The sequence below is a fragment of the Psittacula echo genome (genome assembly GCF_963264785.1).
Source record: "Psittacula echo genome assembly, chromosome: 9".
In the NCBI taxonomy this organism is placed as follows: domain Eukaryota; kingdom Metazoa; phylum Chordata; class Aves; order Psittaciformes; family Psittacidae; genus Psittacula; species Psittacula echo.
Genome location: NC_137745.1, coordinates 5,196,234 through 5,340,412, shown reverse-complemented (window position 1 = coordinate 5,340,412; position 144,179 = coordinate 5,196,234). Strand labels below are relative to the sequence as shown.

At 43.7% G+C, this 144,179-nt stretch overlaps 1 protein-coding gene across 1 annotated transcript; it reads right to left on the bottom strand.

The window, feature by feature from the left end:
• Positions 1 to 58,833: 58,833 nt before the first annotated feature.
• Positions 58,834 to 133,623, bottom strand: FBLN2 (fibulin 2; the record flags this gene model as incomplete). The annotated part of the gene is made up of 17 exons (XM_080625676.1): positions 131,555 to 133,623; positions 96,514 to 96,625; positions 91,897 to 92,026; positions 87,012 to 87,198; positions 85,479 to 85,685; positions 82,887 to 83,003; positions 82,346 to 82,447; positions 80,816 to 80,956; positions 74,364 to 74,498; positions 71,218 to 71,355; positions 70,763 to 70,906; positions 67,072 to 67,200; positions 66,433 to 66,558; positions 65,706 to 65,822; positions 64,803 to 64,931; positions 60,404 to 60,527; positions 58,834 to 59,191 (listed from the first exon to the last, which is right to left on the bottom strand). The coding sequence occupies exons 1-17, from the start codon at positions 132,933 to 132,935 to the stop codon at positions 58,834 to 58,836; spliced, it is 3,777 nt and encodes a 1,258-aa protein (XP_080481802.1). The 5' UTR covers positions 132,936 to 133,623.
• Positions 133,624 to 144,179: the final 10,556 nt, after the last annotated feature.

The window sequence follows — 144,179 nt, the reverse complement described above, 5'->3', positions numbered from 1 at the left end:
GAATCTTGTAGCCTTTACCTGTGAGCTGGGGGTATGATTGTCCTTGACTTCAAAAGGCAAATGCCCCAGCTGCAGCTAGCTTCCCTTATCCCTATGTGTCTTTACCCTTCACTTTAGGAGACTTCTCGTGACCCCCTGCCCTCTATATGGCCCGACATAGCCTGTCACCTCCTGACACAGCAGATAAGATCAACTGAGAGATGGCTGGGGCGTATTAAGCTGTCATTTGCTTTCTGTTAATATGACCACCTCTGCCTTGCACACATAAGGAGAGCTTCCTTCAGCCAGGGACTAGTTTATATTCCACTTTAGCACACAAACACTATGTCATAGCTTATTCAACTGTACACGACTACATCCACAACTTCTAAAACCTTTGAGTGTAAATTATGAACTGTAAATCCACCTGGTATCTATGGGATTACATAAAGGTTGCAGAACATGTCAATTTACTTTCACTTACGTTCCTAAACTTAGTTTTACTTTACATCTATTTCCTATCATATTACTAAATACGCAATCTACAAGGGATCTAGTTTGAAACATTTCCCAACCAGGCATAAAAACATGGATTAATTCTCAAGTACATTAATCAGTTCTTTGCCTTTTGGCATTAATTCCTTGTCCGGTCCGCTCCCTCCCCCCTGTGCTGAGTGGTGGTGCTTGGAGCGAGCTATCACTGCCTGCCAGCCCTACTGCCACTGAAGCTGGGAACTGGAGCAGCAGTCGGAAAGAGAACTATTAGATCAGCATTATTGTGCGGAAACGCCATCTCTGGAGTCAACACTGGCAGAAAAGTGGAACAACCAAGTGGGGAACAAGGACCAGAGTTCTGCCCAAATCTCGCATCCCTCCTGCAGTACCTGCAGTTCATGTGTTCTCCTTTCAGGATTTGAGGCACTCGGGATCAGCAGGGTCACACCCTGTTCAGAAACAAAGGCAACGCCACTCCTCCAATAAGGAAATTCAAAGCATTTTCTTGGATTTATCAACTCCCAATGTTTCCTGGCCCATGAAGTTTTGTTGATGTAGGGTATGATGTGGCTGTCATCTCCTGGGCTACTGCAAATGATGTAATGGCAAACACACTACCCCACAACTACAGTATGGAGAGATTTGATAGAAATTAGCCATCAGGACTTTACTCTGCTGGATAATACTATTGCTGGCAACAGGGGAATAACAGCTTTATGAGAGGAGAGACATATGGAATCCCAACTTACAAACAAGAAAACTGGAGCATATGGACGAAAACAACTTGCACAATGTCACAGAGGGAACTAGGACTCCCTGGGGAGTAGAAGCCAAGAGTCCACATCACAAAAGCACTGTTAGATGCCACACATTTCATATACATGATAGTCACCAACAAATGCTAAACATCATCTATTGCAGGTATGCGCTGGGAAGTATCCTGGTTAATAGTCTTATATTTACTGTAAGAAGCTGCAGTGAGTGACCATAACACTGCACATATTGCAGGACCAATTCCAGAGGAAAGCTGGAAGATCACAGTATCACAGATGCAGAAAAGTAAGCACAAACTGACCAAGGAACAGGAAGTTATGTACATTCACCATCAACACCTGCAGAGACATTCAATTGAAGCAAAATAAATTATCCCAACCAGTGTTAGAAAGGGAGTCACTGGGCTGGTTTAGGTTTTTGTTTAAAGGGAACCCTGCAGCAATTAGATACCAATCACATCACCACAAAAAGTTACAAACAGGAAAGAGCTGCAGCCCAACACATGCACGCAGGTTTCTTTAATCCTTTTTCCTTTCAGGCAAATTCCAGACTATTCCCACCTGCCTGCTGTACCCTTGCTGATCAATTATCCTGTTGAACTGAAGGTGAACCTGCTGCAAAGGGCTAAGGTGGCTGCACTGGTGCAGAGTCAATTGCGTGGAAAACAAGCTGTGTAAAACTCTCTCAAGAAGCAGGATCAGCAGTAATAATACTGATGTCCAGCTTAACAGGTGTCCCAGATGGACCATTTGGTTTGTTTCATTAAGTGAAAGGATCATAATGTAATGAAGTGTAAATACTGTGGTCATTTTACAAAGGATCAGGATGTTCTTTTTGAGAGACAAATACCACAAAGGGTGCCATGGGCACAATACTTCCTAAGGCATCAAGCTCATCTATTTAGAGCACTTAGGGGAAACACAATGCCTACCTCACAAAAAAGATACCCGTTCTTCAATTTAATAAGAGTCTTGAAGTGTGAAGCTCTTTCAGAGGGGACATCAAGGAAGGACACCAAGAGAGGTAAATTTGCCAAGTGGAATTGTGGCTGTCCTGACACCGAACTGTAAGTGCCACACTGTGCAGGCCACCGGTCGCTGCGCAGAAGCCATCCTCTGCTTGGCTGCTCTGTTAACAGTGTCAGTAAAGGAGCCATTTAGTAGTAATAGTAATGGTTACATTGGGACATCTGTGCTCTGCAAACAGCATCCAGAATGACCTTCTCTACAGAACCCACTAAACTTTCTTTAAAACTTCAACCTTTGCTGTCACCACCAACCAGATGCACTCTGAATTGGCTCTCTGCTTTTATATATGACCCATTTTCTGCCTGGATACACAGGTTAGGATACTGCACAATTAATATTGCTCAGAATTTTGCACGTTGTAGTTTGTATTCAGATTCTGTGTTCTGATTTACATTTTAGAGTCTGTTCTCTCCTGCCTCCCTCCTTTTATATATAGATATAATATATTATATATATGTATTTTCCAGAAAAATATTAGTTTATCTTTTTGCTTGGTTTTCAAGAATTTTGTCACTGGAATTTGTGAAGATTATCTTGATATGGAAAAGATTCCCCCTTCCTTCATACCTTGGGCACGTACTAACAAGCCATGGTATGTCACAAATGTCAGAGAAAAGATCTCTGCAGCATGCTGACAGAGTACTGACATACAGCAGTGACGTGTTATCTCCTGGGCCAGACTGATGTGCCGTATGATTATACATCCCATCCTGCCCCAACTCACCTGAAACCAAAGACAATGGCAACAGGAAATTTTAACACTCATGATCTCATGGGGAAACAAAGCTGCTGTTTCACAACAAAGTAAAGCATTAACAAGTATTTGCACTGTCCTAGCTATAAACCTAAACATTCTTTTCAACAGATATGATTAAGTTGCTGGTTTTGTGGTATTGCAAACCACTCACCCCTTCAGAAGTCATGAGTCAACCCCCAAAAGCTCATCAGATTGGCTAAAAGGGATCACTGAATATGTAAATACATAAATATATATATACACACATGGATTATTATTTGCCTGCAAGATATCAAAACTTGAGGTATAAGGATTAATTTTGAAACATTCTGCTGCAACTAAGTGAACTTCAGGAGCTATCTTTAATAAGCAGATGAAATTCTAACATGAAAGATTATATTCAAGAACTAACTCAACTTTAAAATAGAAAAGTGTATTCTGTAGTACGATACGATTAGGCAAAGCTATTAAAGACACTATACAATTCAAATTATTGGACTTGGAGACAACATTACTGGATGGCAGGTTTTAAGGAGCAGCTTCAGAAGTTCTGGTGTTCAGTGGCAAGATCCAAGCTGAGATCTTTTTACACTGGATTATAATTATGGTCCACATTTCCCCTTTAAAAACCAGCAATTCTTACACAATTAAGAATTAAATATAAATAACCCAAAACTCAAACAAGAGAGTAGTTGAGTGAATTAAAGAAAACATCTGAGTTTCTTTCTTTTTTTTTTTTTTTTTTCAAGGTTAGGATGGGCAATGTGCTCTGAGGAACAGTTTGCTTAATGTGCAGTCTAATGAAAGGGTACCTGATCATCTTATTACTAAAGCAGTAAGTTAAAAGCCTCCAGATGCCTCATAGAATGATTTTGGATTCATCATTATAACTTGTCCAAGAACATACTACCCTCCATGTAGCAATCAGACTGGTCATGTCAGACCCTCTGGAAATACAGAATATCTCCTCATTTCAGCTATGACAGAATATAGCACTGGAATGGTTTTAGAAAGAAACTTTTCTTAATTTTAAAATTTTCCAGTAAACCAACATATTAATAACCAGAAGAGTTAATGTAATCCTAAAGCCTAATCCAAATATTCTGAGAGCAGTCTTCCAGTATCTGAAGGCGGCCTACAAGGATGGACTTGTAGAGAGGGACTCTTCATCAGGGACTGTAGTGATAGGAGGAGCGATGGGTTTAAACTTAAACAGGGGAGATTCAGGTTAGATACAAGGAAACACTGTGAGGGTGGTGAGGCCCTGGAACAGGGTGCCCTATGCAGGTAAATGCTGCATCTCTGGCAGTGTTCAAGGCCAAGTTGGACAGAGCCTTGGAGGACATCCTCTAGTGTGAGGTGTTCCTGCCCATGGCAGGGGGTTGGAACTGGATGCTCTTAAGGTCCTTTCCAACCCAAACTATTCTATGATTCTGTGAAATATACCTCAAGTCCAGCGAAGTCTTTCCTGATTTTAAGCACATCCCAGCTGATGTTGGGCAGGCAGCACTCAAGATGGCCATGCACTGTTGCCAGAGTGTTTGCACAGACAGACCTGTCACACAATGGCCTTGATTCCAAATGCTATCTTTTCCAAGAAAGGGTATTACAATTTCTCACTGGGTTATTGCATCAGAGATACTTCAATACGTGCAGGTATCTGCAGCTAAAAAATCTCTAACCTGTGTGAAGTGGCCAGAATTACTGTTCTAACTATGCTGAAAATGAGACACAAAGGTCAAGCGACTGTCCAGGAGACTTGAGTCATCCTGTGAGCTACACACAAAGCAATGGCAGGACTAGAATTTGGCACCGCCATTTCAGAAGACTTTCGCTCTCTTCTCAGTGGAACTGAGTTCCCAGAGGACACACAGGGAAGTAAGCTGCATTAATTGAATTAGTGGGTTTGAATATATTCTTTACACTTGCTAAAGTGCCACAAATGTGCCATTGATTCTCTTTTCCAGTAGTAAAAAGGTGTTAATTCTGAACAGGAGCCAATTCTGTTCATGAAATTTATACTTTGAACATGACTTAACTTTGAGTCTCCCAGTTTGAACAAGCCATCAGATACCTTTGGATTTTTAAGGCATTGAGCGTTCTTATCCCCCCCTAATCTGACGCAGCTCCTTTTTCGATGAGATCTGAGAGTACTCAGCAGCCTTTCTAAATTCATTTGGCATCTTACAAAACCAAGAAGATACCGTTTAGACTCAGCATAGCAGCAAACAGCAACTGCCGTCCCCTAATAGGCAATGTGCAGCAATGTGTCTTGACACTGACACCGTGAAAAGTAAGCCAGGTGCTCTTTCTGCCTTTTTTTAACCCTTCCACATGCCTCTTTATCATGTTTCATTTTTCTCAGGGCCAAGGAGCTTTCATTTACAGTGCCACACTTGCACAGGAGGTACAGGGCTTTCCTGTACCCATTGTGCATAATAGAGATTCTGGCACTAGAGCATTCAACTCCCACACTACTACTATATTTGTCTGAAACAAGCACAGGCAGATCACAGAGACAACAAACTGTGATAATAGAACATTATGAATGTGCAATTCAGCTTCCAAGTATTTGGAAATGCTCTCCTACAGCATCTCAGCCACTGTGCCAGAAAAGTTGCGTTTTGGACTGAAGGGATTGCTCCTCCAAGTCAAATTCTGCCATGTCATATACATCTGGATACAGGGAACAAAGAAAAGTAAACAACTGGCCCAGTTAGAAACATCCTCAACAGCACAGTGAGACTCAAAGAGGAACACAACAGGCCTCTTTTCAGCACAAACATGTCAGGGAAAGAACTTCCCAGAAAGAGGCAAGGAGCAGGGGAAACAAATGCCTACACATTTATTAGGTAGCCGGGCATCAGAAGTATTCTGCCATTAATTCCATGTGCACACTTCCCTTTTTTATTAGGCAGAAATAAACCCCCACAAACCTGCCATCAGTCTGTGATAACATTTTTACTACTGTATAGAGCTAGATACAGGAACTAGTCTAGCAATAATTGATTCTGTGACTGTAAAGTGTTGGTTATTCTCTTAATCTTCCCTTAATGAGAATACAGTGATGAATTTGCTGCTGTATTTTTGTGTTTGCTACTGAAACCGCTAGATTACGTACTAAGAAGATACACAAGAGATTCGTGCTTTGATATGACCTATCAGAATAAGTGAAACAATGATCAGCTCCAGCAGCAGCAGCCCCAGTGCAGTTTGGTTGCCCCCCAGCTGCTGATTCATGGTTGGACTCTGCAGTCCCAACATACAGAACTTGTTCTGCAGCTGGGGCATTCAGAATGCTTTTCACCCATCTAACAAAAGCCCGCCCTCTGCTCCTGCCTTTTCAAATAGTAGTAAAGTCTCCTACATTTGACCAGATACTTTTGTGAAAACTGAAGGAACTTTGAATGTATTGCCCCTTGACCACATCTAGCTGGAATAAGCCGAGTGTCGGACTGGTGGGATAATCCCACTAGGTCCTTAGAAAATGAGCTGAAGAAATAAAGGTTGAAGAAATGAGGAAAACGACAACAAAAAGTCTCTCAGCTTAAACCCAACAGTCTATACGCTGTTTAATTGCTTACTCTGTTTTCAGTTTTAAGCATATGCTGTTGTAATCATCAAGTAAAAACAGGGTTTAGGTATGCGAGATAAGTTTGTGGATAATGTGGAAGAAAAAATGTTGAGGGATACTATACCCTGAGTATTTACATTCCTGTTTTTATAATTACCTTAATTAAGGAGTAATTATTTCACTCACAGATAGGCTTATCTCTAACATGAAACTACCTGTCTACCATAAGTAAAATTGAAAAACATCAAAATTGCACTTTTTACTGTCTTTAATGGCTGTTCTGTACTCTAAATGCTGTCTTCACCGCAAGGAAAATACATTGTTATACTCACTTGGTATTCATAGTTTGTAAAGAGCAGTCATGTTGCTAATAATGGAAGCAGGATTTCCAGAAGCACAGAATTAGTTGGCTAACAAAAATACGCTTTCACCTTCAGTGAAATACAAGATAAACCCATAAACTGCCAACACATGAGTAGTGATGAAAAATCAAGCCTGGCCACCAGTAAAGTGAGGACCTACAGTCAAACATGTGTGAGCTCCTTCTGTTGCCTGCCTTCCCCTGCTGCTGCCTCGCACCTGGAGAGCACCCAGCGAGGCCAAGCCCCAGGCCCTCACCTGGGAGATCCTGGATCAGGAGCCAGGTGCTGCTGCAGCTGAGCTGAGCTATCAAACAGGCACACAATCAGGTTATCTTTTTGGCTGGCATCTGTGCTCCAGACTCCCTTTGCAAGACAGAACCAGATCTCATAAGACCCTGTGTAAGAGCTGTCTTGTGACATAAAGTGCTTCTATTTGTAGGTAAACAAACCCAGGCACGTGAGACACAGGATATGTATTTTCACTCGGGATGAGCCGTCTTCCCATGACTTGAGACCTCGCCTGCATGCGGCCCTAGATCAAAGTGAACAAATAGGGTCCCGATCTCAGGGAAGTTGCTGGGTTATCATTCTCGTGGAGAACTGGCAGGAAAGAAGGTGGGACTTTAAAATAGGTCAGTTCACAAAATTTAACTCACAGATATTAAATAGTGCCTATGAATTATGAATCGGGCAAGGTCCTAAAAAGCTGCCAGAAGTCACACTTACCCTTACTTACTACACCCTGGGACCAAAGGAAGCTCTCACCAATAGGACTATCTTTGTCTCCAGTGTATGTGCTATTTAAATAGATGTTATTTAACTTATCAGCTGAGGCACCTTCTAACCATACTTATTTTCCCAGTCTAAATTCTTCCTTCCTTCCTTTCTTCCTTCCTTCCTTTCTTCCTTCCTTCCTTTCTTCCTTCCTTCCTTTCTTCCTTCCTTCCTTTCTTCCTTCCTTCCTTTCTTCCTTCCTTCCTTTCTTCCTTCCTTTCTTCCTTCCTTCCTTTCTTCCTTCCTTCCTTCCTTTCTTCCTTCCTTCCTTCCTTTCTTCCTTCCTTTCTTCCTTCCTTCCTTTCTTCCTTCCTTTCTTCCTTCCTTTCTTCCTTCCTTTCTTCCTTCCTTTCTTCCTTCCTTTCTTCCTTCCTTTCTTCCTTCCTTCCTTTCTTCCTTCCTTTCTTCCTTCCTTTCTTCCTTCCTTTCTTCCTTTCTTTCTTCCTTCCTTTCTTCCTTCCTTCCTTTCTTCCTTCCTTTCTTCCTTCCTTTCTTCCTTCCTTTCTTTCTTCCTTCCTTTCGGGGTCTTGGGGGTTAGTATAGGTAAATGATGGATTCTTTGTTCCACAAAGGCTCTACTGCTTAGCTGAGCCTAAGCCTGTTTCATCTTCAATCACAATGACATGGCAGCAAGTACAGAAGCTGGACTTTAACAGAGCTGTGCTTGCTGGCACCAGCTGTGTTATTGCTTGCTGAGAAGATGGTGAGATACTTTTAGTATCAACACTTTTCTATTCACTGTTCACTGCACCTACGGGTTTATATGTCATGACAGAAGGCACTGCATTTGTGGCATGAAAACAAAACAAAGGAAGCTACAATTTATCACAAGAGATGCAGAAACCCCTGGGACGAGTGCAAAGCAGGAGGCAAGGGACTGGCCTTTCCTCCCTGAGGAGTGACAAGCACAGCACTGTATTAATGGTACTTCCCTAGTTTAAAACATGCTTTCTGAGCACAAACCCACCTCACTTCCGCTGCACCTGCTGGTTCTGCCACAAGGACTTTTAAGTTTAGTACATGCACTGCAAAGGCTGTTATTTCTAGGAGTCATTTTTGGGGTGGGGATCAATAAGATATGTTAGGGACATTAATCTATGCTAGCAACCAACTCCTCACAGCAATATGAACACTCACCGATTTGTGTCATTCTGTGTTGCTAGACCATTTGAGAGTGCTTGCAACATTTTCCTGAATGCTGTTAACCACGTCACTGCTACTGAGCAGAATGTATTCCCTTTAATAACAAACAATGGCAAAATCAAACCGAAACTCACCCTTAAGAACCCACAAAGATCTCTTCAATACAGCACCTAAATCTCTTCTAAATAACTGGAACAGCATGACAGAAAACCTACCAAATGCATGGAGACAATAGTTCCTACAGCCATATGGGACAGTTGCATCACAGCTACGACCAGCTTGATATTTATAGCAGATACACAACAGTGTTTTACTTATGCAAATAGAGAAATCAATGAATTTGTCCAGCTTACGTGTTTTCCCAAAATAAAGTGAATTTCCAAACCAGACATGAAGATTTGTCTACCAAAATTGACCTGGGATGACACCATTGAGCTAAAGCCTTTGCATATACTACTGTCGGGAGACTTCTTGGGTTTATTTCATTTTTGGCATTGTTTCTTCTGCAGCATGTTTTGCAATGTGCCATGAGTGCTCAAGGAGCCTTATGCCATCAGACTTAACAGAAGAATTTGCTAAATATTGGCAAAAGTGTTTGACTCTTATTCAAAAGAACTGAAGCTTCCCCTCGGATTATTTGTGTCAGGATTTCACTGTATAAAGCTTTAATGACAGTGACTAGAACTGGAGCAGCAGAATACTGAAAAGAAATGTCCTACACACATAAATCTCTGCAATGTGCAGAAAGTCCCGGTTTGACAACAGGTTTCCTTTGTCTCTATTCCGCCCTCCAGTGGTTTAACATAGGGACAGGTCAAGGCAGAGCAAAACAAAAAGCACCGACCAAAACGTAGCAGCCCGTTCCTCTGTGTGAGCAATGCACGGAACAGGAGCAGGGCAGTGCTGAAATTACCACATTTTTAAAGAGAGAACAAAATAAGATCTTTTTGTTTGTTTGTTTGTTTGATAAAGTGTCAATAAAACAGAGATAAATGCTTCTCACCAAGGAGTAAAATCACTTCGCAAGTGTATTTCAAAGCCTCACATAGAAGCAGATTTGCATTAACTCTTTCTGAATGATATCAGAGCCTATCAACAGAATGAATGAGCTACTGATGCCAAAGGAACAGCCTCTGCCCACGATCTATTCACAGAAAACATGAGCTCTCCTTATTGGAAGAAATTTCTATTCTCCCCTAAGCCCTTTCACAGTGATTGTGAAATTGCATTTTCCTAAAGTGGCTTTGTCTCGTACTCTGTATTTGAGAATGTGCCTGGTATTATTTTCTATGGCCTTACGATCCACGGAACACAGACGGGAGGGTGGCAGGGGACTCTGTGTCTGCACAACATAGAAATACACTTAAAAATCATCACTGGCACATCTTTACTTAGAATAAAACCTCACCTTCTATCCTCTTCTGAAGTTCTTGTTTTCCCCTGCAAGAAGTATGACTTTGGGAAACGGAAGAGAGCTCAGGTTCCAAAGAGGTGCACTTTTTTTGTGGCCAGTGTTGAAGCCTGTGCCTGATCATTACCACTGCCTGGCGAGGTGCCTGCTGGTGGATGTTATGCTGTGAGCATATGGATGGTCAATACTACCATTAGCAGAAGAGACCAGCAGGATGAATGAAGAAGCCCTCCTCTCCTGGCTCTTGCTGCTGGGTTTCTCCTCAAGGACAATCTTCTCAGTCCTGAACTCTGAATGGCCATTGGGTTCCCTTCAGTTTACCCTCAGTTGGCTGTCTAGTGCCCATGTAAGACCACACAGAGCCAGGACCTGCGCGTTTCCTTCTCTCCGAGGCCAGTCTGCCTGAGATAGGTGGGGTTTGTTCAGGATTTCTTCTGTCAGTCCCAGATGCTGTTTTTCAACCTGTAGTTTGACCTTCTCATGTATTTTTCCCCCTGTGGCAATGTTCTTTTTAATTCTACCTTGTTACAACCTTCCCTGTTTTCTGTGGTTCCGGCTCACACACCCACAGCCCTCCCTGCTTCTACATCCTAACTGCGGAAGGATGGGTCCCACATTACACATCTGCCAGAAACATTTCTATGTGAAAGAGTTGGGCACATGGCATGATGCAGGACCAGTGGTGCAGTGCTGCACAGAGCTGCAGTTGCAGTCACAGCTAAAATGCAAGAAAACTGCTCAACCCTGCAGCAAGCAGCTTTTGAGGTATAAGAATACCACAACTCAGCAGCAAGTCAGAGGGGCAGAAGATCATTTTCCCAGAGCTGGGGCTGAGGAACAGCCCTGCAGTCTCCTCCTTCCCCAGGTCAGGCAATAAGTTACAATCAATGAGATTTTAAAATAATACCTCTTTGACTCTTTTAGACATCACTGCTGTGTTTGAGCCTTCAAACTCTCCTTGAACACCAGGGCATTCAGCCCACACCAATAGTGTGGATACAAACTGTTAGTCCACTGATCAGCTGGCATTTGACACCCTCCTCATCCATATGTCCTTTCTTAGGGCACAAACCAAACTGATCTAGTGTGGTGCTTCATGCCCTGGTTTTCCTTCCAGCTTCTGCCACTCACTCTCCATTCAAAGCCCACACAAGTGTCTTAGTGGCCCTGCAGTATGTAAGGCTGAAATGATGAACCATTCCTTTCTCCTGCGTATCAGCTGCCTCAATTTCACAGTTAATGCAGTTTTATACGTGAAAGCTCCCTGAAGGTTCATACCTCTGAACACTCCCAGAATTGACCTCGCATTGAGACATGTACCTAATCAAGATCTACACAGCACCTCAGCTGTTCCACAGCCCATGTCCTGCAAGAGACTTGGACAGGGGGTCTTACTAAAGAATGCATAACACCCAGAGACAAGGTGTGTTCCTTAGGACAAGAGTGCCAATTGCTGCAAAGTTCTGACGAGCAGCAGTTGGTACTATTTTATAGTAGCCTGATTTTTGAGAAGTGCGAGATAGAAGGTCAGTGTTCTCCCAGAGAGGAGCTGAAGGCCATTTCCCTCCCTTCCCAACAGGGCTGGCTGATCAGTCACTCTTCAGTCCACAGAAGATAGCACTGAGTGGTACATAATTCAAGATTCCCAGGTGGACAAGCTCTTTTTAGCATACTCACTTTGGAGAGGTTAGGGCCATGGACCAGACTACGTTCTGGTCCCAGCTGCCGCATCTGCTTATGCATCTTGGACATCAGAAGTTAGTTGGTGAAAACTGCAGTTGGTGAAACTACAACAAAGGGCAGAGACAGAGGTCTGCAGCTCAAATGCAGCAAGAGGAATGGGGTGAAGGCATCAGCATGACTTTGAGAAGCAAACAGACACAAAAATTCTTGTGCCCAGAGCTAGTTCTATTGAAAGAAACCGTCATTTCTGCTCATTGTATGGAAAACAGCCTTGCACAGAATGGAAGTTTAGAATAGACAAGATAATTCCCAGACCATATTTCTGGTTCATAACATAGATTTTCCTTCTGAAGGAAATGACCAAGTCTTAACCACCTCTGTCTGCCTGAGAAGTTGCATCTTGGTGAAACATGTTCACAGGTGCACAGGGAAAGGATTTTTGCACAGATACCTGGGCTGAGGCTGATTTCACAGTTGTTAAAACTGATCTAAGACAAATGAGGAAGCACAAAGCATGCATGAAACATGACGGAAGCATGGCAACAGATATCCAAAAAAGAGTCAGACTTCTATATAGCTTTATAGTCTGGAGTATAACTATTGATATGTGGAGAGCACTCCAATACCACAGTGATGGACAGTACTAGAAAAAAAACAATAAAATACTAAAAGAGATCAAACACTGATTCTGAAGTATTCAGAAACAGAACATGAAACAAGAACAATCAACAGAATTCCATTATTCAAGATCTCCTCCTTAAGAGCACACTGAGCTGGTCCAGCTGAAGTCTTGGTTAGGCCCACTTCACAAAGACTTGAAATCCATGAGCTATGTTTTCCTCTCAGTGTCACCAGAGTAACTGAAATAGTAAAGGGAGTTTCTGTGATCTCACACAACTAACTATAAAGTGAGGGTGGCATCTGGTTTTAGCTGAGAATATTAAAACAGTGACTGGTCCTTGAGGGCCATTAGGAAATGTCATCAGTACCTGTGTACCCACACAATTGTTGTTTTGGGTAAACTTCTGTTGTGACCGGAACCAGGACTGTACAATGTACAATAAGGAACGGAGACCAGGGCACCAGCCTCCCATTCCTGTCCCACCACATGACACACTTTTTTCCAAAGGGAATGTTTAAATGTTCCCTAATGTTTAATCACAGATGTGCAGAAAAGGGGAAGGAAAAAGGGAATTAATGATTACGTTACTAAAACTAGTTATAACCACCTGTAACATGACTTCCTTCACTTACCATAAGAAGTGGCCATGGAGAGGGAGATTGGAACCATCTTTAATAATTTTTAATAATTGTTAAAAATAATCTCTATTATTGCTATTATTGTTACAAACTTCCAAAAAAGTTGTGCTGATTTTAATATTAGTTCTTCCAGGCAATCAGAAAACTGGGTTAATATAATGGTAAGAAACTACAACCTGGGCAGTTCTCACAAGCTGTAAGTACTCCGCAAGTGCCAGCCACTGATTATTCTCTTCTAATTCGTTAGTGAATCTTCCCAGCCATTCAATCAGAATGTCTCTGGTTCATTTCCCATCACTCGGTACTATGAAAACCGGGCTGGTGTTTAGTCAGACCAGGACAGCTTTACTGATAAAGCTAGTGGGGGAAGCAAAGAATTTGTCAAACCTTGCTCCTCCTAAACATAAAGAGCACAGCAAATCAATACACGGAAGTGTTCTCAGTTTGATTCCAACTGCAGAGAGGAAAGGGCAGCACCGTGTTCACTGTCTTCAGCCTAATTGAGGGAGTGCATTCTCCATCATATCTACTTCTTACCAGAAAGGAAATGTGCAAGATACTGTGTCAAACTCCAGCGGGAAGAAAGAATTAAGAAAAGATTTCTTGATCTTCACCTTCTTTAGATGAACACCCACCCAGCTGACTACATAGCATCTGATGGATGAAGTAGGATTCAACAATTTCTCATCAAGAAAACTTGGTGAACATAAATTTAATCTAAGGTATCTATAAATAGGCTCAGAAAATGCAAATCCACAGTTCTGCATTTATCTTTAGCTGCATTTATCTGTTTTCCGTGTTATCATTTGTCATGGCTATTATTTCATGACATCTGCATTTTTGGAAACAAAAACTGAAACCACGCATGAAATCCATGTGCCAAATTAATGTTCAAGACTCCAAATCTTTGCTAATATCATTCATCAAAAACTTTGTTTCATTAATTGTGAAAAAATATTCATAACACTTACAATAATGTCTAACAATCTAACTTTAGGCAACCTATGTGCCAACACGACAGCCTGGAATGCTTACCACGTTCCCGAGCTCAAGTGCAACATTAAAATATGACCAAAGGCTGTGCTGAGAGCACCCATCTTTCTAAAAGGACAGCAAAAGTGAGCTGCTTGCAACTTAGGCACTAACAGATTGTCACAACTCGCTCAGGTTTGCTGACAAGTCAGTAGTTATCCCAAAGAGTCCCAGGAATACTAACCCCAAGAAAACTATTGTAATGTTACGAGAGTTGCATGCACATTTCTTTTAATCTAAAACTATGCAGTGAAGAAATCTGACTTTCACACACTTTTGCTTCCCCTCAGTGTCTCAGGTCTGAAACTTAGAATTAAAAAGGATCACAAGTACATTCTTTTGTTTGATAATGGCCTAAGGGAGAAAAACAGCATTAATTTTGCTCAATCACTCTGTATATCTCACATGGGTTTCATGCTTTCCAGGCATGTACAAATCCTGTGCACAGGCCCTCTGTCTGGCTCAAGATTTAAGATGCTTGTGTCTCCTCTTTGTCATTGGTTAACCTTTATGCCAAAGACTCATTTCTCAACTGCTCTGTATAGTTTGACTCCCTCCCCTTAAGCTACTCAGTGCTAACGTCCTGTTTCCTTTCATCTTGGGTTGACCCTTACATTATAGTACACACCAGCCTTTCCTGCCGGCTCTGGCCTGGCTGAGGGCAGCACACCACATTCCCAGGACTTCATTCCCAGCAGAGCACAGGAACTCCTGTCACCAGGTGTGTTCTGAGAGAGAAGCAGCGTGAGGTGGGTTGGTGCTGCTGCTGCATTAGCTCACACAGTCTGCAGTTGGTTCTGTGGATGTGGTTCTGTGACTGGAAATGGGCAGCCTGCCTCAACAGGACAGTGCTCATCCTGAAGACCTATATGATCTTTTGATGCTGAAAATGAGTCAAATTGACATAAGCCCTTTAACTTCCAAGTTTGTGGACTCTTCTGTTACCCCACAGCTTCAGTAATAAGTTTGTATTTTTTAGTACATTTTCAAAATGTCTCCAAAAGCCTTGAGAGCAGCGTGCATGCAGAAAAGCCATTTCACCGGTTCAGATCTTAAAACTACTGTACAAGCCACCATTTCTTTGCCCCAAATCCTTTGTTGTAGCAGTGTGCAATATATCAGAGCTTATCACCTTTACCATGACAAAGAATCTCCTACTGCCAGCATTCTCAGCTTCCAGTCAGCCAAGTCATGCCCATTCTTCCATTAGGGCAAGTACTCCAGAATTAGTAACACACTAAGGAACATCTTCTTGAAGGAATTCTCCCTTTCTGTTTACACTCATATTCTGAGAAGGGGGGAAAACCCAAACCAGAGACATATAGTTCTGTGCTTGATACACAACTTAGCACTTTAAAAGGACAGAACCAGTCCTGGGAGCAGGGAACTGAAATCTCCCCTCCTAAATGACTTCTTTAAGAGTCATGTTCAATCCTTCCCTTCTCTCTGGCCTAGAGTCCGGCAGGAGTGTGGAGGACTGCCTGTGCCGAGACTAGTCTGGCAGTTTAGGCATTCTCCTTGGAGGTGGGAGCTGAGGATGTTAATGCAATCAGACAGAGGAGGGAATTCTCTACCTCTCCCTGAAAAATCCTTTAGGACATTGAATAGCAGGTTGCAGAGCAACAAACTTTTGGAAAAAAAAAATAAATTCAATAGGTCTGGCATTTCTGCAGGAAGCCTGATCCTATCTGTGCCATGGAGCAACTATATTGTTCAGGTCATGATTCCTTTTAAGATGGTATTTTCTTGAGCATGGCAGTCATTGACAGTATAAATGCTGTCTCCTAGGGCAGAAATGGATTGCAAAATCATTTAAATAAGATGAGAATGATTTTTTTGAGCACAAAATCACTTCATTTCAGCTACACAAGACTAAACTCAAAGTCCAAACATTGCTTGCTTTCAGTCTTGAGCCAATAGAACTTTCTGTTGCAGCATTACACACTGGTAGAAATACCTGGTAGGTGGAACTGAGATATCAAATGGCTATTTGGAGCTGTGTAAGGACACTGAACGTTGAAACTTAGGTTATAATATAAGAGACTGTGAAGAGGTTTAGTGTGCACTTGCAGCTTCACTTGCACTAAGAACCATATTTAAGAGCATTTCAAGAAATGTTTTTTCAGCATCACCTGTTCTATAGTAATTGTATGCAAATGTTTTGTATTCCAGTTCAGTAACTCCTTTCCCTCAAGTTGAAGTCCTCCCAAGACATGAGGGCAGCCAGGTTTACACTGAAGTAGGAATGAGTGGTATGGATCTGGACAGCACCAGATATAAGTACCTAGAAATGTTGGGTTTTTTAACAAAATAGATCAATTGATATGAAAGTATTTACTGCAGCACTGTATTGATTAGCTAATGTATAACAACACTGCAATATGGCATCAAGACACATGCCTTACAAAATATCTTTTTTCTGAAGCCATAGATAATACAGCATCACAAACACAGACTTAATAAAGAAAAGTGATGCCCATTTACCTTGTGTCAGTAAAATTATCACCCATGTTATATTTAGCTAACAGATAAAAAGTTACAGGGCGTGAGCAGACTTTTGCAGGAACATCCTTTGGCAGCTGATTCTCTGAGAAATATTGACTGTGGCCTTGGGAGGAGAAGGCTGTGAGATTAGCTTCTTCCTTCTGGTGGGAGCACAGCCCATTGCCTTGCCGATTGCAACAGAGACAGGAGAAATGACATTAGAAGAGCTTGGTGAGGGGGGATTCATATATACCAGGAGGTATCGTATTCACAGACACCAGACAAGAACTGGGTAGAAGTCATGGATGGCTCTCAGAACAATAAATCACCTCTTTCCTGCCCATTTGACCTCTTCTCTCCTACTTTCCCTTCAGGAAGTACTCACACATTGCATGCATGCATGCTCAGTGTGGGAAGGGTATGCAGAAATCAGCTCCTACAACTTTGCTCTTCAGTGCAAGCTAAGGCACAGTCACCAGTGTGACTGTTAACAGTATCTGCACTACACACATCTGAGTTAAAATATACTGAGCAGAGAAAGGGAGCAGAGGAGAGATGATATGGGAAATGTAAACAGTGTCAATGCATTTAGCAATTCTAATCACCTAATTGAAAGACACAGCATTTTCCTATTCAGTTACAATCAAAGAGAAGAAATTCTTAGGAGGAAAACTAGTGGGTTTTGTGTTTAATGCAAAGGTGTCTCTCATGCTTTCAGATATTAGATATTTCTGGCTGGGCATAATCACATCTAACTGCATTCCTGTCTGATAAAGTGAGATAATGTATCTGCATCTCTAGTCAGTGGTTCCTTTCCCGGAGCACTGTAGTGCTGCCCTTTGTCTTAATCGATAGATTGCAAAGACCCATCACAGTTCCAGAGCTGCTGAGGAATAAGAGGTGATGTTTTGCATCTCCAGCTTCTGTATTCAAGAGAGGGCTAAATGACGCACACAGCAGGCCAGATTGACAAGCTGCTCCTGCACAGCATGAGCACACATTGATTATAAGCCTCTGTCTCCCAAGCCTCTGCAGCATGGCCTTGCAGAATACCTTGTGCCAAAGCAGCACAAGCAGGCAACAAAAAAAAACAACCATTGTAATAAAAAGTAATTACTGCTTGAACAACATTGCACACAAGAACATGTGCGTGACTAGAGTAACATATATCTCCATATAAAAACTGAACTAGGGAAATAAAATCATTGCTACAATAAAGCCTCTGCAAAGCTATGTAAAAGTCCCACATCTGCAAGAAAACTCCCTTCCTGTCCTTTTGCAATCAGCTGACAGCGGTGGTTTGCTGGTGTTTCAGCTAGTGATGGCCATTCACAGAAGCACAGTCTTGGCCCTGTTCAAAAGCCATGTTTTCTAAATAGCAAAAAGAAACGTGTACCTTAGTCTTCAGCAAAAAGAAGAAAAAGTGCTGTCACCTGAGGTCTGGACCTTAGGACACATGCATGGGGTTGCTATCTTTGCTGTCAGATTTAGTGCTACAGTGTAGAGCACTCATGAACCCGCTATTCATGCCCTCAGGCTCAGGGTTAAGTACAACGATTGGGCAACATCCCAGTAACAATACATCCAGCTTCCTCAGGAGCATTTGGTTCCCATTGTTTCCTAGTGGTATTTTCCATTTGCTTCCTAAGTGTTTACATTTCTTGTACCCAGTAGGCTCTTCAGGATACCCCAGTAATAGAGAACGCTCATCAGGAAGTCTCAGAGCATGGAGGGTGAAAGGCTAAAATGGCTTAGAGAGACAACCTGGGCCAAGATATGCAGTACGCTGAGCTCATAATCTGCCTGCAATCAAGACACTACCCAAGCAAATAAGCATGTCCAGCCTGGAGAACCTAAGCCATAATTGCCTGAGAGGAGTCACCAAGACAGAGAACCTTAAAGCAAGATTCCAGATGCAGCTGCTGCAAGTGACCCTGTGCAGATGAATGGCTGGAAAAGGGCTCCTTCGTCTCACATGGAGCTGTCCTGGATTAACATAGAGCCAGATGCCTTCTTCGCTGGTAGAGATTTACATCCTGTGATGATCCTGAACCCAGTGGTTTAATTTCCCCCCCCTTCCTTTCAGTGCAACTGAGGAGTTTCTTTGAGACACTAACTTTACTCAGTGAAGTCTGTATATGTAATATAATATAATATAATATAATAATAATATAATATACTCAATACGTAAATGATTCACAGCCTTTCTCATAAATATATGTGGGCTGTGCCTTCCTGTCCACACTTAAGTCCAGTCGTGCTATTTGGGGAACTCCTTGGAGTCCGAGTTTGTGGTCAAGAAAGGGAAGGATGAAGACCACTCTTATAATAATTTTAAAGAGATTCTGAAGAGCATAAAAACAGCCACTTGGCCCAGATCTCTAACTTGCCATCTGCCCTTCTGCAGGCTTTCCCCACCGAAGATCAGGCTGCCCTGAAAAACTGATGAGAATTCAGAATCTTTGACAGCAGCTTCCACCACCAAGGTGTTGTGGTTTAAACTCAGTAAGCCGCTCAGTCTCTCTCTCACTCCTCCCCTTCCTCCCTTCAGCTCCTGGAGGGATGGGGAGGAGAACCGAAAGAATGTAACTCCTACGGGTTGAAATAAGAACAGTCCAGTAACTAAGGTATAACACAAACCACTGCTGCTACCACCAATGATAGTAATGATAAAGGAAATAACAAGGGAAGAGAATACAACCGCTCACTACCCACCAACCAATACCCAGCCCGACTGAGCAGTTATCTAACCCTTGGGGGAAACTGCCCCCAGTTTATATAGTGGGCATAACGTGCTGTGATATGGAATACCTCTTTGGTTAGTTTGGGTCAGGTGCCTTGTCTTTGCTTCCTCCCGGCTTCCCCTCCTCCCTGGCAGAGCATGAGACTGAGAAAGTCCTTGGTCAGGCTAAACATTACTGAGCAGCAACTAAAAACATCGGTGTTATCAGTGCTATTCCCAGGCTGAAAGTCAAAACCACAGCACTGAACCAGCTGCTAAGGAGAAAAATGACTGCTACTGCTGAACCCAGGACAGTATCCACCCCTTATTCCATACCATTCACGTCATGCTCAGATCCCACATTTTCAATATACCATCACTCTTATCTCATGTATATATATATATATATATATATATACACACACACATCCACACAGAGAGAGAGAGAGATCATTCCTTAGTGCATGGACCAACCCCTATAAAGCTGCTGAGTCCTTTCGGTCCATGATGTCAGGCTCCATCTCTTCTAACAGTCTTTCAGAGCAGAAGAGGGAGCGTGATGTAGTCAGTCTGCCAGGCCACCCCATATTTGTGCTTCAGCTGTCATCCTCCATACCAAAGAGGTTTTAACCGCTTGGCTTGCTTAATTGCAGCACGTTTCACACTCGTGAATAACCTGGACAATAGTGTCCATTGCTAAGTCCACCCCTCGATCATGAGTCCATCTATATGTTGCATCTCTGCCCTGATGGCCTGAGGTGTCATGGGCCCACCAGGCTCAAAATAATTCCCTCTCCCCTTCAGCAGTTTCTGTCACTTTTCTTTGGGGACTCCATACAGCTGCCTTCCATCTCTGACACAGCACTGCACCAGCTACTAAGAAGGACAAAAATGACTGCTACTGCTGAACCCAGGACACAAGGGAACATGCTTCAAGAAGTGATGGCTGGACGATGGGCAGGGGAAGGAAACACTCAAATTACAGCAGGTCTCCAAGAGGCCGGTAGATGTGGTTTCACAAGACAGCTAACCAGGGAAGTCAAACTGACCCTGCCTTCTGCTGGCACTCGTGTCCATCCCAGATCTGGAGCTTGCCTCAGTGAGAAGATAAATGCTTGCTGATCTGATGATACTGTCTACCAGCTCATGTCAAACGCCTTACATGCCTCACGAGCTTAGGACAGAAAACTTTCAAGAGAGCACATGAGTCACAATTAAAACTAGCACAACCTAGAGCAAAAAAATGGTATTTTTACCCAGGGACAATGTGACAATGGGCAAGCCCACCTGGGCTTTGGCAATAAACAGACACCAATGCTACTGCGAGCAAGGGCATGGTGTGAACTGTATTACACCCACTGACAGAAAACAGAAGGGGATCCTAGGGGAGGTGGCAAACCAATGTAATACGAAGAGAGACTAAAACAATAATATTATGGAAAAGCATGGCAAAGAGAAATTAAACAACACCGTAATAAAGGAAATTGAATTAATTGTTTACAAGTAGTTATGATTTATTTTTAATGATACAAAAGACAATGATCTTGAATGGAACATACAATCCCATATATATATCACTGTCCAAGTCCTTTTCACACCCTTTCCTATATTTATAATTGTGAAGGAAGTCTTCTGATGACGTGCCTCAGGAAGAATGAGAAATTACTTGGGTAAGTTAAATAGCAGTTTCAAGTCCTCCTGGAAAATGAATTATGATCACAGGTCACATACATCAGTAGGTCTGAAGAGAATGAGAGAGACTATTTGAACATATTATCCATGTGTAAATTAGCCACATTTCTGTGTAATCAATATACAGCATATAAGTAGTACGTGACTTAAGACAGTGGGTTTCCTACAAGCTGCTTTTGTACAGGTACTGAGAGTTTGCTTTTAAAGATAAGGTCAGAGTGTTATTTTGGTTCCTTGATGAGCAAAGCTCGTATAATAAGAGTATGGCTGCACAGAATGGTGGCTTTGAGAATGTTAATGAAAGTAGAGTCTTTAGGCACAGAATAGCACCTTCAAATATAAATAAAAATCAGCACTGGCCTGATGCTGGCCTGAGGGAAGTCAGCAGAGTAACTGGCTGAATGCTGTCTGCATGCACACCTCCACTTGCCCTAAACACACTGCACCTACCTGGGAGCATCATCCAACAGCTTATGACTCCCCATTAACAAAATCTGAGAGTGGAACATGCACATTGTTATCACAGCTGTGTACAATGTGATACACTGTAGGTAGCTAGAAGGCTAAAGCACTTTCATGCTTCCACAGTGGCACCCACATTTCACTCTCACTGCTGCTGTGGGTGTCTATAAGTCATTATAAGAAACTATCTGACTAACTACTGTTTCATCTCTTAACCTCTTACAAACACCTTGCAATTTGAACTTAAAACCTGTTTCTATTTTACTTCCTGGATACTCAGATCTTTTACCTGTATGAAGGATCTTCTTTGTTGTTCTTTATGCATGCTGAATTTTTGTAAGCTACTTAAAGTCTGGATTACTTCTAGGACTGCACTTTTCTGGATGAGAGCTCAGCCTCTGTGCAAAGGTTCCTTCCCTCAGAATGAGTAGTTTTAATTCTGTAAATGAGTGACAACTTGGAAAACTTGACAAAACCAGCTTGACCTTGGCAGTGTACATTCCTCATCTTCCCTTTTCCCACACAACTCTAAAGGTCCATTCACTTTGTTTGCTAGCCTCTGAGATCTGCTTTTCACCTTCAGCCACAGACTAAATTATGGTGTTACATGCTATAGAATATGGTATCTATACAATATTGGTATCTATGGCTTCTACATATCATCTAAATATTTAATTCCATATTTGTCTAAAATTTTGTTCCTTGTGTTCTCAGCTTGCATTTTACCCAGAAGAGATAATCATTTCCCTTATGTCACAGGTCTTGCAACTCTCACTCTGGTAAAAGACAAGAAGACAATAGTATTTCAACAAGCTGAGAATATGCAACTGAAACAGCAAACTGCTGGGAAGAGGTGGGCCAGAACTTCCCTGTTTTGTTCACAAACATGGTAAGGTATTGCTTTGGCCTAGTCCAACCTGAAACAGCCTGGGACTGACCCACCTGAGCTGCTGCTTTTGTCCTCATGGCTTTTTGCCAGAGTTGCTGAACCCTTTGATTATAAAAGAGCAAGGAATGGGTGTTCTTTGGGTGGACTCCAGGATGCTGGAATTAGTTCTTTATCTTGGCCCACACAACTGAATTTGCTGACCTGCTAGTCATACTGGGAATAAAAAGGTTTGAAATGGAACGAGTTCTGCTTCCCCCAAAGATCCAGAGAAAAAAGGCGTGAAGAGTATTTGAGCTGTCATCATTCACCCACTCCAACCCAGGCTTAACAATGCCATTTTGTAAGATAAGCAGTAGGAGGGAAGGGCAGGCACTGACAGGATGGTTGGTGGAGCAGGGCACTAGCAGTTGGGAACAGAGCCCAGCAGCTCTCCCAGGTCAATATGCTACTTGTAAGACTGAGATAGTAGGTTCTGACAAACTGAACACGACCAGGAGCTTCTATTTGTGTTGTTATTGCTCAAACTGACACTCTGCCTTTGAAACCTGGAGGAGCTTTGAACTTGTATCATTTTAAACAGGCAAATTTTTACTTGGTGTGAATCTGAGTGAGTACAGATTGCATAAATACTGAGGGAACTGGGCACATGCAACTGGCTGGGTGTCACCGGGACATGCAGCATGTCTGGCTTTGCCCGTCTTGGAGTGACTTCTGGAACCTCTGACGTGACTAAATGTAATCTGGCTTGTTCTGGTGATGCATGCTCCCAGGTCACATCTTGTGCGTAACACAAGGTGACAGTGTTAAGGAAGCAGGACATACCGGTTATCCCAAATCAGCAGATTTCAGTTTTAAAGTTTATAGTGAAAGTCTCCTTTAGAAATACCTCCTTTTCCCCCTCACTATTTTCGTTTGTTAGTGAACAAAATTACATGCTCAGGTCAGCAGCGCACTTGGCAGATGCCTGTCCCAAGGAAAAGGATGAAGCAATTATACTTGCAGCCTTGCAGCACAGAAAGTACCAGCCTCCAGCCCAATTCTCACCAGACCTGCCTGTCCATGTTCCTTGGAGTCAAACATCTCTATGGCCAGACTCACTTATACTAAATTTACAGACAACATTATAGCATTACAAGCATGGCTAAGGTTGGAAAGCGCTCCAGAAACACCAGGTGCCTCAGTCCAGGTCAGTGTGCCACGGCAGCTGCTGCACAAGCCAAGGGAAACAGATTCCCACTGGTTCTGGTGCACTTTTGAGGTGCTCAGTGGCACAACAGCAGTTGAGTCCTGCTGGCTTTGCCCGTTCCCACCAGAGCAGGGCAGCACACCCCAGCACACCCACCTCAAACCTGTTAGCCTAGGATCAATTTGACCATTCAGGAGAGAACTTTATAGCATCTTTTCCCTAAGCTCTTGGCTGTCCATAGTCCTCTCCCACTCCCCAGCCTGGCCCTCCTGCCACACGGCTCTGACTCCTGCTCCTCAACCCACCAACGTTTGCCCATTACCTCGCATAGCCAGAAGAAGCCTCTGGCACCATGTTCCGGCTTCCCTCAGCGGCTCGTCGCAGCTCCACGCCCCAACCGCCACAGGTCCTTCTCCTACCCCAGCCCTGCTCTGGGCAGGAGTCTGTTGTGACCAGCCCAGAGGAGGCCTGTCCTGCCCCGAGGGGGACAGCCCCCCACACTGGGGGGGACATGTCACCCACACCCTGAGGAGGGGACCCATCACCCCACGCTGAGGGGGAACACATGGCACTGCATCAAGGACCAGGCCTTGACTACTCCGCACCAGCTTAGGATAAACACGATATTCTCTGTTCCTTCCTCTTACAAGCCTACAGAGGATGAGCCTGTGGAGGCCAGGCAGGTCACCCGTCCTCATCACCTGTACGGAACCCCTGTGAGAATTCTGCAGAAGACACAGCGCCAGGCGTGTGCAATAACCCCAGAAACCACTAGATGTCACGGTTGACGCATAAAAAGGTCAAAATGGCCCGTTTCCATTTTAGCTGGAAACGCCTCGTGTTTTGAGAACAGCGACTGCCCAGATGACCTTCTGTAATAGAGACGAGTCCTTCCCGAGGGCACCCGTCCACCCAGCAGTCCTGACCATCGCCACGCCATTGACATCGCGGCAGCCCTGCACATGACAGCAAAGGCAAGCACTTGTATTTCTGGGCTGGCCGAGCTGAATCTGTTCTGGTGAGACAGAAACGATCACTTGGGCTTTAAATGGAGTTCGGTATTGGGTAGAAAACGTGTCTTCTGGGCCTTGAAATCCCATGTTTCAAGTACTGGAGAGCAGGTTGCCTCCCCTTCCCTAGCCAGAGCCCCGTGCCACCTAACCCCTTCCTGCCACACCAAACAGCACCTTTTTCATTTGTTTAAATGGGGATAAGACACATTTTCCTCAGGGATATATATTACATTGGATGCTGAGGAAATCTGTTCCTATTTCTTCTTTTCTAGAGCATATCTAAGGAAGGAGACACTTGCAGGAAAAAGTTTTCAAAGAGAGGCCAAGACTAAACAGCACATCTGTGCCCCAGGAAGCAGAGAAAGAAAAGATAAAAGGGTGGAAAAGTCTCAGGGATAAAACGAGATGGATACTGCTGAGCAGGGGAGGCAGGTAGAGAAGTGCAAGCAGACAAAGGAATAAATGCTGGCAACTCCTGTGATGTTTTGACATTGGAAGCAAGGATGAAGTGGCACTTGATATACCTCATGACAGTGAAATGACCCAATTAGTAAAGGCTAAGACTGGCATCTCAGTGAGATCAATCTACCATGTGGAAGAGCTATCTGCAGCTGGAGGCTAGGTATGCTTGGAAAAAGGAAGAGGGACAGGATGATTCCTCTCTCTTCCTGATACAGAAGGTGGAGAAGTGGCAGCTGCAAGAGGCAAGGGCAGCAGCAGAGCTTGTAGAAATGGGCAAACAGCTCATGGGAGACCACAGGTCCACCATAAAGAGCACTTGGAAGAGGGAGAGGTCAACTCAGGGCAGTCAACAGAAAGAAATAAAGGATGAGTAAAACTACAGTGATGAAGAAAGCAGGCCGGTGCTTTACTTCACATACTATCCACTGAGTAGGAGAAACAGGAGATATGCCTACAAAAAGGATGTTTTCCTGCACAGAGAAAGTGTTTACAGTTACAAGCATCCTAAACTGTGAATATCTTCATCTAACAAGAGGCATGACACCATTTGAGGTAACAGGTCTGCAGTTTCTACATAAGAACGTTCCAAATTAGTTTTAGTTCTCAGGCATAAGGGACATCCCTGAAGCAATGAATGTCTATGGGTATCACCTGGAAGAGATTCTGTGAGTGGTTAAAGCAATGTGCCCCTAGCAAGAACTCAAAGCAAAATATTCCTATTAATTGGAGAAAATTTGATAAAATTCATGCTGCAGAAAGGGAGCAAAGTTCTGTCCTATATTCATTTACAACAGTAATTCACATAAGTGGAACTAAACTGCGATAAAACTTCTAAATAGAGAACTGGCCTTGTATTTTGGCAGCTTTTCTTTAAGTTAGATTCTTATGGCTTGGATAATGTTCCACTTGCTGTTCTCCCCTGAAGAATCCTGATGGGCTTCATGTTAATTTGCTGAAAGCCAGGAATCAAATAAAAATGTAATTTTACCCTTGCTAACAGCTGGAGAACCAACATCAATTTCAGCAGCTTGCTGAGTAATGAAATTAGAGGACTCACAACTGACAGAAACCTGACATGAGTGAGTTGAAGGGCAGTGCCATCACTTTTATTTAACCCACAGATGCAGACACCCTTCAGACACAGCTCAGAAGGCAGCACTGGGCATATCTTCTGAATCTTAAAGGAGGTTTATATTCACAGAAGATACAATAGTAGATCATAGAAAGAAAGCCTGGTTTGAATCAAACTGAGCCAAAACACAAAGGAAGATAGTCAATAAGCTTTAATGTCTGTACATGCACATCAGCCATCTGGACAGCTCATGCCTACAAGATCTAGGAGTAGGAAGGGTTCACTGGGAGAGTTAGTTGCACTCATCAGTGCCAACTATTCACCTGGGAAGCTGCCAGACCCAAGTTTGCTGCTCTTAAATTTAGCATCTATTTTTAATTATTTCAGAAGATACTGGACAACCTGCACCATCATTACCCAGAGTTCAGTTCTGTTGTACACCTGTCTGGAGCAAGATCCGAAGGAATGCTCCTCTACAAGACAACTGACTTGGAGTGAAACAATGCTCAGTCACCTTCTAGCTGTCCATGAAGTTCCCACTGCTCTGGACCTATACCCTCCATAAAGCTCAAGAGAAAAAGTGCTGAATTTGCTACTCAGCAGTCACCACACAGTCTGAAGTTAAAGATTTATTTGCGGTCACCCAGCCTATAAACAGGCAGAAGGTGAAAACAACCCACTGGGCAAAGACAGAGCTGTGTCCATAACTCACTAAAGAGCCAGTTTTTAAAACACAGACCTATGTTTTACAGGTATTAGATTACTGATGCTGTTGCTATCAGATACACATAATTCTTCTGGGAATAAGGAAGCCTGATATCTCCATTTTCCAAAACTGAAAGCTGAGCTGAGGGTTCTTTAAATGTGTGGCCTCAAAAGCCAACAAATGCCTTTGGATTGGTTATTGTACTGCTTATTTGGCACACCCCTTTCATCCACAGAATCCCAAAGACTTTGCAAGGATGAACTAAATGGTGCTTTCAGTGTCTGAGATAGGCAGACAGGTAATGAACCTGGAGAGACCTGTGGGACAGAGAGGAAACCAGCAATAGCTCCAGCTCACAGGGATAGAACCCTGCCACATTCCTCACCTTCACTGTATGATCCAGGTATTTGGAAAGGCAGAAAAATACGAAAGATTTTGCCTTACAGCCAGAAAGCCAGAAACTGTGTTTCCCTCCCACTGCTTGCCTCCTTCCTTCTCTCGGATGCAGATTATACACAGCCCCGTACACTACTGCTTGCTTTCCAAGTGTTGTAAATAAGAGCAGTAAGATATGCCAGCCAGAGGCAAGAATGCAGCCTGGACTCAGCTCAGGTAGAAGGACTTCATATTCTCCAGAGACTGTAAGAAGGTTGACAGTTTTGAGATACTCTATATGCTGGGTGGTGCGGACTCCAGTGTACGAGGCATCCTGACAAGGCTTTCCTTAAAAGGGAGCTGTGCTCAATGTTTCTGTGGAAGAGCCACCGCCTTTAAAAGCATCTCAAGTACAATTCAGTGGGAAAAGGATGCTGAAAATAATTAGTGACTTGAATTTTTATGCCTTGGAAATTAACTGAGCTTAAAAATAACCCAAGCATATTTAACGTCTTAAAGAAAGACTGCACAAACTGGCTGCTGTAAGGCTATGGTGTATATTACAAGCATTTGCCCTTTGCCTTCACGATCTCTCTCCACATAATAAGGAATAAAAGGACATCCAAAGATCAATTTTTCTTTAGCAAAGAAACCCTGTAGGAGCAGCAGATAGCACAATGATGCCCTTATCTTACTTTCCCTCCGCAACCATCACATCAACTCAGCTCACACAGAGGATGAAACATGCCTCTTTGCCACTGGTAACAGCAGGTTCACCAATGTTGCGGTTGGGTTTATTTTATTCCACTCGAAAACATGATCTGCCACATACTTGATAATATCGTTTGATTAGAAAATCTGATATTGGAAAGTGGCCAATTAATTTATTATTTGTAAAGCCGGTCCTGAGTTTGAACTAGGCTGCTTTATATGGCAGAATATTTATTTACCACTCATGTACAAGAACCTCCTTTTACATCACAAATTACAGATGTAGGTGAAGCATGTACTGGGAACATGCTGCTTGCAAGATAAGCATGTTTATGGATTGGAAGAAACACACCAGTTTATTAATGACTATCTTTTGAACTGATGGGCAGCAGCAACAACAATGTTACTTCCAGACATCTGATTTATGTGGGCATGGAACTGCTCATTAAAATCCATAATGTTTATTTGCAATGTGCAGCTGGTAGGGATTCCCTGAGATCCAGTTCTGCCAGCAGGTATAGTTTTCTGCTGGGTAAGATCTTCCTGTCATCAGCAGTTTAAACATAGTTATTTTTCCATGCAACTGAAAGGCAAGTAAGCAATGTCTTTAGAGGGAGAAATCCACAATATTAAAATTAATCTATAGAGCTATGAAGGCCACACCACCTTTCCTCAATATTGAGCCAAAAAAAGAGCTTGGTTAGAAGCAAACTCCTGACTTACAGTGCAGACTTCAATATAATGTGAACTGGGAAGTCTCCAGAACATGGTATCTACAGTGCAAGTACTCAAAAAGCAATTTCTAGCAGAAACCCTGTTCCTCGTTACATGCTGGCAACACTACTTCTCTTCTGCTTTTACTCCTCACACAGATGTATGAAATAAATTCAAGGGCAACACCCAGAGACATATCTGTATCTGAATTTCATTCAAGTCCTAACCTAACTGTATGTTACATTGCTCCTTGTCCCTAATTCTTGCCTAAATTACATATTATCTTCTTCTGCACACCAAATGGATTCCTAAATCCTCTGAGCTCATCTGCTGGCACTAGTGCACACGAAGTGCACAGAACAGCATGAGCTTTATACTGCTCCAAGTCCTGTGCTCCACAGGGGTCCATTTTCCCCCCACAAAATAACTTTAGACACAGTATACTTCAGGTTATATAGTCAAACAGACCCTGAGAAACTGCAGAATATGAGAGTCAAACATCAACTTGTTACTGCAACACAGAATCTGATCAAGGAAAAAAGTCCATAAGTTAGCAAAACCCCTTTACACCTAACATTGGAGGCATCAGGATATGACGTAACTACAAAAGATTAGACTGCCTGGGGTACTAACCATCTCCACAGTAAATGCTACTATGCAGTGAGAAGCCGAATGTGAACAAGCTGATTTCTCTGTATGACACAGCATGAAGTTCTATGCAGGCTCCAAAATCCTTCCAGGATTTTGTGAACACAAACATGTGATTGACCTGCTTGGAGCTCCATGCTGCTCTGACTACTCAAGCTATCCAATTTGAAGCTGGCTCAGAATTAGATGCATATCAGTCACGCTTTTGACTTTAATTTAAAATTAACTGAACTGTCCATACAGTCAACTCATGGAATAAAACCATTGCCAACAAGAAGCTGCTTTCATATAAAACAAAGAGAATGAACATTTATAAAGAAAAGAATGTTATTCATAAAAGTACTCACTGTCTTAGCCTCCATGCTTTCTCCAGCATAGCTCCTGCCTGTCTCCATACTCCAACACCACCCTTTGTTTGTGGAACATGCCCGTGTTTGTGGAAGGAATGCTGCTCTCAGTTTATGCCATTAGCTACATCAGTCTCCTGGAGAAAAGCCTCTTGCTCTTCCTAGAGTTTGTCCTGCTGTGGAGAGAAGGTTCAGAAGCAATCAGACAAAATATAAGCACCTGGCCAGTGGGCTGGCCTGGCCCCATGGCCTGCCCTAGGGGAAAAAAAGGGCTTTAGGTAGAAAGGCAGATTTTAACCTAAGACAGAAAAGCACTTTCACCCTCCAGTAAAAGCACTGAACTTGGTACAAAGCAAAATCTGACTTGAAAAACTCTAGTTTCAAAGAAAGTATGGTCATGCTACTGTCAATGCATGGCTTAGAACCTACCAGGTGATAGTTAACTTCCTCTGCCAAGAGGGGTATCAGAACCTTGCCATGATGAGTAGTGGTTCTGTCTCAGTATCACCAACAGAAATCCTTGCCTTAAGTAAGGAACTCAGTGTCTGGGGCATTTCACACACCTCCAAAAAAATAAAACACCAAACAAACCCACCCCAACAGCAACAAAACAAAAACAAAAAATCCACCCACAAAAAGCCATATACCAAACACTCCCCCCCCCGAAAAAAACCCAACAACACAAAACCAAACACATCACACAAAACCCAAAACCAACCCCCCAAAAAAACCCACCAAAACAAACTACAGCTTCCCACCCCCCAAGAAAACCCTGACAACAACAAAAACCCCAGAAAAGTATCATCGCAGATGGTAGGATTAAGTGCATACGTGAGTCACTTTAGGCTAAGGGTTAAAAACGAGTTAAGATAGAGCAGAAGTGAGAAATTACTTCAGAAGCACCATGTATGTGTTTATGACTTCTTAAAGGGGTGCATTACACTCAGATATTTCCTTCAGACATCCCACCACACTCCTTATTATTTTTAGTAAGTTCTTATTCTTTGTAAGTAAAAGCACCCTGCAAAATAGGGGACATTTTCCCAGTCTAATCCAAACCACCTCAGCATTTATATTCTCAATAGGTTTGGGTTTGGGGTTTTTCTTCAGGACCGATGCAGTTATATATGATGCAAGTTGTGAATGCTCCATCCTTGGCAGTGTTCAAGGCCAGGTTGGACAGAGCCTTGGGTGGCATGGTTTAGTGGGAGGTGTCCTTGCACATGGCACGGGGTTTGGAACTTAATGATCTTAAGGTCCTTTCCAACCCTAACTATTCTATGATTCTATATTTCTTTTTTTAACATAAAGAAAAAGAAAATCCTATAGGTAGAAGTTTGATATTCTGGCTGTCAGCCCAGAAGCTCTTAAAAGATGATTAATACCAAGAATCCATGGACTCTGCAGGTTATTAATGTACAAGCACAGAAGTTTACAAATAAAAATAAAAATCTTGGAGGCTTTTCTTCAGAAAATTCTCCTTTTTTTTTTTTTTTTCCTTTACAGTGACAAGTGAGTAACCAACAGCTCCCTGAGTGACACAGGCTTGTCTCTGAGGAGCTGGACTCACACTGGACACTGAACCCAGGCAGCTGATCTCCCAAGGCAGAAAGCCAGCTTTGCCTACTGCAAGTTTTCCCATTTTCTTTCCCAAACCTACAAATACATTCCACATCAAAGTCTGTTAGGAGTTAGGCGGAAGAACATTTAGTATGGACTGACAGCTACTCTTTGGAATAACTTCAAGAGCTGGAACAGGAGGGCTCTGAGCAGGAAGAAGAGGGAGTAGGGATCTGGAGGCATCTTAAGGTCTGTGAGCTGCGCTGCAGTTACTTAATGTAAAACCTGACCTCTCTGCTGTAAATGAAGCATGTGTAAAGCTGTCCTTCCTTAAGAGCACAACGAGTCTCTATCCTGCCCAACAGCGCATATTCTCTTGGAGGATTTCTTCTAGCAAAATGGCCTGCGGAGAAATATGGAATAGCTTCTGGCATGCAGCAAATTCTCTTAGTGTTGAATTACTGTGGAGGTTGGCCTGCATAAGATTTACATACCTTGTAAACTAGAGATTTATGGAGAAAATAGGTTGTAAATAAGTATTGTGGTTTCCTGAACATGAACTTTATATTCATTGTGAATTAAGCATGTTTTAACGTACATATTTGTGAAGTTTCCAAGAGGAAGTTAGATTAATTTTGCTCCATTTCTGACTCCCTGTGCATCACTCACTCTAGCAGCCAATGTTTGCTGAATTTTAATCTGCCTGGGATTTTTAAAAGTAAGTATTGAATAAATAAGTAACTCAATAATCTGATGTGTTGGCTAATGTCCCAAGGCATGATTAACCTGCCTAAGCCATGAAGCAGAGTTCAAAGTGCTACACTGCATTCTGTACTGGTTTAATCTCCCACCTTAAGGAAACAAAACTCCCCTTGGTAAAATCTTTCAGCAATGAGATTATTTAGGTGGCTCTTCTTTAATGAGTTAATATAAATTCCTTGTCATCTAAGCATGAAAGTAAGTGTGCCTTGTGCCTTCTTGTGTCTCAGACCAGCATGTATCTCAGCCCATCCTCACTCTTCAAAATACACTTTAAGTATAACTTTTCATTGGAAACAAATGCCCAGGAATGCATGTCTGCAGTTAAACTGCACCCAATTCATACATCTGTTAGGTACTTTGAAATAGAGTTACATTGATAAAGATTTCAAATTCACAAACCAGGCTTTCATATCTTGTTTTGCTACTGATTCCCTATGGCCCTGTGCAAATCATTTCATCTCTGTGACAGTCTCCCCTCAGACCCGTCTCAATAGGTCTACATGTTGTTAGGACCAAGACAGTCTCTAACCATCTTTTAGAGCTAGTGGATAGCCTTGCCTAGTTATCCACAAGTTTTAGTTGAGAATCCTAACAAAAAATGACCTTCCACTTGTTTTTAAGGTAAAAAACAAACCAAACCAAAACCTTTCCAAACTGTTTCAAAGTATTTTAACAAAATATTTTCACTGAAGTCTGGTTAGAAGCCTTTCTTATTGATTTCTCAGCTTTGCAGCAGCTGAAGTCGATTCAGATTTAGCAGTGCACTACAGTAAATTACAGTTTTCCTCTCTTCCCCTTCTCATTTTTCAACACTAACAATACCTGTAGGATTACTTGACAGTCTCTGTTAACCTACTGCTGGTGCTAACATCCCACTTGAAGTCAAACACCATCTTCAGCACCTGATTCTTCTTGGACCTACGAAAATGACTACAACATGTAAGGAGGAGATGCAAGGATGTGTTTAGTGCTAAATGCATCCAGTCTGGAAGTGGTCCCTAGTCCCTAAATGAAGCAAATGGTCAGAGTGTTTCTATGTACACCGCTCAGGGCTAGACCTGCTTTAGCTCAGGTGTTTGTCCAGGTCTTCTCTGGGCTTCTCAAGGGATCATGGGTCCATAGGACATCACCATATTTTTTTTCTGGATTTGGTTTCTGTTGTGAGGATTTTTACCCAAAGCATTTGAAAACAACTCAATGCTTTCCTTATAGGCCTCAAGGCTGATAGGTTTTTGGAATAAATCCAAATGTGTGTACTTGTGCCTTGCATTTGAAGGTGCAAGTCTTTCCAGGATAGCAAGGACTGTACAGGACAGGGAAAGGTAGACCTGGCCTGGTCTGCTGCACTCTACACACTGGGGAGGGTTCCTGCAGTGAGGTATCCCAGGCCTGCACAGAGCCCATCTCAGAAAGAGACAAATGGCTCATTCACAGCAAAAGCCATACCCAAGAGTGAACACACCCACAAACGGGTAAGGATCTCCAAACAGACCAGAGGACTAAGATATAGCTTGTACAGGCATTCCACAAGGGCTTCATGTTGACAGTACCACACAAACATGGAAGAAGGTGCAGTGTATATTCACCCTTGGTATTTATAATTTCTGTTGTAGTAACACTCACAGAGTTTGCACCGTCTGTATTCCAACAGCTAAAGGACTGATAAACACAAAAAATAACACTTGTGAACAAAAAAACAGTTGTGATGGAAGTATTATTTCTACAGAGAAAAGTACAGATCTACTGATACAGCATGAAAAACCCCAACACACATGACCTTGCAGTTCCTAAGTCTCCTAAAAAGGGTGCTATACAGAGGACTACATTTTTTTTCTTTCCAATTCGTCACTATTGTATGCAGCAAGACAAAGCAATTCTGTTCTGAGGACTGGAAAGTGTGTAATTGCCCCCCAGTAAGGGGAGACCATCTGAACGACCCTGTGCTAAAGCTGTGCCTTTCTGAATGCAGCAGTGAAACAAAACTGGTCACTAGGTGGTGGTGATGAACTGCTACAGAGCTGCCAGCTACATGCTTTGTTAATGAGCTCCAAAGCACCGAGGAGGGGAAAAAAATGCTAAATATTGAAAGTACTAACATTTACCTGGTACGTGTAGAGCTTTATTTCAGAATTCATTGTACATACCGGTGGGTTTGTCCTCCTCACACGCCTGTGAGTATGCTGCACTTGTCTTCCATGCAGGGGGGAGGGAGGTTAAGAGGCACAGGGCTCTGCTAGGAGCCCTTGGGGCTGTTGGGCCGAGGAGGATCTCAGGAGGGATCCCAGGCACAGTCTGCAGTCTATCTGGGGAAGGGGAGGCATATGCTCTCTGCATCATCTTTAAGCTGCATCATCTTGAAGCTCCTCTCTGAGTATCACAGCAACACTGATAGTAGGGGCTGAGTGGAAGAAGGCAGGGCCTTCTACCACTTCATGGATATATGTCTACTGGACATGATGAAAGAAATGCTGGCATGGTGTCTGCACCTGCAAAGGGATTATGCAGGTTGAGAACCCTCCATCTCCCAAACAACTGTACATAAACTGCAGCTTAATATTTGCTTAGAGGAAGGAATAGACTCATATTTTCACAGCATCCCTCAGTCTTTCACTCGGGGTAGCAAACTACGCTTTGTCAGATAGAATATGATTTTTCTATCATTAGCTTTTTCACACAGGAACCGTGCTTTATTAACACTACCATGAAACCCTTACATTCCACAGAGGAAGACAACAAGTGTGGTTCTAGACAACACTTTGAGAGCAAGATCTTAAAATCCCCTCCATTGTCTTTGTATTTCTAGAAGCAATGTATTCTCCCTACCCTCTTTGGGCAATCAGTCCAAGATGAAATAAATGAAGGGATGGTTGGGAGCAATGCAGCGAGATTGCAGCACAAAGTTAAATGATAAAAGCAATCTGTTTGGCTTGATTTAAATTTCAGTCCTCACTTTAGAGACTACAATAAAGCTGAAGGTCAAGCACTGACAAGCACTGTACAGCAACCATGCCACCCATCCGTGTACCACTGGCCTGCTACAGTAATTCCAGTGATGGAGACAGAAACTACACCAGGATGGGAGATTCAGGTACTATCTTGAGTCACCCACAATGGAGTATCTCAGCCTACTCTTTCTTTTCTACCCTTCACATAGCTGACGTATTGTCTTTCAACCTTGTGTCTCCTCTGCAGAACCTTTTGCTTCCTAGCCATCTGTCCACTGCAGCCAGCTGGGAAGACACAGACATCTGTATGTCTCAAAGCCCAGCGAGTATTTTCAGCAAAACTTTTCACACACTCCTAGCCTGCCTTCTGATGAAAGAACTTGTGATGCAGAGCCCGTTTAACAGCAGGAGTAGCAATGGGAGTAATAGGGTAGTGCAGTGCTAACTGTGGCGCTTAGTGACTGTGACACTGTCTGACATTGACTGATTAAGAGGCTGAAACACTGAGTGTGGCACTGGGCTGTTAAGAATAAAATGAACTTTCACTTCTCATTCATACACATCCATCACTAGCAGACAAGTCTTAGCTTTTGTAGTAACAACTGCATTTCTTTTGTGAGAGAGATACAAGTAAGATGTAAATGTAGTTTCTTCTATAATTTCAAAACCATTTTACTTCATCAACATTTTTTGAAAGGATCCTTAAAGAAGAAATAAAGCTCTTTAGTAACACAGCTGGGTTTCAGCATGTTCAGCATCTCAGCTCTCAAAGCCTTTTCCTTGTTTGGCTGAGAACCTGGCTAGAGATTTTGAAGTGAGTGGCTGTGTGCTGTTGTTCCCTTGAGGATGCAGCAGTCAATCCCTGTGCAGGATGGCTGTCAGCACCTACCAAAACACCAGGGTCTTGCCTGGATCTTTAAAGCTAAGAATACTCTGAAGCCCTGCCTTGGACAGAATGCATATCTGGATGCTATAAAGGGCATCTGTATGGAATCAGCTTGTGCATTACAGGGTGCTCCCAGGTTTCTGTACTGTCCTATGCGGGCATCTCCAACTATTTTGGCTTCAATATTAACCAAGATGGTAGCTGTGTGATTTAGGGCCTGGCTAATGAAAGTGAGAAAGGTCTGTGTATTAGATGTTAGCAGTTTAAATAAGATAGAAGGAGACTCCTCCTTACTTTGGCTTCTGCCTTTAGCCTTGAGGGACCCACATGCTAAGAATTCTTCCTGCAGCCTTGGGCTGTTGTAGGAAGGTGCCTGAAAACTTCATCAAGATACCAAGTCATAACACTGAATCAAAAGAACAAGCCAAAACAAGCTTCTAGAATATAAGCATTATCTTTAGGAGTAGTGACAGTACCATGAGTTTCTGAAGAGGTAATTGTCCTCAGCAGACACTCAGGAAGACAATATTACGAAGTCATTTAATACTGCAATTTGAAAGTGTCACTACATAGAGACAGTGAGTATGAAAGCACAAAGACCCACTCAGCTAAATCTTTAAAGAAGCAAATAGTCGTCAGCTGAACCTTATGCTGCCTAGACTGGCTCAAAAGCAAGTGCTTTGCTGGACAAAATCCCTTGGTACTGTTGGATTGCCATGTAGGTACCATATTGCAGTTTCCAGCGCTGAGCTCTCTTGTTCAGATCATAAAATGACTTGGGTTTTTTCAAATTAGTTGACACAGAGCCCTCAGCTGCATCTGGCTCCAGTCTACTTTGAGCTCCCTTTTCCCCTCTATCCCAAATTTGGCCTATCTTAAAAAAAAAACCAAATTAAAAAAAAAGGAATTTACATCATGTTCAAATTAAGGCAGATTCCAGGAGAATTTCATCCATCCATCCAGAACATTTCAGTTGTTTGAAACATGACATTCCAACCTCCGTCACCCTCCTCACAGTGCTACCAGAATACCTGAGTAAGAAGATGGCTACTGAAAAAGCTATTTAGGACTATTCCCATGATGTTAACTGCAACATCACTTGCCTAGTTCCCCAATTCATCCTCCACAGTTCCTGTTTCAATCTGTCTGATCCACTCACTGTATCTTGTCATAACCTATACTCCAGCTGCTTCAGAAATGGACAACCCGTCACATAATTGCACATCATCTAATATTACGGTGCTCCAAAATGCCTTGGCTGTGCCAAAGAGCACAGGATCTTCACTGAAAGTGAGAAATAGAGGCTCCAGAGTGTTAAGTGTTGCTTGTGTTATTTGGAACTTTATTAGCTTCAGATCAAATATGATCCAAATGCAGACATCAACTAACAGCATTTGAATGATTAATTTATTTGCCAATTTTCACTATTGTGCTAATGAGCTACCCAAATAGGAAACAGCAGCTTCGATTGTTACAAGATACATACATTGCTCTAGTTCCCTAACAAGATGAGTATAACTTTTTATATTCTTGATCAAAATAGACCCAAAAGCAAAATTGAAAGTCACCATTTGCTGGTGTCCACGCTTTCAAGTTAAAATTAGCTTCCAGCGAGTATACCCATAGCAAAAAAACCCCCTTGATGCCTATATGTTCATACAGGAGGAAATACAAAGAGGGTGTGAGCAGAGCCAAAGCTAATCCATTCAGCAAGTTGAACAGCTATCTGCAGAATACTCTTTTGGAGTAGACAATCAGCACAGACAGCTATGATGCTTTCTTCTTCAAAGAATGCTGGCCTTTCATCTAGGCTGGCTTTGTGCATAAGGAGAGTATTTTTAGCAATGCATTGAATGATTTGACATTGAGAGAACTGAGGGACATTGTCAGACTGGGAAAACTTGGATTGTTAGTACTTGTCTTATCCTTGAAGACTTTCTGGGCCTAGAGAACAGCTTTCTCCTCTGATACCAGTCTGGAAGCATTCATAGATGCTATAGTTATTTAGATTCCTACATCATGCATTTAAAAGAAACCTTGATACTCTCATACCATTATCCAGTCTTCCCAGAGAGTGCTAAAATATTCCTGTGTGGACATCCCTTCTCCTGTTTCATATTCAGGATTTAAGTAGACAGAAGGTCAAAGATGTTGGAAACTGCATGGTGCTTTAGTGGTATAAAACACAAATAGAACCAAATATGTCTGCAAATGCAACCCAGTTCCCCTGGGAATACAGAGTCAGCACAATAGCTGCATCCCTGTGGAACTTGCAGCCTCTGGAACCTGAGATTTCATGATGGTTTCCACAGAAAATCTCTGTTCCTTGGTCATCCCTATTGCAGGAGACAGACCTTTAGAGCCATAGCAGACAGACAACTTGATCTAGTGTGGGCAAGAAACTGTCCCATCCCAGGAGCCGTGTGAGCCAGAAAGCTGTGACTGGAGGGTGTCTTTTCCCTCATTGTCCCTTCTGACCACAACTGCCCTATACCAGAGATACCTAACCAGGGCCTTGGACCAAGCAGATACTGCCAGGGTAACACTGCATACTGATATTATTACACTCTTAAAAGGAGACACCCAGGTAGATGTAGACAACATATACAGTTATAAAATTGTATGTTTACCTTCACTACCAAAGCCTTTAGCTATCACATTAATATTCTGCCACTGCAAATCCCAAATTCTGTATCTAGCTAATTAGGAACCAGGTGTTACACCATAAAAAGCAGATCTGTCTCACTGGTGCCTATTTCAAGATGAAAACCCACAGTCCTTAAAAAACCATTCAAATGACAGTATTCTTAATGTCTAACTGAAAAATAAGAGAGAACTAATCAATATGCAAAGCCTTTCATGAACCAGAAGTCTTAAATTATGACTGCTATTAATTGTATATAATTGAAATTATAAACTCCAAGATAAATCTTACCTCACTTGTAAATCTTAACAAATATTTCTTCCTAACCTTTATAAATAAGTCCTTGCACATAAGCAGTTACAGATTAATGCAGATCTATGGATGCAACTTCTTTGCAAATGAACCTATGTCAACGTCACTGTTATTTATAAATCCTAGGCTCCATTTTTTTTTTTTCCAGTGTAACAGGTTATGGATCAAGGCATTTTCTTATTGTTGGGCGTATAGGCCTTTAGAGTCAGACACTGGCTCTATAATCTAATTTCCCCAGAGATTATATAACAAAAGTGATAAACTTCTAGTTAGCACAGCAATGGTTTGACAGCTATAATTTTTTTCCCCAGAAGAAAGTAATTTGAATTTCGATTAAGACACATCACTATAGCTTTCCTTATAAACTGCTGGATTAAGCTTCCTGATTGCTCTGTGTGCACATTTGCCCAAATGAACCAAAATGTGGAAATTAAAAATGTAGGAAGAGAGAAGCTTACGTATTCCATTGACCTTTATATTAGTTAAGCATTGGAATTTTAATATATGTATGATACATATCTGAATTAAAGTATAAATCAGAACTCTGAATTTCTCAGATTTATGAGCCATGTATCACTGATGCTTCATTCCAAAATCTTTCAGCCAGCAGGCTCCGTTATGGAAGCATGTTGCATATGACCTCCTGCTACATGCTGATAGTTAAACAGCACATAAACTAAAGTTGAGAACTTCTGGCCAGTTCTTATTTTCTTTAATTTAAATTTGAATATGAAGGTAATCAGAAGAAAAGATCAGAGAGAGAAAATATTCTATCTGGCTGTGTAAAGTAATAGTGACAGAGGAATCCAGATCTTTGTCTGCTTATACCTAATCATTTCATAGTACAGTCTGTCTGTATTTTCCCTCAAGCACAGGGTAATACATATGTGCTCATTTCTACTCTTGAGTAGAGAGTATATTCAGTTCTTAGTGCTGCACTTAAGTATACTGATGTAATAGTGGGTCTGCTGTCTGCCCTAGTGCCATGGAAGGGCAAGGCTGTATTTCTCCTGTTTTCAACACCATTTCATAGGAAGCTATTAAAAACAAGCAAACAAACAAAAATTAATAATATTTAAAAAAGAAAACCACAACACCCCCCGCCAAAAAAAACCCAAACAAACATACACACACAGCCCCCCCAGCTCCCAACCCCACACCAGAAAACACTCCTCCTTCAGTACAACCTACTCATGGAGCACATGAGGCTCAAAATCTTGCCTGTGTACCGTTTTTATATAAGTGGAACACAACAAGCACATCTTTCACAAATAACCACTCTGCAGGCTGCTAAAAATACATATATAATTCCTCAGATTGGTTGTTTAGAATTTTCCCTTCACAAATCCTTTACAATAAATTGTATATTTATAGCAGCTGAAATGCATTCATCACAATTATCATTACTCACTACACCATTTCCAGCATGTTCCTTTACTCCCCTACCTTTTGTTGTACTGCAAAGCCACACAATTCTAAAAGGTGCTAAAAATTAACTCTGGTTGAGAAGATCTCATTCTGCATTTCCATTAACTCTCATTAGGTTTCTCAAGTGAATAGACGAGTTCTGGAACACTAGTTTGGATGGAAGACTCAAGGTTTCTTACTTGTATTGCACCTCTTAGGAAGGCAGACCAGACCATGCTTGCAATCCTGCTGCTCCTGAAGCAGTCGCTTGGCTTACATAGCCCTCAAGATCTCAAGGACCCTGATTTGAAAGTTCTGTGAGTAACTCTGTTGTGTTGGGAAAGCAGGACTACAACAGAAGTGAATCTCTGTTTGGAGAATGTCTGGAAGTTTGCTTAGTTCTGAAGGAAACCCTTGAGGAGTGGGGTTTGATGTTGGTCGTACTTCTGCTGGCGGGCTGTTGGTACCCGTCATCTTTCTGACTATTTCTGCTGATGACTGTAATGGAGCATTGTGAATTTTATTTAGTTTTAAATCAGCTGATGCTCCTTTTTAAAAGGAACCTTTATGCTCCGCAGCTGAGAAATAGTCCTGGCAACAGTTTATCATGAATGACAAAATCTTTAACAATACTGTTCACATTCTGGCCTATGTATAGTACTTAGATGTTGTTTCCACTCAGAACAATGTTATCTGAGATGGCACAATAGTTTGGTTGTAGTGCTGTGAAGGCAAATATAGGAGCTGAGCCTCACAGCCTGTCTGCTGCCTGCAGGCAGCCTGATCCTGCCTCCAAAGACTTCAGATCCATGCAGGGACGATGGCAGAAGGCAGAACTTCAGGAGTGCAGGAAACATACAGAGATGCTACCAGTAACCCTAGAGTTAAATGAAAACTAGCCATTTGCACTGCCCGTTGTCTTTGAAAAGCTGGGTTTTGCCACTTGTGCATCCTACAGTTTTTGCCTACATGTTTCACAAAACACTGTCTTAAGCACATACCCTGACCTGCCTTTGCTCCAACTCAGCAGCTTCATGCCTTCTTTAGCAGCCAGGCTACATTGGTTACATAAATCTGTGGCATAACTGAAGGCAGTGGCCATTAGCCACACTTCTATCTTGACTTGTAAAACCAAAACCATTTGCATAGCCAGGGGGAATGCTGAAACCAAGAGGGGAATGACAGCTGTATTGTTACCTTCTCATATTATTGTGCACTATGTGATCACACTGTGAGGACATCACTAACTGACCACTAAAACCAGTCTACCTTGAACGTTACTGCAGCATTAGTCAGTTTGCAAAGTCTGTTTTAACACTAGCTTATGCAACCAAAGAGATAATTACACAAGATCATTGTGGGTATAATTCTGTAGAGATGGTGCATTACATCAAAAATGACTTGTGCCCAGTACTCCAAGCCTGGCTGACAAACCAACTGGGGCTGCAGGCAGGAAAGGTGAAGAGATGCAGGTGTGGGAGCATAGCCTGTGAAAGTGCTGCAGTAAGAGAACTGCTAATTAATTCAGTACCAAAATACTTGCTTAGGTAGAAAGCCCCTTCTGTAATCCATGCAGACTGAAAGAGCCACATTGCAGCTTCAACATTGCTCTGAGATTTGCAGCCTTTTCCTGAAAGACTCCAAGATTTTAATCTTAGCAAAGGAATGAGATAACTGCAAACCAGCTCTCCTCTGAGCCATATGTGGTGGTACCCCCTCTGGGCCCACGCAGCAGAGTTCCCACTCCTGTCCTTATAGCTAACTTATCTTTAGAAACTGTCCTGCTACCCATTTCCCTCCTGCCTCATTCACGAGAGCCCCTCCAGATTCCCACTCTGATGGGAGCAAAATGCATTAGTTTCCCTTCACATATTCATGGGATAAAGAGAATGTCATTGTCACTGGTTGATGGTAAGCGTTCAGGAAAGTCCAGTAATTTCAGGAGCACTGGCATGCTCAGAGCCTTGGAGAAACAGCATCTATTTTATAAAACAGGTCTTAATTGTCTCTGACAACATGCCCTTGACTCTCAAGGGCAGAGCCCTCTTTTCTCTGAAGGCTTGTTTCTGTGGGCAGGTCAGGTCCCTCTCCTGCCACCCTGATTCCTCCGTTCATCCTTCCCACGCAGTCTGCTTTCCCTTCTCCACTGGCAGAGCAGTCTTGTCCCCCTCCCAACTACAGCTGATGTTTCTTTCTTTCCAGTTACCATTATCCTGGAAAACACTGGATAGTCATAGCTGCACTCATCACCCCTTCAAACACTCAGACCAAGAAAGGGGATTTCTTCCTGAGTCAACTCTTCTTTCCCCACATCACTGCAGAATACAGGCAATGTTTTAAAAGAGTTCCACTTTGGCATAGTTGTTATTCCTCCCATTTCAAACAGATAGGGAGAAAACCCCAGTGCAGGGGAAAGCAGTACAAAAGAAAGAAAGAAAGAAAGAAAGAAAGAATCCATCATGAAAAATATTCTACAACCATAATCTAGTTGCCTAAGGTTAGAGATGATATCTTCTGGAAGAAGGAATTAAACCCAAGTCTCCCAAACCTTGTGAGCATCTTGTAACCTATCTAGCCTGACAATCCTCTACTTAAAGGAAAACGAACACACTTACTGCCTTAACAGACCACATGGATGAGGCACAACGTTTAAAGGAAGAAAAAAAAGAAAAAAGAAAAAAAATCAAAAAAGAGGCAATTGTGTTCTTTCCTTACATATTTCTTGAAAGAAATAAAGCAGCATCTTTCACAGTGTTTTTGCCATCTGTTTTGAAATTCCCTGTGAAAGCTTCTGATTGTCCTTGATAGCAGATGAGTTTATTTTTGGTTTTAGCTTACACTGCTCCATCACTTACAGGGTGAGATCAGTGACTGCTCCAACTTCACTAGTATCAATATGACATGTAACTGGGAGCAGCAAACTTCACAGCAGAGGTAGTGGTGTGTTTAAACGTACGAAGACGGTTGTGTTTACCGGTTGGTTTTATGTTTTCATCTTCTAACTAATTCTTTCTAAAGATTCAGTATGTTCATCACAGGAGAGACAAATTATGCCAAAACTGGAGACAGCCAATGTTGTCTCCAAGAAAATATGCATGCATTCTGCATTCCACAGTGTTGGTTCTGGGAAGGCCATTAGGATACAGGCCAGGAGAAACTGGAGAGAGGTGGGGGGCAACAATCCTAGAGTACCAGGAGAGGTTAGCCTAACCTGTTCCTCTTCTAATGAGACTCATGTCTTTCTTCAGGAAACCAATGAAGGATAAACTGAGCATTCTTGTTCTTTGAGTACGTCACATTACTCTGCACAGTGATAAAGATGTGGTCACAGTGCCAGTTGCTCCATCTGCAAGTAGACATTACCCAGTGCAGTCCTAATCCTGTTCTCCCAACAGCTTTGGTAGGACCTAAAGACAAAATGAATGGGTTGAACAGAGAGCTCCTGCCACGGTCCCCACTGCTTCAGCAAGCCCAGCAGTGCTCTGAAGACCCCCCTTTTGCGCAAACTTACTCAGTAACATCCCAACATACTGCTTGCTTCATTTATCTATTGAAGTTAGAGCTTGAATGTTTTTCAAGGCTTTTGCAGATAAATCAGATCAGTATCCACCATTTACCATCCTATCGCTGCCTGTCCAAACATAAGGAACACATTGCATTTACCACCACCTTCTGTCATTGCTTATCATGGTATAGCCCATTATAACCCTCAGACAACCTGTCCTCAACACTGAGGAGCTGCAGGATTTGGCCCACTTAAAATTAATAATAAAGATAAATTCTACCTGAAGCCTTTCCTATCTTTGTAACTCACATGGGTTTCTTGTTTTGTGATTTGGTTTTATTGGCTTGTACTTAAGGCTCAGACAATTAGGTAGATTTGTATTCGTATTGTCTTAGCTACTCATGCCTGCTGCTTTAAACCTAATAACAAACAATGACATTTCTCAAGTACTTATGATATCCATAATCTAAACTAAAAGACAGTACAAATGACTGCTTATTTTGACTTGATGGATAAACATTCAGCAGTAAAACCAATGAGGACAGCAAAGAAAACCTTACTCCCACATCCTCTGCCAAACATGAGGGCATACAGGGTGCCTTAAAGGTGGGTAAACGCAGACATCAATACCAAGTATGGGAAAGCAAGTTAGAAAGTCAAATCCTACTTGTGTAATTTTGGACATGAAGGTATTGGGACACAAATTTGAGGGAAGAAATAACATCTTCATTGCACATTAAGGATAAATTGGTAGAAAGAAGTAAGGATTCAGGCTCAAAATGCTTTTGCAGCTTGCATGCTCTAAAGCTTCTCTGTTTTCTCCAAGTATATCATTATATCTCAGGAACAATATTATCTCTCCCTGCAGACTTTATAGTGCTTTAAATGTCAGCTCCTCTTGAAGATCTCTGCTTTGCACCTTCCATCTGTTCCCAGAGCTGGAGCTGCTGTCCATCACTCCTTCTTACCCCTCCCACAGCAACGTGGGAAAAGGTACACTTGTAGATAGGCATTTCCAAATAAGTTATGGCTTTTAGATGAGCATTAACCTCCTTTCCATACCTAAAACTAGTGGCAGAGATCACAGAGCATGGTTATTACATGCTTGCCATATGAAATTCTATTAATAGGACCCAGCTCTCAAAGTAGGCACAAGAAAAAGTTACCAGTTGTTTCAGTGCAATGTGTGTACAGTAAAACCAGTCTAAAATCCTCAAGAAAAATCTTTTACTAGAAAAAAAAGAAGAGTTAAGAGGCAAAGAGTTGGTGGGTGCAGCAATACCAGTTTCAGTTCTTTCCAAAACAGATACCAAAGCAAACATGAAATACCCTAAACTCGTATTTTAGATGCTTGGGTAGCATTTTTTTTTATTAGATGGAAAAAAATTAGCTTTCGTGTTCATGCAATGTGTGTTAAGGGATGGTGTGTTTCCCATTCTGGGGAGGAGAGCCAGGTAAAGGGGGTTGGACTGATTTGCCTGGTCCCATCAAGTCTGTAGCAGCACAAAGAATTCAACCTTGGTCTCCCCCTCAAGGAGGTGCCCACACTACAGCTGGTCTCTGCCCTTTGGACAGAACATCCCTACGAAGGGCCACAGCCAAACCAGCTCTTGGGTGAAGTCCCACCATGTTTTCACAGAGGGCAGAAGGGAGGAGAGGCTAATGAGTCTGAGTTTTACACTCAAACAATTTTGCATCATTCTACATTCAATAATGTTTGGGTAAGGTGGCCGTAGGGTGAGGACAGGTTTGATTTATATCCACTGAAATCCATTTACACACTGCTAAGGTAGTACGTGATGGCCTCATCATCAGTGGAAATGAGACCCAAGAACTCAGTTGCCATGTTCTGGGCTGGCCTCCATCTCAGCAGCATAGGGGCTGTATCATCATCCAAACTTAAGGGGACAAGGTCACAGACAAAAGCAGCAGCGCTGCATTCCCATGAAGGATCCCAGCCTTTCTGCCAGGCACAGATGGAAAGATGCATTCTCCTGGCCACGGCTGCTACCTGGGGCAGCCCAGTTGTTGTCAACCATTTGAGCTGTGTGCTCACATTTCCAATGCCAGCCAGGCTTGCGGATTCAGGAGCACCAGCAAGAAACCCACCCATTCCTCTGGCTCCTTTCTTCCACATTGAGTCAGTTTGTTATAAACCACTGAAGCCAGCTAGCTCCCCATCAAAGCTCTGCGCTCATGTAGTCAGAAATATTCCTCCCTTCTGTTCCTGCCAGCTTTCAGCAAGGGGGAGTTTTGCTTTGCTCCACTTTTTCAGCCAGCCACATGCCATACTGTGATGACTTCATGCGAGTCTAGAGACTGATCTTGCCAAGAATCCAGAACTAAACTGCATCCACTGAACCATGGTAAACCTCAGCACTTATGGTCTGAGGGATGTAATTCCTGGCAGGGATGTCTTAAAATGGTGCTTTCCAACTCTTGACGATGGAAAGCCTCCAGAAGCGTGTCTGTCCCAGCGTTTGGTCTCCAATGTGTACACCATCATGCAAGGAGCTGGAGCTCACTGTGTAGTGAACAGCTCATGCCTTCTGTCCATGGCTTTATGGATGTGCATTTCTTCTCTCTGTAGAGAAAACGTGGGCATGACAGAATGGATGGGAATGCCTGGAGGTGCTAATTATGAACCAGTTTTAAACATTTATCGAGTCTGCTGATCATTACCTGACAGCATGGTTGGGATGACTGCAACTACTTCAGTCATTGCTTTAACCGATTGCACTTAAAAGACATTCTGATTTTTTCCATGGGTGGCCTGCTTTTAGTTTTCCTTTTTATGTGTTTTTTCCATTTACTCCCTTATGATGCTCCTCTCTGACCAACTGCAACACTCCAAAGAACACAGGAGCCAACTGTAAGTGTGAGACAGGGCAGCTATAGGGGATTATAGTAATCCCAACTGAAGTCATCAAATCTGACTTCCTCCATACTCAAAGAAAACATTCTGCCACCTTGAATCATTAAGACTATTTTAACGTCTTCTCCTTTTCCCATAAGTATATATTAATGCTTTTACCTTTTTGTTCTGCTTTGCGTGGTCGCTCATTGTTTCTAAGATTGCACTTCAGTACAAAAATGAAGGATGGCAGTAATTTCCTCAGGAAGCTCATAAAAATACTCTTTTAGTCTATTCTAGAACATAAGAAATAAAGAGCAGATCAGAACATCTCTCACATTTCTGGGAGTCTTTACATGTATAATGGATCTTGAGATGGTTTAATGGCACTCAAATAAACAGGGAAGCTTCTACCAAAAAAAGCCTTGTTTGAAATAGAAAGTTCTCTTTCATCTCAACATCAAATTAAGATGTGAGGACTATCAAAGATGTCAGCAGCTCTGTGAAGCTGGTGTTTATGAGGCGACAAGGGAAAAGCCTGCTCTGCATGTAGGCTCCCATCCTGCACTGCTGCCCTGACATCCCAGCCCAGACTTCCTCTGGGAACTGCAGCCCCCAGTGACTGCGCTGAGCTCCTGGCCCCTTCCCACCCAGCGTGGGATATTCTTGGCAACAGGGATAAGGGCACTTGTTCCAAATAAGGAGAAATCTAGAAACTGGTTTGCCTCGGCAATCTGAGCCAAGCAAATCTGCCAAAACTGATGGAGCGGTCACAGAAGGCAGGAAAAAACACCCACAGAAAACCCAAATGAAGCAAGAATGAACTTGTGACTGTCTGTCTAGCCAGTATCAGCATAATCTCATTAGAGAGCCATGATGAAACACACTGACAGCAAGTGTAACAGATCCGATGAAAGACCTTGAGATGTTTATGCTAATACAAGGCTTCGGTTTCACATTCCATACAGGCTTTTCACACAACAGTGCCAGGAAACAGGGAGTAAGGATCTTAAATTTTATCATCAAAAACCCCAAAACCGAGCACCAAACCCCAGCCCCTGCTCCCCTGCATGCAGGACAGGTTAAAAAGGGGGCTTTTTTAGTGGAAACAAATGATTGAGCTCAGCTGTGGGATGAGCCTGCGTTAGAACTATGCACCACTCCAGATCACCGTGTTGCCAAAACCTCCATTTAGAGTCTGCAGAAGCAATGTGGTCCTTATTCTACACCATGGAGGAACTGCCCCGCTACCTTCACAGTTACTACACACGTACTCACCAGCAAGACACCTGTATGCAGACAATGAATAATTTAGCACTCTGAAAACAAAACAACCCCCCCTGAAAGCTCTAGTCCTGCTTCTACTCCAACCATGCACTATTTATTCTGTCTGCCTCCATTCTACTTCCTCCACTTTGATTAACTAATGGACAAGAAAAGCAATTAGCAGCATAAGAAAAATATATTCTTGGTATCTGGGAATGGCTGTGAATGCATTACTTTCTATGAGAACAGAGGAAATATTTCTTCAGTGGCTCGGATGAGAAACAAAAGGGAAAAAAGGTAGGAAAAGGTAGCGAAGAAACCATTATTAACTGATTAGATCAATGCTGAAAGAAAATATGCCTGCCTGCAAGCCTCTACATTATTGATTCTGAAGGGGAAGCTGTAGGATACAATGGAGATAATGAAACACCTTGATTTGCATTTGAAACTGGCTAGTGCTGCCTGGGCAGGGGGATCCAAGTGATCTGCAGCATCACCCAGTCCTGGTAAAGGGGCAGGGGAATAGATCACTGCCAAGTGGCGGCTTATGAAACAGCTATCATGATACTCCTGCTCACCATGAATGCCCCACTCCAGTACTCTGGACAACCAGTTATTGCACAAACCTGGGCCAAGAAACCCAGAATAGTACCAAGGAGGCCCCAAGATGTGAGCATCGGTTGTGGGTCAGAGTAGACACTGCCCAAGCTGGTTCTGGTGCTGGCCACCGGTGACAGTGACATTGTACACTCCAATACCCTCCCAGGAAAACGTACATGAAGAACATATGGGAACAAATATTCAACACTAAAATCTGCATTTGCTTTCTTATTCTAGAACACTCTGAGAAAGAATGAAACGTAATGCCTAAAAAAGGAGGAAACCCACCAAAACCAGTGGAACTTGGGAACACATAAATCATCTTTTATTAGTGATTTCCCAGGGTGCTCATTCAGCCACGCTCCCCATGACACCCCCAGAGGCACGCAGCAGCTGCCTGCCCAACCCGTGGCGCTGCACTGTGTGAAGCCACAGTGTAATGTAAAACAATACTGTCCTTCAGCTCCTGGCTGGGCAGTGGTGGTGCCAGCGGATGGTGCCCTGCCAGCGCTGGGGCGGCCTAGAAGGCATCAGTGAGAAAGGGCTGATGGTTTCTTGGATGTTTCTCTTTTTGACCTGTGCCCCTTTCAAAAGGAAGAGATGTGATGAAACGGAAACCTCCTGGCAATAGGGCAAAAGCACTACCGCTTGCAGAAGGCAACTGTGGAAGAGGGGAGGCTACAAGTGGAATTCGAAAAAGGAAGAGATAGTGATTGTTAAAGGTATCAACATTACCAAACACTCTGTGAAGTTCAGGGGTCTCTAAGGGTGAGAAGGCTGTGAAATGGGGCTGATGGGAGCTTTGCTGTCCTGAACAGGTAAAAACTACACGGAAAAAGCAGCTCTGCACCATGTGCCAAAGGGCTTGGGCTCTACCCCAGTGAGGAAGAGATTACCCAAACAATGTACCCACAGCAGCAACAGGGACATCCACCTCCTTGTCCTCCGAACTGATCCTACTCACTAAGCACACAAACCAACTCCCCAGTTCCCCACACACAGTGTCTGTGCAGGGTATGAGGTGGATGGAGGAATGGGGGAGCCCCACAGTGGCCAGTCTGGCATCCCCAATCCTGACCTCAAGGTCTTTCCTAACCATGGCCCGGCCTTCACCTTCCTCTGACCACTGCATTTACAAGCTGAAAGATACGTTTTTGCACAGTAGTATAGGTACCTATGTGGAGTAATTGTATCCTTAAATAGCCTTCAGCACTAGAGATGTGTGAGCCTTCCAGATGTGATTCAGGCAACGTTGCAAACATCTGTCATGTGCCTTTGTTCCTCTCCCCAGGGGAAAATTAAGTTATGATTAAAGCTGTGTCTTCACCTAAACCATTCACTTCAATGGAGCTCTGCGTCCGCAGCTGTTGGGGAACTGCAGAAAATTCTTCCCTGAGACAATTGTTTTTCTGAGGAAATCACTATTTTCAAGGTCACCGAGGTTGGGGTTTTGTTGGTTGGTTGTTCTGGGATGGGGCTTTTGGCAGTTAGACGAAGATGCCGCATGGACCCCAACAGCTCTACGTTTGTGACAGCTGGGAACACCCTCAGCCTCACCAGCCACTGGTACCATCTCTGGTGTCTGCTATGGGAGATCCTCAGGTGACAGTGAATAGTCAGGAGGATTTATTCCAGCCTCTGATGCTGTAGATACCCAACTACAAATACTCTCACAGGGTAAAGCAGAGAGTTTGTTTTATAACTCTTATCCTGCATGCAAGGACATGTAGAGGTTGTAACCACTTGCATCACAATTGCTTTGCACTTGGTTATCTGTTTGGACGGAGCCCAGAACAGACCCCAGCACTTCCAGATCCCAAATCCCAGTGGAGTACTCAAACTTTCCCAGTTAATGGGATTACATGCATCAATAATCACTACCTTTGTGTCAATGGGAAGTGCAGACTCTTGCCTACATGAATTGTAGTGTAATATGTGGTACAGAGTCTGTCTCCACCCTCCCGTTCCCTCAAGGTGTTTATGTCCCATTTTGGATGCATCTTCCTTAAATTGGAAACTGGTTTTACTAACATGCTTCATGGTGACTTCCTAGAAACAGTAGCACTGAGGAGAGTTCTCTGCACATTTGGCTATTATTCCAAAACAAAATTAGATTTAAATCTTTCCCACCACCACTACTTCTCCTTCTCCCCCACAAAGAGAGCATTCATCACTTTTCTGCTGGGTCTACTGAGTCAATAGAATGGGGTCAATAGGGTCTATTGGTTCTACTGAGTCAAATATTTGACTCCTTCAGGCAGCCCTTTCCATAACCAGTGTTTCTCTTCAGAAACTTCTTATTTCTCTGTGAGATTTGATTTATTGCTTTAGTTATAGACTACTAATAATGAAATAAATACCTGTGAGCACTGGAGATAACTCATTTCCATCTGCATTCTCACATGTTGTGTGTTGACTAACCTGGCCCTGGGTCATTTGTGGGCACGAGGTGTCTCACCCAAAGCCAATTCTTTCCCTGGAGTGAACCTTTCCCATCGCACTGGTCTTGGTCTGACAGACTGGATTGTCTTGTTTGCTGCAGCAGCTTCCCAAGCCCTGCACCACCCATTCAGTTCTGCCAGCCCACCACCACCATTGAACCATCCCATGCGCTGAGCAACTAAACCTTGCTGTGAAGTCCTGCAGTCAGAACTGTTCTTGGCTACCACACGGAAGACTTGGCAATGCACAAAGGATCTCCTCCTTGCCTCTCTCCACAGGGCCCCTCAGCAGCACCCTCTGCTTCTCCAACCCTAGCTAATAAAGCAAAACCCACTGCAGATGTTGTAATGTGCAACCCCACCATAAAGGGAACGTCAGCTCACCAGAAGCCGATGTCACCATCTACCCTGAAGAGGCTCCTGGGCCAAGCAAGCCCCTGTTGGGCCTGCAGCTGGAGAACCCACCCATTGCTCCAACACTGCCACCTGCACTGGGACGAGCCCATGGAGCAGCCTCGGCACAAGGGGTGGCACTCCTTGTCAGCTCCTCCAGCAGCATGTGCCAGGGCACAGCAGGCAGGAGCCCTTGGATGGTGGAAGCTTATCTAAAGGGCTCCAGTGCTCTGGAATAGTCCTACACATTGACTGCTATTTGTAAAGAACATGCAAGATAAAGAATTGTGGTTTAGAAGACAAAAGTCCCAAGTGTGTAACTTCAGTTTCACAGCACTGGAACTGGATATAATTAAATCCTGGTTTCCAACAGCCTCTTCACAATGAATGTCTCTGTGATGCAGAAAACTCTGAAAGTGTGAAGAGCCTTTTGTTTAACCTCAAAAATCTATTTTTACTCTAGAGTCATAATTCTCCCTGGCTGGAAGTTTCTCTTCCTCCTCGCATGGATGAAAGCAATGGAAAGATGAAGGGGAAAATAAAGAAGAATAAGTGGGGAAGAGCAGCCAGGGCCTCTCACATGAGCTGTAGGGGATAAAGAGGGAGACAAAGAGCCAAAGAACATGGAACTGATTCCCTGTATCCTGCAAACCAGACGAAAGCAAATCCTCACCCTGCAAAGGTCTGACGGGAAGCACAGGACTTACCCACCACCAAAGGACCCCAGTTTTAATCACACACTCAGGACTTCACCCCAGGGCCACACAAAATCCCAAATGCAGCACCAAAACCACCTACGACAGCACCAGGAAACCAAAGAACCTTACTTCAGTCTTGTTTAGTTTCACTGCTCTTCTTTGCTTTTCAGTTTGTGCAGGCAGCTCCCAGTGCTGCTGCCTCTGGCTGGGCTGCGAAGAGCAACGTGCTGCAGGGCACAGCAGCCCCAAGGCTGGGTGAAGGTACCACCACCACCAGCAGAACCTGCAGGCGTGGAGGGAGGAGCAACGGCTCCTCAAGAAACTCCACATAAAGCTGAGCACTGCCAGCTGCTGAGCTCCGCAAAGCCCCACCAGCCACGGGTCCCTGTGGGCCCTGTAACATCACCTGAAACAATTTACCACCGGCTCTGCCCATCCTAACAACCAACATCCAGCACCTGGGCTGACAGGAGCATTCTGGATGGGACCTGTGCAGAGCCTATGACCCGCTGATATTAAAGCGACTGTTGCAGTATCATAGAATCAAACTGGTTTGGGTTGGAAGAGACCTTAAAGCTCATCCAGTTCCAACCCCTGCCACAGGCAGGGACACCTTCCACTGGAGCAGCTTGCTCCAAGCCCCTGTGTCCAACCTGGCCTTGAACACTGCCAGGGATGGGGCAGCCACAGCTTCTCTGGGCACCCTGTGCCAGCGCCTCAGCACCCTCACAGGGAAGAGCTTCTGCCTAAGAGCTCATCTCAGTCTCCCCTCTGGCAGGTTAAAGCCATTCCCCTTGTCCTGTCCCTACAGGCCCTTGTCCCAAGCCCCTCTCCAGGTTTCCTGCAGCCCCTTTAGGCACTGGAGCTGCTCTAAGGTCTTCCCTTCAGGAGCCTTCTCTTCTCCAGGCTGACCCAGCCCAGCTCTTTCAGCCTGGCTCCAGAGCAGAGCTGCTCCAGCCCTCTGATCATGATGTCTCTTACTGCAGATTTAACCTCAAAGGATGATCCAAACCATAAAATCCACAAGTTTGAAATCGACTTCTGTTCTAAATCACTAAACTGAGGAATAACTGATATAAAGAAGAAGAAAACGTACAGTGAATGAAGTTCTGTTTGTGGATCCTGGAGCTAATGTAAGAATTTTGTCCCATTACAGTTAACAGCTTGCTCTTCTGTGATGGGTGACACATAGACTCTGGTCCCTCAGTGTGAGAAGGGGTAAAGCCCAGGCTGAGGAATCCAATGCCTTTTCTCTCCATCAGGCTCAGGCAGGAATGCACAGACCAGTCAGCCACTGCAGTAACCCACAGACTTGTACTCTACATACAAAGAGACTGTAAAATACTTCCCCCCTGGCGCAGAAAGGAAACCATTAAGAACATCAGGTAAAACCTTCTTTCTCACCCGTCTCCTGCTATTTCAACTCTATGTTATGTTAATTGCAGTCAGAAGAACATGCATTGTTCAGAGAGGTCACATGAAGGCCATATCCAATTTTAGGAATGTACTGAGTTCTTACACATATAATCATCTGCCCCACGTCTGCTCTAATTCTTTATTAGGTTTGCAGCTCTTGTCTTCCTCATGAATTTATCAGCTTTCATAGCTCCTGAGCAGCTCTTCTTGATCCACCTCAACCAGGCCACAAAGAAGCTGAGGGAATAAATAAAAGCTGCTTAATTCACGTGGCCATAAAGGTACAGTAAGGCCTGAGCTCTTCTTGCTGAGACCCTTTGTGTAAGCGGATATACGCTCACATTCACTGTCTCTGTTACTCAACCAAATGAAGCAAAAGGAGCGTTACTGAAGATGGGAACTGGCCCTTCTAAGAGCTAAATCAGCGGCAGGAGACTGAAGTTCCAACCCAAAGCCATTTGGACGCAGTGAAAGCCCACGCTTGCTGGCCAGTGGGTCTTTGGTGGACATGTCTGCTCCAGTTCAATCATGAAAAGAGCCAAGGCTGCAGTGCCAGCGGCCCCTGCATTGCAGCTCCCCCCAAAACTGACCATCTCCCAAAACTGGAATCTCTTACCAAACCACGCTTTGGATTGGTAAGAGATTCCTCTGGTCATGTTGGGAACAGAAGAAGGGGAAATGGTCTCCCACAAGCCTTTCCTTTGCTTTGACCAGCTGCACTGAATAACTATTTGAACCCTTTTTAGGATGCCTACTGTGCACAGTGCTGATGGAGACAGACTTTACTTGTAACATAGCACTTCCTGCTAACCGTATGCAAAGCCTTTCCTAAACTTTCCTCATCAATTACGTGTCTAGAAAATGAAATGCTGGTGTTGCAAACTGCCAGATCCTTCATGTGATTGACTGTGGCTGGCTTTAGTCAGCAAAAGGTCTCCAAGTAACAAATGGCTTGTCCATTTGTTCTCTGACAAGAAAGACTGTCAAGGCTTGAATATCATTTACACTCAATCAAATAGTAACGCTGATGGAAAACTCTGGGTGTTGGTGACTCCTGATGTACCCCCACTGGGGCTTGGAGAAAGGTGTCTCCGCTTAGCATGGATCCTGCATAATGGATGGGAAAGGCTCTCCTATTTGCTGCTGTGGCCACCTCTTCCTGTGCCAGGGCTGTGGCTGTGAGATCTGCATTAACTGAGACGACAAATCACATAAATGTGCATTTGTAGTTGGCACTTCCCTGCTCAGTGCCTATGGAACTGTTCACTATGGAAAACAAAGGATGGATGGAAGAAAGTCACTTGCATAAACTGATTTTTACCGAAAAACCAAAAGAAAGCTTGATGTATGCAAACTCCCACATCTCCCATGTTTTACAGCTGGAGAACAGCAATAATTTTTCCCTGGTAATGGGTCTTTATGATATCAGATACAGAAAGATTTGCACTTTATTACTGATAAGAGTCCAAATCAAAGAAATGACTTGAAGTGGTAGAAACTGGCCTTGGGCTATAGCAAATACAGAACATCTTCCTTCTCACCATACTGGTGGTGTTTACAAGACTCTAAGCTGCAGTTCAAACAAGTATTTTACAATATAATAGAATTGTTGGTTATAGCATAAAGAGCCCCAAGATTCGGTCTCTCCATTTGTTTTGTGTACACACGGGTCAAAATAAGATCAACTGCAGAAAAGAAAAGATGATTATTTTACCAGGCAAGGTTGGAGCAGATGACTCATGATGTCCCTCCTAAACTGGTATTCTATAGTTCTGTGATTACTGAGCTGTACGTACTGCAGCAAACACCCATAGACTGTAGCTATGATTTTCCTTTAAAACATTTTGCAGAATATTTATTTCTTGCTGGAACAAGGGGAGCTCAGAACATTCCAACACTGGAGCTTCTTTGCTGTTTTGGGAGGGAAAATAAAAGAAGAATTGACTGTATGGAGGACAATTTCCTTCTGCAAGTAATAGAGGAGCCAACAAGGAGAAGTGCCATGCTTGACCTCGTGCTCACCAACAGGGAAGGGCTCATTGGAAATGTGACGCTCCAGGGCAGCCTTGGTTGCAGCGATCATGAGATGGCCGAGTTCCAGATCCTTGGGACAGTGAGAAGAGCGTGCAGCAAGTTCACTGCCCTGGACTTCAAGAGAGCAGACTTTGGCCTCTTCAGGAACCTGCTCCCCTGTTCCATGGGACACAGCCCTAGAGGGCGGGGGGCCCAAGACTGTTGGTTGTTATTCAAGGATCACCTGCTCCAAGCTCAGGAGTGTTGCATCCCAACTAGAAGGAAGTGCAGCAGGAGGGCCAGGAGACCTCCTTGGATGGATAAGGAGCTGCTCAGGAAAATTCAAAGGAAAAAAGAGGCTTATAAAAGGTGGAAGCAGGGACAGGCGGCCTGGGAAGAATACAGGGATGCTGTCCGGGAAGCTAGGGACCAGAGCAGAATTAAACTTGGCTAGGGATGTTAAGGATAACAGGAAGGGATTCTATAGGTACATTGCAAATAAAAGACAGACTAGGGACAACGTAGGCCCCCTCTGGAAGCTATCAGGAGAACTGGCTACCCTGGATTTGGAGAAGGCTGAGGTTCTTAATGACTTCTTTGCCTCAGTCTTCACTGGCAAAGTCTCTGACAACACCACCCAAGTCTTGGAAGGCGAATGCAGGGACTGTGAGAATGAGGACCCTGGGCCCACTGTAGGAGAGGATCTGGTTTGAGACCATCTTAAAAACCTGAACGTACACAAGTCCATGGGACCTGATGAAATCCATCCGTGGGTCCTGAAGGAGCTGGCGAATGAAGTTGCTAAGCCACTGGCCATCATATTTGAAAAATCATGGCAGTCAGGTGAAGTTCCGACGACTGGAAGAAGGGAAATAGAACCCCCATTTTCAAGAAGGGCAAAATGGATGACCCAGGGAATTACAGAGCAGTCAGTCTCACCTCTGTGCCTGGCAAACTCTTGGAGCAGATTCTCCTGGAAGGCATGCTAAGGCACATGAAAAACAAGGTGCTTGGTGACAGCCAGCATGGCTTCACTAAGGGGAAATCCTGCCTGACCAATTTGGTGGCCTTCTATGATGGGGCTACAAAACTGATGGACAGGGGCAGAGCAGTTGACGTCATCTACCTGGACTTGTGCAAAGCATTCGACACTGTCCCACACGACATCCTTGTCTCTAAATTGGAGAGACATCAATTTGATGGGTGGATCACTCGGTGGATAAAGAACTGGCTGGATGGCCGCACACAAAGAGTTGTGGTCAATGGCTCAATGTCTGGCTGGAGACCGGTAACGAGTGGTGTCCCTCAGGGATCGGTGTTGGGACCGGTCTTGTTCAACATCTTTGTCAGTGACATGGACAGTGGGATTGAGTGCGCCCTCAGCAAGTTTGCTGATGACACCAAGCTGTGTGGTATGGTTGATACATTGCAGGGAAGGGATGCCATCCAGAGGGACCTCGACACGCTTGTGAGGTGGGCTGATGCCAACCTTATGAAGTTTAACCATGCCAAGTGCAAGGTCCTACACCTGGGTTGGAGCAATCCCAGGCACAGCTACAGGTTGGGCAGAGAAGAGATTCAGAGCAGCCCTGCAGAGAAGGACTTGGGGGTGTTGGTCGATCAGAAAATGAACATGAGCCGGCTGCAGTGTGCGCTCGCAGCCCAGAAAGCAACCGTATCCTGGGCTGCATCAAGAGGAGCGTGACCAGCAGGTTGAAGGAGGTGATCCTGCCCCTCTACTCTGTTCTCGTGAGACCTCACTTGGAGCATTGTGTGCAGTTCTGGTGTCCTCAACATAAAAAGGACATGGAACTGTTGGAACAAGTCCAGAGGAGGGCCACGAGGATGATCAGGGGAGCACCTCCTGTATGGAGACAGGCTGAGAAAGTTGGGGCTGTTCAGCCTGGAGAAGAGAAGGCTGCGTGGAGACCTCATAGCAGCCTTCCAGTATCTGAAGGGGGCCTACAAGGATGCTGGGGATGGACTCTTCATCAGGGACTGTAGTGACAGGACAAGGGGTAACGGGTTCAAACTTACACAGGGGAAGTTTAGATTGGATGTAAGGAAGAAATTCTTTACTGTGAGGGTGGTGAGGCACTGGAATGGGTTGCCCAGGGAGGTTGTGAATGCTCCATCCTTGGCGGTGCTCAAGGCCAAGTTGGACAGAGCCTTGGGTGCCATGGTTTAGTGTGAGGTGTCCCTGCCCATGGCAGGGGGGTTGGAACTAGATGATCTCAAGGTCCTTTCCAACCCTAACTATTCTATGATTCTAAGAAGAAAAGAGCCATAAGGAAGTTCTGATATTAATTTACAATTCTAACAAATACTTCGATTATTCTATGCTTTGCCACATCTGGCCTTCAGCTTTGGACCTCATCCAGTTTCCCGTAGAACCAGAGGAAATCCAGCTCAAAACTCTGGTTGTGCTCTTTTCTAAACAGCGTGATACAAACCACCAGATGAACCAGCATTTTCCTGTGCAGCACTTAGTAACACAAATGAAGTGATTTTGCTGAAGAAGAGAAGCAACTCTCCTTTGTCTTTATTTGAACTCAAGTGATTCCTCAGTGGCACACCCAATCTTTAAAATAAGCAGCAGTAATGGATTCTTTCATTATTTCCATGTTTCCTCTTGGACATCCCTTTGAGAATGATAAAGCACTTATAGAACAAGAGAATGCCAGCCCCTAATAAACACAACTACTAAAAATGGCAATGCAAGCTTCCACCCTAAAGCAGACATTCCTTTAAGGCCTTGGTCCTGCAACTATTTAGCATATGAGTAGTCCCACCAAAGCAAGTCTCATTCACAGGCTTTTTCACTGGTGGAGTTTTCTTTTATTTATATATATTTTAGGCAACATAGTATGAAAGTTGGAAGGAGGAAAATAAACTGGTAACATGAGATGAGCCAACCATCAGTGTACACGTACGGCTGCCAACAGCATCTCAACACAGAGAAACCTCAGTGAATCCCGTGGCTAAGCCAAGCCATAGGCTGGTGTCATAAAGAGAAATTGCTCAAGGTTTTTTCCCTTAGTGGCAAAACCCAATACTCCCAAGTGAACATCTTTCCTCTCTAGTGCAATACCCTGCAGATGTGACTAAACCTAAAAATCGTTGCTAAGAAAAGGTTCCAGCATTGAACACAATGTGCGTGCTGCCTCTGTAACCCTTCCTTCGTTCCTTGTCAAACGATGATGTAAAGAATTGCTTAAGAAAACAAAACACAAAAGATAAAAATTAACTTAATTTACACAACCAATAAAAAAGTTTAGAGCAATTATAGAAAAATAATATAAAGGCTAAATACATGAAATGCCAGTTCAACAGGATTAAGCTTTGGTAGAAGAGCTAAAGAGCATAGCACCAATAAAATCCAATGTCAATACATGCTTCAGTACGCATGAGCTGTGATGAAAATGTAAATTTTGGCAAGAAAAGTGGTGTATGTTCCCTGACGCCACAGTTTCATTTCCACATCCAGCAAAAAGTCTTTAGGCTCCTTCACTTGTCGCTGAAGATAGACGATGCCTGTGTACGAGTTCAGCCTTCGAGTGCTGAAGTAGTTTTCTTCATTTCCCTTGATGATAGTAAGGATTATGTTGTCTCCAGCATAGGCAGGCGATGGTCCAATACGAAAAATGTGAGCTGGGACCACGATGTTAGTTTGGAAGTTCAGCTGGTAGTAGGTGATGCGCACCGGGGTGTTCTGGCAGTCCAGATAGTTAAAACAACTGATTCGTTCACACCTCCTGAGATAAGAAATGAAGCACAGTCAGTGCCCATGTAAAAGCAGGAAAGGGTCTATGTATTTAAGACTACAGCAAAATATTAGACAGAGGACTCCCAAACTTCAGTGAGTAATTATCCACTGCTTGTTCTGCTTTTACAATGCCCATAAAGCATTTGTAAATGATGTAACACTGTCAGAGTACAATATCAAAAGGAAAAGATTATGGACATGGGGAGCTGTCTGGGGAAGCTCCACAATGAGGAAAGAATCCTAGAATCTCAAACTGGTTTGTGTTGAAGGGACCTTAAAGCTCATCCAGTTCCAACCCCTGCCACGGGCAGGGACCCCTTCCACTAGAGCAGGTTGCTCCAAGCCCCTGTGTCCAACCTGGCCTTGAACCTGCCAGGAATGGGGCAGCCACAGCTTCTCTGGGCACCCTGGGCCAGCACCTCAGCACCCTTACAAGGAAGAAAGATCCAGAGTCACACTGCACAGAGCTTGGAGTAGGAATGCGTGATTCATCACCAACAGCACAAGCCAGGACAGTGCCCCAAGAAGTATAACCAAAAAAACCCTTAAAAGGATAGCTAAAACACAGGAATGGGAAACAAGCTCCTCAACTTGCAAAGCTACTTCATTCTTTAAGGCAGGAAAAGTATGTTTTAAGTTATAAGCAACTAAATGTGGATTCCTAAAGCACTGGCAGCCACTAAGGCAGGAAATAGGGCTCCCAAGCCTCAGCTGCTGAGGAGCTGGGAGCTGTGGGGTGTGCCATTCCCAGAACCCTGCAGCCTGGCCAGCTCCTGCTCCTGCTCCCCTTCAATGTTTCAACCCTCTCTGAGGAGCTGCAATCAGAATATGAAACAGGGAGCCCCAGTTCCACTGGAAGTGGTGACTGTGGCAGCCACTGCTGCTGGAAGCAGCACAGAGGATCTCATTTTTTGAAGCTTAATTATAAACAGAGCCCTTCTAGAGCTGCAGCAAGTAGAGCTGCAGGCTCTGGTGACTGCTGTTAGAGCAGCAGTTGGAGGGCAAATGGGGGCTTGAGGGCTTGGAAGAAAGGAGAGGCAAAACCGACCAAAAGTTCTATACAGGGAAAGTCGATGTGTTCCAGGTACCAAAGCATCTCCTTAGAGCTCTGAGCACTTCCAGCTGCCCCCTACAAACTGAAGCACTACGTAACACCCCAGACACTGGACTGGGCTGCTCACTCTGTTCTTGCAATACTCACATGTCAGACACTTTTCTGTAGTTGGAAGGGCACTCAAAGGACAGGCAGCGGAAGCTGCCCTGGATGTTATAGCAAGTCTCTGCAGCTGAGCAATTGTGGGTTCCTATTGCACATTCATCGACATCTAACAAGAAGAAACACAAGGACAAAGACATGGTAAGTTCACAAGGAAGAAGTGATCACAGTTTAGGGGCTGCAATACGCTCATGAGACTGTGCATGGGAAGCAAGAGGAGGCAGGGGCTCCGCAGGCTGAGCGCTCTTGTCCTCACCACTCAGTTGCTGCGTTACCTCTTCAGGCAGGACTGCAAGAGCACAGAGGAGACCTGGAGGGTGTGATGCACAGCCAGTGGGGTGTGCCAGGGTCACCTCAGTGCACAGGCACTCTGGGTGACGGGTCCATCACACTGCTTCCAACCTGCTAAAATCCATACGTCCTCAGTGAAAAAACATTTCTTCTTTGCCATGATCAATGAGAACTGCCAGTGCTGCTCAGTGTGTGCAGTGGCCAAGGGAGCCCACCCTACCAGCAGCCTGTGAGCCTTCCTCTGCTGTGTGACAGTCTCTGCCCTGCTTGGCAGCCAGAGTGGCCAGGGCTGTCCCCCTACCACAGGCTATGTTTGTCTCTGTGCTTGTGCTTTGCAAACACTGGCACACTCCTGTGGACCTGGCTGTTCTCATTCCAAACACATCTGATGCAACACAGGGTTTAACCTTCAGTGGAGAAACAACACAAGAAGGAGAAAAAGTCCTCAAAACCCAGGATCCTTCTGTCTTGCCACTCCACACTGCAATAAAAGTCAAACACAAGCATGTTTGGTTCAAACCAAATGTGCACACCTAGAGAGAACTGACCCTGCTGTATTCTCCCTCGCTCCTGAGGTGGCAGAGATGTTCTGTAAGTCATGTTATAAAGTAAGCTGAAAGGAAACACAACAAAATAACTAGGTAGCAGTCCAAGGCAGTGGAACCCTGAACTTCTCAGAGCAGCCAACATGTCCATGCCCACAGCTGCTGTGTATGCGTTCACTGCTGCTTTGCTTGAAGCTCCTTCTTCATGCATGAGGCTGTAAAATGTCCACACAGCCCAAGCAAACAAACATTCCCCCATCACCCACCTGGCAGAGGGTCGCTCCCCTCCTCAGAGCAAGCACATGCAATGGATGGAGGGATACGCTCTGTCTGCCTACACATTAGCCATTCCCATGTCACATTCCCATGTCATATTCCATATTGCAACAAAAGCTATCCCTCAGGAATAAACAGATCCCATCCCTCAGATCCCATCAGAATATAACCAACCCATGCTAAAAGCCCATAGGACCTTCTCACTGAGTTTTTGAGAACATAAAAAGCTGGGCTATGTCAGGAGAACTTATTTGTGCACGAAGGTTGCTCTGGATTAAAGCGTGGGGCAAGTACAAAGTGAAGTAACCACTGCAGACCAGCTGCAGGGTCCAGGAGATACAAGCTCCACCAGATCAATGTGAACACTTTCTGAATGTGACACAATGTGAACAACACCTTAGAACAGTGCACACCTTTCTGAACATGTAAGTTAATGTCATGGTTTAATCCCAGCTGGCAACTGACTCCCACGCAGCTGCTCACTCACTGCCCCTGGTGGGATGAGGGAGAGAACTGGAGGGTAAAGGTGAGAAAATGGGTGAGTTGAGTTAAAGGCAGTTCAATAAGTAAAGCAAAAGCTGCACATGCAACTAAAGCAAACCAAAGCATTCATTCTCTGCTTCCCGTGGGCAGGCAGGTGCTCAGCCATCCCCAGGACAGCAGGGCTCCATCACACCTAATTGTAACTTGGGAAGCAAATGCCATCACTCCAAATGTTCCCCCATTCCTATTTCTTCCCCCACTTTATATACTGAGCAAGATGCCATATGGTCTGAAGCATCCCTTGGGTCAGTTGGGGTCAGCTGTCCTGGATGGGTCCCCCACAGCTCCTTGTGGAACCCCAGCCCTTGCTGGTGGGGTGTGTGAGGAGCAGAAAAGCCCTTGGCTGTGTGTAAGCACTGCTCAGCAATAGCGAAAACATCCCAGTGTGATCAAAACTGCTTCCAGTACAAAGCCAAAACACAGCCCCATACCAGCTACTACGAAGAAAATTAACTCTGCTCCAGCCAAAACCAGCACAGTTAAACATAAATATCTCCCTGTAATGAGAAGTAATGCTGCAGAAGACAAAAAAGAACGTTTAAAGCTCAAAGACGCTTTATGGCCTAGAGCATAAACATGGTTACCTAAATAAGGCCCAAGCCATGGACCTTAAAATGCTGAAAACCAGATGCAACAACAAGGATCCAGCCTGAGCAGAAAATACTGGCAAAGACCTCACAGTCACATTGTGTACTCCCAAATGTCTAGACAACGCACGGAGGCTTTAAAATGAACTAAATGCTAACAGACAAACCATGTGGACTGTGCAGGGCTCTGCAGTCCTGCCAACTGTCACAGAGAAGAGAGATTCAGAGGAGAGAGATTCTTCAGAGGAAAACTATAACCTCCCCCACCCTCCATTCCCCTGGAACGAGAACTGATCTCATGCACTGAACTGACTGGTTTAAAAGTCTTGCAAAGAAAAGCATACAATAGGAAGGAGAGAATCAAAGCAAATGAAATTCCTGGCTGATCCTCAGACGTGCCCCTAGGTGAAAAGAAAATTTCTTCCACATTGCAATCACTGCCGTGAGACCCTCCCTTCACCAGCTTGGCTGTGCTGCAAAATACCACAGGCAGTTTCTCCACAAAGATCCATATGTTGAGATGTTATTACATGAGCTACATCTCGTCTGTTTGGAATGAAAGGTACAAAGAATATACCACCAGTAACTCGTAAGAGCTGGTCAGATGATGAGCAACTGATGAGCAATCTTAGCTGGTGGAAACCAGTATCATCTTCTTGAGTTTAGTACAGCTGACACTGGTTCAGACTTTCTCTGACCATGGTTGCAGGGTCAGCGAGTAAGCCTGCCCAGACCTGTAACTATGGACTTGCAGAGCTCAGGAAAAGGGCCTGACTAAATGCCACACACAGAGCTGCAGCACTCACACTGTTCTGCAGGTTGACCACCTTCGCCCTCTAAGGAGGGTGCATGTACCAAGTGGCATAGGCACCTCGAAAAGCTTCTCCAAACACTGCTGTTTGGCTGATCTGTACAATAGGAACCCTCTCCACACAGGATGAGTGAGCAAGGCGGATTTGACCCCATGTGTTGGTGTGTGTGGCAAACCCTCTTCCTGCACCTCCAGTGACTGGAGCACGCTGGGTGCCTCCATCTTGGAAGGGCTGTGCTGGCTGATGAATGCAGTGACTCACACTGTTAACTCTGGAACTGGTCCGCAGCTCCAGCCCCAGGTCTGGCAGAGATGGCAGGGAACATGCCAGCAGCGCTCGAAGTTAGCAAAGGAAAGAAACCAACCAAACAAAGCCTGAGGAGAGGAACAGCTGCAGTTTCTGAAGGTGACTTTTACATGAGAATTTAACTGCACGTGGATGTGATCGCATCCATACTTAAAAACTGAAAAGATTTTGTTGTTTAGTCTGCTCCTCTGCTGCAAAGTCAGGACCAAGCACGCTCATGCTGTTCATGATTTACACAGTGTAAATTTACTGCCCTTACCACTAAGAAGAGAATTTAAGCCTAGGAGAGACATAACCAAAAGTTATGTGACGGGTTCCTCAGAACCTAAGAGCAGGAAATGCCTGGTAGTTAGTGTAACAGGCTGCAGGAATGCATGTAGAGTACGGAAAGGTAACCAGATCTTCAATCATTCCAGTCAGGGCATCCTTTGGAAATGAGGGATTTTTACTTCAAAACCAGACAGCTGTGCACCGAATGAAAATCATCAGACACCCAGAAAACATTTCTATGGCTCTGGAAAAAACGGCGTGTGTGTGAAGGACATGTCATTTACACTAACATTTACTAACACCGATCTAATTAAGCTTAGGTGGCAGGCTTCTGGATGCCCAGGTCCTCATTAGAGCTCCTACTTTCACTCTCCCAGTTTTCCAGGACAGGAAACTGCAACCCATAACAAAGCCACCGATTTCTATGCCTGGCACCTCTAAGACACCAGATCACTTACTGCTGTGCCAAGGTGCACACACAGCTCATGCAAGTAATCAAGTGCCCCAGTCTGAATGATGAAGTGGGGTCCCTTAGGAATTCATTTAAGCAATTAGCTCCCATTGACAGCTGGGCTGCCACAGGAAAAAGCTGACACAGCAGATACCAATATTTGGCAACTTTGTCAAATACTGGCTTTTTAACAGTGACTGATACAAAACATGAAGACTTGACTGAATCACCATAATGGCTTAGATCATTCCAAGGATTAACCCTTCATGACATAATGGCTTCAGTTCCTAAACTCCTCATTACCTCGACAGGTTCTTCCATTGGCTGCCATGGTGTATCCCTGCTCAGGACAAGCACACTGATAACTACCAGGAACATTCACGCAGCGGAAAGTGCAAAGAATGCCTGCACTCTGTGTGCACTCATCAATATCTGGGGAAAAAACACAGTTACAAACACATGTAAGAAGAAAAACAGGAATCTGGAAAGGGAGCCTGCAGAACACAAGGAAATTCTTATCTGACACATTTATAATACATTCGTAAACAAGAATGCAATCATGAAAGTCTGACATTGCTCCAGGACCACTGATGGTGCATTCTGAAATGCTGAACATGAAACTGGTCCCCAAAATACTGGTTGTAAGTAGTACGGATCCATGGAAAAAAACAAGCCTAGGGCACATCTGAGTGAAAAGCTCTCTCTGGTAGCTCTTTAATTCTTCTAAGATTAGTTTGGGGGCTTCCTTGTGCTAGGAAGACCATGGGTTTCTTCATAATTTCTTAGAGACTCTCCAATGTCACTATTGGTAACTCCAAGCAAACAGGTAAAACTCTTCCTTTCTCCATTCTGATCACTCTACTCCTCATCCAGCCACCATGAGCAGAAGTAACAGCAAGCCTTCACTCAACTGTGGCTGAGTGGAGGCTTTAACTGATGCTACATAGGTAAACCTATCTTTGCTTCTATTTATTTATTTCATAAGCTCTAGCCCCATGCAACAATAACCCCACCAGTTCTACGGTCACACAAGTGAAACGCATGAAAACGAATTGCATTCCCAATTTGCAGTGTCTTTGGCAGGATGTAACTCACAATCATCCTTAGGCATCACCTGCAGCATTAGCTGCTGTGGAGAGTCAGACAGCCCTGCCTGCTGAAGAGTATACACATATTTAACTTGACCTGACAAATCAGCAGCCTTACCTTTGCAAGAATGCCCATCTTCTGCTAGCTGGAAACCTTGCCTGCAGTAACACTGATAGGAACCATAAACATTGGCACACTCCTGGCTGCAGGGACTAGTATCACATTCATTCACATCTGTATGCAAAAACAAACACACACACATTACCATGGTAGTTCAGAACGGTATCTTCCACTATTTTTTACTCTGAGAGCAGCTACCAGGTCCTTCTGGTCAGAGTGAATAAGGATGGACTAATTTGTCCCAAGAAGATGTTTCTGCTTTAGGCAGAATGCCAAGAAGTATGAGGATGTCTGTTCCACCTGAATTTTAAGTTTATATATGCCAATGAAAACACATATACATGCAAACGTATGTTTCAGACCTTATGTTACAGTTGATTAAAATTAGGTAATCATTGCCTTAAAAAATCATGGGGAACTTTCAATTCAAAATCAATATTTTCAAGTTTTATCACTACCATGTTTCACCTTTACTAAAATTGACATGAACAGTCTCCTGTCCTTACTTTGTTCTGTTCGCCTCTGTTAACAAAGGAAAAAGTATGACAGGGAAAAGAAGAAAGGGAAGAAACTTGTTGGCTCTCATCTGACAGTGTGAGTATTGAATATTTGCAAATTTGAGGACATCATGAGTTTACTGTATTTATACTGAACCTCACTCCTTCTCTAAAGTTCCTTAAATCAGACTGCAATTTCTTCCTTGTAGGAAAAAAATGTCTGGTACCTTCACAGTGCTTCTCATCATAGGACAAGCGGAAACCAGAAGAACAAGTGCAATGGTAGGACCCAGGGGTGTTCTCACATGTGTGCTGACACAGGCGTCCAGGATAGTTCCAGCACTCATTTATATCTGTGAGCACATCAAGCAAATACACACTCAGCTGAGAAGCAAAAGCATCAAACAAAATGCAGGAGGTTATTTCAAAAAGTGTCAGAGATTGATCTGCAGAGCATAAAACATTGCAACCTCAGGTTTTATGCTGCCTGACTTTGTGCTCTAATTGATGTACAGCAGTGATAAACCACAAGATGCTGTATTTTATGAAGAAAGCTGTGGCATCTTCAGAAAGATAAATACCTACAGCAGCAGAAGCATAACCCATAGGGAAGTACTTTGCAGTTATTTAATTGATAACCTGCAGCTAACCCAAACCAAGGGCACCTGGGCCACAATCACAACACAGAATAGCAGAACTCTAAATGGCTGGTCACACTCAACGATGGCTGCTTTGGAGGTGACTGTTATCTACTGAGGCTCTGCATTGCAGAACTAATAACTGCACACTACAGTGGTGCTAAGCACTGCCTTAAGGTCCAAGGCTCAGTCAATCAGTCTTTTCATCTCATCTTGTGCCTTACATACCAATGCAGCTCCTGCTAAAGGCATCGTACTGATACCCCATCTTGCAGTCACAGCGGTAAGCCCCAGGAAGGTTATGACAAATCTGCCCTTCGCCACAACGGTGCACACCAGTTTGACATTCATCCACATCTGCAGAACCAGAGAAAGTGATCAGTTAAATATGGTTTGCTAAAAATCAATGTTTATGAAGAGAACACGTAAAGTAACAGGAATAGAAACTGCTAGGGTTGTTCCCTGCACAGAACAAAGAGAATCAGCCTTTCTCACTGTGCTCCTCTGGTCAGCTTTACATATCCTAAGTAAACTTTTGAAAAGGAATGCATTATCTTAGAAGTGAAAATGGCAACTGTAACTGCAATGGACCTTTCCCTGTATATTCTGCATTTCAACCTACACACATTTTGATTCTGATCAAACCATGACATTTAAACACCCTATTCTGATGTTCTGCCATTCTGTGAGTCACGGCAAGGCATTTAAAGCAAAACGAGAACTAGCCAGAAATTCTGCTCATCCCTTCAATTAAAGCAATTGCTATTTTCATCTTCAGTTGCCCTTTCAGTCTTGCTTCTGCTGTCTACACTTTACTCTTTCTCAATGTTGATCTTTCTTCTTTTCTCAATCAACTCACATTTTAATATTCTTCATGGTCTCTCATCCAAACCCCACCACCAACAAATTAGCTGCTTCTCCACTCACATGCATCACTCCCAATCTCATTTTAATAACGCTCAAATGAAGATGAGAGTTTTCAATACACACTGATTTACAAGACTTGCAACATGACTAAATAGCTCATCAGTATCTAACAAATCCCTGTTACCATCTGTGACAAGAAGCATCAGAAATTCTGATTAGCCCTCAGAAACTTGTATTTCTTGAAGCATTCCGAGTTCTGCTGTTTCCTAAGCCATAAGGTTCTGCTTCCTTCCTGTTACTGACACCTTCAACTACTTTTACAACCCAAATTACTGTTCATGTAACACTAGTTAGGATGGTAGTCTAAGGCTGGAGGTTCTCCCGACTGCCCTCTTTGAAGTGATCAATTGGAGCACTATTTAATTTCAAAGGTTTTCTGGGCAGTTCTCCAACAAACAGCAGCCCTGGAGAGCGCTCGGGAAAACAGTCACTTGTGGAGAAAATGATAGGAAAGCTAGAGCAAGTTACTTGTCACAAAGACTTGGATGTGGAAAAGTGGGGATTATATCAACCCTGGTGAGAGGTGCTCACAAATACTGTGCTCAGTATTCAGCACAGATTCCCACCTAAAAAATTCCTGTTGGCACAGGCAGGGGTCAGGGATGGCAGGGAACATCACTTGCCAAGCAAGGAACTCCTGACAGGCTCATAGATTTCTGCTGAAATGCTGTCTCATTTTCTTTTAATTCAGAGGCAGCATCAAAACAAGGAAGTTTCTAATGCAGATATACATTTGTAAAGTAGCAGATTTATCTGTAATGTATTTGCATGTGTAACCGTTTTATTACTTTGTCCAAAATCATATATTCCACTGCATTCAGGCTTTAATTAGTTCTAGGGCATTATACCATCACCAGTATGCTGTATTTCACAATAGCTACAATATTTTTCAGTTAAATTAAGAGGTAGCTTTAAATGGCTCATTTATTAAACCAGAATATACTAATATTTTAAAGAGAGGTGAATCCTCTAAGCAGAGAAGATAACCATACAAGTAGAGTTCTGCTGGAGAAATGTGCAGATTATGTATTTACTACTGTGAATAAATCTGAATCAGGAATCTAATTAGCTATTGTAATGCCTTAAAGAAACTAGTCTTTACCACAGAGAGGGGAAGTAGGACCATATGTTCAGGTTTTTTTTCTTTCATGTCTCTGCTTACTTAAAGAAAGCCATACAAAAAAATACCAAAAGATCCAGATTGCGGAGACACAGTGACATGGCAAAGACAGAAATCACCAATTTACATTAAACATTTTGTTTTTCCAAAATCAAACTAGAGAAGCTTCCTTATACCTGCTCCTTAAAAGCATTGTCAATCATGTAAAGTGGAGACAAAGCATCATCAGTAATTACAATGCATTGCGTTATTTCATCAGGCTATGAAGATATAAACGCTGTATGAATGGTGGCAATTTCCTTCTGTGTCACACATTACACACACTCTCTTTTAGGAACAACTGGGGAAAGAAGCTGGCTTCTTTCTATAAATCATCCACTTGAAATTTAGGAAGAGGATTTGCACTAGCCATTGGCAGGACTTGAAAGTGAAGGCTATTAGCACTGCAGCCAGTACTTCAGAGCTGCTGAGTGACAACTGCTGACCTGTGAAAGAAATGGCAGTCATGCAGATGTTGGCATGGTGGAAACCCTAAAAACAATGTCAGGGTCATCACTCTTCAGGTGGTGCAAGCATACCCAGCCCCCTGAGTTCTCTGAAATACGACTGATGGAAACCAGCTGAAGAGCTGTGTCATCACAGCAACAAAGACAGACAGGACTTTGGGACCTTCCCTTTGTGACAACTGAAATACTTCAGGCTGCACTACTCTGCCCCCTGGAGCTGTCTTAGAAAGCTTTCTCCACTTCCTCAGTTACAACACAAACTGTCCCCATCTTGTGCTACTCCCAAATCTTCCTGCCTTCTCAGTGGCCAAGCATGGTCGGGGTAGTCCTGGGGGTAAAATCACGATGGGAGACAGAGCATAATGAATAGCAAAAAGGAGAATGCAGAAATTTATGCAGAAATGGGGTCTATCTATACCACTATTTTTCATTTCAACTTGCTAGTCATAGAATCACAGAATCATATAGCTTCTAACAGTTTCCACCCACCTGGAGCAGCACAAAGCAAATCTTTATTTTCCACCCTTCCTTTCATTCAAAGGTAACATAAGCAGAAATCATCAGGACTTCATCACTAACCAAAATGCTGATTTGTCTTATTTTTTCTCCCCACTGTTGTTTTATGATTTCCTACTTTGTGTAACACAGAACATAGGGAATTAAAGAACACATAGCCAACCCCGCCTTGCCAAGCAGCAAGCTTTCAGTTCCTCTGTGCATAGTGTGCATTTACAGAACAAATGTTAATAAGAGATGAAATCTGCTATTCTGAGTCAGTAACTCCATAAACACATTGGAACAAATACAAATCAGTATCAAGCTGCATGCCAGCCTGTATGAATATTTCAATGTTCTTTCACAAAGAAAAGTAAGAAGTTATCCTAAATAGACACACAACTGGATGTAAATGGGGAGCACCATTCATAGTGCTACGAAGAACATCCACTTAGTGCTACTCTTGTGAGTCCATAAACTCAGTGTTTGTCTTTGCTGCATCCTATGGCTTCAGATCCTGTCACTCACAGTGAGATACTGTAAAAATAGCAACGGATTGTGGTTTTGACTGACAGCATGAGTTCGAAAAGTAACTAGAGCACATTCATTCTAGAACAGTAGCCAGTAAATCCCATATGCAGTCAAAACCAGTGTCACCTGGTGTACCAGGAGGAACTCCATGCAGCAGCCAGACATCAGTGCAGCATCCTGTAGTGCAAGCATATCACTAAGCTGATTGGACAGCAAATGCATACAGCAAATTCCCATTTCTCAAACACAGTTAGCAACCTCAAAACCCCTTTTTTTTAGAACTGAAATATTCTTCTTCCTCTGAGAGGGCACCTGACCAGACCCTGGAGTCTAACCTTACCGACACATCGCGTTCCCTCCTCGTTGGAGTGGTAGCCTCTGCTGCATGTCAGCATGTTCCTTTGACAGGTGTAAGACCCAACGGTATTGATGCAGTTGAATCCTGGTTTACATGGCTCAGGGAGAGATGTGCATTCATTAATATCTGGTGAAGAAAATGAATTAGAATAGTGAGAGAAGCTACTTAACCTTTCTGGTCTTGTTTTCTTCCAGCTGTCACTTCTTTTCCTTCATTTCAATGTATTGTGCTGATGAAGGTCTCCTGTGGCAAGACTTTCAAATTCAATATGCAAGCATGCATATCTTTAAAAGGACAGTGATGTTTAAGTTAAATTCACAGCAGGATTTGATGAAAACTACATGTGGTCAATATATACCTTTTGGAGAGGCTAAAAGCAAGAGGAGTTGGCCAGTGCTGCTACACATATGACAAACATATTCCCAGTCAAGACTTACCCACGCAGTTTCCCTCTGGGTCTTGTAAAAATCCATCCATGCAGCGTTGCTTTGACTCACAGTAGAACGATCCTTCTGTATTCTGACAAACGAAGTTTACCTTACAACTGTGAGTTCCCCTCTTGCACTCATCAATATCTGTTATCAGATCAAAACACCAAATTGTGACCAGCGAAGCTGTAATTTTCAGTAGTCTTCATGACTAGCTAACTTCTCAGAAGGGAAGTTAGGAAGCATTACTGAAATCAGATAACAAACATTGCCTATGGGAAATCTGAGGTTTAAGTGTGTTTGCTCTTGGCCATTCATTTTAGCAGAGGCTTCAGAACTTGTCTACAGCAAATATGACTCATGTCCCTACTGCCTTGGTCACAGCATCTCTTGTAAACCACAAATACTCAGACAACTGCAGTTTTAAAATCCTAAAGACCCAAATGAAAACTACAAATAAGGTACACAAAATATGTTCCACACTCTTTCAAAAGCAAAATGGTCTCTTATTCCTCAGGAATTCCAGGTAGAAACCTACCTCCACTGAATTTTATATTAATAGGGCATTTCTTTTCAGCGAGGCTGGGATTTACTGTGTACACATGTACATATCTATATATACATGTACTTACATACACAGAACAAACACTCATCCAACTCTGAAAACTATACTGAAAAAATGGGAATGAGAGACAGTGATATCAGTAACCAATGTTCCTCCTCTGCAGTCAGAGCCCAACACAGATTTCTCATTTCTTATTTACATGTGTGAGATTATTTCTCAGAGCTGTTCACCAACCCAATGCTTGCTTGCTGGGCAGACTGAAAGCTTAAAAGTTTCAAGCTTATGAGTTTACACACAACTGATCTGTGTTGAGTAACTGCAAGTACCAGCTGGTTTGCTGCCACTTTCCAGCTGAAGAAACCTCACCCAGGAAGAGACTTCAGCAGTAAACTCATTCAAAATTCAGTTCCTGTGAATATTTTCAAACGCTGCTGGTTCCTAAGAACACTCCCTGTGATGAACATCTTTACTAGAAAATAAGACAAACAGAGGAAACTACATCTGAGGAGTCCCCACTCCTCCAGGAGGACAAGGAGAGAACTGCTGGTACTTCTCTTTCTATTCTAAATCCTCAGTTAAATGCCAGGGCCACAGGGGAACGTGCAGAAAGTACAATATTCGTAGGTTCATAGAACCACAGAATAGTTTACGTAAAAGGGACCTTAAAGCCCATCCAGTTCCAACCCCTGCCACGGGCAGGGACACCTTCCACTAGAGCAGCTTGCTCCAAGCCCCTGTGTCCAACCTGGCCTTGAACACTGCCAGGGATGGGGCAGCCACAGCTTCTCTGGGCACCCTGTGCCAGCACCTCAGCACCTTCACAGGGAAGAGCTTCTGCCTAAGAGCTCATCTCAATGTCCTGGGTTCAACAGCAGCAGTCAGTTTTTCTCCTTCTTAGTAGCTGGTGCAGTGCTGTGGTTTTGACTTTCGGCCTGGGAATAATACTGATAAAGCTGATGTTTTCAGTTACTGGTCAGAATGTTTACCCTGACCAAGGACTTTGTGAGTCTCATGCTCTGCCAGGGAGGAGGAGAAGCCAGGAGGAAGCAGGGACAGGACACCTGACCCAAACTAGCCAAAGAGGTATTCCATACCACAGCACGTCATGCCGGGGGATGTAACTGGGAGCTACCCAGAAGGGCACGTCCTCTTTTCTGTCGGGCTCTTTTCCAGCGGGCGGTATTGTTTCCCTTGTTATTTCTCTTATCATTATTATTACTGGTGTTAGCAGCAGTGATTTGTGTTATACCTTAGTTACTGGACTGTTCTGATCTCAACCCGTGGGAGTTACATTCTTTTGATTCTCCTCCCCATCCCTCTGGGGGGGTGGGGGGGGAGTAGAAACTGCGTGGTTCTAATTTACGGCCTGGGCTTAAACCACGACACTCAATCTCCCCTCTGTCTGGTTAAAGCCATTCCCCTTGTCCTGTCTCTACCAGCCCTTGTCCAAAGCCCCTCTCCAGGCTTCTTGTAGCCCCTTTAGGCACTGGAGCTGCTCTAAGGTCTCCCCTTAAGAAGCCTTCTCTTCTCCAGGCTGAACCAGTTCAGATCTCTCAACCTGTCATATATTAATTGTCTTCCTACCATATCTATAGACAGAGACAATGAAAAACGTAGAATTGAGTATTTCATAAACTGCAAATTCAGGAGATATCTGTAGGCAATTTTACAGAGCAGTTCTGAAACTTCAGTCTTTCTTATAGGTCATTAATTTAAAGGCTACTTTAAAACAATTTGTAAATTTTGTAATCTTTTATAAGCTAACTTTAAGACTAGAAAGATTAGCAATAAATGTTAGAAATGCTGTAGAATCAGACAACAGAACAAGACATTCACAAACAACCTCTCAATTAAACCAAGGTTTCTTTATGACGGCTGTATACAAAGTGAGATTTCTGAACAGTTCTGTTTATGACCTTATGGTATATGTCAAGAGCTCAGTTCTTCCCTTGGGCATCTCTTACTCCAGCTGTCAGGAAACTCTTTGTGTAAAAAATTTAGGAGTAAATAGCACTGACTTTTGCCCCAGAAGACAGGGCACATGTGTCTATTGCACACTCCCATGCTGCAGAGCAACTTCTGCTGTGCTGATGTTAGCAGCTCCAGTCAACCCCTATAATAGACCAAGAAGGGGGAGATGAAGAATAACTTCTTAACCCCATGAGAATTCCAAATGTAAATAAATGCAGACAGACCTCCTAAACACAGGAAGGGCCAGACTGAATCAGCCCCATGATCCACTCAGGCTGTGATTCAGTGCTCAACAGCAAACAGTATCAGCCCCTTCAGAGAAAAGAAGAGCTGGGCAGAGGAATGCAATAGGAATTCCCCCATCAGTGAAATCTCTTTCTAACACCTTAAAAGCAGGGTAAATCCTAATTCATAAGGTTTCATCAATTTTCAAATAATTTATAGGTATTGCTGGAAACTATTTCAAATAAATGCATGTCAGAAGTGGCCTATGAATTTGATCAGCCTTTTATAGCTACAATCCTGGTATCACAGCCCAGCCACAGTAAAATGCTTTGCTATCTCTTCCCTTTGCCTTTTGCTAACAGCTATTGCATCAGCTGAAGAACACTTGTCTTACCAACACATTCTCCATCTTTCAGTTCATAACCTGGCTGACAGCTCAGTTCCTGGAGACACTTGAATGATCCCACTGTGTTGAGGCAGTGCTCTCTCCGCTGGCAGGTGTGTGTGTCTGTCACACATTCGTTGATGTCTACAAGGAACAGTTCAACAAGTCAGTGCCATGTATTTGGCAAGAGATCTGCCTCTTTCTGCTCTTCTGGAAGGAGTCAAAAGCTCAAGTGAAATTGTTTTTTCCCAGAGATAGCCAATACAGCCTGTGCTACAGTATTCTGATGAAAGACTTTTGTCCCAGGATCTTTTGTTAACACAGAGCAACTTAAGAGACACAAGTCACAGGGAGATCTCCTTCTCTTCCCCTCTACCCAAATGTGCAGTGGCATTGAGGACAACGGATGCACAGAACTGCTTGAATGCAGGGTATGGGCAGAGCATTGATAATCAGCTTCTGATTTACTGGAGAGAAGCCTCCTGGACAACTGAATTAGAAAGTGGTTAATGCTCATTGTTCATGACCAGGTTTTCCCAGCTCAGCGTATGTAGCAGTCTTGCTGCTTCATGTCACATAGACAGGAGCTGCTGGTGTGGAACTGCTGCTGGAGACAGGAACTGAAACTGCCTGCCTGGCTGAAGGTGGAGTCATGTAACACATGGATTGCCTAAGGAATATGTCATTAGGAGTGGATATAATGAGAAAATATGGAGAGAGAAAACCTGAAAGGCTCAATCAAGGTTGTAAATTTGTATTTCAATATTAAAAGAGATTTGATTTCAGCAGGTGGAGAAGGAAAAAAAAAGTCTTTAAAAAAAAAAAAAAAAATTACTTAAATACAAGGTTACAGAATGTAGGACAATTTGGGAAGGAAATGCCATACCTCTAAAGTGGTACCTTTTGATAGGCTTGGGTGAAATAACCTCAGATTCAGGTTTTGCTTATTTAAATAATGAAAGCTAGAAATAGCAAATACTTAAAAGCAACAAAAAGGGGTAGAGACTGGGAAGAGAAACTTTCCTGCGCTTCTCCACAAAATGTTACATATTCACATCTCTGTATACAGCTAAGAAGTACTTCTGGAACTAACAAAAGCCAAATGTGACCATAACCATTACCAGTCATCTGGTTTCTCTGCGCATGAAGCTGTTTTCCTATATACACTAATGCAAGTAATCTTGCCCCTGAGCTTGCCCCTGTTCCAGTGCAGTCTGGATCAGTTCATGGCAGATGGTAGGGCTGTGTTTCCATTGCTAAAAAAACATAGCTGTCAGAAGTGGGATTCGAACCCACGCCTCCAGGGGAGACTGCGACCTGAACGCAGCGCCTTAGACCGCTCGGCCATCCTGACTTGCACTGCAGCAGTCACGTGACGATGTGTTTCCCTGGATGTGCTCCCCGATGATGTGCTCATCTCGGCTGCAGCACCTCATTCTCAGAGCAGTACAATATCAGACACATCACTTCCCCTCGTGAAGCATGAAAACAGGAAAAGCCATTTTTAAAACCTTTTGTCTCAGAAAACGTGTCAGCTTGTTTTCTACCAAGTATATTAGGAGGAGCACCAAGACACTTCAGTTCCTGCTGAAGTCAGCTAACTGGTGACACACACTGAGTTTGGCAAGACCAGTGTGTTAGCTTGGTGCCATGTGATTTCTCATTTATTTGTGCTTTGTTTTCTTCTCACCACTATTATTCACATGCTGTGTACTTGCTGTTCAACGGCAGCTGATTAATCCACAGCAAGGTCACCGCCAAGCTGGAGATATCTCTGCGTGTCCCACACAATGCTGGAGTACTTCCACTGAGTGGCAAGTACTTGCCTACCTCGGTGTTTTTACATAGTGATGTCCTCCTAAGGCTTGCACAGTTCCCTGCTTGCTACAGATTAGAATGCAGAGTAAGGAACAAAATTCTCATAAGTGGTCTTGGCTGGGGGGAAACACAGCCAAAACAAAGAAAAATCCCCAGACCAAACAACCTGCCCCTCCAGCTCACATGAGCTGCTGTGGTAGACCTCTCTCACCCGACTACACCTAGCTCTTAAATAAATCTTCTTGTTGTTGCTTGGGTTTTATTGAATTTTAGAGGTAAATGGCTCTGGATAGCCACTCAACAGCATCTAAACCAGTGCAAAGACTCTCTGCTGGCTATACAACAGATCTGAGATTATCTTTTCTTGCAAACCACAAAAAGCCTTCCCATATAAACAAACTGTCAGCACTACACTGCATCATGTGAACTCCACTCAGTTCAGCACGATGGTGGAAAAGCCAGTAGGAGGAAAGCGTGCTTGCCTGAAACACTACCCAGAGAAGGTAGGAGGCGTTCCGCCTGACTCCCAGGTGTACACAGGTAGAAAGAGGGTTAAGATTTCACAGAGGAAAAAAAGATCGAATATAATTTCCTGGTTTGTCTACATTGTTTCATTCAATTTTCAAATCTCTGAGTACTTGAAAAAACAAGTCCAACAGGCCAGAATGCATCTGAGGAAATTAGAATGATGGGAACTGGAAGATTACAAGCAGAATTTCTGTTTCCAGTGAAATTTTTGTGCACAAGTGATGCATTGATCATCTCTAAAGCCTAATGATTGTGACCTGGGTTCAAATTGTGAGCCATGCATTATGCACAGCTCTGGTCTGTCATATCCACTGTTAGGGCATGAATCTCATTCTCCGGTATCAGGCCAGTTGCCAGCCCACCAAAGTTCCCTTTTCCTTTTATTACAGACATGCCCTTTTTTGTTAATTTTCCTAAATGCATTCCTAAATGGTCATGCCACAAAATGAGATCTCTGAAGACGTGCAGCATCTTTCTCCTGAGTTCCCACCTGCCTATGTCATTGCTGTTCCTACCAATGCCTATTGCAAAACAGCTTCCCTTAGCACGAGCGTGGGAAAAGGCATCCCTGGAACTGTGGTCCCAGTTTGTACTGGGGCAGCACACGGCTCTTGCACGAGCTCTGTTCAGCCCAGGCTGTACCTACTATCATTTTGCTCTACCATTATGACACACAGTAGAGGGGAGTGATGACTGACTGTATTTCTATGAAACAGGACAATCTCTCTCATTTTTCCCTCCCTGTTGATTATCCATAAAATCAAGAGTGCCCATAACCTGCCTCTCTTCAGTACTGGAAACCAGCTCAACAAGTCAGCAAGATGATTTGCAGAGCACTAGGAAAAACATGAGTTATGTTTTAAGTTTGAAACAAAGTTAACTCCCAACATGGGAAGCTGCAGCCTTCATCCAGTGCAGTTCAGACTAGGAGGTAAGGCAAGATGGTATTTAAAAAAACAGGAATAAGAGGAAAAATAATTTAGTAAATATTAAAAACAAGGAACAGTCAATTTTTGAAAAACCTACTAGGTCGATGTGTGTGGCAACAACATTTCTCACGTGGTGCCAGTAAAACCAGAATGAAATGTAATCATGTAATACCTCTTCTTTTCAATACGTACTTTGACATTAAAAGTTAATTTTTATGCACTTTTTCTAACAATGTGAAATACAGACTTTGGTTTTTCCTGCAGCTGTAGTTCCTCAGGATTTTTTTTCTCTTCAAATGACTTCAGCTCAGTTTGCTTTATGGAATACATCTGCTTAATGTAGACCCGCTGTTACTTTGCAACCACCCATTCTGTGCTCACGCACAGTCCCTGTGGGTCAGCAATAAAATGACCACTTGCTGCTCACTCTGGAAGAAGGGGAAATTTAGATGGGAAGAGCAAAGAAAGCAGCAAAGTAGCCTCCTGTCAGTGTGGATGCAGGTGGTGGTAATGACTTTGCCTGAAAGTCACCAGGAAAAGCAATCCACATTAAAAACATCCAACCTGGCTCTTATCTCCGGAGAACATAGGGCTTTCAAGCCTAAAGACATTTTAATATCTGTTCACAAAGTTACACAAAGCTGGTGTGCGCAAGCTGTTTAAACAGCTGGTGACTCTTCACTGTGCATGGTTGCCTTTCAGGAATTCTGGATATCTGCTCTTGAATGCACCTGGATTTATAATCTTCCACAGTCTGACTAAAGGAAATTCAAGAGATAAAAGGTTATCGGCTGTTTTGCTGCTGCGCAAAGATTGCTCCTCCTGTCCCTAAAAATATGCAAAGAGTAACATCATTAAAACAACAATAATTTGCAAACAAATTACCAAAAAGCTTTCCTCATGGAGTTTGAGATAGCTCAAGATGGAGCACAAAAGCAGTTAAGCTGGCAAGGGATACCTTAGGTGAATATGGCTGCAATGAGACGGTTGAACAAAACAAACCACAGTATGCTTGTGGCTTTCCCCTTTGACTAGAAAAATAGGAAAAATGTTAACTGCTGCAGATGTCCTCCAGCACCACAGAGGGCAGAGCTGTGCACGGGTAGGGAGCACACAGGGCTGATCTAGCCAAAAAAAAAAGAAAAACAAAAGAGAAACTTCAAGTTTTCTAGATTATTTACAAGGATACCTGTAAAAACCTGACCTGCAGTAGAGACATACAGAGGTTTGATACTTAGTGAAGGAGAAGAGGATCTTTTACCTTTACAAATGAGAGCTGTATCTTTCATTTAATGAGCAATGCCTGAGGTTTATCTTTTATCAGTCACAATAAAACTCTGTATAATGTCATGCGGTAGAGGACAGGAGAGGAAGAAAGTGAACAAAAGGAAGCACCTGGCATCTTCTGTAGCCCCTTCTGCCAAAGTTGCTGACAAACATGCATTAATTTACTTTCAGAGTGCTCCTGGGAGATGTAGAAAAGGACAGCTCTCTCTCTCTATATAAATGCATAGTCCAGGAAAAACATCAGGAGATTAAATAGCAAGATCCTCAGAAGCAGAAGGCAAGGTGAGGCAGTTCCTTCAGCTGCTCACTTACCAGACCTTCTATTCAGAAGTGTGGTACGTGCAGCAGGCTCTGTGAAAGCCATGAAACCCATCATGCAGACTGTGGCCATCTACAAGTACCACCAAGTTTCCGTCTCACAATCTGGTACTTTCTCTGTAAAGACATCCTTACTTCCAGTAGTGTTCTCTCAGCCATTTAATTTAAACTAAATAATTTCATTAGTTTTCCATGCTTACCAGTATCTCTGATTTCAAAAGAAATAATAAAACTAAATAAATAAAATAAAATAAATAAAAAAAAAACCAGTTTTGACAATTTAAGAAAAACACAGAAGATACTGAATTGCATTTCTGCTCTAAACTATGACAATGCATCAACTTTCCTGTTCATGCCCTTATGCCATATCGTAGAGTCATGGAATTGTTTGGGTTGAAGGGACCTTAAAGCTCACCCAGTTCCAACCCCTGCCATGCAGACACCTTCCACTAGAGCAGCTTGCTCCAAGCCCCATCCAACCCTGCCTTGAACACTGCTACGGATGGGACAGCCACAGCTTCTCTGGGCACCCTGTGACAGTGCCTCACCACCCTCACAGGGAGGAACTGCTTCCTAGTATCTAATCTAAATCTCCCCTCTGTCAGTTGAAAACCATTCTGCATATGATGCTCATTAATAAGATGAGATCATAGAGCTTTAAAAGATAGGAACAAAACCAAAGCTGTGATTGTCAGAAAAACGATGTTACAAATGTAGAAGAAGGACGAGTGGAAGGAGGTGAATGTATTCACACATGACATTATACTCACAGGCACTGCTGCTTTCATTAATGACTACAGGTGAATGTATTCACACATGACATTATAGTCACAGGCACTGCTGCTTTCATTATTGACTACAGGTCTCTGGGTGCTCCATTTTTACAGCGTTACAACACAACACTGCCGCAGCTCAGGTGCCTCCTAAACCAGCCTCTATGAAAGAAACCCTAACAGAAACTATTTCATAAGCTCAGGCCTTGGCTTTTGGAAGGAAATTGAATCCTTATAAATACACTTGTAAAAATAGATTGGTTTCTTACATTAACTTAAATAGCAGGGATGATACAGCAGAATTATGATACATCTTTGACATTACACAAACAAATTAGTCTATTAGTGATTCTGGCACCAATCTGATTTTTTTCCATTGTTTTGGAATGGATCTTTTCCACTGCCCAGACTTTTGCAGATTTCTTGAACTGTATTTATGAAGTTTCGTTGTTTCATGATGTCTGGGGATTTGCCAGTACTGACACTGTCCAGAGAAATCAGCTGCTGTTTTCTTAGTCCACTTTAATAGTCATCAATACTGCTGTGGTCATCATACCTATGGAGTTTTATGATTTTTGCACAAAGTTGTATGTATCCTGAGAATGTATTGCTAGGGAAAAAGCCAAATAGCATACAACTCATGATGTTAAGTGGCTGAGCAAATGGTGCACATGTGTTTTTACTAACTCATATTGAAATGTCATATGCAAAGATAGCCAGAGAGCCTTTGAGCACAAATGGTTTAAATGCATTGCAGAGCATGAAGAATTATGATGCTGTGGTGAACGGCTTACACCTATCATCTTACCAACACATTTTCTATGCCTGTTGAGTATAAAGCCCTCTGCACAGATCACTCTGTGGTTGATACAGTAGAATGATCCCAATGTGTTCACACATAATTGTCCTCTGGAACAAGCGTGAGCACCTGTGAGGCACTCATCCAAATCTATATCAACATGTTGCAGCCAAAAGGGAAAAACAGAATTCTATTAGAACAATTGCTGAAATGAAACAATACTTCTTTCACACTGGAGATGTCCAAATGAAGTGTGTTGGAACTACCACATCAGCACCATGCTATAATACATACAGTGTTACACTGAAAATAGGGCTGGAATAAACTCTCAGAGATCATCCAGTCCTTGCTTGCACCCCTACACTGTTGTCATCACAGAAAGAGATATTCTTGGAAACAGGCAGTCACACAGAGGCCATGCACACTCTGCAGGAAACCTGCTCCAGTGTACCACCACCCTTACCATCAAATCCTTACTTGAATACAGATAAGAAATGTCTCTTGCTGCAATTTAAACTTACTACTTCCACTGACATTAGCAAATCCTTTCACCTCCTGTCGGAAAATGATTGCCTGGAAATGCCCCTTTTGATGCTGACATCAATTAATCAGATTAGTTTCCACCACACTTGAGTAAGCAATGCGCAGTGACTATTTCAGCTGGTGACATTAAATTCCCATTTTCTTCACAGACTCTCCAGAATTTCATGAAAATGATTTGTGATTTGTTACTCAATCAGATCTGAGATTAAGAGGGATGTGGATCACATGTGAGCAATTCTGAGCATCAGAAGCTTCTTTCATTTCACTGCTGGCTGTTATTGCTCCCATACTTCCAGATTTATAATTAAAGTATGTCACAGGGCATTGCTTTTTAACCTCCAGCACTTTCCCGAGCAAACATATCCTTCACCACTACCCAAACATGTTCATTTAAGATTTATACAACATGAACAATCATGATGCAGCTTTGGAATTCACCATTCATCATTGTGCAGGCCTGAGCTTCAGTGTCAACTGAAACACGTGGAGCTGAACTAGCTCACAATGGCACATTCTTCACAGCACTGAAGCCTCATTGGATTCAGGTTTTCAAGAAATAAAACCAAACAAAACAGATGACAGGGCAGAGCTATAGCTCTGAGGGGGTTCCTCAGGACAACAAACATGCCCAAGTCCTGCTAGCTGCTCTCGTTCTCAGGAAGAAAAGCTGCGTGTCCATAGCTGTGTAGACAGACACTGGGGAGGAACAGCAGTAGGAAGGGAAACCAAGAGGGCTGAAAAAACAGCCTGGAATGTCAAAGGAAAAAAGTACACATCCAGGCTTGCCTTCACCTGAAGTCCCCAGGTAACAGGCACACTGGACAGATGTGCTTCAGGAGTCATCTGTAAAGCAGATCTGGTATTCCTTCTGCCACTGGTCTCTGTGCCACTTACAAGTCACAATACTGAAAAGAAGGAACTCTTAGAGAAACACTTAGGAGTATGAGGTAGAAAAGTGCTTTAACCATGTCTCTGTGGTGAACATGAACCACTTACCTTCACAAGAAATCCCATCAGCCATGAGTGTATATCCAGACAAACAAGAACACATAACATTTCCTTCCACAACATTGCAGATGTGTTTGCAGGGGCCATTATCTATACAAAGAAAATTGCAAAATACGTTAGCAATCACAACACAGATCAGCTGAAGTTACAAACCTCCAGGTCACCCAAATATAACCTCAGTTTAGGCAATGGGGAATGCAGTTTGTAAACAATCTGTCCAGGCAGCCCTAATCACTCAACCCTCCTACTACTACACCTGTGCCACTCCTACCTGTATTGCTCACATTATGCTGCACAGCTGTACTGCTTACCTTGAACTACACAGCAGGTGTGTAACAACCCTGAAATAAGAGAATAGCCTCAAATTACTTCCACAGCTTTCCCCTGACAATTCCTCAGCCTCATGCCAGAAGTAACAAATTAAGGATGTGCACTGAAAGCAGATTGGTGAAGGGATGTGTGGAATTCTATTCTGGCTCTCTAAACACTCCTCACTTATCTGCACCTTCAGTTTATACCTCCAACATACCTTTACACTTATCCTGCTCTTCTTCTAAAGACACGATGCGAAGAGGCTGAGAAGGAGAGGCTACTGGAGGGATGGTGGCTTCTGCTTCCAGCCTTGTCACCTGTCCTCTGTCAGAATCTGTAAGGCAGAGGAAGAGATAGATCAGAGACAGCATTACGTCCACCATCAGCCCATGGCAAGGCTCCCATTCATCCCTCTCCATCGTGGTTTGCAGGAAGAAACATTCTGGTGACCTGAAGAACTGCCTTTGCATGGAGGTGAACAGTCAGTTTTGGAAGCTGCCATCTGTTTGGTATGAGCAACTGTCCAACAGCACAAACATGTAGAGTGCTGCATGCTAATGGAGATGCTCGCAAACACCATGGATACAGATCAGGGAGTTTACCTGAAAACAACTTCTGGAGAGTAAAATGAATAAAACAAAGTGTTACTTCTGTTTCCTCAAACACTGTTCTATTGTAAACACAGCGGCTGTCTTTCAGTCAGTGTATGACCGAAAAAATACTGAATCCAAGCCAAGTCTTTAAAGTCCTTCTGTACATCCCATTTCAACATGGATGGAAAGGATCCACCTTTACAAGCACAGGATACCCTGGAATGACTTTTACACAGCCAAGTGGAAAACATGACAGCTGCTGTCTGTCATGAAGATTTTCAACAAACAGTAATGTTAAAGGTATCAGAATAGTTAAAAAGAAAAAAAGCTCTAGTACATTAATAGAAGTAATCCAGTTTACCAATATCACCAAATCAGAAGCCTAAATCATAGAATCACAGAATGGTTTGGCTTGGAAAATACCTCAAGATCATCTAGTTCCAACCCCCTCTGCTAAGGCTAAATTCTTTCTGAAGAGGGATGTGTCCTGTTCCCATTGATTTGAGTACAAGTGTCAACCGGAGCAAAATGTGAGCCACCGAACAATGACAACATTAAATGAGTGAGTGATTGTTTGGGATACAGAAAGAGCCACTTAATTAGAAAAATATAAACATTACATCAGAGACAACCAATGGGCTGTAACACGGAGGCAAATAAGAGGTTATGCTTGTGGCATAAGCTGAATTGCCCAGAAAGAGAGCAGAGAACAAGAAGTAGCTTCTGAAGTTTCATCAATGTCTGCTTTCTCCTTGCCTCGCAGAGCCACTGCAAGCACATCCCTCCTTCCAAGCCTCAGGAAAAAGTGTGACATGTTCTAAAAAGCAAAAGTTAAATGCAAAAACATTCACAGTCCATCAAAGAGCAGGAAATGTGCTGGGACAGGTTCAAATACAAAAGCATTCTATCTAATCACAGGAGTAAAAATTACCACCAGTATGAGATTTACAACTACCTGGTGTGGGTGCACAGAGCACGTGACAGAGCCGTGCACATACACAGAGAAAACTGGGACATGGAAGGCCACTGTGCCACGTAGAGCACAGCTCATGCAAGTGTAGCAAGTGAGGCTCCCTGCCCTGCCACCTCCCTTGCCCAACCTTTGATTGGATCCAGGACTGAAGGACAGCAGCAACCCTTCCTAACCTCTTCCTACGTGTCTCAGCTGTGTCACTTGCAGTCCCTACCCTTGTTGCACTCCTCTTCCTCAAGGGATATCTGACCCCCCCCCTCAATTCTTGGCACAGCCATGAGCACTGCAGTCCTACACGTCTGCACTGACTACCCAGATACAAGGTGTATTAAACCAAATCTGCCCTCAGAGTTAGTGGTGGGAGAAGCAAAGCAAAGCAAAGCTAAACCACACGCATGTGCTCCAGGTGAAGGATGAAGCCAAATTTTGCAGTGCTAAAATAAGAACCACTTTTTTTGCCTCTTTTGGATCAGGTTGCTTCCCCAGAATTTTAATATAAGCAACAGATCAGAGCGCTGCTGCAGAAACCCTGTCAAACACATTATTGATGTAAGCACTGCACATCACATTGAGAGTGACATAATGAATGCTGTTTGGCTTGGGCAGAAAGTATCCGAAGTCTACGGAACTTTGTCATTGGATGGCAGCACTTACTCTGCTTGTTAAATAACTGAAAGCACTTGTAACTTAATATAAGGTTTCAACTTTTAGGGTTATCTGATTTCAGATCTTGCCATTGGAGAACTCCTGACATCAAAAAAATTACAGCACAAGAGACTTTCTTTTCAAGCCTTCCACCACACTAGATATATTAAGATTTTGTATCACTGAAAGATGTTAATGATTTTAGATAAAAATCAAAACTCAGGAAGCAATGATGTCTGTCTGAACTGGGGAAAGTTCATCTAAAGGGAAGCTAAGTGTGAAATACAAAATGACTCTGAGAAGAAAAGGTATTTCATTAACAACCTTTACAAATCCTCTTTTGAATAGCGAAAACAGTCTCGATTTGAACATATTAAATACCACCCTGCCCCCATGCCACCAATACACAAAACCAAGACATAATTAAGTTTCCTAAATTGTTGGTTTCCTCTATATTATTAACCTGTCCAGTTTCTACAGCAAATGTCCATGCAGCAGCACCCATCAAATACCTCACAGAAACAAAGCAAGCTTGATAGATCAATGCAGTTGGCACAAAAACACCATCGTTCATGGTGTTTCCTGCCCATTTTCTCACCTGGAGAGCAGCTGGTCCCATCCTCTTGCAAAGTGAATTCTGGAAAACACAAGCACTTGTAGGACCCCACGGTGTTTATACACAAATGCTGACAGAGCTCCTCACCATACATAAGACATTCATCCAGGTCATCTCCAGGCAGGTTATTTGACAGCTCAGCTTCATTATTGATGGACAAAGCTTCATTGTGATCTTCTGTCTCTGAAACTACAAGAGAACAACACTTGCTGGTTCTCTAGCAGGGCTGTTAGCATTAGAACTGTACAGTACAGAGTGTTTCACCAGATGAACTCCAGATACCAAATCCACTCAGAACAATCCAAGAGCAAATGAACCCATCCTGAAGATAAGACCATTGTGCTGCAGATCCACCACCACCTCCTTCCTGGAGGAAGAGGCATTTTACAGGGGCCACTGAGAAATACGGTGTCACTGGGAGGTCACAAGCTCACCTTTCATGTGGACTGCTACCACCATTGCTACTGTTATTTGAACCAATGCATCACACTGAGGCCCTATCTAAAATTGGCCCCACTGAAGAACAACACTGAATTTCAAATTTCAGGAGAAAAGCTTGTCCAGTTGGTTTGGAAACTCTTTTCAACACAATACTACTTTATTGGTTACCTCTGTAGGTAGCATCACAAACCTTCGGGGACCCTCTTGACAGTGACATGGCTGTCCTGCCTACTGCTTTTAAACCCTGCCAAAAGCACCATACTTTTCCTCTCTTGACAAGGATTGCCAAGACTTTCTACCATACTACAATTAGTTTTTCGGGAAGTTTTTCAGTTTTCCTTAAATACGTACGTGCAAACTTCCTCGCTCAGTGAGGCCTCAACTAGGTCAAAATAAACCCTTATGTTTGTTGGTGAAGAAGAATACACACTTAGTTCACAAGAAGAGAATGGGCAAAAAGGGAGCTCCAGCATATGTAGGAGGTCACCATGCAACTCATGTGTGACTGGTGGCCACAGAATGATATGGAAGGAGTGTGATCTTGGGCTGAGGGAAGAAGCAAAGCTGTCCAAGCTCCACATTCCTCATGCTCCCTTTGTCACACCTCTTTGGCTGCAGGGGTTTGACTTAGCTCTTCAGTGTCACTATGTTTGCATGTTGAAGGAGTGCAAACTAGCTTGCAGTCGTCTGAGGCTTCTCCAGAGTGTGCTATGAGAAAGCTGCTGTGATGTTCAGCAGTATAACAGGAAATCTATTCCCAGGACGCTTCACTGGTATCAGAACCCATGGGACTACTTTGTCTGGAAAAAAATCATTATTTGCTTAATGAAGAATCTTTCAGGATTGCTTGTGCTAAAAGACAATGACCAGCTTCAACTTTGCTTCTTACCAATGTCTCGTGGCAGGTCTCTGTACTATGTGACTCAGGGGGAAAACCCAAAGCCCCACACTACTAAAAAAGGTACATTTTAACAATCAGAAACACCTACTTCTTTTTATTATCATTACTTAAAACTGTTTTAAGAACAAGGAACTATTTCCTGCAATGTCTTCAAACCATAACTGGACACTTACCCTTCTCAGGTGTCACTGTTGGCAGAGGTTCAGGTTGCCTTTTTATTTCTGGATGGATGAAGTGGTCTCCCCCTTCACAGCAGGACAGCATTACATGGCTGCAGGGATAGCCCAGATTGATGCTGGACTCACAGGATTTCCCCTCACTTCTCAATCGCAGGCCCAGATTACAGCAGTCACAGCATTGCTGCAAGAGGAGATCAGTAACAAGGGCTTAACACAACCTGCTCAGGGGTGAGACCACACAAAGCCCTGGCACTGATCTGCACTGTCTTCAACAGTGGAGCATCTGGAGAAGCCCCTTGGTTTAGACAGTTGCAGACATCAAAGCTTTGCTGGTGCTTGGTTTTGCCATCCTACGCTAACTGTACCAGGCTGCAAACCAAGTCTCAATGTGACGATTTCAGCAACTCCGCATGCAAGGAAGTAATGGTGCCACAGACCATCTCTTTCTAGCTCTTGCACACAGCCATTGCTCTGCATATAGCATATTCTAAACAAAGTAACACAGATGTACACATCTTTGTATTAGAGCTCAAAAACGTTTAGTTGTTTGAAGCAATGTGAAACGACTTGTAAATATCTTTGCATGGATATGAGGATCAGCACCAGCATTTGAGCTCTGGCAGTAAAGACTTTCCCCTGTGCACCACTGCCCTGCAAACCTACTCGTACCTTTAATCACCTGAGTGTCCAAGGGACACCATCCTGCTAAGACAGTGGCTAGTGAAAGACCAGGGTGTATTTTGTGAGCTATTTGCCTTCCTTTTCTTTCCTGAGTGCATCTAAGCAGCAGCTTCACTGACAATTGATGCAATGGGGGCCCCTGAAATGTCATCTCTCCTCCAGTTTCCTCTGCTGCAGGTAGCAGACAAAAGCTGTGTTATGCTTTATTCAGTCACATCCAAATCTATTGCAGTCAGGCCACAGAAATGTATTAGGTGTCCGTCAGATTCAAAAAGTCCATAACATGTATGCATAGTGGATACCTAATCAAGAAAGGAAGCTGAGGAGCTGCAAGTCTCTGCTAGAAACATACAGAAGTTATATGTGAATTGAAGATACCTGTCTGGATTTAAATGCAAGTGTCCTGACATCTCTAATATATACATATATTTAGATGCTTTCACAGACAGAACAGTCATAAAATGCCAAGTCTCTTCCCCCCTACAATTCCTTTCACGGTCAGGGCATCCAGCCCAGCAGCACTCATTTGCAGGTTGCAGCCACACTGAAAGAGCATCTCTGAACTGAGGGAAGCGATTTCAGGGTCTATTCAGATACTCAGTCTATAAAAAGGCATCAGACACATAAAATGAAGGTCATAATTCAAACTGGCACCAGTTGGCTGCGTCAACAGAAAGCCCAAGGATGGAACTGAAGAAAACTAAACTAAGCCCTACTTCCCTGACCTGAGGAAAGCAAATAAGAGCAGCAGTGTTGTGAGGGTTGGACGCAGTATGGAAGTGGAAAGGAATCATGTTTCATGAATAGCAATCCTAGATGTGTATTCACACAAACCCGGAGATTGTCTCTGCTAGGAAGGCTGGGAACACTGCCCTCTAACAGGACTCTTCCTCCAAGTCACCTTTTTCCAGTTTCAAACACTGTTGCTTTTAGTTTTTGAGCATTTCACACACAGTTTGTATCCCTCACACATTCAGCGCAGTACCTATGACTACAGCTGATGTTTTATGTTCCTCTTTCTAATCTGAGCACCCCCCCCAAACATCATAAATACTAGATGTTGTTCACATTTGCAAATGTGCAAATATGCACAGCCATAAAGAGTTGCCTTTACATGCCCAGATACATGTTTGTGAAAAATTGACAGTACAGGTCCTGAAGATGCTGCATTATTTTTGATGCTAACTGGACTAAATCATCTTTTCAAAAGACGTATTAAAAAATAACATTGAAATAATGGCTTGTGGTCATGCTAGAGAAGAGAAACATCCTGTTTTCATCCCCCCCAACCCAGAATCCCCAACTTCAAAATTCTATGAACTGAAAATTCTACTTATATACGTATATATTTATACGTATATACAATTTTTTTCAGCTTCAATATGCAAAATAGAAGTAACTAAGAAAAATGCATGTTTTTACTGAAGTATTGTAAAATATTGGAACATTTGCCTTGCAGAACATGTATTTTTCAGTCAGAGTTTTGATTCACAGTTTCTCCTAAGTGCAGGCATCACAGGGAGTATTAAATCACTCACACACTTTTCACAGGGTTCACGTAGTTTCCAGGTAAATAGAAGTGTTCCATTTTCCAGTGGAAAAACTTGTTCATGGAAAAGTTCCTTTTAAAATGTAAAAACTTGAATGTCTTGATCTTCTCTGAGCTCCCTTTTCAACTACATCAGAGTCCACAACTGATTTTATAACAAATACGATTATTTTTACATTGCAAACAAGAAACACACCTTGAGAACCACTCTTAGATTCACAACATTCTACATTTTTCTCAAAAATATCTTTGCAAGGAATCATTTACCATGGTGGCATCTCCATTCACTGGGAAAAAGTGCTTAAGCATGTGCTTTTTATATTAGACTAAATAACAACTGAAGGCAGCCTAAAATTAAGTCGTATTGAACACAAGTTGAATACCTATAGCTAAAGACCTGACACTCCTGCATTCATCTAGAAGTAAAGGAAAGGACCTCACACCTAAAATGCCTGAAGAAGACCTACAGACGTTCATTATCTGAAGTAAAACCCCTGGCTTTTGGCAGGACAGTCCAAACGTCTTGCAGACTTTGGGGCAAAAATCTTTTCGCATTCCATACAAATACCTTTGATCTATGGCTCTCAGACACAGCAGTGGCTAACAGCGAAGTGGATCAGGGGAAACACTGCTATACACGGTCAGCATTTTCTGTGAAGTCACCTCTAAACGAATGTTTCATAGAATCGCCGACTGGTCTGGGTTGGAAGGGACCTTAAAGCCCACCCAATTCCAACCTCCTGCCATGGGCAGGGACACCTGCCCACCAGACCAGGTTGCTCAAAGCCCTGTCCAACCCAGTCTTTCTAACGTCTCATCTAAATCTATCCTCTTTCAACTTAAAGCCATTCCCCTTGTCCTGTCCCTAAAGGCCTTTGTCCAAAGCCCCTCTCCAGGTTTCCTGCAGCCCCTTTAGGCACTGGAGCTGCTCTAAGGTCTCCCCTTAAGGAGCCTTCTCTTCTCCAGGCTGACCCAGCCCAGCTCTCTCAGCCTGGCTCCAGAGCAGAGCTGCTCCAGCCCTCACAGCATCTCTGTGGCCTCCTCTGGACTCACTCCAACAGCTCCACATCCCTCTTCTGCTGGGAACCCCAGAGCCTGGACACTGAGTCATTGAAGACACCTCTCTGTGTGCACCTATATCCAGCCAAGTCCTTACCCAGCAAGTGGTCCATCTGTCAAATCCATGCTTTTCTAATTTAGAGACAAGGATGTCATGTAGGCAGTGTCAAAAGCTTTGCACAAGCCCAGGTAGATGATGTCAGTCCCTTATTCACCAATGCTCCATCATAGATGGCCACAAAATTTGACAGGTACGACTGTCCCTTAGTGAAACCTTAGTGAAGCCCTTAACTGTAACAGAATAAGAAAGCCTTTGAGTCCCAATGGTATTTATTCATGTCTTTCATTTTTTCAAGCAGTAGCTGCAATGACTAAAGAGCTAAAGGAGAACAGAAGAGGGCAAAGCCGTTCCTTGATAATTTTACCATTTCAGATAGTTTCTCTTGAAGGAAAACATGACATTGGAACTGGCATGAGGAGGTATTCCACAAGAGTATTTTGTAACTTGTTTCAGTTCAGACAGGAATTATGATGTTTTCCCTCTCCACTTCTTTATGAGCAATGGCATGTGTGCTAAGACTTACTTTACAGCTCGTGCTCTGTCTGGCATGTAAGAGACCTACAGTGAAAACCTCAGGATAATAATCCTGCCACATTCAGAAATATTAATGTTTTCTCCCAAATGTACAAATTCTCTTTTTATGGCAAACTTCAAACCCAAGTAAATAATGGTTGTGAAAACTTCAAATCAACGCGGCTGATTAAACTTGAAGCTCCGCAGCAGCCGCTCATGTATTTTGCTTTTCCAGTGAACAATTGTCCACAAGAATCACCAGCGTATAAGAACAGACAGAACTAATGAGTTCCCTGCTGAGACAACGGAAGCTGCACTTTCGCTTAGCTATAGCTATGTAAATTGTTATCACAGCGAAATGACTTCTGATATGCACCCTCCTGGTAAAAAGAAGAGTGAGCAAGATGCTGAATCTTCGAACTGGTTTAAATTGGTTTAGCTCCAATGGTTCTCATAAAGCAAATCTCATTTGTATAAGCTGAGGCTGTGGCTCATGATTTGTGATTTAAACCGTTCTTTAATGGTCTGTCTTTATTTATGAACAAAAGCTTTCTTCATCGTCTCAAATGCTTCTTCATCTAAGCTGTAATCTCGTTTAACTGAGAAATGAGGCTGCAGCTCAACCCTGCAGCCAAGTAAACTCTTCACTAATGGGTTTCACATCAGATCGTTGATTCAGTTTTGCCCTATAATTTTCTACAGCCTTCTACATCACAGATAGAAAAGCTAAAATGATCTTTTCAGCTGTTTCCAAAGTGAGGAAGCAAAAGTAATACAGCAAGTTACACCTGGAGCTGGAAATAATTCAAAGCAACATTCCTGTGAAGCTTTCGAAGAGGCTGCATCACCAAGCAATTGAAACCTCAATGCAAACAGTGCCATTTCCCTGCCACATTCCTGCAACTTTATAACCTTCTGTGCTCAACGATAATGTATGAAGAAATTTCTGCTAAATGCAGGACATGAGGACACTTCATATTAACACCAAAGCCTGTAGAAGCATCAGAGCAACTCACCTTGTATGCTGATCCTCCACAGGGATCTCCTTCCTCTGGCCCACACACATCTCCTTCCTTCGCAGCGATCATGCCGGCCAGGCAGCTGTTCTCCTTCACGGTGGAGATGCAGCACTGCTTCTGAGCAATTCTGCAAAGGAATATGAGCTCAGGCATTCACTCACATTGAGAAGACATCAGGAGGGGCTGCAAAATCACCCGGACCTACTGGATTCACAACACATTCCACAGATGTGGTCTCTCTTTGACATATGTCTCAGTACTAGTGTAGATGGTACCACTGACCTTTGCAGGATGTATTTTGTTCATATTGATAGTAAAAGAATTAATTAATAAATGCTCAAGAAGTGTTGAGTTTAGGTCTCAAAATCTGGTCATTGATATCCTTTACAGCTCTCCTATATTTGTGCAAGAGTCCCTCTGCCCTAGGTTTTATTCCTCAGAAGTCTTCAGAAGCTTTCAGAAACAGCAAACAGACAGAAGCCTTCTTCTTGGACAGTGGCGAATGGAAATGCACCTCTACACATTTCTTCACCAGCCAGAGGACTGAAGCTCTGGACAGGATTTAAGGAAAGTATCATGTCACAGAACCCCTATAAACTCTCTTTTATAGCTCCACAGATTGTAACCCAGAATTTAAGCTTCTGGTTATCAAATAGAAGGTTATGGGTGACTTGATCACTGTAAATGAAGTACTTTGGGTAGGTACATTTCCTATACATGGCTCCTCAAATCAAACATTTTAACAAGATTCACTGAAGGTTGAAATGAAACATACAAAAAATCTCAATGGCAATTTCCTAAATGAAATTCAATAGATGTTCATTGAAATAATATTCTTCCCTACTATTTTAAAGTCTGTAGTGTATTTCCCCACACCAGCCCCTTCAAAGAGGTATATGCTTCTTTTATTCATATACAAAAGGGCAGCAAAACCAGTCCCTTTGGCTGTACCCTATGGCCTGTCTCTCAATCCATGCAGTGCAGCACCAGGAGGAACGTCTGGTCCTGGGAGACGGAAGAGTCCCTGTGACGGGGAAAGGTGAGGACTAAGAGCTTCAGGCCACAAGAATTCTCCTGAGGGGGTTATGCTGAGTATGTGACCTGTGGATTGGGCGTATGTGACACAGATAATGTGTTAAAGCTCAGATTAAATTATGTATTATGTTATGAGTAAGGGTAAACTTCTGTTCTGGACAGATTTGGTGGCATGAAGGAAATAAGCAAAATATTTTCTTTCTCCAAGAATAACCTTGGTGTCTAACTATCATTTGCTGATGCACTGTCACAGGGCACGCTGCCTTGTATGGCATCCTGGTAATGGTGAATGGGAGGTTGATGCATTTTAACAGCCAGCACCTAACAGGAAAGCATTCTCCTGCAACAGAAATATTTGCAAGCAAACAACTTTTGTCAGTCAGATACCATTATTACTGAAATAAAATACAGTTGTCCCAGGAAACAAAAGCTTTCCTTTTCTGAGAAGAATATATTTCCAGTTCATAGCTTTCATCCTAATGCTTCAATTGAAATTAAAAAGGAAAGAGATGTCTCTTATTCCAGTAGAAACCAGGCCACTTTTACAAGTGACAGCCACTTGGCCACTTTGCCAATGCCAATGGCCTGTGGTGTCAGCTTTATGTTAACATTTTTGTGCTGATAGCATAAGAGAAGTGTGACCAGGAACCTGTGACTTGAGTTTGATTAGAGGAAGTGGAACGCCACTTCCATGTGCTTTGTTTTCAAGGAAGTTAGTTTTCTACTCCAGTATTAACTACCAACTGGAAAAATACCATTTTTGGAGCAATGAATGGTCACTACCCAAATATATTTAAGTACTAGTAATTTAACCACTACTGCTTAGCTAAGACATCCCAACTTTCATTGAAAAATGAAAAAAAGAACAAAAACCAAACTAACTGAAAGGTTTCATCACTTGTTGAAATGACAAAATGCTACTAGAAGCATTTTATACGTGCATAGTGTTTACTGTATTGAAACACTGAAACACTCCATAGATTCATGTTCTTCTGAAGCGTGACATTTATCCATGAGAAATTTCTTTCCTGTGTGAAATACATCCTGGGAACAGCAGTGGCTGGAGCACTAGTGTATCACTGACCAGTTTTTATGTTAGTATTTCTTTACCTATCAGCACAGCTCAGCTTCAACTGCTCTTATAAATCACATTCTCTTGTTTCTTCTTCACAAACCTCCTCTTTGCAGACCAGATAAATGAGTTGTTGGTTCAAAAATAATATTCAGAACATTTCTGCTTTAGGGGAAGAGTTAATAAGTTCAGATCAGTGGAATGATGTCAGCATCTTAAACTGATGTGAGTCTCTAATTGGGGCACAATGTCAGCAGAAAGCAGGATTCATGCTTGTACAGCTGACGCAAATGCCACCCAGATAAACATTGATCTGCTATGAAAAAACACACATCAGTTAGGAGATAAAAACTGCCATACTGGGTCAGAGGAGATTTCATCTAGCCCAGCATCCTATTTCTGATACAGCCAGCAGCACAAGTTCTGCGAATATTGTTATATCTGGCTATCAACTGACTATCTAAGGATTTCCTTAACTTGCTTTAAGTTCATCCACAAGTTACCACACATTACCTTTTTTAGGTAGCACCAGGTCCCATCCTTCAGTTAGGGTTGTTGGTTGAAACACAGAGATAGGCCAATTTGATACATGAATATCCAGAGACATCAAGATTCGTAGAATCCCAGACCGGTTTGTGTTGAAGGGACCTTTAAGCTCATCCAGTTCCAACCCCCTGCCACAGGCAGGGACACCTTCCACTAGAGCAGCTTGCTCCAAGCCCATGTGTCCAACCTGGCCTTGAACACTGCCAGGGATGGGGCAGCCACAGCTTCTCTGGGCACCCTGTGCCAGCGCCTCAGCACCCTCACAGGGAAGAACTTCTGCCTAAGAGCTCATCTCAATCTCCCCTCTGGCAGGTTAAAGCCATTCCTCTTGTCCAGTCCCTACAGGCCCTTGTCCAAAGCCCCTCTCCATGATTTTTGTTGTTCCTTTAGCACTGGGAGCTGCTCTAAGGTCTCCCCTTAAGGAGCCCTCTCTTCTCCAGGCTGAACAAGCCACATCCATAGTAGCTTTAATCTTTAAGTTTTCACCACTCTAAAAACCCAAAATGACATTTGGAAGCAACTGACCCCTCAATTTGCAACTTCTCTAGAAACAGTCTTCAGCCTTGGCACAGGGGAGGCTTCACCCATTTGCTTCAGCTGAAGCAAATCAATCCCTTTTGCAGTGATGGTCACTTGTGAACCCCAAGTATAGAATACAGGAACCAATATAGAATACAGAAACCAATTTTTACAATCAAAACCTACCTTCTACTTTCTAAAATCTTTAGGTACTGAGTCAGGCTAGTGCCAGACCCTTGAGAGCTTGAATTACTTGCAGGCAGTCTGCCACACAAAGTGGTGCACTTGAGGTTTGGATACGTGCACAGTGACCAGGTCTGCCACCCTCCAGTGTGGGAGCAGCAAGGTTTCCTTTCTGAGGACACAGATTTGAATATGTCTCCACATCAAATGTTTGTTTTACACAGAATATTTACAGGTTTTAAATCTTTAAAGCAGGGACATAACCGAAAGTTTGAAAGTAAAACAACTGAACTCCTGATAGCTTTTAAATCCCAATAGATTCTCAGGCACTGAACCATTTTGGATCTGGGTTTTTTCATCTAACCCTGGCCTCAGATGTGCACGTGCAGCTCATTACTGTATTGGATTTGCACCTACTTAGGGCAAGGCTGGAATTTTTTGATCTGTCTTTACTTCACAGGTGGTTGCTATGTGTCAGTTATGTCATGCCACATCCCGGTGGGGGGGATTTTCATCTCCCAGTAACTTCAGAAAGGTGCAATAATGCTAACTTTGATAAAACCAATTACACCAGACTCTTTAATGTTGAAAACGTTGGGATCACTCTTACAGAAGTCCATCTGGCTCACATTGCGCTGTGTGAGTCTCAGATAACTTTGCCCTCATCCCTCCCTAAGGCCCGTTTCAGACTAGGGGGGAGGAGAGAGAGATAAGATGAATTACAGCCAGTGTAATATGCTGTCCGCGTTACTCTGCACCCATTCTTCTTTCCTCGCTGTGCAGTTGGAATCTGGCACCCTCACTCAGCCCAGATGCTACCAGTACCAGCAGTATTGCCAAGGCCTATGGTCCCCACTCCAGCTGAATACAGACATCATACTGGACAATAAACACATCACTTGATGATACAGACAACCATTGCATTTAGCATTGCCAAATGGAAGACAAACTCTGCCCTGCTATTCTTCTGCAACTCCACAGATGTGCATAAAACTGGGAAGCACAAAATTGTGCTCTGCTCACGTGAGAGAGGGAAAGAAACCTTAAGAGGCTTTTGTTTAGACTAGATTTTGGGAAATGGGAGGAGGAAATCCTTCTTTCTAATTTGCCAAGACATATTGCCAGTCTACCAAAAATTCACCCAGTGAATGAAGCAGCTCCCAGTCTCCTGGACATCGTATGAACTGTACAATCATTTGATTTCTCCTGAAGGGCTGCTCTCTACATTAACCTAAACCACTCGGGTCTGCCTCACGTACCTGCAAATGTCACCATCCGTTCCACTGACAGGCATTTCTGTGCACTCCCCGTTGTCTATAGCCCACTGCTGGCCAGCTCCACAGCAGCTCTCAATCAATTCCTTTGTGGAACCTGCATAGAACACACATTCAACATTATTTAAATGGAATGGATTGGGTTTAGCTCTGTTTTCTTAACTGAGAAGATCTTTAGCATAACAGTAGTTCAGCTTTTTCTTCTTTTTTCTCTTTCTTCTTTCTTCCCCCATTTCATTTGGTTATATGCAAAAAAAGGCAACTGATACCTGCAGTATCTTGACATGATCAGTCACCTGGTAATATCTTTCAGGGAGGAAAAAGCAGCAAATTAGTTTTAAACACAATAAAAGACACAACTGATTTGAAGACAACTCCACCTTTGACATCTCTGAACAAAAGAAGCCCTGTAAAATCATGCTTTGCCACCTAACTCAAGTTGGTTTAGTAAGTCATTATGCTGTTGTAACAGTGCCTTCACCACAAGACCAGGTTGTTCCTGAACACTGCCAAGAATAGGGCAGTCACAGCCTCTCTGGGCATCCTGTGCCTGTGCCTCAGCAATGGAAGGCACACATGTGCCCCACATGTCAACACATGTAATAAAGATGGTCTTTAAGACCACAGGGCTCTGCTTTCTCCACAAAGAGTCAACGGCCCAGTGCTGCACCTGCTCTCTCCACTGGCTCATCAGAAGTGAGTTCACCAGTTCCTTTTAAAGCAATTTATATGGATGTAAGGAACATCTTGCAAATTTCATTCAGACTTCAGGCCAGTTTCCGGGATGGTTTGGTGTTGCCACAAAGAGGAAACAAGACAAAACCACCCCAAGTCAAGTTGTAGGAGATGTGTGGATGCAATGGACCTTGGATGTCTCCACACCTGGGCGCTCTCCGGCCAACACCCAGCAACCCCACGCTGCACAGCAGTGTGTTTTCAAGAACCCTCAGCTACTTTTGGGGCTTCAGTCTGTGCAATGTTTCTATTTTATGCAGCATTATTAACAATGTTAAAAATATACTTGAGTCTCAAAAGCTGTGTTATGTGTAAGAGGTGCTGTATGACATGAGAGGGATGATATATCCAGTTAAACTAGGCAGGAAATACACTTTGTGCCAGGTAATTACAAGACACTGCTATAAAACGGTGTTTCAACACCATTTTAATTCAGTCCTGTGGTGGAAATGCCATTCATTTTACCAAGCATTGAAACACATTTGTTGCTACACTACTACTAGGTTTAAAACCCAAGAATATAGCAGAAATTACTAATCTACAGTAATCTACACGATTTATAATTCCAATCAAAATGAATTACTCAGTCCTCACTAAAGATTCAATAGCAGACTGCTGGGCTCGAGTGCCATTCTACTGAGCAGTTATATTTACCAAATATATCACCTTCTGTTATGAGCTTATGAATAATTAACTGTAGAATGCAGTTATAATAAAATGAACCATTGCATTTTATCTCAATCAGGATTAGAAAAACTGAATAATTCATAAGAGGACTCAGTCGTTAGCATGGATTTATGATACTTTGATTTTACATTAGAACTAGATACATGTGCAAGACTGAAGATCACATAGGTCTATGCAGGATGCAGACATTAAGCTATAACAGACTTTGAAATACTTAAACATTCAAACAGAGCTTTGTTTATTTGGGGCTTTCATGATTTTAGCAGATTTAGAAGTAGATTTGCATCTGCTCATGGAAAACAAAGTCATTTAAGTTGAGAACACCATAATCCTCAATATTTGTTATACTGTGCGCATCTCTGATACTTCATAGAGTCATTTAACAGGAGGACCTGTTAACAGATAATTTGCTACTTATGAATTTCTTCACAAGTAAAAGAAATAACTTATTTCAGGCTGTACTATAAAACACCATCATGTCTCCTCACTTATTTTCCATTTAGTAACTTACTTCCTACAATTATCACTCTACCTCACGTTGAAGATATGAACCAAAGTATATTTTGACCTAATCCCAAGTTTGTGTACTGTCTTTTAGAGGCATTTAGAATTTAATTCAAATAGTTAGAGAAACATTTTCCCTCCAGAGAATTTTAACTCCTCCTTGACTGCGCCTTGAAACGTCGCTTTGTTTCACGGCTGGGTCCAAACCTGACTCATGGCTCTATGGCCTCCCAGTGACCCAGGGACACATCAAGGTTTTCCATATGATATCTCTACACCTTTGATATGCAGGATTTTCACCTTTCAGCTACAAGCATCGAAATATCTGCCATGGGGGGGGGGGTGTGTGTGTGCATTTTAAAAAGTTCAGCTGAAGCTCAACCTTTACACTGAGGAAAGCAGACATTTAAAGGCTACTGAATTACTTACACAGGGAATTAGAATAGCAAAGGAGACAAAAAGGATTTTCAAAACCCCTCCCTTCCTTTCCACCCGCCAGTGTTCACAAATCATGTTTTGAGAGTGATAAAGCACCGGCCAGCTCTATGATGGTCAAGAAGGGATAGGATATTTCATTTGCTTAGCAGAGGTTTCCTGACACTAAAGCTCCACTGATTTCAGCTTCACCTGAATTTCCACAAACATGCAATGTTCATAACCTCCATAACCAAGCTGAGCTCTTGTTCTTATGATGAAGCTAGCTATCCAGCTCCTATACCTGAGGAAAATCATTTATCTTCCTCAGTACTGCAGTACTTACTCTTGGGAGGAATGGACGACACTAAAAACCAACAAACACCACAGGATCTTGCAAGGAAATGAGTTTGTGCACTGAGATTAATTCTGATGTGGAGGCTTCTAGAGATGAGGCACTCCATTAAGACGCATCTTCATTCTGAAGGTCTCATTGCTCATCCACAGAGGAAGCTGACAGCCGTGACTCTCAAGCCATAACATTATTTTTGAACAAAACCACTGCACAAACCGTCCAAGCCCTGAGCTGCCATAAATTATCCACCTTCGAGCCCAGTAGAGCAGCCTCACAGCCCAGCATCACCTGCAAGAAGGCAGCAGCACATCAGCTTAATGAACCACTCTCGGAGAGCGCCTAATGAGCCTCCTCAGCAAGACCCATGGCAGATGACGCCTTCACAAGTAGCAAGAGTAGATTGATAGAATCCCAGGCTGGTTTGGGTTGGAAAGGACCTTAAGATCATCCAGTTCCAACCCCTTGCCATGGTCAGGGAGAGCATGAAGTCCTTTACTGGCGCACACCTAGCACCCTCCTGAACCTTAAAAACAACCTGTGATGAGGTATAAAAATTGATCTGGTGGGACAGGCTGCTTTCACCTGCTGCAACCACCCTCACCCACCAGACATGAGTGGAAAAGGAACAGAAATGGTACAGATCAGAACAGGAGCAGTTGCCACCACCTTTCCATAAGCACACACGATCAAGAAGGGATCAAAGCAGCGTGCTGCTTTTCCTGTCTAGTCAGTGCTCATGACTTGTTTCCTGCTCCCTTATAAAAAAACCCCAAAGCACCTTGAACATGTGTTTATAGTTTCACATGTGTCTATCTTTCCTCTTAAAAGAAGGGGTATCTAAACCTGCAGAGCATGCAGCACGTCCATTTCACAAGATTTGTTTGCTCACACTAGAGAAAAAGGTATTGTATTTCCTTATCAAATACCTGCCTGAGAACATAAACCCCTAAATTATGGCGAATAATGAAGAACTTCACAGAACAACAATTAAGTTGATGGAGTTCTTAAAAAAATGAAAAATACCTGTTTCCAGGGGGCCTTCTTTCTGCTCCAGTCTCTTCATCACTTAAAGCTTGAATTAGTAACAATAATAATAATAGTACTGTAGCTTTCCCCTGTAACAGTTTGTCATTTCTTACCTGTCAGCAGTCTGAGAGGCTTTATTAAATTCCCTCACTGAATTTTGCCATTCAGTGTACAGTGTAACATGCTCTTGATTCATCAGAGATGGGTAGGAAGACATTTTAATTAGTAAAGGTGAAGAGGAGAACAACATCTATCTTGGCAAAGACAGGGGAGGGGAGAGTGACAACACAGCCCCAGAGCCAGCTGCTTTCACTTCAATTTGAACCACCACTTACGTCATTAGGCCTGGTTAAGCTTTCCCCAGGACCTGTTCCCAGATAAATGAGTGCATGGTTTATTCTGTGCAGATTATTGCAGGCTCCTTAAAGTCCTCAGTGTCCACAAGCAGATTTGACTCTAAATCTCACTGAAATGAGAGTAGTGCTCAAGTGTTTCCATGACCAAACCTCTGTTAGCTCATTGCTTAGGAAGGGGCTTTAACCCACTTGCACTCGTGAGGCTTTTAGGCTCCTCTCATTGGAAATAGTGAAAAAGCAGATTTCAGGAGAAATACAGGCTGAGCTGAGTTCAACACACATCCCATGGCTCCAGACCAGTACCTAATCCTTCTTTCCTCTTTTCCATCATCCCCTTCCATTCCTACTGCACTGAATTTGCCATGCCATCACCACAGTAATGTGAGGGAGTTCCATCACACTTGCAGCAACCTGCCTTCATTTTCAACTTCAAGCAAAGCGGGTTTCTAAGGTCTCCTTCTTCCCCTCAAGTCACCTGCATCTTTTTAGAAATCCATCTCACCGTTCATCCAGGACAAGTTCCTGTTATATTGCCTTCACTCCTTGGGAGGCATCTGCTTTCTATTTCAACCTGAAAATGCTGTTTCCTACATTACTCTTTTTTTCATAAATTCCTTATGCTGGCTCGCTTGGCAAAATATGAAGAGTTGTGTCTGCCCAAAGGCACAATATAAAACTGGATAAACCCAAGTGAATGTTCTCATTTTACTACGCACTGTACAATAAAGACATACATCAACATTGCCTCAGCCAGGATTGTTTGGCAGATTTTGTTCAAAGTGTGAATGAATAGCAACCTTATATTCCCCCTGGCTTTAGTTCTGGATAATTCTTGTAAGTCAAAACTTGTATTACCTGTGCCAGAGGTCAGATAATTTAGACTATGTTTGGTCTTTAACGTTTCCATGACAGCATCCTTTATTAGCTCCAGGTTGGAAGAATGGGGGGAGAAGTGTGTGTGCGGGGGGGAATAACTAAATAAATTCTTTAACCTTTTTCACCAACTAGAAATCTAAGCAATTTCTCTTCCTGCCTTTGAAAACTTTGGCTCACTGAGATCCATCCTTCTGTTGCTGAGTTTAAAGTGAAATGGTTCGTACACAACCATCCTTCTATTAGCCACAATAATAACTCAAAGCAAGCATAATGTTTCTTGCCCTTCAGCGTAGTCTTGGCTGTATTTTCCTCCTTGACTTTCCTTCCCCAGATATCGCACAGAGTATATTTCTGCTGGCTATTAACTTTCAAGAGAGCTGAGGCTTTGGAAAGCCTGGTTCCGATTATCCTTGTAATTCCTGCCTAAGGAGTTTTATCTTGGGGGAGAGTGCTCCTTGCATGCTCCTTTTTGTGGCTAGGTAGGCTCCTTTCTTCACAGCCATCATTTCCACCAGCCCTATTGAATTTCCAAGTTAAATGAAGAGTGATGCAGGCAGGGACTGTCTGTCATGCAAGATGACTGAATCTGCTGCAACTCAAGCATTTAGTAACACAAGTACTTTGAACATGTTCTTACAAATTGAGCTGAGGCTGGAATGGGAGTTAAATTACAGGCGTAATATTCCTTAAAAAGAAAAAGCAAATAAACATAAAAAGGCAGAAGGATGTGTAAGAGCTTAATGTAGCTTATGTGCTCCCACACTTACGTGGGGTTTTCTACAGAAAAGATCACTAGTTTCACCACGTAACTATTCAACCCCCAATCACTGCAATGCTAGGGACAGCCACCCATCAAGACATGTTGCTGCTTCTTCAAGAGTGTAGCAGTGAAAAAAGTCTTTGTTTGGGAAGGTTGATCACGGACAAGCCAAGCTGCTGTGCCATGTCGGAGTTCAAGTGCTTAACAACACTAGATACACCTTAGTCATGCAACCCATATCAATAATGTATGTATCACCATTTGATCTCATACCAATCACAGTAGAAATCGTACTTCTGTTTAAAGTCACAAAGAAGTGTTGTACATTTGTATCTGGATCATATCTTCTTCACTGGGGCACACATTGCAGGTTCAGACACTTCACACACACTGGCGGAGCTAACACATGAGAGGGAGCTGCTTATGAACAGTCATATGAAGCCAATCCCAAAGTCCACCCATCTTTCAGGTTGCATCTTTCAGGAGCTTTTAGGTATATGAGTTTTGCAACTTGAGTAACTGAAAAAACAAGAAGCCAAGCAGCTGACCCGTGCTTGATGTGCTTCCATCAGTCCAACCACACGAAGCACAGAGCCGGAATACACACCCCAAGCTGCTCTCTAGGAAAGCCCATCCAGACACTGTTCACTGACAACTCTTGAATCATTCTGGGAGAAAAAACAAGCCAAGATTTTCTTTCTCTTCACAACCAGTTCATGCAAAGTAGAAACCCAGTAAAATCAATCAGCGAAGTTATTCACTGTGAATTGAATGCTCATCTCTATTCAGAACATTGCTGAAACAAAGTGGGAAAATTGACTCACTGACTCATTCCCAGCTGCTGCCTTGTTTTTCCTGCTGCATTTCTCGGCATGGCTTTCAAAGTAACCTGACACAGGGTGTTTGCAGGGGCCACAGCCCTTGCAAACTGCCTTGCATACCTTGAGAAGGTAACCGAAGGCAAGATTACACACCGGCATCAGGCAGCAACCCGGTCTCCCAGGGGAGGTATGTGCCCTTCCAGCTCTGTCGGGACAGGGCTGAGGTTTGTTCACCAGAAACTGCTCATCAGAGGAGCGAAAACTCCAAGTTTCATTGAGTTTCTAATTAGTGCATAGGGATGCTTAAACTGCTCAGAAAAGCCACTGCAGGGCTCCAACTCTCCTTAGCAAGGTATCCTCCTGTACCTATTGCTAGTCCTTGTCAAGTTTCTAATCCTAAATGGCATTGTTTATTTGGTTTACAATGTTCTGAAGAACTCTCTCATTTCCTTTGACTTTTCTTTATGAAGTTCTGCAGTCAGTGTTTGTGCAAGGATTGCAGCAATAATGATGGTGGCCCAGGGCATTTCCTGGATTAATGACAGGCTGGAAGAGTTGATGGCCCAGGGCTCTGCCTTGATCCATTAACCCCGAGGACTTTCAATTCTCCAGGAAACACTCACTGCCAGAGCAGTTATGGTGAAGGAAATTCAGTGGGATACTTTAGTCATCAGCACAGAACAAACTTCCCTTTATCCTTCACAAATGTAGGAGGAAAGAGTAATTTGAATGAGCTGATAATGGTGTTTGGAATGTTTCAGGGGAGTTTAGCAGCCGCAAGCAGGAAGCATAGCAGGAAATTTCTCTTGCCATGCAGTGTGCATCAGAACCAGAGCTGTTTGGAAACAAGATTGTTCAATTCCCTAGGAAATTAATAATTTGGGGTGGAAATTCGGAAATGAAGCACCTTGTTTGAAACTGTTGCTGTGGTTTCATACAGGAGGTACTAGGTACTCATTTGTCTCATTTCTACTTCCAACTTTAACTCCAGCTCAAACTATCTGGTCTCCCAGCTGCAGCTCAGCATAACCCCCCACTAGAGACTTTGGCCACAATACACCAACAGAAATACAATGACACGAAGTGTTTAATTCCCTATTTCCTCCCTGTCAAAAATCTACACCACCCAGATCACACACAGAAGTCCTATGTTTTCTTTCAACTCCATGTTTCTAATTAAAAGTAGCAAGTCTTGCTTGTGTGTGCTCATCAGTATTAACAATGCCTTAGTTTACTTGCAAGTACTGTTAGTGAAGCCACCTTCAAATAAGACTCCATTTGCAAATTATTGTAAACTATGGTCAAAGTGGATGTTTTCACCTGAAGCTAGGGTTTGAATGTGCCCATGGAAGCCTACAGGCCCTGTCTGCTCCTTTACTAAAAATTAAATATGTAGAATTGAATATGTAGAGTAACTCTGAACACGTTTATATCCAAGCAAGTCCTTAGTTCAGCAGCATTGATGAAACTCAGACACGTGCTGACTCAAGTCCTGTACAAGGCGCAGTGTGGTCGAGGATAATAGTGCTTCCTCCAGGGAACAGTCAACAAGAAACATCTGTCTCCCACAGAGTATGAAATAATCATAGGGATATTGTGAATAGACTGGCATTTCATTAACTGACAGCTTATATCTGTCTCCACAGAAAGTATTCCTTCAGCCATATCAGCATTTTATGCTTTATATAAAGACAGCCACGATGCTTTTCCTTCTCAAGCTCTTATGCATACACCACTTGAACTAAGTACAAACACAACTGAAAAGAAGGAGCCACGGTCCAGTTTAGCCGTGTTCTCCATACACAGCTAGGAAGGGGGTTTCCCCTCCTGATCCTGCCCAGCTGGAGGAGGCCTGTGTGCCACAGCAGCACTGGGGCAGGCTCCACTGCCTGCCCACAGCACCTGAACCAGGCATGAGTTAAATCTCAGCCGGAATTCCATCTCCTGCAATGGACTCTGGCTACACTTCCCACTTGGAAACTGCAGACTGCAGCCAATTTTAAAGGAATTTACATTCCTGAACATATTTTACTTTGGAACCAGAGATGAAGAGAGAGAAAAGGGACTGACTTGTGAAAAGCTCCAACTCTGATTCAAATGTGTTCTGGAGCATTTGGGATAAAGGCGGCAAATTCTACTGAAGGATGGAAGAGTTCTCTTCATCTCTCCCATAGAGGCTTATTACAGTTACTTATTGCAGGAGACTTCTGAAACAGAGTAAAAAAAAATACTGAAAGAGGTAGAGCTTTACATGCCACTTCATCAGTACATTTCCAAAAAGCAGAATTTATTATTTGTATGTAAATAGTAAAGAGTCCACTGCTCATTTTCTTTCTTTTTTAATATCCAACCACAAAGTGGGAAAGCAATGCCCACTGGCACACAGCACCTGCTGAGGCTGAGGAAACAGAAGCTAGATAAGGGATGAGGTGATGGAGAACAGAACTAACTGCAAAACAGAGGAGGGAAGTGGGTTTAATGCTCCATGTTTAAAGATCAAATTGTAATTGGATGACAGAAGTATCAGGACAGTTCCATTTTGAAACTTCTTAACCAGATTTCCAGTTCAAGTCAGCCTACTACTAGCTAATGATCGGTGCACAGTCTCAGTTCAGTACTGGAGGCTGTTGATAATAAGATCCATACAAAGCACTCAGTGGTGATGGAAACCTTTTGGGGCAGCTTGTAAGAAAGGAGCTGAGTGTCTGTATACTTAAATCCAGAAAAGTCTGGACACAGCTGCAAAAAGAAAATAACTTGCTGAGTCATCAGCCATGAAGAAGGGATCCAAGTGGTTGAAACCAGGCTCTGGGTGGCTGAGAGGTTTTGGAGCACCACCAAACTGTAGAGGCCCTCACAGGCAAGCACAATGCCTGGGAAGGATGAGGTCCTTCACATCATTCTCACAATTTTAGTTCTTAGCTTAACAACTGTGCTCCATTAACAGAGTTAGCCAACAGCTTCAAATGGGACAGTGTTTGTTTATTGTCTTTATAGGCTACAAAAGGTTGATGCAGAGTCAAGCTTTTTAATGTCTGCCTGGGTTTAAAATGAAAGTTTTTCTCTTCCCCCTCTTGAGTTCTCAGTGGCCTCTTAATTTATAAGGAAAAAGAGCACAATCTTTGCACCTTCACTGAGAAGACCCTGCCCATTTTGTCTGGGGAATGGAAAAATACATTCACAGCCCAATAAGGCATAAACTTATCTTCACATATGAGACAATTACTTCATACAGAGCTGCCTGCATTCTGAATTGCTACAGGAACAACTCTGGTCAAAGTACTGACACATCGTTCACACAGTCTGCATTCAGTTTGAACGCAGAATGGCTGAAGTGCATGGTTAACCCCCTCAACTGTGTTCCAAGAATCCAGCTGCATTTCCACCCTTGAAATCAAAGGGATATAAATATATCCTGCACAGAGACCAAAATCACTAGGCAGATATTGGGTTTCAGTGCTTTTATCTCCCAGTGTCAGTACACCTTCTGAAAAACAGATCCTTTACACGAGATCTGAGAACACAAGTGAAAGAAACTCATCCCTTCTTGGTTGTTCAATAGATCCAGGCCAAGAGGAGAAATATCTTAGCACTAACTACTCACTGGCTGTACTTGCAAACACTGACATCACTCTGTAAAGGGACTGTAATGTACATTTTTAATTCTGTAGCTGACAACCTGATTTGTTATTTATGTGCATACAGGTAAATGAGCACAAACCAGGTCTTTTATAACCTACTCCGTAGCAGCAGGACTCTGCATAACTTCTGGCCTCTCCAGCAATCACAGAGATCTAATTTGGTTTTATCTGGATTTGCCAATTACACCTTTCTAGGCTGTATCTGAAATCTCAGATGGGTGGGAAACGGATCTGTAAAGGCAAATAACAACACCAGGCAACCCAGAGATTCCAGTGAAGTGCCAGTAGCATCTCCTCATTTTCCTCATCGAATGCAATTTTTTCTATTAACCTTGAAACCAGCCTCTCTTGCTGAGAAAGATCTCTGACAAACCAAGATCACACACATCCCAAATGGGATCCTGGAGGCAGGAAAGAGGCAAGTTCCTGTGGGAAGGACTCCCTTTACCTCGCCAGGCTCCAGGTCACATTTAAACCCACAAACTCTTTATCTCAATACCTGACTAACACATGCAAGGGGAAATCCTCTGTTAACAGCGCTAGAACTCAAATGGTTCAAGACTTCAGAGATGAAACTTGACATAATGCAGCCACTTCAGAATAATGTGCTTGCTGATGGCACCTATGAGATGAGAGCTCCCACACTTGGCACCAGCTGCATTTCTACGTGGCCCAGAAGCTGTTGCGCCACTTTCCACCTCCATTGCCCCATCACTGATAAACTGATGCAGACCTCAGAGGGAAGAAGGGAAGCAACGTGCAGGACAGCATGGGACAGTACACCATGTTCTTGGCAGTGGCCGGGCACCAGCCACACCCCTCCCCCAGTAAGGAATGCATCTTTCTTAATCAAGGGAGAGCTTCAACTTTGAACGTGCTGCTTCTCCCAGTCAACAAACACTCTTTGCTAACTGTCAGCTGTTTCCTAATCACTGCAGGACATCAGCTTTCACATAGGACAAGGGCCATGCAGGGGTGAGAGGTGAAGAATTGCTCCCCTGCATAAAGCAGGAAACATGGGGTCAAAATCTGACTTGTGATGTGGCTTTGCCAATCTGCATTAACCTGCAAGGAAAAGGAAGGGGGTGGAGTGAAGACAGGGTATATATGATTCTAACAGAGTATCAGCACGTATCTTCAAAGTGTCTGCAAACCAAAATGAAAGCCAGAATTCTTTATCACGTCAGAGAGGCGAGTCCTTATAAATAATTAAAGAAAAATGTACCTGTTCCCAACACAGGAGTGCTTGGAAAGCCATTAACCCAATGAGGCCAAGCTGCAGGTATCTAAGATGCATTTTAACTTGAATTTTCCAGTTCTTTCTGCAGATGAGATGATAGAAAGTTTTCTGAGGCTCAACACTGTCCCCATGGCTCTGATGTTTGGTACAAGGACATGGGAGAAGGCTTTTCTGTAACAGCAGCACCATGACAAGTTAAAGCTGCTGTGCCAGGGGCAGCTCCAAAGCTGTGGGAGAAGCACCCCCTCGGACCCCTGCTCTTCTCGGCAAGGGCTGGGACCACCAGCAGTGTGTTGGCAAGGCTGCTTTTAGGGAGGAGTTGTTTGTTTTTAAATTCAAGTTAAATGCACTGCAACCACATTATAATGACAGATTGGCTATCTGGCAAAAAGACAACGCAAAAACTCCTGGGATCACAAGCTTTCTAGGCAATTTGTTACAAAAACTTTCACACAAAATATGAATATTCCGCTTTCAACAACAGAGAAGTGCCATCCACGTGTTTCAGGTTAGGACCACTCCAATCTTGCCTCACCCAAAATGCACTGGGCAAAGGCAGAGCTGTGCACGCAGTTGTGGCCTGAGCCGAGTCTGTGCTCACACGGCACTGTACCATGTTGATAAAAGCATCAGTAACCCAGCTGCTGGGACAGACAGAAGTAACCAGAGCAGCGACAGCTCCTCCTACACTAAACAATGTCATCTGTGTCCAGCTGGTTTCCTGTAGCTCTTACCCTGGAAGGTTTCTCTCTTTCACCCCTGGTTTTCATCTCCGAGTACCTTAGTCTTCTCCCTTTGCTAACAGCACACATTATTCCTGTTTTTCTTGACCCTTTTTACTTATCTCCCCCGAAATCTCTTTTCCCATGTCTTTTTGGAAACTCTCCAACAGAAAAAAAACAATCCCTTCCCTTTTATGTCAGGGCACAAAACAACCATTCAGCAAGCCCACAATTCCTGATGCTCCACACACTTCCCACCACACTGCTCACATGGTCTACATTTCCCCTTGCCCTTGATCAGTCTTAAACCTTTTTGCACTTTGGCTCAATGACTCAGCAAAGCTTCTGATTTCAGCATGTATCAAAGGTCTGGGAAGAGGAGATCCATTCTGCTGTAGGCAGCACCAGCACATAGTATGCCTGCACTGCAGCACCCCACCACACAATTCCTGCCTGGAACCACCTCAAGCCAATGGATGGAATCGAACTAATACAACACCTGCACTGAATTCATACAGTTGGAAAAGATTTGATTCCTTTGCAGCAATTCACTGACTTTCATAGGACGTTCAGTCTCCATTGCCTATACATTAGCTAGCACTGTAACAGAGTGAATAATACCATAGAATCCCAGGATGGAAGGGACCTCAAGGATCATCTCGTCCAACCTTTCTTGGCAAAAGCAGGGTCTAGACAAGATGCCCAGCACCCTGACCAGCTGAATCCTAAAGTATCCAGCATTGGGGAATCCACCACTTCCCTGGGGAGATTATTCCAGTGGCTGGTTCTCATTGTGAAAAATTCACCTCTTGATCCCAATTGGAATCTCCCCAGAAGAAACTCCTACCCACATTATCTTTTCCATCACCCCTTGTCTTTTCCATGGGACTCCTGATAAAAGGGGATTCTCCATCTTCTTTGTAGCCACACTTTAAATACTGGTACACAGTGACAAGGTCCCATGAGCCTTCTTTCCTCCAGGCTGAACAAGCTCAGCTCTCTCAGCCTTCCCTCACACACTGCCCAGTCATCCTGCAGGGTGGCTCTCTCTTCCTAAGTGTCCACTTATCCACTCTGCTTAATGTCATTGGCAAACTTCATCAGGATGCATTTAATCCTATCATCCAGATCACTTATGAAGAGGTAAAACAGATATTTGAAGAACTTGAGAGAACACAGAAACCTGAGTTCACAGTTTCATGAATTCCTAATGTTATTGAAGTAACTTACATTTCCAGCATGTTAAGCATACAGCAGAACTGCCTGGCGTAGCATAGCAATTTGTTAGTGAGGCTGATTTCTTTTCCACACCCTCACCTGTTCCAGTAATGACGAGTGCAACTCCATGCACTTGATTTGTGGATTAAAGTTACTTAGCTAGGAAGTAATATTTAATACTAAAAGGAGTGAAAAGAAGCCTTCTAAATACATTTTTTGCTTTCACCATTCTCATCCCCTCTATAAATCTCACATTTTAGTTGCACAACTGCCTAGGAGTGGGGAACTGTTTCACTACTTCCAGCTTTCCAAGGCTTTATGTCAATGTATATCTAGGATATAAAGTTTAATGACATCAATTGTCACTGATAATCAGAGATAAAAGAAGTTAACCAGCATCTGTGCAGTGAGGTTGGCACATAAAAAACAACTGCAAATAAGCAAAATATTTTAGCATTTAGACACAGAAGGTTACATTAGTTGCCAAGACTCAACATCTGGCTTCAAACAAAACCAGCCCAAGGCCAGCAAGAGCCCAAATTGTCCAGTTGTCTGCCAGCAACATACAGATCCAACTTGAACAGAAACATGACAGGTAAGACTTTCTGAAGGCTTTTTCCATGGAGCAGTTCCAAAACACTTCATATGCTGAAGAAGTCAATTAAATTTGATACGGTTGCTTGACATCCAGTGACATTTGCTAAAAAGACAGACTTGACATTTTTAACTCTTGATGTAATATTTTCACAATCCAGCCCAGCATAAGAAAATAAGTTACAAGTTGAACTTCCGAACTATGTACCCAGCACCATCCAGTACTGATCCTGTTGGAGCAATGCAAGCGATCTGAAGTTTTACAGGTATACATACAATCAGCAATGTAAAAAATTATTATTGATTACAACCACACAGCTTCACAAGTGACAGCTTCTGTCCTGATATTTCCTACTGCAATACATCCACTTTTTTAGTCACTATTTTCTTACTTCTAATTCTGAGGACAGACTGACCTGACACTCATTAGAATGACTTCAAGCTGAGGACACTTTCCCTTCAGTATGGGTACAAATGTAAACCCCAGCAGCCTAACTCACAGCAATCTCTCTTTATGCGTATCTTGACAACATTCTCAATGCCTTGAGAACTGTTTTGGCTGCCAGCATGAAGAATTGTGCCCATATATGAAGGTATGTACATCATGGCCAAGGTCACCTTCTTTTCATACAGATCTCAGATGACTTTTCCTTCCCTTATCACCCAGATAAATAGATGGGTCTGTCACACTCCATCTTTGCAAAATGATTTTTTTAAAGTAGGATCCAAGCTAACATGCAAGTTTCCTATATTTTTTAATCATCTTATCAAGGTACTTTTCCCTTAATAGTGGTAATCTTCAGTTACCAGAGCCGGTGCAATACAAATGCGCCTCCCAGTCCTCCTTCCCCCATAAAAGAAAAGATTAGGCAATTTTTTATGCTTTGTGAAAAAAACCCCATTCGTTTTCCCTTTGTAGCTGACAGGATTTGAGGGAACCGGGGAATGGGGATAGTGACAAAAGACTAAAACGTGTGGGGCTCCTGACAACAGCAGGGAGGGGCAGACTCCTCTGGACAACGAGAAAAACATTGCTGCCGCGTTCCTGCTCCACGTCACTCGCTCAAGCGAAGGCTGCCAATTCCCGTGCCAAGAGCGAGCGCAGGTGCCAACATCCGCTGTGGCGCCAGAGGCAGGGAGGTGCAGGCAGAGAGGAGGTGCCAGCAAACCCCCTCAGCTGGGTGGAGGCAGCAGCACACCCGGGCCTGCGGTGACCCTCCTGTGCTGAATCGTTTTGCATGTGTGAGGCTCCCGTGGGCCAGGACACCCACCACTGGTGCCCAGCTGTGGTCCCAGCAGCAGAGCCCTGCCCAGGGCCACTGCCTTGCTGTGCTCCAGAGCAACCCACGTGCCTCCTTCACCGGGGCAGGAGCCAACAGACCGGGCTCTCTTATCCAAAGTTCTCCTTTGTGAGCTATCTGCCACTGAGGAGTCTATGCAAAACATGTGCATTGTGCTCTTCATTTACTACAACTACGAAACACATTCCTGCCTCCCCCCAGGAGACCTGGCTCAGCCAGCTCCAGCTCACAGGTATGAGCGTGATGTTAGTTATGATTTACTTCCACACAGATACAAGTTTATTTCAGCAGACCAAAAAAAACCCCAAGAGAGAAGAAAACAACAACAAAAGATGCCGACCATATGTCCCATTAGATCCAGAGGATCACACTTTCTACAGCTGAATCTGACACTGTGAAGAATGAAGATCTGCCTTGTCTCATAGCATGTGGCTTTTGAATGACATGTTCAAGAAGTACATTTGTAAATAAGGCATAACTGGCATAAACTGAAGAACACAGGTCAAAAAAAAAAGTGATGCTCTGGCAAGAAACCAACAAAAAGCAGGCGCTACATGTACTGCTGTTCCTTTCTGACTTCCTTAAAAATGGATATGGAGATCCACCAAAATCCCCCCACTCCACTCACTAGTCTGTGTTTTCTTTAAAAATGTCTCAGAATTTGCAGTGCAAATTATAGCCACGTCTGCAGAGCAGAGAGGAAGCTGCAGTCACTTACCTATTACCTGACACAATACTCCTTTGTTTTCTTTTTTTCCACAGGCTTTCACAAACTGCAAATGACAGAAGTGGGCTTTTGACCTGCAGGGATTGTTGCTGCTTATCGTAACACTGTCCCCAGAGGTAAGCTGTTTGTGTAAAGGCTGTGTAAAGACCAACCTTAAAGTTGCAATGACAGCTGAAGCAGGGATGCTGAGCACATCTTCAGACAGCCCACTCTCTGTTTTGCAAGCGTCATGGCAGCTTTAAGCCCTGTGTGGTGCAAGGCTGTTTGCTTTGCCAGGCTGTAAGAAGACAGTTAGTTTTTGCTTTTTCTCAGAATCACAGAATCACCCAGGTTGGAAAAGACCTTTAAGCTCATCAAGTCCAACTGTTCCCCAGCATTGCCAAGGCCACCAGTAACCCACTGGTCACTGGGGGCCTTGTCTACACGGTGTGTGAACACTTCCAGGGATGGTGACTCCACCACTGCCTTGGGCAGCCTGTTCCCGTTCTTTCCTGACTGAAGAGCCTGTGTGAATGACCTCACATTTGACCATGGCTACAGTGCAAGCAACGCACACAGCCCTGTGCAGGCCCCCTCGTTACTTGCTGCTCCCTCAGCCTACACATCATTTACAGGCTGCACCCACCATGACTCTAAAATTTCTGATCAGGAAAACCCAAATACTGCTACAGGACTGCATGGGAGCAGCACGCAGGCTCTGCTTTGTTGGAGTTTGCACTTTTTTACCTCATGTCAAAAAGAAATGCTTCACAGAACAGTACATTACACGTCTGTATAGCTATGGCCAATCTTACACACTTTTTTTAAGTTGTCAGCCAGAATTCCAGTTGAATCCCAGCCTGGTTTGTGTTGGAAGGGTCCTTAAAGCTCATCCAGTTCCAACCCCTGCCACGGGCAGGGACACCTTCCACTACAGCAAGTTGCTCCAAGCCCCTGTGTCCAACCTGGCCTTGAACACTGCCAGGGATGGGGCAGCCACAGCTTCTCTGGGCACCCTGTGCCAGCGCCTCAGCACCCTCACAGGGAAGAGTTTCTGCCTAAGAGCTCATCTCAGTCTCCCCTCGGGCAGGTTAAAGCCATTCCCCTTGTCCTGTCCCTACAGGCCCTTGTCCAAAGCCCCTCTCCAGGTTTCCTGTAGCCCCTTTAGGCACTGGAGCTGCTCTAAGGTCTCCCCTTCAGGAGCCTTCTCTTCTCCAGGCTGAGCCAGCCCAGCTCTCTCAGCCTGGCTCCAGAACAGAGCTGCTCCAGCCCTCGCAGCATCTCCATGGCCTCCTCTGCAGTCGCTCCAACAGCTCCACGTCCCTCTTGTGCTGCTGCCCCAGAGCTGGATCAGGACTGCAGGGGGGGTCTCCCCAGAGCGCAGCAGAGGGGCAGGATCCTCTCCCTGAGCTGCTGCTCACGCTCTGGGGGTGCAGCCCAGCACACGGGGGGTCTGGGCTCAAGCGCACGCTGAAGCCAGGTCACGGGGAGCTTCTCACCCAACACACCAAAGTCCTTCTCCTCAAGCTGCTCCATCCAGTCTCCCCCAGGCTGTAGTTGTGCTTGGTGCTTGACGTTGCAGACAGCCAGCCATGTCAAGGCTCCTGGAAACACTAAAGCTGGCTGGCCTGGGCAGAGAGAAGCAGCCCAACTGCAGTGCCACAGGGAGGACCAGCCTCACGCCAGACAGCACCTCACCGCAGACACACAGACCTCCTCTCTGGAGGACCATTTGAAATGCCTGCCCTCCCAAGGAGGCTCAGCTTGCACAAACAGTATTTAGGACAAATAACACCATACTGAAGTGCAAAATAGACTTTGGTCTTTTTAAAGTGGGTAGACCCACACCTTCTCATGCACAAACAATTCAGAGACTGGAAGAGGAGAACCAACTGTGCAGGACTTTGAAATGCCCTCCCCTTGAGCAGCTTCCAGGCTCTGATGGAACAAATGGTTGAACTAAACTGGTTTGGGCAGAATGCAGATGATACTGTCCGGAGAACCTGCAAGTGCCTGACACATTTACTGCTGGGCAAGGTCAGGCCCCGTATGCCCAGGTCCAAATTCACTCCTTTCAATTCAGTTCAGTTCCCTTCCTTCCTCTGAGAAAACTTCAGCTGCACATACAAATTGTTCCAGCATTATTACCCCGAGAAGCTGTGGCTGCCCCATCCCTGGCAGTGTTCAAGGCCAGGTTGGACGGCACTTGGAGCAACCTGCTCTAGTGGAAGGTGTCCCTGCCCATGGGAAGGGACATCACGTTTAAGGTCCCTTCCAATCCAAACCATTCTACAAATCAATAAAATCACAGGTAGTTCACTAGTTAACTAAAATGCTTTCTATTTTTCACACAGACAAACTATGTGCTCATCTTGTTTCAGCTGGAGAAGTCCTTATCACATGGGATATACCTCTGCCTGCCTTGGCATGCCAGCTATCAAGAATTGTAATGTCACAAAACCATCATCTCCTCTGCTCCCAGATTAGGGATTTTCCATCAACCCCCCTCAGCCTGGAAAAGGCCCAGGGCAGAGTCACCCTTACACCTCAGTGGAGCCAACCTTGTGCAAACATTTTACTTGGGAACAGATACAGTGCAGCCATGAAACTTTCATGTCACTTAGCACAGCAGCCCCCTATTTACTTATTTCATACTTCTTTCATCACACCTTCAAGCGTTCTTTCCGATTGTGACACAGTGACATTTCACTGCTGACACTGCAGGACCACATGGATTGGCACTGCACTGGAGGCTCTGCTGTGCAAGAGGCTTTCTTGGACCACAGACTCTGCTGCTCAAGCCATGAGTACAAGCCCAGTGACGAACAAGTTCAGAATCATTATGATGAGTGTAACTCCTTCAAAAATAAAGGTATTCTTACATTATCTTACCTGTTTTGGCAAAAGGCAAAAACAATGACAAAAGTAACACACAGCTATTCACAGAGTGGGAAATGGTTTAGGGGTTCATTCTGGCTGTACTAATCCCATCATGTATCAAATATTCAGCTAAAGAAATACCTCTAAAGTAAAGAAAAAAGTCTTATTCTACTTTTTAAAGAAGTATTTAACAGGGTATTTAAAAATCAAGCTCAATTAAAACCAACAGAAACCACCACAACAGCCTGTTACCTATCCAAGAGATAACAATTTCCATCTGTAAAAATGCAGCCCTGAAGTGACAACCAACAGCGTGAGTGTGATAAAGAAACCTGCTTATCTGCTCATTAAAAGACAATTCAAAACTAAATCTCTCATTCTGCTGAACCAAATTACTAGCAAACAGATAGCTATTAAATGCTACTAAATTAATCTTTGCAAGCCTCAGACTCTTAATTTCTTGATTGTATGTGTAATAAATACCAAGAGCTTGAGGTAATACAATATGCAGGAGGACTGAATCATTTCTTGGCCATACAAAGCGGAGATAATTTAAAAACTTTATGTAATCTTAGCAGACTGACAGCTGAGGTAACCACCTCAAATGACAGTTACATCTAAAGAACCATATGAAACACAGCATTATCCCAAAACTCCTTTCTCTGTCATCATTCACTGAGTGAAAGCTATTGTCAGTGTGCAACTTTGAATACTAGAACCTCCTTTCGGCATGGAAAGAAAACCTTTACCCAAAATATGAAGCTTAAATAACTGCAAATAATACATGGAGTGGAAAAGTCAATCAAAAGTAAGGATGATTTGCTATCATGAATGTGGTACAGGCAACAAGAGGATAATTCCAAGTAGTACAATGGCAGTGCCAGTTCAGAGTACACAACTTCAGTAACGAAACCCATAAAAAAGCGAAACAAATTATTTACTAACTACAGTGCACTGTATATTAAACATTAGCTTTCATTTTGCTCATAAGAGGATGAGGGTGACTTATAAAAGGAAAAGAAAGCTTACCTGTATGCCTCAATACTACTAATGAATTGGTTGATGAACGTTCTGACCAGTAACCCAGACCAACATGCAGACAAAGGACTGAGGAGAAGGAAGGACTCATCTGTGCACGAGGCCATCACTTCCTCCTCGCACACAGGACTCCAAGCAGGAACTTGTGGTGTTCCTTCAGGAGCAAAAATGTACTGTAGCCTTAAAAAGCAGATGTAAGTCTTAGATGTGTATGTACAGGCACGTAATTCTAATAGGAGTTACACCTTATGATACCTGCACCTCCACTCCTGCAGCCCAACCTGCAAAGTGAGAGCCCTGAAAGGTTCTGCTGCAGACCCCGAAGCTGACAGACATGTCACACCAGCAGTACAAGCACTATATGACACTTGCCCACAGCTGTAGCACAGCTTTGGAGGCTCTGAACTCCAGTGTGCCAGAACATCCTGCACAGAAGCACGTGGCACTTCAGAGCATTGTAGCCCTCTCAGCCTCCTCTAATCAACAAGGATCTCTGTGAATCCCATGGGTTTGCTGCTCAGTACACTGCCCATCAATTAGCTTCCTTAAAACTTTATATTCACTATAACTTAAGTAACAGAATCTCAAACCTGGTTGCAAAGGTGATAGGTGACACCACAGAACTCCACAGAGACCATACTATAAGATGCACAGATCATATTGGGAATTCATTATATCGGCAAATCACTCACAGGAAAGCTGAAAGATCTGCTCCCATTCTAGACAAAAGGACTCAGAGGCATACACCTTTGCAATGTGGGCTTCTCAGCTGCAGCTTCAAGACTTGAGACAACCTGAAAGCCTAAGTGAATTTTTACCCTAAAACTTTCTTAAAACTCGAGTTAAATTTAAAAGTGTGGCCAGCAGTGCCAGTCATTTTTAAGCTGGATGGGGAGTGAACTCCTTAGCGAGGCATACATTTTCACAGCACAATAGCAATGAGAGAAGACACTGATGATAAAGAAGCTTGAGTCAGACCAGGAATAGACAGCTTGAGAGCATCTGCAAAACAGGATGGCTGAGAACTTTCTGGGATGAGTCACCGGAGATAAGAAGGAAATGAGGATTACTCAAACCAGGAACAATTATCAGAGCAACATAATGGTTTTTGATGGAAAATTAATGTTTTATTCAAGTGATGTTTGGGAGGTGTAATTCCTTGTATCCAAGCAAGTCTAGAACTCCAGCTCCACCTTAAAGACGTGGATCTGACTGAACTCTCATAACGGTACAAGCCTCCTGAACCACATACTTGGACCTTTTCAAAAGCTAGGAAGCAGAATGGTATAAATGAGATTTATGAGACATAAGGTCACATAGATGTGGATGCGTTTTTGTTAAGTAGATAAAAGCTCTTTGGGAACAAACATTTATCCCAGTATATGGTATAAAAGATAAACAAGCACTGTAAAGTCTTCCATAGATTTTGAGAAAAGCTGAGCCACAAAGAACACTCAGCTCCAGCCTTATCCAGAAATGTAAACAGTTTCAGGGGGCTGGTTGCCATCCACAGCCTGCAAGTAATTAAACACTAATTCTCTACCACCTACTGAGTAAGAAATTGGAGAGGAAATATGACACAACGTTCAGTATGTGCTTTTCAGGCCAGACTGTGTCTTCTGTGCATCTCTGTCATCTTCACTAGAGCAGTACTTACTGACTTGCTCTCCCCATCTAACAACACACAGATGAGGCTAGAAACCTTCACAGGCAGAATGACAGATTTCTATCTCAAAGTGAGGGATTTCCAGCGTCAGCTGAAATTGTCCCAATACATCCAAAGCCACTCACAAAGCAGAAGGATAGGGCAAGAAACATTCCCAGTTCCCTAAGTGGGGCTCATTTGTGATAACCAAATCCTTGAGAAGACCTTCCTGCATTTCACCAAAACATTTTCCACTTTATTTGCAGATTCTTTTTCACTGGAAGAAGATGAAAGGCTTTGTTGCCTTATCTGTAATTAGATGCACATTGGTCACACATTCCTGGGACAAATAAACTGAATTTACCTTAATAGGATGCTTTCATCCAGCTGAACTACTTAAAATGTGCTGCTGCTTTGTTGCACAGAAACATTTACAAAACACAAATCAAACCCAGTCCCAGGATTCCATGGCATTTTTCCGAGCTCTACAGATCTCCTGGGGCAAAAAAGGAGGAGAAAGTGTTTGAAGCATGAAGGATTTTTCCCTTCCCAGTCTCCAGGCCTATGTGAACCCTTGCTGGAGCTGCTTGGTGATGTCAAACACATCCTCGCCCTCTGTGGCAAGGCTGAATCCGACTGTGGCAACACAAGCATCAGCATCGCTCCTCAAACCCATTTGGGTTTCATCCCTAGGTCCAAGCTTTGCCTTGGCAGACAGACTGAATGCCTGGTCCAGACCTCTATTTCCAATTCAGACCCGTATCTATGGCAACTATGATACTATTTGAAACCATTCCTGTTTAGCTGCCTCCAAGTTGCAAGTGGAAGAGAAAAAGCCAAGCCCAGTTTATCACCCAGTCCTCTACCAGCACAGTGTGTGATGAGCAGGACATTCCTGTCTGGTCATCTCCCCTCCCCTGCTGAAGGTTTCTGCAGGGCTGATTTCTCTCTCTGTGTTCTCTGTAGGGCTCAGCAAGAGAAATGCCTTCATCTGGATTTCACACTCTGACTTTACCAGCTCCTATCAGATTCATCCCTGCTGCAGTGACCTTCTTCTGAATGTGCTCCAGCTACGCACAAGGATAGGTGCTCGGAAAGATGGGTCCCCCATGGGTCACGGCCACCCCACCTCAGCCTCCATGCCCGCAGAGCACGACGGCTGGGGAAGGGCTGCAACAGGGCCTGAGCTGAAACACGTGCATGTCTGAATGTTTTTCATTTGCCTTTTTTCCTTTTTTTTTTTTTATTTAACTTTTGCTTTCTTTTGCTTCTTATAATTGGCTGCATTTTATTTAGAAGCTGGGTTGGGTTTTTTGCTTGGTTTTAAACACTTGAGATTTAGTTTTTCCCTTTGAGGAAGACTGTGGCTCTCTTACAATTTAACTGAAAGGTGATGTTTTGGGACAGCCACATGACTCTGGATGGTTTACAAATAACCACAAATATCAGATTACTTGAATCATGGTGTAGGATTTGGCATTCCTTCCTTAATTCTGCAGGTGATGTTCAAGGCATGCATTTCCATGCTGGAAAATGTTTATCAGTCTCCCTCACCTACTTCAGCACCCTTCTAATCCTATCTCACATCATCACAGCCTTAGAAAACGAAATACTTGACTACTAGAATACTACAATAGTTTATGAAAAACACTGGTCTTATAAAACAAAGAGTGAAGACTACACCTTTTCTCAGAGTCCCCAAAACATCTCAGCATAATTGGGGCTGTTCATCCTGAAGAAGAGAAGCTGTGTGGAGATTCATAGCAGCCTTCCAATATCTGAAGGGGGCCTACAAGGATGCTGGAGAGGGACTCTTTGTCAGGGACTGCAGCAATAGGACAAGGGGTGATGGGTTCAAACTGAAACAGGGGCAGTTCAGGTTAGATACAAGGAAGAAGTTCTTTACTGTGAGGGTGGTGAGGCACTGGAATGGGTTGCCCAGAGAAGTGGTAAATTCTCCATCCCTGGCAGTGTTCAAGGCCAGGTTGGACAGAGCCTTGAGTGACATGGTCTAGGGTGAGGTGTCCCTGCCCATGGCAGGGAGGTTGTAACTGGATGATCTTAAGGTCCTTTCCAACCCAAACCATTCCGTGATTCTGTGATCTCAGAAAAAGAGGACTCAAACCTCTCTCCCCAACTCCCAAAGCTGGTATTTTACATTAAACTATTTCCTAAATTTACATTAAACTATTTCCTAAATTTACATTAAACTATTTCCTAAACTAAACCTCATCCTTTCCCCTCCTAAACTACCCAAAATGCTCCACAAGACAAGCCCTGCACAATCTCCAACACAAGCAAGTCAACAATAGCCCTCAACCAGCCATGAAAAACATCCCCACGCCACATGAATAAAACATAGCCACCCCACTAACATCCAACTGAACAGAAACCATCCCCCACTACCAACAGTACCAATCCTTAACTTTCAATTCCCAATAAACCCCCCAAGAGCTACCCCCATAACAAGTACTGAAACAAGACTCACATATACTCCATAAGACACCAATGTCCCCAAACCCTGGGTAAGGGCTTAGCTGCTAAAGCAACAGAACAAACACTACTTTGCATGGCTTTGAGGACTTTGGTCTCACTTCCTTCACCCAAGCAAAGGCTCCCTGGTTCAGGAGGGATACCTGCAGCACAGCTCAACCTCCTGCTACCAAACCCAAGGACCTCTCTGCAGTACCTCACTTTTCAGGGGCATGAATGGAGTTTCCATCTGTCTATATGCTGAATCTTTACACTGAGCTAGCAAGCATTCCTACAGCACCATGCAAATCTGTGGAGTAATTCTGCCACTTATAAACTCCTGCTTACAAAACTTCTCTTTTCAATGTCCATCACCACTGCAGGACTGAACTCTCCCCTGCTTGACAGACTGAGTCAGAGAACGTTAAGAAGTATTTTAGTGTCAGATTGAGGTGGTTTTATAAATACACAAGTACTTAAAAGCCACTCAGCAGTTTTAAAGTTAATAATCAAGTCTTACCACCAAGGAGTAAGAAAAAGACAAACAAGATAAAGTAATTTTCCAGGTCCCCAGCACACAGCTGGAAGTTACTTTGCACTTTTTCTAAGGTATTTGATACCCCACAGAGTCCCACACAATCTGTACATCAGTGTTGGCTGTACTTACACATTCATACTTATGGTCAGGTGCAGGGTTAACTCCCTGGAACAGAATGGACTTTCCTGAGTCTCACCTGAAACGCAGCAGTGTGGATCTCAGTTCCATGCAGGCATGGATGGGGGAAGCATGTTCACGGATCAGCACCAGCTCTTTTTCCTGCAGGACTGTGGTTTGTGATGCTGGATCAGTCACATCAAGCCCTTTCCCACCTGTCATTGGAAGAGGCACTTGGCACTGTGCTGTGCTGTGGGCTCAGTCACTGCTATCGACTGCATCTCCATAAATATCCATTATCCTGACATTCAATTTGTGGAATTTACAAACAAAAAGACAAACGGGTATCATAAAGTATTTGTATAACGATCGTGGGGTTTATTTATGAGGGTTTTGTTTACTGTAACTCAAAGATCTGGGAGGGGAATTTGAGTCTGCCTGAAAAATATACAAGTTTTTTGTGACTGCAAAGGAAGGCGTGTGAGGAGAGAGCAACTGCTCTATGCTCATGGGAGAGGTAAGGAGTTCTTTCTTAGGGATAGAATTTAACTTTTAAGACTTCTAGCGCTGAAACAGCTGTCCTTCACCGCTTTAAAATACTACAGAAAGCAGCAATACAGCTAAAATGAGTGTACTCCTTACTGAAACAAATGGGGTTAATATGGCAATGACAGGACAGGATTTGACCTTCAAAGTCTTCTTTTTGAAGAAATGTTACCAACACGACTGAAAAGCTGAATATCAGTGTGCAACCCCCCTGAAATATCAGGCTCAGATTTCAAGACTATGTAAAGCTGCTCCCCACTCCAAACCAGGACTTTAATATCACCTAATAAAGGTCAGATCCCATGGTTTGAAGGAGTGCAGACAAACAGCAGTGTTGATGAAGCCTTTGAAGGCCCTGACGTTTCCTCACCCAGGAGCTGCTTGCTCTGCACGGCTGCCCTGGCATTCTGCAGGGCCAGCACTCACCAAAGTGAGAATGTGGACTCAGAACTGAAGGACAAAGGATGCTTAGTTTCAGCCCCAATGTGTTAGACACATTTAATCTTAGCACAGAAGTGTGAGTATAAATATTAAGCCCATGCTGGCCTCTCTGCTACACGTCAGAATTTTTCAGCATATCAAATTATTCACGCTGAAAAGCAGATGTAACTGGTTGACTCCACAAGCTCCTATCCATTTTAACTGGTTGGTTACATCCATCAAGAGTAAGAACACCAAGAGTCTTTTCTCATCTGATTTGGTTAGCTTCACCTAACACTCCGGGAGCTAGAGTCCCTGCCTGTCCCACAACAGAATCTCGTAACAATTCAAACCTGCTTCTCTCGTCCCCAAGGCCAAGAACAAAGGAGAAATAGTGCAGGCACCACCAGGAATGCTGCTTCCCAGGGCCAGAGGCCAAGCAAGGCAAAAGTCCATTCTTCAACAACATATGTAAAGCACATTCGTTAGTTTAATGAAACAACTGAAACCTCTGAGACCAGCGCACAAGATCTTGGGAAGTCTCCATACTTATCTTACACCCCACTTAGAGAGACAAGAAAAACACAATTTGCTTGTGACTCCAGTCAATCCAAGCTGATTCAAATTAAATATCTATGTAAAGTTCCGATACCAAACCCAGCCATTGCTGATGTGTACTATAAGTTTCTTTTGATTTCAGTGCCACGAGTTAAGGCAGAGCTTATCAACTTTGATCCAGAACCAGCAAAAGTACAAGTTTTATCATTATTACATGAGACATTACTTAAGTGTATGTTATCTTCAATGAAAACAGTCCCTCAGAGTAAATCTCTTACAAAATCATTTGGCTAGAAAGCTGCAGTTCTGAATCTGGAAATTAAAGCTATGAGTAGTTTCATGCAAGGAAATTCCAACAAAAGGAAAATTAATGCACATTGCAGAGGAAGAATTCTTGGATTAGAGGAAGAACTATACTAATCTTCGGCTGCTTATAGACCATAAACAAGATGTTTTATAGAAATAGCTGAAGAATTACAATAGGTCTACTTGAGCTGTAGAGAGAAACAGCCATCAACTGAAGGCTTGATGGCCAAATACTGACTGTGTTTGGCAGAGGTGTTGGGTGTGTGTAAAGCTTTCCATGCCACCAAGCAGCCAATGGATTGACTTAATACTCTTATCTGGAAGTCCTCCTCCTAGTGATCTCTCAGAATCATTACTAAAAAAAAAAATAAAGAAAGAAGACTCTTTAAACACCATTGAACAAGCTGAAAGTTTCCCATTCTGCTCGTTCAGTGCAAAAGAGCTCTTTCTCGAAAGAGTTGTAAGAAGTGACCATTATATACACTAAGCTCCACTCTCATTCAAAAGGTATGTTTTCAGTACCAAAGCTAGCCAAGGCTATCTGCTTTCACCACCCAGCTGCAGAAGATGACACACTTTTCAGGTCAGTATTTGCAGAAAATTCTGTTCTGCACTGAAGCAAGGTTTGTGTTTCTGGAATGTCACTGCATGTGCCATCTGCTAGTGGCAGGCTATAGATTCGGTATTCAGTACAATAAATTCTATGCTACAAATCACTAACAGCAAAATATAATTGTTTCCTACATCCCTGTAGGATGTCTCAATCAGAATACACTAATACAAGAAACATTTCTGATGCTTCACTTCATACAAGATGTATAACTCTGTAATATTAATCAATTTAACTTGTGCTCAGAAAATGCTTCCAGTAAGTAGCACATACAATGTCTTTCAAACCTCAGACAGAAACTAACATATAAATAGTGAGAGGTGAGAAGAAAAAGAAACTGAAGTATAGCCAGATGTTCTTGCTGCAAGAGCTCATTCATTTTCTTCTCAATTCTGTTCCCTGCATATGAGCCAGCTCCAGTCAAACTCCAGCTCCCCTGCTCCAAACACAGCTGATGTTGCTCACAGTGAATATAAGGAGGAGGTGAGTACTATTACAGCTTCATGCCAGACTGCAGCCCTCACATGGTGCTATCGAGGTTATGACTCAAAGAAATATACCAAAACATCTCAGTGACATACTAAGACCAGAATACACCATGTAAAATCAGCTTAAAATTTCTTGGACTATGTATTTCTTGGGCTATGCATGGCCATGACGTTTTAACCCGTCTGGTACTCTTCTGTCCCTTTTCAGCAGTGCTCACTGATGATCCCGTACTGAGCACTTGTCTGAGCACAGTTTATATGGGTTTTGTTAACCTGGTGACTTCCCTAGCACCACTGCAGGCAAGCCTTCCTCCTGCAGCTCTCTCAGAAGAGTTTCTCTACTTGTCTCCAGTGTCTGGTGGCCAACACTAGGCTGCAAAGTCCCTGTGCTAGTCCACCAAGCCCCCATGCTGGGCTGCAGCCATCCACTGCCACTTCAGCAACCAGGAGCTGCCACTCCAGCCCAACCTGCAGGTACCAGCATGCCCCAGAGTGCTGCTTCAGGTGGAAGGAAACAATTCCTTAATTGAGAAACCACACAATGTGCCTCCTAGAGGGCTATGGGGAGAGAAGAGGAGACAGCATCAAACAAGGAGGGGGGAAATCCACAGTGAGGTCCAGTGACAGCCAAAAACCAGAGGGAAGGTAACGGTGCAGCACAGATACGTAACACAGGAGAGAAGGTGCAAATTCTTGTTCTTGAAATAAGATTTCTACATAGTGACCTCATACAAAATAAAGCTTATCCTAAGCACTTACCTTACTTGAGACATACTCATATGCCCAATTCACCACATAAGCCCTGTGGAAAGGGGTACGACTCTGTATACAAACCTGTTCCTGTACAGTACCAGTCACTGGAGATGCCAGCAACAACTTGTCCTGTGAATGGTAGCAGTAAGGCTATAAGGTTCCCTTTGATGATGCTCATTGCTTTCGAGATGCGTATCATAGACAGGGGATGCAGCTCCCTGGCCCCCAGGCAAAGCTAAGAAAGGGAAAACCCTTCAGTGGAGGTTTGCTGCTCCTAAAGGTAGCACAATTCCTTTTTTTCCACTTATCCCTCTCAGACTCTGGCTTAGTGCCCACACCACCACTGCTTTGGGATAGCAGTTCAGGACTTTTTGGTGGCTTTGGAAGAGAATTGGTCATCTCAGGCATAGCACAGGCAGACTGGGAATAGTCAGTAAAACATAAAACCTGCTCACACATAAGGGGATCTTCATGAAATTCCAATTACTGCTGGCTTGTTACCTAAGAATCCCTAAGAGGTAGGAGAGATTGCTCACTGTGAGGCCCAGGGTAATGAAATTACAAATCCTTTCATGAGTAAGCAGATGCTAGAAAGCTATGTCTGTTTGGCCTATGTATTTGAAACTGTTCAAAAGGTTATTTATTGTCTCGTCAAATTTGAATCACACAGTACTTCTATTTGCCTTCCTCTAACAAGGAGCTGTTTTCAGGGTCATTTTTAATTCCTCAGTGATTGATTAGAATACTACAAACACTGCTGCAAAGAAGTCTCATTTCAATTCTGCCTTCTGAAAAAGTATCAATCATGCAAACGAACCCAAAAATACTCTCAGATACATGCAATAAATAACCAACAAACGCAGTCCCCTCAGGAAACCTGGCGAGCCCAGCAGCCTGAGCTTTTCAAGTGCTTCATTCATTTGTACAAGAAAACTCCCATCTTATTTCCACAGTTTGTCTCCAGCATGTTTTAATTTCATAACTGAGATCAAATGTTCTTGTTGCCCGCCATGGACAGAGCTAACTTTTCACAAACGGTGATGTTTACCTCTACAAAATAGGTACACGGGATGGGATTCCAAACATATTTTGATGCCACCATAGGTCAGATTCTCAACTCCAACAGAATTTATTATTTCAATATAAGATTTGTACTCTCTTGGTAACTAAATCTCATGAAGTTAAGGATATTTGAAAGCCCTAGCCTGTGTTCAGTGTCACTGTGGAAGACCTGTCCCATGCAAACACTGCCTTTGGGGCTTGTCCCAGCAGCACCGTGCTCCCCTGGGACAGGAAAGGACATGGACACCATAGTGCCCACCTACATTCCTCAGCCAGGTGTGAATGCTTCATCCTGCTTCACTTTCTCTTCAAACATTCTCTGCACCTCCCCTTGGTGCCAACACTTAACACAATGAATTTCCTTATAAAACACTGCTCCAGCCAGCTGCCTGAGTACCAGTCCTTGTGCTGCAGCGGAAGAGCTGCGCATAAATGCACTATCAGTGATGGGAATTCTGACTACACCACATTATCACACCAGCTGCAGAAGATGACACACTTTTCAGGTCAGTGTTTGCTTTGCAGGAAATTCTGTTCTGCACTGAAGCAAGGTTTGTGTTTCTGGAATGTCACTGCATGTGCCATGTGCTAGTGGCAGGCTGCAGATTTGGTATTCAGTATAATAAATTCTATGTTACAAACCACTGACAGCAAAATATAATTGTTTTCCTACATCCCTGTAGGATGTCTCAATCAGAATATACAAATACAAGAAACACTTCTGATGCTTCACTTGCAAAGAAAGAACAATGCTCCACATTCAGTATCTGCAGCTTTGAGAGGCACACTGACCTGAAGCCAGCTGGAAAAGCAGCAGCAGTGGTCTGACCCCCAGCAGCTCCCAAAACACAAACAGGCAAGCAGCAGTCACGCAGCAACATGTTCAGAGACCAGCTAGACTCAAACACGAACCCATGACCACTGAATCCACAGGTATGCTCCTGGGTAGGGCAAGGCTGGGTGCCCACAGTTCAGCTGCGTGCCTAGGCTGGCAGGATGCATCAGCTCTTCTGAAACATGCTCAAATTCCTCAAGTGGAACTACAGGCCTAATGCTGCTTCCACTGAAAGCAAGAGCTTTGGAAATGGAAAGTCGGGCCACATCTGGCAGTCCAGGGAATCACAGAATCAGGGAATCCCAGGTTGGAAGGGACCTCAAGGATCATCTGGTCCAACCTTTCCTGCAAAAGCACAGTCTAGAATAGATGTCCCAGCACCCTAGCAAGCTGAATATTAAGTGTCCAGTGTTGGGGAATCCACCACTTCCCTGGGGAGATTGTTCCAGTGGCTGGTTGTTCTCAGGTCTGAATGCCATTGTTGGCACAACAGAGACATCTATTTTGCAATTCTCTCCTAAAACTCTTCTTAATTTTACAGTATTTTAGACTTCCTCTATCTCAGCCTGCCTTATCTCCATTCACACTATCTTCCTCCATAATCTTACTATCTCAGAATTTTAACTACCAAAGAAACAACTGAGCACAGTCCCCAGGGGCTGGAATTCATGCTGATTCGCACTTGCAGGCCCAGAGGCTTTTCTCTCCACACCCCACTCTCCCAAGGTTTATTTTTATTCCTCAAGTTATCCTAGTTTGAGGGCTCAAAGCTGATTGCTTTCTGCTGCAGAAAGAACTGGGATGAAGTAGACAAAGTAGAATAGAGCCTGAGGTAATTTAAGGAGATGTGAAAGAACACTTCACCTGATACCAAAAAATACAACGTAATTGCAAATAGCTTGTGTTTCCGAGACACCATTCATAGCATCCTCCCACCTGCAGTGCATGTTATGGTGGCAGAAGGAGTGATGAAGGGTGGGTGTGCTCAGGGAAGACCTCACTGCAGGTCTGCTTCATGGAGCTCATTTCCTGATTGTCCTCAGCTCAGAAATTCAAGGTCATCTTCCTTCATGAGCCTCAGTATTAGCAATCATGCAGTAGATGGGCTGTTTGAAACCCCAACTACATCCTTACAAGTTAGAGAGCCTCCTAGTACCTCCTACCTGATCAGGATTCACATGCCATAAATGCCATTCTCTCATCCACTGCTCTCAGCTTGCAAATTGGTGAGAGCAGCTGGAGAGCAATTATCCTTATCTCTAAAAACAACCAGGATAAACTCACCCACAACTGGGGATTGGTTTAAGTGGAAAAGTACCTCCATTCCGAAACACAAAGGTTCCAAGCTAGACAAATTCCTATCCAGTCTGCCAAACCCAGAATACAAAATATAACCCATTCACAACAAGGCTCTTTGCAACCTGAGTTACATTGATCCAGGAAACAGTACTCCATTGGCAGAGCATGAGGAAATGGGAAAAAAGTGGGAAAATCATAACAAAATTGACAGTAAGATCTTTAAATACGTTTTATCCAACCCTCCCCTGCTCAGGGCATTTTTAGGATGAGAAAATATGGAAACTTAAACTCCCTGTGTTTGCTACTCTTGCAGTAAGTGACAGGGTAAGATCAATGTTTGGAAAGAGACTGTATAAAGAGGATATTCTCCATCAATCTCAACCCTTCCCTTGGTTAAAGTACTTAATTTATACTTTCTCAGCAGAACAAGTACCTCTGCTTTACACTTACAGCTCCTTTAGGAATGGAGCAATTAGCATTTGCCACAGAAACTGCAATAGATCTGTATGTTCCTGAAGAAAGTTGCTCTTCAACCCGGGTAAGGCAAGTATTCAGGATATACGACAACTGCACTCACACATGGCGTAACAGCTCAATGTTTCCTCTGCAGGGGAGTGCTATGGGCTGGCACTGAGCACAGTGTGCTGGAAACCCCCAGCAGCCACAGCCACCCCTGTCAGAGGCAGGAAAGCATCCACTGGGATCACCCAGCCCTGCAGAGCTGGTGCTGTGCGTCCCACCTTACGAACAGAGAAACCAGCTCCCCAAAGTCACCCCCTTACCAGTGGGTTTGCAACAGAGCCCATTTCTATGATGGCAGCAGCTCCCTGGTGCTGTGAGTGCTTCTGCTGCCCCAGATCATCACCAGAGAGGGCCTGGTCCCACACAGCACCCAGAGAATCACTGTGAGGGTGCTGAGGCGCTGGCACAGGGTGCCCAGAGAAGCTGTGGCTGCCCCATCCCTGGCAGTGTTCAAGGCCAGGCTGGACACAGGGGCTTGGAGCAACCTGCTCTAGTGGAAGGTGTCCCTGCCCGTGGCAGGGGTTGGAACTGGATGGGCTTTAAGGTCCATTCCAACCCAAACCAGGCTGGGATTCCATGAAAACAGATGGTTCCAGAAAAGCTCAGAGCAGCCAAATAAGGAGAGGGGAAAAAATGTCCCCAAACAAATGGCACCTCACTGAAGTCCATGAGTGAAGATGCTAAATGGATTATCTGAGCCGGCTGATGCAAAATACAGTGCAGTATAACATCTGGTTGCACATGCTTGTGTCTAACGACAGCAGCTTTTCAGATGCAGTTATTGCTGTCCCTGGGGTGGCCTCAGCAGGACACAGACTCTTCCAGGGACCAGATCAGGGCTCAGTGGGAAGTGAACCAGCATGGGTCATACTGAAACACAGGGGAAAGCAAAGTGCAAAAGGAGAATCAAAACTCAGTTAACCTTTCCTAAGCACCAAAGTCCTCCACATTGTTTCCACCATTAGATTACATACGAGCCATTAGAGATTTGGGAGATGAAAACTCAGCTACATATAAAACCAAAGTGAGATATATAAAATATAAGTAATGAAGCCAAGTTTTTAACCAAAGGCATCAGGGATCCAGCCACAGTTGAGTTCTTCTGCCAGGATACAGCTAATAGGAAGAACAAATGCAATAGCCATCTAGCTTGGGCTGAATTTTTAGTGAATTCCTGTGAAGCCTTCTATACGTTTCATAGAATCCGAGAATTCCAGACTGGTTTGGGCTGAAGGGCCCTTAAAGCTCATCCAGTTCCAACCCCCTGCCACGGGCAGGGACACCTTCCACTAGAGCAGGTTGCTCCAAGCCCCATCCAACCTGGGCTCAGACAGTTTTCTTAATTCTGGAGAACTATTACAAAATCCCACCAAACTGGAATGATCCTGCTGCCACTAACGTGTATCTGAGTGACTCTAGAACAAATGTAAGAGAAGAGCTTTGTGCTTAAGCTGCACAGTAATACTGCAGATTAACTCAGTGTATCACATAGGCTGATGCTTTTTGCCACTTGCATTTGAACTGGGCAAATGAAGGTGTTATGGACAGACCCTCTTATCCAAGTTACACAAACAGGAATGCTGCAATCAGTTCACTACACCCCCAGTATAATCAGCCATTCACTCCTGTTTGATTCACCTTTCACATAACAAAAATGAGCTAGAAATAAATACAACAGGCATCCATGAAGAGAAGGTAGCACAGAAGTAAGGCTTGGAGCACAAGAACTATCTATTAAATCATTTTTGAAAGTCTACACTTCCTAATGGCATCTCAGTGGACAGTGTGTGTGAGGTTCTTCAAGCAAGGCTGGTTTGCAGAGCATCGTTTTGGTGAAATCCAGAAGTCAAGTTACCTCACTAACTGAGGGAAGTATTTACAACAAAAACAGAAGTGGAAGTGACAGAAAAAGGCCACCATCTCCAATCACGGACCTGGCACATCTTTTGTGTGGTAAACAGTCATGAGGTGCTGTTTGTGTTGGACCTAGAGTCCCAGCTCCAAATCTGCTCTCCTCCTATCTCCCTTAAACTTCTTGAGTAGATGGACTAGGCAGCTCAAGATGTTGAAGGGCAACCTCGATAACCTGGGAAGAAGTATCACTGTCTAGGGAGTAATCAGTATTCTCTACTCAGACTGCAAGCACTATACATCTGAGTCTCAGGAGACCATTTTGTGTCACTTCTTGGAAAAGGAGATATTACTCTTGATTTGATGAAAAATGAATTGGAAATATGAGCTGCATATGTACTAATTTCTAGCAATGAAGTGTGCATTCATTACAGTAATGAGCATTGCATAAAGCATATAATCAACACCTACTGCAGATGTCAAGAGGAATGCAGAGGCACAGAGGAAATACGTACAGTTGATCATAAACACCGTAAACTTCCAGCCCTCAAAAAACATAAGGCAAGAGGCAGTCCTTTTTCGCCCTACTAATCCTCCGGGGTATTTGAGTGTATCTATCAAGTTCTTGTACTAACCAGCTTAGACAGACTTTCAACCGTGGGATAAATATTACAAGAAGTGCTGTCAATATTCCTGTAGTGGAAGCACAACGTACCACTTCCTCCCCAGCAAAAGATAAAAGCTACAAATGTCATTACATTCAGTTGTAATTGGAGGATCCAAGCAGATAACTGATTAAATCCTGGTGTGTAGAGTTAAGATCTTTCTCCAACATCACATTAGAAATTAAAAGCAAGTAATGGAAAGAAAAGGTTGGAGTTCAACAAATCATCATAAAGTCCAAATACCAGAAAACACCATCCACGGTCTGTGAAATCAAATCAAGACAGGCAATAGTGAAACAGGATCTATTATGTCAAATGAAACACAAACCATCCTCTGACAGAGATCAAAGAAGGTAACTGGTTTCATGCCCGTGAAGAGCAATAAGGAGAAAAGAACAGTGGATATGCACCAACATTATTATGAGTAAGTGTTCTCTAGGCATCTACACTGGAAGCAGTTCTTACCTTCTGGTAACCTGGGGTTAGTGTGAATAGAGTTGGGGTCCCCGTGCTCCTCAGGATGGTAACGATAAAGCGTCTGTGACTGCTTTTGGGATGACTGACTACGGTCTTCCTTTAGAGCAACAGGAGGAGAGGTTGTGGCACTGAACTTTACCTTGGGGAAATCATTTCCCTCCTGTGTTTCATGGGAAGATTTTGATGCGCTTGGCTCTGTCAAATTCACCTCTTTCAAGCCTAGATACAGGCTGTTCCCTAGGTCATCTTTTCTGGCATGCTTTTTCATTTTAGAGTGTGAGGCTTTTTCTTGATCTTGCTTCTCTTTGTCGCCTTGCTTTCCCTTTGGTTTCCTCTCCAATTCCTCCATGTGCTTGGGTGTCTCAGTGGTGGCTCTTGTGTGCTCTGGAGGAGCACTGGTGGTTACTGGTGTTCCCTTATGTGTCACTTGCTGAAGCGATGCTGCAGTGGTGCGGGGCACCCTCTTTCGCTCACTTCTCTCTGTGGCACTGCGAACTTCAGAGGGGGCCCTGGGCACTGGTGTGGTGAGCAGTGCAGCCGGTTCCTCGGTGTGTGGGTCAGCCGGAGCCAAAGCTGGAGGAGCAATGCTGGCTGGTAGGTAGTCATAATCCTCACTCTGCTCCTGGCTGATGCTCTCTTGCTCTAGGTGGGATGAGTAACTCCTGTATTTTTTTGGAGACTCCACCTGGGCGTTGTCTCCTTCTGGTGCCTCTTGGTCATAGCTGTATGGATCGTCATAGTGCCTCTCGGGCTCGCTGTCTTCAGCATCTATTGGACTTGCAGTGTTCAGGGCAAATGTGTTACAGTCTGGAAGCTGGTAGCACATCAGCTCACCACCAGCGTTCGGGCAATGGCAAACCTTGCAGGGGGGCATGTGGAAGGTGTGCCCCGCTACGTACTTCTGACCCTCGTGGAGACAGCCTATTCTCCCACATTGAGGACACCCATCTGCTGGCACCACCGCATCGATGCAGTTGGGGGGCAGCTCTGGGCACAGCATGAACTGGCAGCTGATCTTGCCTCCTCCCTTGGGGCATGAGCACTCAGTACTTCCGAAGTCCACAAAGTAAGATTGCCCCTCAGGTACCTTGCCATTGATGAAGCCCACATTGACACAGTCATAGTACTGGTAGCCTTCACACGTGCAGCCATGCTGCAGGCACGTGGCACAGCACTCGCCAGGCTCCAGCACATCCTCGATGCAGTTGTCCAGGGGTTGGCACTCCGCAGCTGTGCAATCTCTCTGGGCATGGGAAATGCTGCTCCACAGCAGCACAAGAAAGAAGGCATTCAAACAGTTCTGCTGCCAGCTCTGGTACCTATCCATAGTCTTCCTAAACAAACACAGCTCCAGTCCAAACTTGCACATTTAATGTTTTGGGTTTTTTTTTCCTAGAAGGCTGTAGATTTAGCTCCGAATCTGCAGTGTTTTCCTGAATTACCTTGTCTCATAGATCCTAGAGTTATGAAAGAAAACTCTGTTAAAGACTATACTCAGCACATATCCTGTTAAACATTAGAGGTCTTTAAAAGTTGGGACAAAATCCAACATCTGGAAACCTAAGTACAAAATTAATCATAATGTCTTCCAAGCATCATAGGCACTAAGTCTGGAGTTGCGTGCTTCCCCTTCGCTCCCATTTTGAAACAGAAAAAGAAAAAGAAAAAGAAAAAGAAAAAGAAAAAGAAAAAGAAAAAGAAAAAGAAAAAGAAAAAGAAAAAGAAAAAAGGTTTTGACTGTTCTCTTTTGAATCTGTTCACAAAATGTAGATATTTTCAATAAAAAGAACGCTTTTATACTTCAATGCCTTTTTGTTAATCTTTCTAGTTAAAGAGAGAGATTTTTGTGGCAGATAAGAAGTAAACACACAGTTGTTCCTCTGCAGATGTAAGTTTAAGATAATTATTTTTTCTGGTTTAATTACAAAGACCCAAATCATAAAGATCTTTCTCAGACAAAACTTAGCCTTGAGACGTGAGAATTTATCTGTACACATGTTAACTCAAAAGAGGAGGAGGTTTTTTCCTGCCTCTTTCCCCCACTTTCCAATCTTTTGCTTTTCAGGCTGCAGCACTAACAGCTAATTTTTTTTGCTCTAGCTGTGCTAAAATAGAACTTCTTTGTATATTGCGGTTACTGTGCGGTTAAGCATCATATTAGCTATCCTGTAATACAGATTAGAGGCCGGATCCTCAGCTCACAGAAGCTGGCACAGCTCCACAGCAGGCCTGTAGCTACAGAGGGATCAACTCTGACTTCACTCGAGTTACAACTGTACATGCAGTGGATGTTCACACCAGCTGAGGATATGCCACCATTGGCAGGTACCTCTTATTTTTGACATCAGAAACACCTTATAGCGAATTATTATACCATGAACAGAATATATATACATATATATACACATATATAAATGAACTGGTATAATTACACTTTGTTAAAATGTGCTGAGGAAAAGGAAGTGGTTTGTTTTTAATTACTAAACCCTTTGACCACAGAAAACTTTAAGAGTTAAAGCAAATCAGCTGGTGTCCTTTGTGTCCAAAGCATGCTCAAAAAGCTACACAATTAACAAGGAAAAGTAGTTAAAACCAAAAAGGTTTCCTATAGAATTTTATGGGATTAGCAGCCTGACTCTTTTTCCAGAACCTCTCCCATCAACAAAAAAAATAATGACCCACAACCGTTAATCTAGGGGGTAAAACGTAGTCACATCAGCAAGAACAATGAGCCACACACGCAACAGGAACCCTGCCAGAAAATCCATTCAGAAAGATTACTTCTCCCATTGAAACTGGACTTCCAGCAAGTGTGTGGGGTGCTGCTGGCGGGAGAAGCTGTGCTGATAAGATATGGACACACTGTGCTGAGAGTTTCCATAGCTCTGACCTGCAGCCTGAATGACTCCAGTATGGTGCACAGAGACTTCTTACAAATGCAGGTTTTCCACTACTAACGTGAGTGTAATGGGGTCAGTGTGCTAAAGGATACTTAGGTTGAAGGAAAAATAAACTTGGCAGAAATATGGCTTAGAAGAATCATAGAATTAACCAGATTGGAAAAGACCTTTAAGCTTATCAAGTCCAACCACTCCCCAGCACCGCCAAGGCCACCACTAACCCATGTCACTGATGGCCTCATCTACACGGTGTGTGAACACTTCCAGCACTGCCCTGGGCAGCCTGTTCCAATGCCTGAGCACCCTTTGGGGAAGGAATTGTTCCTCATCTCCATCTAAACCTCTCCTGCTTGAGGCTGTTTCCTCTTGTCTTATCCTTTGTTCTTTGGGAGCAGAGACCAGCCCCTTCCTGGCTTCACCCTCCTGTCAGGTAGTTGTAGGGAGGAATAAGGTCACCCCTGAGCCTTCTCTTCACTGTTTCAGAACTGCTCTCAAACCCAGAGTATTTTGCATGGAGGAGAATTTTCAACATATGGTGCTGCAATTAATTCTTCAGAATCTAGGTTGGGAATTAATAATTTCTCCTACTTTCAGCAGCTTTCCCAGGTAATCCAAATTTGTAATTATTACATAGCTTTAGCTGGGAAATAATGAATGGAAGGACAATTAAAGATAAGCTTCTTCCATAAGGGTCCCACAGCAGGATGTTGCCACCATTCTCTCCCATTGGTACCTCCTGGCTCCAATGCTCCAGTGCACACAAGTCTGTTGGCCAGACTGTGCTGGTGCCAGCTGAGCATAGCTGATAATCAGCACTCATAGGCCACATCAAGGGCAAGCTTGTGTGCATCACTCACTTTATATCCAACCAGCAACTGCTCACTACTGCTGGTAATGAGGCAACTACTGCTGCCCTGGTGCAGTGCAGCCTGCAAGGTAAATGTGACAATGGAAGCAGGACACCCCCGTGAAACAGAGTTTGCCCTCCAGCTTGTACCTTCAGGTTTCTCAAAACAAGCACTCACTTCTCAGGCATAAACTTGAACTCCCAACAAGAAACCCCCAAATCACCTCATACGCTGAAGCAAGAAGCAGAAAGCCAGTCATATCTATATCTAACATGCCTGGAAGTTCAAGAACGGCTGAGGGTTTATCATGGGACAGTCCTGTTTTCGTGAAAGGAGCTGCTCAACTGCCCTCCCCTGTACAGTTGCCTCCTCCTCTCCCTATCTGCATCCCTCTTCCGCCCAACGGCTCACTTGCTTGTCCAGGTCACCTTCAGTTTTCCCCTCTGGTTCCTCTCCTTGCTCCCTTGCCTCTTGCCCACGGAGAGGCTGTAGAGCTGGTGGCCCCTCTCTGCAGCAAGCCCTGTCCCTGCTCCCCACCTCTCAACCCTTCTGCTCAATGCTTCATTCAGTCCCTCTGTACCCTTTCTCTTTTAATCATTTCCACATCCCTCAACATTTGGTTTCTCAAGCTACTAATCTCAAACTGATAAGGCTGAAATCCTTACAAATCCCTTTTCTGTCAATAGCACCACAATCTTCCCTATCCTCAGGCTCACTTTCCTTCATCAGAGGCTCCTTGTTTCTAGCGCAATGATCCCAAAAAAGTATCTCTTTTAATTCCTCTCAAGCACTGCGTTTTCCCTATGCTTTCTCCATCTGTTCTCCACATCCATCACTCCCCCACCCCATAAACTTGCATATCAAAGAAACAGTCTCTACTTGAGGCACTGAGAAAACAGCTTTGAGTGAAGCACAGGCCCGGCTGTTGAGCCCCACTGTGAAAGCGCATCCCTCCAAACTGAGTGTGTGTGCTTGTGCCAGCCATGCAGCTGATGTGCCATTGCCTCTGGATCTATCCCTCCTCAGTGCTGAAATGATGCTCTGGAGGCAGCAGCTAATTACTTGCTAATGGCATCAAAGGCTGGAGCTGTGAAATAGAGGTGTCTGCACCAAGAGGTAAAAAAACCCCACTATCTCTGGAGGATAGGGGAGTCCAACACCAACAGATACTATTGCAATCCTTTGTTTCCATTAAACATTTTAACGCTTTCCTTAAAGTCCTTTTACACAACCAGGACAACAGATTCACCTAAATGAGAATCAAGTCTTCTTACTCTCAGCTCTGTCCTTCACCCACTGTTCACAATGTCATTGACTTTCACTGCTCAGTTGAGATGTCACTACAGATTAAGCCCTGCACATCTAAAATAAAGATCTTCCAAAGTCTCTGTTGAAAGCTTTAAAGAGCTCTACAGCAAGATAACCCAAGTGTCACCCCAGTCCTCATGCCCATGAAGTCCTTCATGAACCAGAAGGCTTCAATTTATGTCCTTTGTGGAGTTCCCTAACCCACTGTGCTGCAATGTCTTGCTGTCCTATAGTTCGAAGATTAACCCCTTTTGGCTGTACTGGGCCACTATCGATTTAGCTGTTGCCAGTCCTGTGCACAGCGTGTGTCCTGAGCAAGCACGAGTGCCCATGCACAGGAGGGCCAGTGCTCTGAATTGGGACTAAGTCCCTCAAAGTCAACAGAAGTAAACCTGTGAGGTAAACCAGGAGTAAACAGAGGATGGTCAGAACACCAAGGAGTTGCTTCTTCCTCAATTCCTTCATTAAAAATGATTCCTAGGACAGACAGAGCAAAGACACCTCATGGAAAACCAGCTTGAAGAAGTAAGAGTCCATATGAACATGAAATGTAGGCATACATATTCATAGAAAAGGAAATGAGAATGCTTCACACTGCAGATGAAACCATTATTTGTGTGACAGAACATTGAGGGCTAACAGCAACCACCAAAATTGTAACTAGCACTGGCTGAAAACCATCATATTCCTGTCTCCTGGCAGGGGAACAGAACAGAATTTCAAAATGCTTACTTCAATTCAATTTAGGGCCAGAAAGTTATAAATTCTGATGTTTTTGCAAAACAATATACTCAGAGTGATTTACTTCAATCAAACCCATAACAAAGTCAAAAGGAAGAATGTTGACTTGATTAAACCAGTTCAGCTGCATTGCCTGAAAACGCTGATGAAACCAGCATGTTCCCACAGAAGATCTAGACATTTTAAATGTGCAACTTCTTTAAATTAAGAGGAGTATTTTATTGGGAGATTCTTTTTCCAGATGGTTTCATTTCAGTGTTGAACCAAAAAGCTTATTTTAGGTAAGCAGGGGTGACAGGAGGCACTTTCCTTCAAAGACTTCACACAAACACCATCTTTCTGTGTGAAGGTTGCTTCAGAGACAGCAGAACAACAGCAGAATGTGTGCATGTGAGGAAGAGACGCTGCAGGATCAACAGCATTCTTTCAAATGTTTACTGCATAAAGCAAGGCAGCCATTTATATACAAGCAAAAAGCAATAAATAGAGTAATTCAGCCTGTTGCAGGGGACACCACCTGCATGAGCACCCACTGACCTCCAGCTTTGCAGATGTACATGCCATTTAACCAGCTGCCGACCCCTGCAAACAGGTTTAGACAGAACGGTTATTTTCCCACTTCTCAATTCCTTACTAAACTGCCCTTTTTAAGGATGGTAAAATAGAAATGCTGGTTTGATACACATCATCTCCTGTTGAACAATGTGCAGGGCCAGATGCCAGCCTGATGTGAGGGCAGAAGGTGGCAGACACATGCAATCTCTCCTGTGCCGTGTCCTAGGAGCATGCTCCTTGCTGGGTGCAACCATGGGGTTTGCCACTTTGGTTGTCCATTAATCCACATGCAGGTTCACGCATACAGAGAACAAGCCTGGCTGTGCTCTGAGCTGTGGGAAAGCAAATGCACTTGTGGCACTCACCACCTGTGCACAAAGTAGGTTCATCAGCCCACAGTGATGCTGTAAATGGTTCTCCCGGGCTCCAGGCTCAGACTGTCCATGGCCAGGCACCAAACACAGCCCTGCCCTGTGGTATCGCAGCTCTTCTCCATCACATTGGTGAGGGCATTGCAAAAAGCCCAGCAGCAGTCTGAAGCACACGTGCACACCCACACTGAACACCCGGGCGAACGTGTTTCACCAGCCTGTGTATTTGAGCACCTCTCTGCAGCCAGCAGTCTGTCTGCTGAGCTGCCAGCAGCTCCTGAATGGCTGCGGTCATAGTTTAGACTAAGGGAGGAAGGAGGGAGGGGACGGAAGGAAATATCCATTTAAAAACAATCCCTTTTAAATGCAAGAGAAAAATGGAAACTTGTGAGAGAACATTCTTGTATGAAAAGCAGAAAAAGCCCTGAGCCTGGTCACTCCTGTGCCAAGCAGTGGATTAGCTCTTCCTTTCACACCCTCCCAATCCGGAACCTGGTGATCTCATGGAGCACTGGAAAGGCTGGATGGCTGCGCCAGCCGAGGTACCGGCAGTGCTGCTCACTACACGGAGCAATGAGCAGTGCAGAAAGGTTTCCCCCACTGCTCTTACACAACATCCAGCGCACACAGCCCGGCAAGTCTGCCTGCTGACAAAAGGAATCTGGACGAGCTGGAGCCAGCCTTTGCAGCCTGGGCACCAGGGGTGGGGAGAAAAAGGAGAGGGGTAGGATAAACTCCAGCATAAAGCCAATCTCAGTGAGCTGCTTTTTCTTATCAAATGGAAAGCACAAGATGCTTAGTCACTTCAGTGTTGTCAACACTCCAGCTCTTGGCAAAATCAGCCTGTTTTCAGGAGTCATAGCTTTTGCAGGCGGTTTTCCTCAGCTTTATTTTCAATAAACCATCAGTTACAGTTAACTCCCTTTTCATGGAAAAGCTTAAAAAAATGGACATTTGAAAGTCCGGAGGATCACTCAGGGAACTCAAAAGTGGGACACGGAGCAAGTAGCACAAGATCAAAACTCATGCAGCTGCCCAAAAGCAACTCTGATAAGACCTCCCTTCCCAGAAGCAGCACCCCAGGAAGAGATGCTCTCAATACTCCAAATAGGAATCTGACGCAGTGCAGTAATGGAAAAGCACCACCCAAGATATTTCAGCTGAAGTACCCAAGTGTTAGCACTAGTGACAGAGCAGCTCTGGGATGTATCCTTCCAGACTGTGCAACTTGTGAAGCTATTTCTGAAGTCCTAGAGTGTGAAGGCAGCTTTTTTCCAGAGCCAAGGAGGGGAGAATCGTGTCTTGGGTCTCTTGTGTCAGTGCTCCCTCTCACCCCAGACCAGCCCAAACTAACAGAGCAGGTAGTTGGCTCACTGAAGGGCGTCCTGATGAGTCATTAGCAGTCTCCACTGCAGCAGGTCCAAGTGATAAGCACAAGTATGGCAGCTGCAGAGGAGCTAAAGAGACATGGAGGAATGGAGGTGAACAGAAACACCGTCATGCCAACCACGTGGGGCTGGGCATAGAATCACAGAATAGTTGGAGTTGGATGGGACCTTCAAAGTTCATCTAGTCCAACCCGCTGCAATGAGCAGGGACATCTTCAACTAGAGCAGGTCGCGCAGAGCCACGTCCAACCTGATCATGAATGTGTCGAGGGGTGGTGCATCCTCTTTGGGCAACCTGTGCCAGTGTTTTAGACCAACATTGTAATCAAATTTTTCCTCACATCCAGCCCGAATCTCCTCTCTTTTAGTTTAAAACCATCACCTCTTGTCCTATTACAACAGGCCCTGCTAAAGAATCTCTCTCCCTCTTTCTTACAGGCCCCTCTTAAGTACTGAAAGGACACAGTAAGGTCTCCCCAGAGTCTTCTCCAGCTGAACCACCCCAGCTCCCTCAGCTATTCCTGGCAGGAAAGGTGTTCCATCTCTCTGATCATTTTTGTGGCCTCCTCTGGACCCTCTCCAACAGGTCCACGTCCTTCCTGTACTGAAGGACTCCAGAGCTGGATGCAGTACTCCAGGTGGAGTCTCACCAGAGCAGAGAGGGAGAATCCCCTCCCTTGACCTGCTGGCCAAACTCCTCTGGATGTAGCCCAAGATAGGATTGGCCTCTGGGCTGCAAGCACACACTGCTGGGTCATGGTCCCTCTCCCAGCTTTGATCCCCTGGTAATGGAGAGCTCAGCAGAGGGGCTGTGTGTGGACAGGGGGACTGGAGCAGCTGAAACAGGCCAAGCACAGAGCCTCCAACAAACCGACAGAGATCTCGTTTCTCTCAGGACAATGCAAGTGCAGCTTACATGCACAGGAGAATTGGCATGGCCTTGCAGCTAGGCCAGGGTCACACAGCTCTGCTCTCTAGTGAAAATATATGTACTTGTTATTGATACATGCGGGTTTTTACACCACCAGGTTTCAGGTGACTATATATGCACCTCAAAAACACAACTAAATAATGCAGCTATTTCCGCGACAGCCAAAAGAATCTGGGCAAAGATTAAAGCACAGCAACAGCCACTCAGAAACGTTTCCCAAGGCACAGCCAACAAAAACTTGTCAAAGCTCCCAAGTTATGAACCAATTTGCACAGAGAGCACCTCTGTCAGCAGGCAGAGCATGACCCTCAGCATGCTCCTCAGCACCTCAAGCAGTCATACATGTCTGGACACAGCTTCAGGAGATGCGGTAGCACAGCTCCAGTGATGGCCCTGCCCCAGTGCCAGCCCCAGCTCAGGTGAACACTGTCAATGGGAACACTGGTAGCTGCTGTGATGAGTGAAGGGAATGATTTTTTCCCATTTACTTAAAGAGCTGCACTCCTTGCTTCCCGTTCAGGGACAAACCTGTTTCCACAGTGCTCCCCAGCACGGAGGTACCTCTTGATGAGAAACTGTTAACTCAAGCAGAGCATAACCCTGCACAGACTCATAACTAGCTCCTCAAAAAGCATCCTTTCAAGGTCCTGGATTACATTTCTCTCCTCCTTTCTTTCCCTATCTTCCTCCAGGATACTCCAGTCTTCTGCCCCATCCAGCGTTGTACAGAGCTCACATTTTTGCAGGGCTGCTGCTGACTCTCACCAAGGAGAAAACCACCTGCAACCTCAAGGACAGTGCCAGGCAAAAGCTGAGCATCCCATTTCTACTCTCTGCAGTTCCCTCTCCTCACTTATTCTTTCCTCAATGACATGACTATGATGCCTCTTGGAACTTTCTGTAAGCGATAGATTTAAGCTTTGGGTTTGTTTTCTTAATCCAGTCTTCCATTATACATGAGTCCTGCCAGCACTCTGAGCCCCACTGCCCTGAGCAGTGGCCAATACAGATGATCTCCTTTTGTTGGGAAAAACATTGGAGCACCTGGCACTACAGAGAAGCACGTCTGAGCACTACCTGCCTATTTCAGGCAGCCCTTTTGGAACAGATGAAAATGCAAATTCCCACCCCACCTGAAATACAAATTAAGCAAATTAAAAGCCACTGTTTGCTGACAGCTTTGCAAATGGCCTTTCCTGCCCTGTGCACTGCCACGTGCCAGACTGGACATAATGAACAACTGTTTGCATTGAGAGAAGGCTGAAGGGAACTGCAGCAGCTTTCCCCAGCCTACCTATGAGGCAAAACTACTCACAGAGGAGTGGCGGCTCCTCCATCGCCTCAGCTTCAAGTCAGAACTGAAGACTGTGATTTGAGACTCTCCAGAGCAACTTGAGGGGTTTGCTTCATCCTTCCAATTAATTCCAAATGAGAGCCAAAACAAAACACCAGTACAGGCAGTTTGTAGTAAATAATTCTTTAGTAAACATGTCCTTGCCTTGTCATTGTCACGATTAATAGTGAAATTCTATCTGCTGATGAGGTGAAAACACCACATATTATACAGTGAGCACTCTATAGTCTCTTACTGACTCGGTTCACAGTTTCTCCAGGGCTTCCATGCAGCACTTGATCAACATATCTCTTGTGATCCACAGCACAGAGTTGCTGCCTACAATTAGGGTTTCCCTAAGAGTAGACTGTGAATCTTGACATCTTCCCCTCAAAAGGCAAAACAATTTTTCACAATGTAGCAAAATCCCCAGACAGACCCAAGATCAAACCCTTTTCTTTGTGACTCAACAGGATCCATATCTGTCCCTCAAGAGAGCAAACGTGCTCCAAGCAACCAACTGTAGCAACAAACCAGCTCCTTTCATTAGCTGTGCTCTGCTCCACAGCTGAGAAAATACATGTAGGGCTGTCACAGCTGCAGAACGCACCTAGCTGAGCCCTGCGTGAGAGTGGGGAACTGTATTCCCACCATCCTGCCTGCCCTATCTATACCTCTTTCCCAAGTAACACTGACACACAGCACATCAGGCCGTCACTGCCTCTGCTCCGTGCACAGAAGGCATTCTCTGTCCTGTTCTTCTGGATGAAGGCTGGGGGCACAGGGATGCCACTGGAGAAGGAAGACTCCTTAGCTTCTTACAAACTGCTATCTCAAATGTAGCCATCACAAGCACACCATAGCTTGTGATCCTTTCCAGGTTTTGGAGGTATCACTGCTGTCATCCTCACCTCCACCTTACACTTGGAGGAAACATCTCTGTCTTGAGTCACAAGGACGGCATCTTCTTCATTACAGTGTGTGTTCCAGAAGTATTCATTTACAGCATTGTCAGCCCCCCGTGTAGCCCTGAGCACATGAGTACTGCTGGAATCATCTCCACATTTGCTAGTTCTGCCCTTGACAGTGATCCTGAGAGTTTGCTGTGCTGTAATCTGCACAGAGAGTCTTCCTGTTAGAAGGAAGGAGCAGGAATAAACCCTGTAAGAAGGAACAGCTGTCTTGACCACTACTCCTGCTTGTAATGAACCAAGACCTGGAAGCTTCACTAAAGAACAGGTTGAGCAGGAGCTCTAATGCCTGAACCTTCACACAAGAAACATGGATACAGGACAAAATGTATGTCCCTACTGAAACTAGTACCAGTATCACTGAATACTCCTTTGCTTTCCTGCTGCTCAGCCCCATTTCTTGATTCCCCAATCCTATGGTTTTCTACAAGCTATGAAGGAGATAAAAGTTTAGAAATCAATTCCATGAAGACAGGCTGGGGGAAAGATCCAGCCGTGTAATACTGCCCTGAAAGATGTTCAGCTAGTTAATCTGAGTATCTGCCCAGACACTCTTTAGTGGGAAGACAAGGAACCTGGATTTATTCCAGCACTCCCATCCATGCCCTCTCTTCACCCCACCAGCAGACAGTGGGCTGGGCTGCAGACAGAAGAGTGCCTGTAGAAGTGGATGGGATGTACCATGAGGCACATTGCCAATTATAAATTAACGAAGCCCAGAAAAAGCAGCAGTGTTATTCCTCAGGAACAGTTTCCTCTCGTATGGTGAGGAAAGAGCTCCCATATCAGGGTTATTCTAGATACCAATTAAATTCTTTAGCTAAAGCAAAAAATACATTATTTTAATGGCGGAAAAACTAGACCATTTGGTTACAACGGTCTCCCAGAAATGTTAATTACCACAGGCATTAAGCAAATGGAAATCAAAGCCTGCCGTTTGTTGAGCACTTTGAAAAGTTGTAATGCAAAAAAAAAAAAAAAAAAACCAACAAAAAAACCAAAACACTTGCTGGAAAGCAACCTGCAATTTTTCCTGATGAATGAAAGCAAATCCCTGTAAATGAAGCTACATCTACCACACTGCTAATCAGTCAGCAGCCGCAGATGCAATCCATCAATCAAAACTGGTCCTGCACCAACTCTCCATAAAAGATAATGGAATTAATTTGGTGTTGGATACCAAAACTGCAGAAAGCTGCTGCTCTGCTATTCCATCTGAGAGCCTATCGCTTAGAGACAACAATAATGCCAGATGTTACTAACAAGC